General features: G+C 44.1%; 1 protein-coding gene across 1 annotated transcript; it reads right to left on the bottom strand.

Annotated features, from left to right (window-relative positions):
- Positions 1-31,159: 31,159 nt before the first annotated feature.
- Positions 31,160-113,730, bottom strand: TAF4B (TATA-box binding protein associated factor 4b). The gene is made up of 15 exons (XM_068396703.1): positions 113,418-113,730; positions 96,737-96,885; positions 95,867-95,974; positions 91,366-91,533; positions 91,138-91,260; positions 88,107-88,196; positions 84,223-84,786; positions 78,950-79,085; positions 78,254-78,359; positions 69,585-69,757; positions 66,757-66,887; positions 61,135-61,260; positions 60,023-60,079; positions 47,885-48,004; positions 31,160-31,501 (listed from the first exon to the last, which is right to left on the bottom strand). Exons 1-15 carry the CDS (start codon positions 113,728-113,730, stop codon positions 31,334-31,336), a joined length of 2,532 nt encoding a protein of 843 aa, XP_068252804.1. The 3' UTR covers positions 31,160-31,333.
- Positions 113,731-125,774: the final 12,044 nt, after the last annotated feature.

Raw genomic sequence — 125,774 nt, 5'->3', positions numbered from 1 at the left:
AGTTTGTACAGAAGTCGCACACTTTTTGTCTGCCCTCACAGATGTGAAAGGTTAACTTTTCTTTTGAACGAGTTTTTTTTGTTGTTTTTGTTTTGTTTTGTGTTTTTTCAAAGGGGGCCAGAATAATTAATATTTGGTAGAGATGCTCTGGTTTGAATCTGCTGCTTTCCTACAATTTTTTCAAATTTTATAATGTATTAAATACAATAAACTCTGTTTAAAATAATGAGGGTCTGGTTTGAGCCAACAGAAGCAGAGAGGTGGGATTTAGCTCACTGCGCTCTAGCTCCAGCAGGCAGCGGACAGGCAGTGCTGCCTGTGCATGTTGGAGTGAGTTAAAGGCAGATCTGTCTGTTGTGCTGCACGTTGCTGGTCTTCCTTCAGTGAACACTGTCCTTCTCAAGCTGTGTTACAGCTTGAAGAGAAGCTGTAGGTCAGACTTAAAAATAACACCAGCTCAGCCCGGGGAAACCCGTCAAAAAATGGCGCCTGGTTCTGTAACCTTGAATGTAACAGTGAGCAGTTGCATCCTTCCCTCTTGACTAAGGAGTTGGCAGCTTCACCTCTCCCAGCCCTTGCCCTGCTGAGTGCTAGTCAGCCTATTTCTTTTTAATGTTGTTCATTTCCCTCGTTTAAGGCTAGTGTTGTTCTGCCTAGAGAGTGAGACAGTCAGCCCTTCATTTTACAGCATTGGCTGCGTTGCTCTTGGTAGCAGGTGTAAGTCGATGTCCTGCATTAGATGTCCTGCGAGTTGTTCTCTTGCAGAGTCTCACCGAGGCCACCTCTGCAGCTGCCTGGTTCAGGCCAGGGAGATTTTACAAAGATACTACATCACAATACCACTGCACTGACGGTTCGTGGGTTGATGCTTTCACCACCTAAGATACACCAGCAACCACCGCCTTTCCTCCAAAGTACCTTTTTATGCAATATTCCAGAATATGACTGTGTATTCGTCCTAGTACGGAAGTTTCTATCGATGCAATGGTGCCGGCATTCCATTCATTTTGGTGACACTTTGCTATTTATTTAAGAAAAGGAAAAAAAAAAGAAATTGTTAAATACATGTAACAAGGTTTTTAATATAGTCTGATAACTCGGAAAAAAGCTACAATTTTTCTGGTTTTTATTAAAATATGTCAGAGAGTGCACTTAAATAACTCTCTGGCAGCACATATCAATGGCTTTGAAATTATTGAAATGTGAAAATAGGAGGGGGTAGGGTGGGCTCCAAAAATTAAGGTTCATTAATGGGTTATTAGATCTTCAGTGTGAGGCTGATTTGTCTATTCACAGTACTGAAACAGCTGCCTCATTGAAAATGCTTGTTTTCAATTAGCAGCAAGTAGTCCTCAGAAAATAAACAAATGCTTGTTCTTATGGCCCACGATTTCATTGTTAGTTTGCATAGAAGTCAGACAGCTAAAACCCTGGGAAATAAATATTTTTAACAGATCTTCAAACCATTGTAAGTGGTATGAAATTTGTGATGTTGAAAAACATGCCAGTCCCCATGGGCTGCAAGTACATGGGTACCAGTGCAAGGTGACGTGATGTTTCAGAGACTGTTTGCTGCAGAAACCCTCCCTGTGCTTCCAGGTGGAGCCTCGCTTTCTGAGGCCTCCACAGTGTACCCGGGGGTATGTTTACACTGTCTGTTAAGCCCAAGGGTACTCTCACATCCAGACATGCCCTGCTAGCCACCTTGTTTACGTACGGGCATAGACTCTGGTGCACGCTGGAGCCAGGGGGGTTGCAGCTCCTTTCCCTGCTCCCTACTGCTTGGCAAGCAGGTACCCCAAGCCTGCCTGGCCAGAAGCTTTAGAGTCCCCAGAATTGTCACCCCTAGTGCTGGCAGTGCCCATGCTGCCCGCAGCCTTTGTGCAGGCTGGGTGTGGAGGGCGAGGAGCTTTGCCACTAATGCTTTTCGTTGCATTCCTTCCAAAGCTGTCAGGTTGTGCTCAGCCGGTGGTTTTGCTCGCTCAGCGCATACCTGTCCGACTCAACAACACTGAGGATACCTTTGTGCTCCTCCTAAACCCCCAACTGGCTGGCCACCCTCCCACCAAGCTTGCGTTCATTGTAGATGGAGTCAAAAATCACTCTGAGACCCTGAATGTAAATGTCGCTGCAATTACGGTGTGGTCATGGAGTAAGAAGTCATGAATAAAGTGATGGCTGATGAAAAATGTATGCAGAAATATAAGCTAGATGTAGATTTTAGAGAGCAAATAAGATTAGTCCTGTTTGCAATTGAGGCTTGTAACCACGTGTTTTTAAAATGTTCTTTAGAAAAACTGATCAACAGACAAATAAGCAATATATCGAGGAAGCGGGGGGAGTGGGGGAACCAAGAAGGACCAGATTACGGTCAGCTCTCTTCTGGAGGTTAGTAATTTTGGCATGTACAATAGTTTAAATTTATCTAATTTTTTATTAAAACGTATGACTCCATTTTATGCTGTCATCAGTGGTGCTGTATTTAATAACAAGAGGAAGAGCTGCAGTGAACGGTAGCTGCCAGCCTTGTACTTCAGCAGAGATTGCAGATGCCACCTAACACCCCTTCCCACAATAAGACACAGGCAGAGGAACTGAGTCTTCACCCTTTCTTTTGGCAACATGAACGCTGGATTTCTGTGATAACCATCGACCCAGGGTTTAATTCTTCCTCTATTGCCTCCTTAATGTACCAAACAGCTATGCAATGTAAGTATGGATCCTGGCATGCCTGGATGAACGTTTACACTGTGAGTGTCCCATTGAAGACTGAGCTAATTTACCCTGCTCCAGAGCAAGTGAAGTCCTGCTTAGTCACTAGGTTACTGTCTCTTTCCAGAAGCACTACTTGTAACAAGTGCTGCTAATTTATTCGATCTTCAGGTACTTATTGGCCTGGTAGCCTGTCCCGGCGTATGTTTTTTCTCTCCATTGCCACATGTCTAGAAGCAAGCTGATGATTTCAGTGCTTGATTGGCACAAGCAGGAATAGTTGAAGTGTTGTTTTGTGATGCCCAATAGTATCCATAACGAAATCCAATGGTGACAACCTACTACCCTCTGAAAACATGAAAGCTGAGCCACCCATTCAATTATTTTTCTTTCTGCTAAACAGGCACTGATTTCAATTTGAAGAGAAACGTTTTGTTCATGAGCATAATCTTTTGCAGCAACCTTTGAAAATTGATTGCTATACTAATTACAGGGTTTTTACTGTCACACAAATGACTTGTCAAGTGTGTTTTTCTTTAATGTTCAAATTTTTGGGGACTTGGGGGAGGAAGGGTTTCATTTGGGGGGGCGAGAAAAGAATTTTTATTGACCAATGGTTGGTTTTTCAGAGAAGTAAAAACATTTCTTCCCATCTGTCATTTCTTGACTGTGGAATTCCATATTATGAATTATTTCTAGGGACAACTGGTATTTATATGTAGGCATTCTTGCTGCCTGAGGTTTATTTACAGTGGAAATGAAACCAAGACATCCTCAGGGCCTGTAGACCAGTTGCTTTTTCTCATACTTCAGTTTGAGTCGTTTATTATTCCTTGAGGGTCTGGAGGGATCGCCACCACCAAAAATCAATACGTTGCATCAGGTCCCTGTGTTGGCTTTGGCTGCTACCTCATTGATCTGGTTATTGAAGACCCCAAAACTGACATAGCATTTGAGATCCTTTATTTGAGATGGAAAATGCTGAAATCACATCCCTACCCCTCTTCCAAAAAAGATGCAGGCACATAGCACAACAGTTCACATCCCCTTGTACGCTGAACTAGCGTTGCTAGCTGGTAACCAGGCTGCTCATGTCCATGCTTCGGGGGAAAACCCTAGTGCCAACCTGCTGAAGCATCCTCTCTTTGTACAAGGGTGAGCTCCAGAAGTGGAGGTGTCCTCTGACAGTTGGGGAGAAGTCCACTTTTCCTTGAATCTGTGAATTTTTCCCCATGTTTGTTGGCTAGGGGACTTAGTATGTTATTGAGTCCCCTGAAATAATGAAAAGCATATTATTTTTCAGATGATGCCAGATATTATGGGCCAGATCCTATCTTCTGCCCTCTGTATTCATGGTGAACTTGCCCCACACCCAAGTTATGAGCTGAATTACAGATTAGTGTAATTTGGGGATTATGAGAAGATGCACAGCATAGTGATTGGCTGTCGGTATTGGTGCTTTGACAGCAATTGTTTATCATCTCTGTTGCATGTCTCTCCTAAAAATACAGGTTTTTTCCATTGCAGGTCAGAGGAAATGTGGTTCGATCAGACTTGTTTCTCAGCCCCATTGAAACTGTATGTCCATGAACTCTTCTCTCCAGAGAACCCGTTGCTAGTGTGGACGGGCTGGGTTTGTGCCTCTCAGGGAGAGTGGAGTGTTGATGCCCTCACCCAGCCCAGCAAGCCCCGTCTCTTGGTCCTTGGAGCACAGCTCTGGCTTGCTGGTCCGGGGAGAGACGGAGGGAAGGAGATTTGTCTCTGTACTCCAGAGTTTGGACTGATAAATGATCTCATCTACAACCCAAAATGGTCTTCTAGCTTCTGTTCTATTATGTAGCTTGTCAGTGTTGTTATTAATTTTCCTGAGGAAAGCACGTAGTGTGGGATGGCTGGCCTTGCCTGCTCGCCATTAGGATGCAGTCTAAAGGGCAGGGCAGTGACTTGTCGAGTCCGCATCTTGCTTTGGGCATTGACTTAAAACAAAAACTACACATGCTGAAGTCCCCAGAACTCATGCACTGCGCTCATTCTGGCTTTAGTTCAAACCAGGGGTATTAGCGGGGATCACCAATGGATGGTTGATACTTCATTTGATTAACCTCCAAGCAATTACACTCAGTGCAAAAACAAAAGACAAAACAACCGGAGTATGAACACTAGTTCTGAAGATCTGTAGCCATGATTTCACTAATCCCTGCTGCTTCTGAGTAAGTACTTCAGCTCTGGATGGCTCACATTAAAAACATTTATTGCCAGATAGGTAACAAAAGTAGCTGTGCATTTCTTTTCCTTGCTTTCTCCAGTTCAGGAGGTTTGTTCTTCTGCTTGGGGCTGTGCCTGGGCAGCTCAAGAGTAATAGTTTTGGCCCTAACACAGTGCTTGGTCTCTTCAAAGCATTGTACAAACCTTCAATTAAGCATCTCTACCTATAAGGGAAGAAGGTAGCAATAAGCTCACCTTGCAGCTGGTGAGGCTGGAGAGGCTTGGCTTCCAACCACCTGAGTGGCAAGCTCTGCTTCAAGAGTCACGCTCAGCTGCCACCCTCTTTAACAAGCCCTCTTGCAGTATAGAAAGAGGCTGGAATCGGTGAGGTGCTATGACACGTAGGCTTTTAAAGCTAAGAGTTGCAAGCTATTCAAGCAAATACAAGGCATCCCTGAGAGGTCTGAGTAAGCTTAAAAAGTAACACTACGACCATGTTAGGCTTGATGTACCTTTGCGATTTTTTTTTTTCTAATTCCTTCCTAAGTGAGAGAAAAAGGAATGAAATAACATTCCCTTCACCTTTCATGTCTACTGACGTCTTCATCTCCTTCCTCTGGCTCATCTCTTCAGTAGTGACTATAATTTTCTGTTTATGATGTTTCAGTTCCTTACCACAGAACTCAGGCATTACAGAGGAGGGGGCGAAAGTAGCAACAAAAAGCTCCAGTGCAATTTGTGAAAGAGCTTTGGTCGTTCATATAGTGGTCACAACAAAATCCTGATGTGCGCCAGGATGGTCAATGGCAGGAATGTTTTTCAGGTATGTTGCTGAGATGGGGCAAGGCACGGCTGGCTTCTGGCTTCAAACACTCCAAAATAAAAATCACAACAGAGGGAAACTAAGGCTCAAATCCTCACAGGTTATCTTCCTCCTTAAGCATCTGCTCTTCTTTCTCGTACTTGTAGCCTTTAGATGAGTAGTTTAAAAGCTGTGCTATCATCTCAGCCGTAACCAGTGCAGCTATTCCAGGAGAAAGCTGCTTGGTTCAGGGACAGCTGTTCCGCAGAAAAATTCTCTTCTGATGCATTATTGATAGATGTAAGTTAAAGCCATAAAGCTCGCAGCCTTATCAGGCAATATCTACTAAATCCTGGAAGCATGTAAGATAACCTAAATGTAATCTACTGCATACCAGCTCCTTCAGTGATGGATAGCACAACAAAAGCAGGTCTAATGAAAAATTAATGAAAATGGTTACTTCCATAAGAAAAATCATCTGGTTTCTCCCACCTTTGTATTGATTTTAACTGGCCCAGTAATTGGAAGTGTATAATTTTTTCCTAAGGTAAAGGGGATTGAGGGCGAGGGAGAGTGAGCGTATAATTCTATTCATGTTTGTGACATACTTTCAGGCTACAAAAACAAAGCATTTTCCTTAGGATGTTGAAACCACCTGTGAATGCAGACTTCAAGCATATTTTCTCAGCTCAGGCGAACTGCCACGCTGTTTGCCTGAAACCAGATATTGCATGAGCAGAGTACTTGGAGTACTTTGAAGGCTGGTGAGGAAGTACAAAGAAACAACGTTTAAGAAAAATCAAATATGGTGCATGTAACTCAGTGGTTTAATACGTTTCATGCATTCAAGTTCATTCCTGATTGATCTGACACTTTCTGAAAGGAAAAAATCCTCCAGTCGCTATTTGGAGAGTTAATGAACATCAGGCTCAGAGGAAGGACCTTCCCTCTGGGACCAAACCAATTGCACCACATTGTTCATGCACTGGCTTGACAGTGAACTCACTGCCACATACAGTCCCACCATCTTCTCACTGACACCCTTAAACACAACTGTCTTTTTCCCTAAATTTAATATAGCATTTCTGTTTTTTCACCATACAACAGCAGAAACCAGTCTAGTCTGTGACTCTGCTGTAAGCTCTATTTTAAATTATTATTAAGTCTTTACCTGCTTAATGTTAATATATCCACTGAGCCCAAAGGGCACTGCTGAGATAATAAATCAGTCAGAGTAGCATATAGTTTGTTTTGGTTGGGAAGAAAATGCATTTCTCAAAGTGTTTAGGAAATGCCTCTTTCCTGTTCCCTGTTGTGCATGGTATGGGTCTTTTTCTAATCATCTCTTCCATGAGGGCTATCAAAGACATGATATGGGGCTGTGTTGTGATGAGGAGCTGAGAAGCAAGATGTTTTTGCACATATTGGTAGTAAATGTTACTCTTTATCTTAGTCTTTTTCTAGCATCTTTTAGCTAGTATGCCTTCTTTTAAAACATGCATCTATTTTTTAACTTTAGAGATTTAGCCACATCCTTGGTTGTTGCTTTTTATTGGCTTTTTCATTGGCCTGATAACAGCTGCAATACAAGATGAACCGCCTCTTTCAATTCATGTTATTAAAAATTAGGGCATTTGCTTGTCCTCAATATTTGGCTTGGCTTTATTTTTGTTGCAGCAGTCTCAGCTGATCCAGTCTCATCTGGTGCTCCGCTCAGCAGATGTGATGACCGATTGACATGGGTGACCAAGGGCTCCCTTGCCCTTGTAATGGTGCCCTCCCCAGCTCGCTGGGCCTTGCTGCATGAGTGAGTGCTGCAAGAGCAGCACCAGTGGAGAGAAACCACCCAAAAGTCACTGTGGCTGTAACCGTCCAGCAGCAAGGGAGGGCCAAGGGCTGGGGCAGCTCCTGTAACCACTGTCAGGGACTGCTCATGCTGCAGGGGTGGGAAAGAGTGCTGCTGGCAGCAGGGTGTCCTTGGTGCCCAGCTTCTTTCTCCACCCTCGGGCAAATTCTCCAGGCACAGGTCATCCAGGTCCTCTGGAGATACTCCAAAGCCATCTGGACATGGTCCTGGGCAATCATCTCTAGGTGGTCCTGCTTGAGCAGGGGGGATGGACAAGATGATCTCCATAGGTCCCTTCCAACCTCAACCACTCTGTGTTTCTGTCATTCCCAGGAGGACTGGACTGACCAAGATGTGAAAGGTTTATCAGGGAGGAAAATGTGGCCTTACCCCGCTACCTGGTGCCATCAAGGTCCTCTTCTTTCTGCACAGCAATGCACCAGTAGTGCAAAACATTTCCAGAGGGATGGTAGTGCTGTCTACAGAAGTGTGTGGCCAGGCCAGAAAAAGCACTATCTGTGTGAAACGGCATTACTGTAAACTTGGTGCTTGTAGCACCTTGAATAAACCAGCAAGATTCGTTTAAAAAAATTACACCAGGAGAAGCAGGTAGAGAAGGGCATCAAAGCCTGTTGTGCAAAGGCACTGGGGCCTCCCAGGGGCTGAGGGTGCTGGCTAAGCACGTAGGGGTGTGAGCAGGGCATTGCTGGGACGGGCCAGCTGTGTCCCCGAGTGACAATTAGTGCATGCTTGAGCAGTTAGCTGGATGGAGGGCTCAGTGCCCAGGGTCCCCATCCTGCTGCTCTGCAGTGCAAGCTAAACTCTGCGGGGGCGGAAGTAACGTACAGAAGGAAGAACACTGTAAACAAGAAAGGGTCTTAATGTGGGAAAATGAAGCTATAAGTCATCAAAAATGGTTAACAAACAGCAATGTCATAGAAGAAGGATTTAGGATCACTGTCAACTCTGGTATTAGGTCTGCATTTTGTATGCCACTTGTTAATTCAGGTTAGCGATGGCAAAACGTGGGAATGCTAAACGATGAGGGCAAGTAAAACGTGCATATGAGGAAATGATTAGCACATACTTTTTCCTTAGCATGACAGAGTGAGGGAAGCACTGTTACGCGTGGAAGAGAAAATGGTCTTGATTGCTTTCATTCTTTAAAGAAGAAAAACTACAGTTACACCTGTTACTGCAACAGAAAAAGGCAGGCCAGCCACCTTATGCTGGGCAAAAAAGAAGAGACATCCTGAAAAAGCCTGTTTTGTTACAGATGATGGTCTTATTACTTTCTCCTGCCACCATGTGTACATTAATTACAAAGTCAATCTTCTGCCTGGCCATCACTTCATTCTGTCTTGCTCGACATACATATACTATGGACTATAAGAAAGTTTATCAAAAGAAATAGAAACAATATAGACATTTTTTTCAGAAACAATCATTATTTACACTAACACATGCCTGTTTTTCTTAAAAATGAATATGCACTCTGTGTCTGTCCGTTCCCCCACCTTGGCATTTAGTGTGTTTTGAGAGAACATGGGCAGGGCAGAGCCTGAGTAAAGATTTGCTTTGGGAAGTGCAGGAAAGGAGAACTTCTCCACTCCACGCAGTGGGATAAAGTTGATACTCGCTTGCAGGAAGAGCTCTTCTCGCAAGTGACAGCTAGGAACTCTCATGAAACAAGCATAAATAAAAACAGAGCCTTTCAAGCAGCATCGGAAACAGAATAGTCTGCATGTGTTGCCTCAAAATAAAAAACAGCAGGGAAAGGGCTTTCATGCTTCCTTGCATTTCTCAGAGATCTGAAGAGGCCACAAATGCATTTCTTCCTCCAAGTGTCACTCTTAAGTTATGCTGTTTATTTCTGGAGCATCACAATTCTCTTGCATCTTAAAAGTAAGACATCACTTCATTCTGTTTTCCTCCCTTATCTTAGGGGTTTCCCTAAAACCCCTTATCTGGGGTTTTAATTCTGTCCTCTCGGGTTTTTTTCAATTAAAAAAAATTCATTTTTTTTCAGTAGACAACAGAATGAGGGTTCAATCCTAATGGGGATTGAAAGCCATTGGGTGCCAGTGCTGAGCTTGATGTAATATTTACAGTATTACTCATAGAAAGTCTGTGAACAGTGATGCTGCAGCTCATAGTTACATGACATTGTTGCTGAAGAATGAACAAATGAACAGCAGAACTTCGAGAAAGGTAGACCCACTGCTCATCACAGCTCCTGTGTGGGGCCCCAATTTGGTATTTCAGGGTGTCCTTAGCCATCGGTATGGTAGAAGTTTAATCTTAATTTCAATGCGACACTCACAGTACTGAAATCGTGCATGTATTTCCATATCTTACTAAGCTAAGAACCCAAAGTTCATTCTTCCTGATTTTTTTTTGTTTGTTTTATCAATTGTTGGGCTATATATTGATTTTTTCAGCTCTGAAAAACTGAAGACATAGCATCTTCTTCTGCCATGTTCTCAATATGCTTAAAAAGAAAAATCACTCCATGACCACATTCTTTCCCTATAAAAATGTGAGCAATTAACACAGCAGGTTCTCAGTTCAATATGTATAATTTATTGTAAAATGTATATAATTGGTTTGGCAGACACCAACACAAGCATAAACCTTTTTATGAATCCATATGTAATACTAAATGTTGATGGATTATTAACAGAGCAAGATGTCATGTTAAATAACTGATGCAGATGTACAGTAGCAAATTACTGGCTTTGCCATTTTCATTAAAAAAGGAAACAAACAAAAAAAACCTTTAATCACATCTCCATTATTTATTGAAGAATTTTTTTAATACACTCACTGCTGGAGCATCTGGGTGTATTAAACGGCTGAATTCAGTATCACATTAAGCTAAATTGCCCACAATGGGCAGCTGCCTCATTTCACTGTTCTTAAAAGTCCAGAATGTGTTTTCTGAACCTGAGGCATTTTTCTCCTTGCCAGAGTGGTGTGCTGGTGAGTATTTCACCGAAGGGAGTGGGAAGCGGGGTGGGGGCATGTTGCTCTGCTGCCGAGATCCTGGTTAAACTGTGGCGAAAATTTTCCAAGCACAGGAGAGAGGACAGGAACAGGAGGAGAGGTCAAAACTGCACTCCCAGCTTCATGTGCATGGACCTGGTTTAAAACCTGGTGACCAAGGAGCGTGGCATGCTGTCACTGAGCTGCCTGGCAGTTGTGGGGCTGGGTCTGATGGGAGAGCCACCCTCCTGGGTTAGCTCAGCAACCTCTCAAGTCCCCTGGCTTCCAGATATCTACATGCCATGTAGGGGTGTAGAGGCAGCACAGTGCTGCAACCCCTTGTCTGCCCGCGCAGGCCACGGGTACCCCCTGATGCTGGCTCACAGGCTGGGAGCAGCAGGGTGGTGCAAAGAGGGGTGTGCATGTGTGCGTCATGGGACACGGTGGAGGAGCCGCCTGGGTCTGCTCTTCTCACACTTCTGCCCTCTGTTCCTTGGTCCTCCAGGAAGCCCTGAAGCCCCTCAGGAAAAAGCAGGGCCTCCTGCAGCACCTGCCTGGACTTGGTCCCTGGGGTGTGTCCAGCAAGGTGGGCAAGACAAGGGGACCCCCCCCCTCCTCCGTTCCTTCCCTGCCCCATTACCCCTATGTCTTTTTCCATAGAGACCACAAGCAGCTCAGACATTTTCCAGCTTCTCTGAAGATGTCAGTAGTCCTCAGGGGAGTCTCTTCCTGTCATTGATAGGGCTAAGACCCTGCTGTCAAAGCCCCTGTGTCCATCCCCACACCCAGCACCTCCTGTGTTTGACACTGACGTTCCTCCACTTGTGTCCTCCTTTCACATCTTCTTTGGCCTCTCTCTCATCCCGGAGTGGATTTTCCCATTCATTTTCCCACCTTTTGTATCTTCTTCCTCCCTTACCCATTTTTTCATCATCTCTTTCCAGTCATCTGTTTTCTTTCGTCTCCTATAACCCTGTACATTTGGATAATTTTCATTTGGACGGTTTACCATAACCACTAGATTTGTGTTTTAGCCTTGTTCGGCAGGTTAAAGGCTCCCTTTTCTACCTTACGTTCTTCGTTTTCTTCTCCCTCTTAATATGTCAGGGTTTACAGACTTGGGATCCAGCTCAACTTCAGTGGGAAGCTTCACTAGTGATTTCCATAGAAGCTGGGGGAAAGCCATTCAAAATGTTCCAATGTGAGAGGCTAAAACTAAGTGCCTGGGTTTGTCTATGGCCAGATTTCCCAAGCTACTCCATGCTGCCAGCATCTCCCAGCTCCAAAGGGACCTGTAAGTAGAAAGAACATTTCTGAAAAGCAGGCCACCTTTCCTTAGCTGACAGAGGCAGCACCCTACCTGGTTTGATCCAGCGTGTCAGAGCAGGGACCTTATCTCCAGCGAGTCTCTGCTAGGCATCATGCCCACTCCTGCTGCTACATTTATATTTATCAGTAGTATGTTTGGAAGGAAGGAGAAAACATTTTTTACCTTCCGACTCTTTTCCGGGACAGCTCATAGAGGTTCACATGTTTCAGGCAAGCCAGAAATGTCTGTCCCATCACTCAGCTTACACACTCGCATGTTACCTGACTGTGGTGCTGCCCCATGATAGTTTTCTGATCATGTGTATCCTGTAGACACTCTGTGGCCATCCCAAACCAACAGCTATGATGGGTGAAGCCACTCATCCACATACCTAATCTAAGAAGAAACCCCATAATACACATTCAGTGACATGCTAGAAAATATACTTTTGCTGGCAGGATTAGTTCTGTGACCCTGCTCTCCTCAGCCATCAAAGCAGGGACTGATGTGAGGAATGCCCGCAGGAAGCCTGCTCAACCTCTGCATAACCTGGGATGGCTGTGCTGGCAAAGCACTGCTAATGCAGCCCTGGAAATAGGCAGCCCTTGTTGTTTCCAGCCTTGGTGTGAAGAAAGACAGACTCTCACATTGCGCTCCCATCACATTCACATGTTTTTTTGTTCTTCAGTTGCAAAACACTGCAGAAAAAATGATCCAAACCCATCTCAGGAGTGAAAGAAAAATGGAGCGGCAGCTGTTTTTGAGTGAGGCTCCTTCATCAAATGGTGTCTGCTCAAACCCCTTCTGTTCAGTAGGAAACACCCCACCAGAAAAAGTCACCCATTTCCAGCTTATCTTTTCTGCAGCTGTCATTGCGCTGCTCGTTGTTTGCAAAGTTACCGGCACCTGTGTCTATCCCGATCTAGATGCCATCTAGAGGCTCCCACTGTTTATTTCAATGTAAATATTTTTTTTGTTGAGAAACAAAAGGGCTGGAAAAAGGGAGGTTATGGGAATATTCAGGATGAGATAAGGAATCTGAGGCAGAAAAGAACACACCAATTACCTCAGCTCACACACTCATCTGCCAGATGAAACCAGTTTTACCGGCTGTTGCCCGAAGGCAAAACACCATAGGGCTTCTGATGTCATGTTGGCCTTTGGTTATGAGCCCGGGTAAATGGGTACCTGGCAGAGAGAGAAAAAGGGCTGCGCTCCTTAATGCCAGCTTCATCTATTTATGTTCGTCTAGCATCAATTAAAAATACCTCTGTCTCATTCTGCCTGCCTGCCTGCCTGCTAGTGTGGTATTCGTTTTCTTTCCTTAACACTGTAGATCGCCTTGCCTTACAGTTTACAACAGCGAGAGCTAGCATTTGCCTCTGGCAGGGCAAAGGACCAGAAACCATTTCACTTTCATGCCGCTTTTCCTCCGCTCTGTCTCCGCGCAGAGCAGCGAAGGTGTTTGATGTGCTGGTTGTCGTGGAGAGGTAATGTACAAGGCCAGCGCTGTTGTTAATTTGCAGTGCTTCAATAGCATTAGCTTTTTCCTTAAGATTTAAATGGAATTGGTGGCATTGCTGGGACAATATAGTGCTGTAGATCAGAACTGCTTTCTGTGTGCTCAACTGTCTTTTTTTTTTCTTTATTATATTAACCTTCTTTTTCTTCCTTTTTTTTTTCCTTTTTATATCAGCAAGACCCAGTGAAGCAGACTTTATGTTGCAATAATTCTGCATGTTTTGGTTATAAATATCCTGAAGCAAAGTTAAGGTTTTTTTCATATAACTATCAAAGCAAGCGTCTGCTTCAGTACAGAGTGAAAGGGACGTTTTACACATAAAAGCTCATCAGTGGGTGGTAAACAGCTTTCGTCCTAATACATATTGCAAATATTCTCACAGCTTTGGTGAAATCGGTAGCATCTGACTGAGACGCAACAGTTCGCTGTGCTAGCTGCTATCGTGGGAGCCTAACCAGGGTCTGAACAATCGAGAAATCCCAGGAAAATCAAGTCTTTTGCCTGTTGCACTACAAAAGAAGTCTCTCGTGTTTCAAATTTCCAGTTGACTCCTTGAGAGCAAATAATGCCACAAAGTAATTTAAAACCAGAGGAGGTAAAAATCAGTAACTTCAGCAACAGCAGCATAGACAGTTTCCTCCATCGCAATCTCCCATCTAGATTTTCCGAGCAGACTCGTGATTTCAGCGGCCGCCTTGGCAGGTGCCCAGCGTGATGCACCTGAAAGCAGTCAGCCTGTCTGAGAGCGGGTGCGCAATGGTTTCAGAGAATCAGAGTTCTTCAAGGGTTCTCAAATCGAACATCAAAAACTACTAAATATTTCACATTTTTCTTCTTCCTCAGTGTTGCACACCCTCAGAATGGCAAACATTTAATGATTTGAAGCCAACACAACAGCACTGGTGTATCACTGGCTTGCAACAACATCTGTTTGAAGGGATGTTTTAAAGCAGTCTGCAGTGCTGGAAGGTGGCTGTTTCTGTACTGCTTCTAGCAAGGATGTGCTGATCTGAGCACTCGGCAGCATGATTTATTTATTAGAACTTCATACCATTTTTTTTTCCTCCCCATTGACACAGGATTAAAATTAAACATCCTTAACTGCACGAGATGAAAGCATAGCTTAGCTCATTCAGGTACATCTGTATTAGATACGTGTGTAAGCGATTGCTCTCTGCTAGCTTGATCTTGCATTCATGTACAGGCAAAACTCCCCGAGACGGCTCGCCCGAGTCGGATGTTCAGATGAACCGTGACTATGCCTGGAGGTGGCAGCGACTGGACTGGGCCAGGGCAAACCTTTGCAGCCTTTGCTTCTCCGAAGACCTCATCAATAGCTGTCATTGATACTAAGGGGGGCTGTCATGAAGGCTGAGGTCCTTGGGAATGCATCGGATTCGTGGCCCCGTCATTTCACCTGCTGAGCACAGTGCTGCGCCAACAAGCATTAAAGCTCGATAACTCACTTCTTCATGAGTTGGTGAAGAGGAGATGCATTCTCGGGTCATGCACCTGCCTGGCTTCCAAGCACTGCTCTCTGGTAATGCCGAAAGGCCCTGGGGACACCAGTGCTGGAGGAGTCTGGCCATGCAAGAGGCACCTTCACGAGTGACTGCAGCATGGTGGGAGTTTTGAAATTGTAGGAGCACTGAAGCAAAACACGATGCATTGGCAGCGAGTGGGTTTGCACTCCAAGACCCATTAGAGGCGTGCTGAGCCGGGGATGGCACTTCAGCACATGCAGGTTTTGCGCAGCCCCCCCAGGGAAGCAAGGGAGTGCCAGGAAAGGCTGTGGTGGAGGCACAAGGCAGCTGCCGGCAGCACGGCCAGTGGTCATTTGGGCTGACTCTACTTCACATTAAGACTTTGCTTATAGCAGTTACCAAGTCTCAGGCTAAAGGAGATGGTGGTAGCTTACAGTGGTCTCATCCTCTGGTGCTGCCTCTCTTGGAGGCAGTCCAGGCAGATGGAAAATGTCTAGCTGGGTATCCTGCTGCTGGTGCACAGCAACGTCTCACAGAGTGGCATCATGGGGAGCCAAAATGCTGAGAGCAGCCCTGGAGACGCACAGGACCCAGGAGAGGGAGGGGAAAGCATCCTCCACTGAAGGTCCACTGTCAGGGAGGCAGCGCTGGCTGCTTTGGGCGCTGGGAAAGGAGCAGGCAGGTGCAGAAACGCAGCTGACAGGGAAGGTGTCAGATGCAGAGTGAAGGTTTTCCCTGCATCCGGCCACAGCCATGGGGACCTGGGTGACCCAGACATGAAAAACACTGCTGGGCTAGACCGTGCTGTTGCAAACAGGTTGCATTCTGTCACTCCATCGTTAAAGTTTCTCCTGCTCCATCAAGAACACTTACCCCAGTGTCTGGGCTGACAGGCATGAGTTTGAGTTTGGGGTTCAAACAGGACAGATGGAGGAAAAGGTCTCCAGAAGATACCACCAGCTTTTTAGGGAGGTGGTTTGCCTGCGCCTCTGATTCCCTCAGGGTCTCCACTGCCCTCGCAGCTGTGGGGAGAGCACTGGGAGGTGGTCATCTGTACTGGCCATAGGTCAAGGGTCCTGCTGGTCTTCTGCTGGTGGATGCAGTATGGAGAATCAGAGTCAGACAAGCCGGTGTGGTGGTCTGTGGCACACTAGGAACATGCATTGTGCAGACTTGCTTGGACTGAGTAGAGTCTGAAAGGGTCTTGTCGGAGATGTAAAGGGGTTTTTTTGGGAAAAGTGTTGCCTACAAGGGCCCCTAAGCTTCGCAAAGTATGAAGGTGAGCATGGTGCTCTGAAAGTAGTGGGAGGACTGTGGTGGAAAGTGGCCTCTGCTCACTCTGCCAGGGAATCTACACAGCATCCAGCAGATGAGCGCAGATGTGGGCTTCAAGGAAAAGCAGCCCCTGTAACATTATCTAGAAGCTGAATGCTTCCCCAGCAAGGATCACGAAGGAGAGGTGAAATACACATCTTGATGGAAATACCATTGAATGCACAACTTGTCTTTTACACCAGCTACTTTGAAACATAACCTCATCCCGCATGCAACTAGCTACAAAAGCAAAGTCTACCTTATCCTTCAGACTGCTCAGTTTCCCTCCTTTTGCGATAACTAACAAGTGTATTACTTTGTCCATTGCTCTCTGTGCATACGTTATGTGGTGACATATGACGTGGTGACAACACTGAAACCAGCTGCCCTGCCCTCAAGATTCCCCAAGGTTTGGAAAGGTGGCCTGGAATGAAAGCTATTGTCACAAAGACCTTCACACATGGGTTGGTTGGTTAGTTGGTGATTACAGAGTATGAAGGGATGAGCTAGTAGAGCTTGGGCAGTTTTACTGCAAACACTGTGGTCCAAGTTATGCTGTAGGTGTTGAGGTGTCTTCATTCATGAAGCTTAAATCACATGATAGGAGAAGCAGCCATGTTACCAAAGCTTGCAGAAGCATAATGTAAATGAAAGTATTTCCAATGCTTCCATCTCCCCAGCAGTAAACAGAAATTTAAATGTGCTCTAAGTTTGCACACACAGAATCATTAAATTTGTATAGTTAGGGACTAGAGGGAGGGAGGGAAGGGGGATTTTTGGTAGTTTTTTTTTTCTTTTTTTTTTTTTGCCCTGGGCAAAATTTTCAACATTAACTAATTAATGTTTATAAAGCACTTTGCATATATAGTGCCTTTCATCAGGGGATCTCCGAGTATTAGATTATATTATCTTGAAGGCCCCAGGCCTGTGCGTACTAGCCCTATAAAGTATTAGCCTTATAAACTTCAGTAATTCACTTTGGGTTTTTTCTGGTCTTTTTTTGGTTGGGTTTTTAATCTTCCCTCTTCTGAAAAATGTGCCGAGCATTTTGGCTGTGTATGTAAAAAGGCGGTAAAAAGGGTGGTGTCAGACAAAATGACCATATGAAAAATCAGGGCTCCATAATGCACTCCTCAAATCCTCTAATTGCTGGAGTTGGAGAGTAGCAACCGTGCCAAACTTAAATTGAACTATAAATCCCACACATCAAGTAGGGATCAGGAGGAGGCATCATCACCGGTGGGGGTGATATTTGCTCTGCATTACCTGGTAATGACAGTAGGGACAGGGAAAGAAAGGGAGACCTCTGATCTCTAGCAGCATCAGGAGGCAAACGCAAGCTCCAGTGTGGGGGGAAGATGGTGGCTTTTCTGTATCACATTAAATTTCTGTTACTGGTGGCTGGGAGCTGGAAACTCAAGGATGGGCATGAAAATGGCCACATATAGCCCATCTGGAGTGTCTCCGTTGCTGTCACCCTCCTGGGCAGAGGCAGGAGGAACGGTAACCCAAAGCCACACCAGCAGCAGTGAATCTCTCGTGTGTTAAATCTGAAAAGCCTGCTTGGGCGTGGGCTCAGTGGATGACTCAAACAATTACTTAACAATAGCTGGTTGCGTGAGCTGGCAGGGATGTAGCCAGGTTCACGATGGAAAAAATGTGTGGGCATCTTGGCTTTAGCGAAACACGTGGGGAGCAGACTTGCTGCTGCATGCAGGAACTACCAACAGAGAAAGCAAGGCCTTGGGGAGCAGAAACTTGACAGGGACAAGGCAGAGGATGTCTTTGCCCTTACTTGCACGTCTTACAGGTGGAATTCCCCCAGCTGAATTTAGCTGGGTAAGGGCTGCTGCTCTGAGGGCAAAGACCGAGCAGCAAATCCAGTCTTTCGAAGAGTCAGCAGTATTCCGAAATCACGAACAGAGCCATCCCCTCCAAGGCCATCTTGCTCAGACCAAAGTACCCTTGCAAGCAGTGAAAGGTCACAGCAAAGGGTGGGAAATCCCTCCCTTTCAAAGGAGAAGGAGAGTTCAGCAGGCCAATGGCACACATAGCTAAAACCAGACAGGTATTTCTTCATAAAAACAACCTCAGAGCTCTTCCAGAGCCTGCACGTATTGAAGAACTTGATGGGGAGCTTGGGATGAGTAAAAGAGCTCACTTGCCACTTGTGGGCTGATATTCCTAGTCCCAAAATAACCACTGCGTGCAACTTGCGGGGGAGAGGCAGTTGGGAGAAGTGTGCAAGGGGGCTGCGGGGAATGGCTTACTAGCCAGGGTGCAGGCAGCATCTGGACATGGAAAGTCATATCAGGAAACCGAGCAAGTAGGATTTGCTCACCAGGCTTGCAATGCAGACAAGAGGCTTGCGAGGCTAAGCCTTGCACCCCACACTGTGCACTCCTGGTCCCAAGGAAGAGATCCCATACAGATCTGGAGGGTGCTCACTGTGTTGACCTAGAGCAGCATTCAGATGGAGACATAGCTGTAGCACAGCTTTTGCTGTCAGGGAGCAGCCAGAGGTGGTTTTGCCGTGGAGCTCCACGTCCTCTGTCCCTGGAGCCAGCACTTTGAGAGACCAAGATGCCCATGTGTTGTGTTGGCAGATCTCCTAGGAAGCATGGCCCAGATGGGCTGCTCTGTTGTTGCAAGCAAGAGAGGGTTGTGAGGGCCAACTGTGGACTGAGATTGAAGAGAGAGCTAAACTTCCTCCTCTGGAGACACTACAGTCCAGAGAGTTGTCCTGGGAGCAGCCAAAGGTCTCATCACCTTGCTCCAACCAGTGCTCCCCAGTGAGCATTGAGAGGGACTTCTCCTAGTCTTCTCTCTCACCCTCAGGTAGTTGTGGTTGAAGAGAGACTGGGAGAAGAGGAATCAAAGCAAGAACTACGCTGGGGTATGGCTGAGTCTGTGTTCCTGGGCTTTGATGGTGATCTTTTCCTGGGATGTCCACATGTGCTGGGCTCATTTTGCTCTTTCAGCTTCTCCTGCGCTACACGTACCATGTTTGTCTGCTACTAGCAAGTGTGTTTTTATATTGGCAAATGAGACCATCTAACAGATAAAGGGCCTATAATGAGGCAAGGAGGCAAGTTTATGAGGTGCCACTGCCGCTGGCTGCACGTATATGCGTTATTCTCACCTCTTCTTTGATGCAGACAATTCACTTACGGGTCAGGCTAATATGCCTGGTCCTTCAGGCCAGGATACTCCCACACTTGCTTGTTATGCAGCAGGAGAGAGTGCTTGCTGCTATTGGTATTACCTCCGACCCAGGGAAAGGGTGGATTAATTCACGCTCATCAATAGGGAGCGAGGCACCTTTTCCCTTTCACCGAACTCAGGAAGCAGATGTTGCTGCATCAGGCCCCGGGGAGCCTGAAGCTGGGCATGACGGCTCACAGGTAACCATAAACCGGCTGTGAGTTATTCCTGCCCTGGAAGCTGACCAGCTCCTGCTCGTGAGCTACCATTGCAAGAGCTACTGCTCCTGTTAGACATGAGTAGTTTCACTGCCTGCTGGTTGCTGTCCCTGCCCATCGGGTTGGAATTCACCTGCATTCCTCTTCCATGGGTGGGTGGTACAAGTGCTTTGGAGCAAAATATGATGCTCAGCTTAGAAGGAAAAATCCCGCGAGGTTTTACCCATTGCACAGCTGCAGCTCCACCCCTCAGGTGCACTGCCAACTGCAGACTTCAGCCTCAGCACGTCTGGGAGAACTGGGGCTCTTTGGTTGCTCTTCCCATTTGCATGCAATTCCCTCTAACTCCTGAATTCTCTCCCTGCGACAGATAATTTGCCTACCTGACGGGAGCTCGGGAAGAGCCACGCAGCCTGGGATTTCCCCACGTTTCACACCAATGAGTCCTGACAGGTATGCTCCTGTAACTGTGAGCTGGGACGTAAGAGCAACAAGGGGGCAACACACAAGGATGAGAGTGGCTTCTGCTGAAGCAGAAGAGATGTTAGTCCAGTGCAAGGAGGCAACACTAATGAGTGTGGGCTTGGGAAGACCATCTCATGGTGCTACGTAGGCAATCATCCTTGGGAGTCCTCTCCCATGGAGGTCACCCTGCTGGTCCTCCAGTGTGGACAGCTGTAGCTGAGCAGCTGTAGCACGACTGAAGAGCTTGCAAGGACCAAACATCGCAGCACTGGCAGTGGACTCCAGAGGGATAGACAAGAAAAGACTTGCAGCAAAGCTGACTCTGCAAGGCTGAGTTGGGCAACAGCAGTTTAGATCAGCTGTAGATCTAGAGGCCCTCAAGTGAGGCAGGAGACAGAGGAAGCTTCCCTCTTCTGCCAGCACAACCATATTTGGAGGTGTGGGTGAAGGCTGCTCGCTGCCTGGGGGCTCAGGCGCCAACAAATTGGGTGACTTAGTCTAGCACTGGGGAAGTTTGCCACAGCGCTCTCCTTCTCAGGTTTTGGGTGACTTTGGGGGAGGAGGTATTAATTTGTACCCCCAGATAAAGTATCTTCATCTCTGTCTTATAGTGAACTCTTGTATAGCGTGGAAAGCAATTCATGTCCCTCCAAAACAGGCATCACAGGCAACTCTCCCTACCTTGGGCAGTGCTGCTTTGTTTTTATGGCCCAGGCTACGTACATCTTTGAACTATTCAAAGCAGTGCCTCTCTCTTATTAAAGTCTGTGGGACAAAATAGAGACACTGCTTCCGCACCACCTATCCATGGGGAAAAGACCGACCCTGGTGCAAGCGGCTGTTGTTCCCCACCGTGGTGAGACGGGCTCTGGGGCTTGGCCACCCTTTCAGGCAGCTCAGCAGGGATGTGAGGGAGCGGCAGTGATGCCCCCACAGTGAGGGAGACCACTGCAATGAGGCAGGCTTAGCGGACTGGGAGGGTCGGACGGTTGTCTCAGGCTCCAGCATAGGGAGGATAGGTTCCTACAAGCACATGTAAGCCTCGACTACAGCCCGTCAGCACTCTCTCCCCAATGAAGGCCATGTAGCTTCCCCTAGAGCATTGAAAACATGGAGGGAAATACCCTTCAGAAACTGCCCAGATTTCATATTTGAAATTCAGACCACCAGTCTTGTGATTCCTGGAGATCTGATTCATGCTTTTTGAACGTGTGGATTTGGCAATCCTGTGCTTGCACTTACAGCCATTTCCCAACCCCTTATTTTCCCCAGAGGTGTTCTTACTTTTCCCTTTTTTACTCCTGTATACATGAAATAAACTGCTCGGGGGTTAGGGGAGTTGTTACCTATAGCAAAACTCATCTATTAAATTCACAGTGAGCTGTGCACTAAACAACAACAACAAAAAATCCCCCACAACTTTATAATCTAAAATAACCGCAGTGGGTTGAAGAGACTCCTCCCCACTCTTGCTTTGCCTTGGGGTGGGATAGATTGGGCGAGGGCTCCTCTCCCCAGGGAGCAGCAGGAAAACACTGTCCCCCCACTGCAGCCCTGCTGGGGGTGGCAGACAAGCCCTGGACCGTCATGGTGAACATGACCTGTCTGTCCCCAGGTATTTCTGTGGGAAAGCTGAGCTCCTGTCCCCATCAGCTGCTCCGGGGAGGGAGGTCTGGGGTGCATGCAGGCACGTGAGCCCCTAGTAGAACATCTAAGGGCCTCTTCTGGAGTCATGAAAAGAGAATGGTTTTGTTTAGGGATATTAAGTGTGAGCGTTTTGAACCCATATTCAGTCAGGTAGCAAAAAATCCTGTTTTTTTCCTCTCAAATATTTCTTTTGTCCAGTTGTGGCAGGGACTGTATCTTTATTGCCATACATATCAATCAGAGGCATAAGTGCTACCTTAGCTCAAAGAAACAGTATTAATTATCCAAAGCCTGAGTGCCATTTATATTCCCATAGACAGCCTGTCCCAGCTGCTGACACAATAGAAGGCAAAACCCCACACCCATGGGAGTGGAGACTGTTTTCCATTCCCTGCGAAGGATCCCTGCCCACTTGAAGGCAAAGCGGCAGTCAAGGAGCAAAAGGGAGCCCTGCTGCGAGGGAGAGGGTTTGCAGGGTGCCAGCCCTGAATTGAGTGGCAGCACGCTCTGAGCATGTGGGGCCAGGCACAGGAGATGTGGCCTTGGTGGTGGGTTTGGGACTCGCAGCTAATTTCAGGAAATGGCTTTATTGTGGTAAATATTAGGGAGGTATGAATAGCCCCTGCTACCCTGGGACTCCACTGCATCAAGTGATGTGCCAAGGAGATCTCCAGAGGCTGGCACATTGGGAAGGGGAACTACCAAGACTAGATGGAGGGGAATCCCCGACACAGGGCTTTAGCTGCTGAGAAGCAAGTGCTTCCTTCTCGTGGCATTTGCTGTGATGCCACAGGAGCCTAACAACAGCAAGTTTTTATTGGCATCGCAGCAAAGCCCAACTTGAAGGAGACATCTGGAAAGGAACAGCTTAATAGCCTAAAAGCACTGCAGTTCCCTGGGACAGCCTGCCTCCTTTCTGCAGTAGGCATACACAGGGGTCTAGGAAAGGAAAACCACTCCACCCAGGGTGTCCTTCCCTGGGGAAAAGGGACCCTGCATCTCCCAGCACCTTGGGAAGCTGGAGATGACAGCAGAGACCTTTGCAGACAGCACTCCTCAAGGCTCTCCAGAAGTCACATCCAAGATTTAGAAGCTCTTGAGAGGGAAAGTGGAACAGGAACGACATTGCCTAGTCTAAAGATCATGGGAAGAGAAAGTAACTGAGCCTTATTTTAGCCCTGTTGAATATGATTTAACTTCTCAGCATGCCCAGAGGGTCTCCAGATGCTCACAATTTCTGCCTGTGCAGAGGACAACAGGTTTGCGGTCAAGATCTGTGAGCCGTTAGCCCAGACAAGTGGCAGCTGAGAAGCTGTTTGTGCAGGAGATGTCTCCTACAGAAGGCAATCAAAGCAGCGAGCATGAAGAAGGCTGGGAAGGGACAGTAGTCATGCAAGGGAAACGGATTATTTGAGGGATGGGGAGGAGAACTGGAGCAGCCATGGAAGCTGAAGAGGAAGGCAAGCTTTTGGGAAGAGCAGAAGTGCCCCATAAGCTGTGCAAGGCAAGGATGGGAGCGCTCAGTCTGGACATTGCTTGGCTGTGAGAATTTCACTTGGGTTTCACCGGAGCACAGAAGTTCCTCCCCTCCCTGGCAGTGTTTAAGGCCAGGTTGGATGGGGCTTTGAGCAACCTGGTCTAGTGGAAAGGTGTCCCTGCCTGTGGCAGGGGGGTTGGAACTAGATGATCTTTAAGGTCCCTTCCAACCCAAACCCTTCTATGATTCTAAGTTAAAGCCAGGCCTGGATGAAGCAGACAGTTCACTCCGTGTTTACAAATCATTCCCAAGGCTTAAAACACTGCGAAACGGCAGTGGCCAGGGAGACCAGCAAGGGAAGGCAGGCAGTGCTACACCGTGTTCGTGCTGCAAGGCACGAGCATGGGGGCAAAATGCAAAACTAACGCAGCTGGGGGCGGGGGGAAAAGGAAGGTGGGAAGGAGATCCAGCACCACAGAAACCTGGTAGAGGGGATGAAAGGCAAGAGTGGGAAAGACGAGCTGGGCCACTGCACCCACATCTCAGCCAGGCGCATCTGGAGATCTTCATTCAAAGAGCCAGGGAGCATTTGTGCTGCATCCCGATGTCAGGAGCCCCTTACACATGGCTTACTGCCCATGATGGAGACTGGCTTGTCAAGGAGACCTCCTCAACGTGGGGCATGTCCGAGGAGGCTGAGCAGACCGAGGAGCACTCAGGGGGATCGCTCGGCCCAACGAGGGCTCAAAGCCCCCACAGCCAGGCCTCCCACCCACCTGCCTACGAGCTCATCTTCTGGCCAAGAGCCACCGGACCCCAGCCTGGCACAGCCAAGGGGCAGGGCAGTCCTGTGGCAGCTCTGCGGGCCCCTGGCAGGCTGGGCCGGGCCAGGCATGCCTGGCGGCCCCGGGGCGGCGGGGCGGTGCTGGCTCCCCGGGCCCTCTGCCAAGCAGGAGGCTTCCCCAAGGGCACCTTAGCCAGCGCAGCCCCACCGACCCTCCGGGACCGGGTCTCCACACAGAAGCTGCAGGCAAGTTGCCTCCAGCTCCCACCACCCATTGCCCCCGTGCCACCCACCCAAACCCTACGCTGCTTCCACTTCTTCTATATGCCAATGTGCCGCCCAAGGCAGGTGGCAGCTATACAGGGTTTTAAATCTCTCTCGAGCAGAAAACTGTGTTTCTAGGGGGAAAAAATCACCAAAAGATCACCCTGCTGCCCTGCAAGGGCTGGGCAGCACCTCCCTGGCTTTGTCCCTTGGGGGATACTGCCCTTGGGGTCAGCCTAGCTTCCCCGCTCCCAGGCATCGTCAGAAACTCAGCTGCAGCTCAGGAACTGCAAAAAGTTTAGCCTGTTACAGAGAAAAAGCCTGAAAAGGCAGCTGTCTACCTCAGGAGGTGGAGGAGCCTCACATAGGGAGGTCTGGAAGAGTCATCTCTCTGCAAAGTTTTGATAAGTTTTGACTCAATCAATCAAGAGTATAGAGAAAAAAAAAAGAAAAAAAAAGGCTTCCTGACTCACTTCTCTTCCCAAGACTGCCCTAGCCCAGGGCATTTTCCCTGCCTTGGGAAGTGTTGCAAAATTTGAGCTTGCCCTGGAGGTCTCTCTCACTAATTACTGGATATCCTTGTTTTGTGTAAGGACACAGGCAGAACCTTCCCACAGGTTCTTCTTTACGGCATGGGAAAAAAAACTCGAAACACTGATTTCTGTTTCAGCATCCCCAGCAGACTGCTGTGAAGGGCTGGTTACCCACTCGAGGGGATCTCTTTCTGGAGCCATCCTCCCCAGCTCTAGGGCATCACTCGCCAACAGCCTCTAAGAAGTGAGGAATTTCAAAGGCAAAAACCAACCTCACTTTTAATATTTGCCCTCTGTACCTGAAGTTTGGGTCACTTTCAATTTTTTTTTCCCTTGTAATAAGGAAGGCTAAAGCTTTCAAATTAGAAGCAAAGACTCTCTGAGAGCTCTGTGAGATGAGGCCTGTTTGAGTTCACACCGCCTGCCAGCCGTGCTGCAAAGGGATAATGAACCGGCTGGTGAAAGGCAGGGTGCAGAAAATTACAGCCCTGGCCCTGACAAGAGGTAGCGCAACCCTGATTACCATGTCAGCTCGACGCAAGGCAGGTGCTCACAAGGACTGTAAGCCTCCACCCGTGGTTTATTCACATCACTAGAGGAAAACTGCTTCAGCTCCAAGATGTTGAATAGCCCACGCTGTATCTACAAATCTTCTGGTATCTACTGTATCTACACATCTTCTGCTCATTCCAGCCTCTTTCAGCATCAGTCAGGCCACTGACTCCCATGGACAGCACATGTCCCCCTGTCCCGCAGCACTTCAGCGCTGTGGCTGGACTGCAGCACTGGGCTGCAGCTGGTGATGCTCCTTGCTGCTCTTTCAAAGAGAGAAGAGATAACTAGAGAGGGTTTCTCCAAATTTTAGGAAACGTGAAGTTAAGAATGAAAACTGCATTGAACAGGAAGCAATGATTTAAGGATTTCTTTCCAAAAAGAAATGATTCAATAAGTCTGCTTCATTAAATACATAGCCTGCATACACATACCTACCTACTTTGACAGATTTTTTTTTTCTAGAAAGGCCTTTTTCTGTCATTTCTGTCAATGAAACCCTCTGCCAGAACACACATAAAGGTATCACCAAAGCTCCTGGAGAGAGGAGTGAGCTCTGTCTTCGATCCTCCAAGCGTCTTCTCCTTTTCCTACGCTCCCTTCTTGAGAAGTCCTGCTGATCAGCTCTTCAAGGGAGTCTTTATTCTCTGCCCAATTTTGCACAAAGGTATCAAAAGATTTTAACATATTAAAACGTGTAACTTCTTCAAGAATTTGTCTCCTTCCTCCCTTTCTCCTTGTTGGTGGAATTTCACACCAGGGAGCTGTTATAACAGCCCTTACATGAAGTAGGGTATTTCTTTTAAAAAGTTAGTTAGCCATCCTTATACACACAGAGTACATGTATATTCACACATAATTACTTGAAAAAAATACTGCCCCTCCTCCCTTCCAGCTTCTAAGGACAGAAATAAGAAACACCTTCAAATAACTGTAAATAATAAACACCGTCATGCTAAACACTTCAAAGTGGAAGTGCAAATATCACAAGAAGCTTGGGGAACTACACATAATTACAAATTAGCTCTCAAAAACAGATACAGATGATCTGTCAGATAATTTTTCATTCCAAATAGATTCTAAAATACTATTCCCTGTGATCTGGTAGAGAGAGTAACTGCTTACCGATAACTACAGTTCTTCAAGGAAAGCCTGTGGAGCAGGAGCACGCATGCCAAGCTGCTGAGATGAAGATGACTTTGTTGCCTTAGCAGTACCCATGCAGAAGACACCCCTCCTCCGCCCCCACTTTGCTCCCTCCCACCAGGGCACCGCCCCAGGGGTAGCAGTCTTTCAGGGACACTACTGTTGGGCAGAGCTCTGGAGAAACACATACTGGTCACCCCCTGGGACCTCAGCACAGGTCCTGATACCGCCCAATGTCCAGCTGAATCACACGAAACACGGCTCTATACTCTTTCCTACTTCTGAGATAGAGACAGACAGAAGAGGAGATACCTGGAAGAGCTGGGGGACTGTGAGATGGTGGTTGGGGAAAGAGAACAGATGACTGGCTCTGATGGGGTCTCTGTCAGGAACTTGAGGTGGCTCTGCCAGGGAAACATCCCTTGGAAGGTGGGAAGTGCCTACTGCTGCAAGGACCTTGTAGAAAACTCTTGACCAAAGTAGGACTTAATGGTAGAAGTCTTGGCCACCATGAAACACAAACTTCCTGCAAGGATCTGCTCCTTGCACAGAAAGCAGCAGCCTCATGGCTGACGTGAGCTGACCTGCACCACCACCTCCTTCCACTCCAGAACAGCCATTCAACTTTCCAGTCCAGGATAGAGATCCTCCTTTTCCTCTGTCCTTCACAGCAAAAAGACTTTTAAAAACAGACAGCCTGGAGGCAACCGATGAAGCAGGGGATCCTGAGGAGGGACTGGGTAGCAAAGTTAGCAGCTAACATGCCAGAACAGCTAAAGAGCAGGCAAGGAGGGACCAGCTCATGCCTACAGTAGAAGGGGAAAGAAGAGGCGGTAGGAACAAGGACTGATGTATGTGGAAGGAAAAGACAAGGTTTCTTGCTTATTCCTTCAAAGTGTTACAAAGCCAAAAGGGGTGCTCGTCTAGCTTACAAAAGGCCTGCACCAAGTGGAACACTGGCATTGTGGCCTGCAGATAGGCAGCCTTTCTACCAGACGAGGGTGAGACAAGCCACTGACACGTGGTAATGAGCCCAGAACCAAAACTAGCAAAACAGAGAGGTCCGGTGTGCTACATTCTTCAGTCTTAGTACTCAATTTTGCACTCATCGAAGGAGTGAACTCTTCACTGCAGATTGCAGTTATCTCCAGAGCTGCAGGCTCCAGCCGTGGGACTTTAGATAAAGGCTGGATCCAGCTCTCGAAGGATGTGTAGACATCATGTGTGCTATGTGCAGAGGGAAGTGTGTGCTGCACTTGGCCTCAGAAACCCAGCAGCCCTCATTTGAAAAGTTGCTGGGAGCAAGCCCATTTCACCAAGTCCATCACTTGGACTGTCTGCCCCCTCAGGATATCCTCGTCTGCTTTAGTCTTTCTTTCTTCACCCCAGTGATTACAAATGAAAAGGAAAGCAAAGAACAGAGCAAAGAGATGAACCTGGAGAACAGCTGACAGCATTTTTGCCGAGCACAGTGCACCCACATGGCAGGACACAGGTGCCTACAAGAGAGTGGGCCTAGAACAACTTGATGCAAACAATAGCCTTAAGCTACTTGTGTCAAAGTGTCCAAGAGAGTGCAATGGCTTTGAGGAATCATCTAGCAATGTCTCACGGGCCCCTGCTACCTTCCTCATTAAACTTCGAACAAAGCTGTGGGGTGTGTTAGTGCACTCTGGCTAGTCTTTCCCAGGGGCAGAAGGAAAAAAGCTGGAGTCAAAGACACTGCAAAGGGCTGGATTTAGTGGTAAGACTTGAAAACGGCAATAAAGGGAAAAAGCAGCAGCTGAAGGAGAAAGAGTACCACGTCATGTCACTGTCTAACATACAAAACTTGTAATACTACGCTGTTAAGATAGTAGCAGTCAGGAGCCAGCAACAACAGCTTTCCCCCCACGACTCTACATACTGTTTTCTCTAAACGCTGAATACTTGAGTGGCAGCGAGAGTTGCCCAGACAGCTCAGTGCATCAGAAATAGCCACTAGGCTAGCAGGCCATCTGGACAGCAAGAAGTGCCTGGAGCAAGCTTTAGACCCCTCACAGCACCCGTGGCATAGATGGCTCTGCTGCTAGGTTCCCAGCCTTGAACACGAGCATGGTGAGAACCAAGAGGCAAGGGAGCACGACGGCAGGGTTTGTCCTCGTCACCTTATGACTAGGATTTTAGTATTCCCATAAAGGGCAGCAAGATTGGGGAAAAGGGGGGAAGTGAACCCCTGGTCATCTCTCCTTCAACTCCTGGTGTGGCTAAGCAAAGCCCAAGTGTCTCTTCACCAGACATTTGTTCTTCACAGAAGCAAAGTTGAGCTTGAATGAGAGGGAGGCTGAACCCTTGGGAGGGAGACAAGTATCTTTAGCCTTTGTATCAAGGCCTCATCTGTCCTCTTCTAAAATTAGGCCTAAAGACCTGCTGAAAAACCTTTCTGAAAACATCTCCTGCTCCTTACAGGATAAAATTTTTGGGTTTGGGATGTGTTTTTTTGGGGGGAAGAGGTGGCACACAGGAAGGAACTACTGGTGAAAGAGACCACTTGCTATGGCAGCAATGAAAGCATGCAATCTGCATCATAGGCAGGCCATAAAAACACTTGAATCATCTATCATACTTCATAGATATCTATTTATCAATTAAGTTATTTTCTCCAACATCTTTCATTTTAAGTATCGCATTGGTTTAAAGAAGATGAAGAGGCAGGCCAATATGCAGATGCTCATCTTTGTTCTCCAACCTGCACTTAATTAATTGTGAGTTGGTTCAACAATAATTTAGGACAATGCTTCCACTGCACATTGCTGAAGCGTGAGACAGTTCCTGTGTTTTTACTTCCCAGAACACGTGCAAAGTGCTCACCTCTGCCCAGCTGTTAAAAAAGAAAACGAACAAACCAGACTCTGTGCTGACTGACTGGGAGAAATCAGACAAAGAAGAGGTTGCTTTTTCTCTCTGCCCACACCCTCTTCAAGAAATTCTATGCTCCATCATCTAGTTCTGTTTAAAAACCTTAAAATATAGATGTTTATCGTTAATACATCACGTGAGGCAACCGTGCCAACTCCTGTGATGGGCAGATAGCTGGGGCTTGCTCTCAGAGCCACGCCATTAGTCATGGTGATGACAGCTTCAGACGCTGAATTTCTCACGTTAGGAAACAAAGTTACCGATTAATTATTTTTAATAAAATAATTGCTTTAATGCAGTATTTAAAATAATTTTAAGCATCTGATCAATAAGATACAGTACAGAAATATGGAAAATGCTGCACTTTACATAAAAAGTAAAGCTAAGCATTTAATTATACAAAACAATTTTGGCTGATGCCATCAATATCTTGCAAACTATAGCTTAGTCAAAGTACTGCTTTTCTTATATATATATATATATATATGCTATATATACATATATAAATAATTTACAGCATTCATTTACTAGCTTTTTTTACTACTGTGCCAACAAAAAAAACATAACAGATTCAAAACTTAGTGAATTTGGTAACTATCTGCAGTGGTTCTGATGGTGGAGGCCATTTGAATCATCACTTCAAGTTTTGCAGTAGCATGCCAAATAACCATAGGAAGCTTGTTCCCTAAAAGAAAAAAGTTTCAGCAGGAAGCCATTCAATACAGTCAGTGCCTTTCCCACCAGTCCTGGGAAATAGCCATGCTATACAGCCCTGTGCCACAGGAGGCAAAACGTTTGGAAGCTGGGAAGAAGGGCGACCCGGAGGTTTTTCCTGCCACCACAAGTCAGTCTTTACCAGCAAGCAGAAAATCTTTGAATCTATCTAGCCATCTTAATAATCTGGAGTCCTCCTCCTCACTGAACAGAAACCAGGCAACTGTCTAAATACTTTCTATTTGGGAAGTTTCCCTGTTATACCACATGAATGTATTAAATCAATATTCTAAATAAAGCAGTGAATCCCGTGCTTTGCAAACACTGCTTTTCTCCTGAAGATAGTCTCCAGCTGCAAAGTTTCAATGCATCTTAAGTTTTCCCTTTATTGCAGTCAGCACAGGTTGCTTTTGTTCATCTCTTTCCTCATCTATGTTCAAGTTCAATGCTATTTTTTATATATACAGAAAAAGAAACTGTTTCTTCTGTTTACCCTTCCTTTTTAGGCTCTTTCACTCCTTGTATTCGAGTTTAGTAACTCCCAAATTTTCCCCAAACGTTGAAGTGTGCCCTAACTACACTGTCTGATCTACTTCAATCACAAGAATGATCACTTGTTTGCCTTCCCTTAGTCACTTTCTCAGAGGAAAGGGGGAAGGCAGTTGAGGTGAGGTGGGGGCAAGAAAGCACCCCTCATTCCTTTTGCTTGCTACTTTGCTCTCCACAAACGAGCATCCAGTAGTAACTCTAAACCCAGAAAATTTAAGGAGATGCTGAGTCGGGTAGGCAATACATTAGCATGTTGACTGACTGCTGGTTCATGATTAAATACAGTTGCCATGCTATGCAGTACCTTTAAAGTGTTATTTGTTTCCCTAAATAAGGTTGGATTATAAGAAGGCACTACACGTAGAACAGATGTTGCAGACTCTGGAGTACTGAAGCAAGCGACATACATTAACTAGGGACACATATCAAGCCCTCAGAGCCTGCGAGACAGTTAAATGCAAGCAGGTAGTCAGGTGCTTGTGTGTGCAGCTCAGTGTTTTCACTGGTTTACAGACTGGTTCAAGCCAAATATTATTAAAAACCCTACAGGTGCTAAGTTAGGTATTTAATAAAAATGTTTATCTGTAAACAACAGTTATCCTTACAACGGATCATCTTCCAGAAATTGGAATTTCAAGACAGTGCAACAATGCTTCAGTGTTTTCTTTGGCAGTAGACAGCAAGTTGAAATGTAAAATTCAAATCACTTCAGAAGAGCACGGTACAAGGTTAGAGAATGCTTCATCTCCCTCTCTTGTTCCATGCAGAATATCAAGTCCCTGAGACAGACACGGGTTATTCTTGGACTGAGCAGCTGTTTCGTAAGGCTAAAACCTGATGATCCAGGAGCAATTCCATTGCCTTTCAAATCCTAAATGGGGGAGGGAGAGAGAAAAAACATTAGAATTCCATGTAAATACAAGTTTTTAACCAAATTGGTTGGATTATACTGCCTACTTGCATAAAACTAGCCTGCTGATGTTCAGTTTTACATGTTGAAAACCAGCAATCCAGAAGTCCTTGAACATTAGACACTTTAAAAGACAAAGAAAGCACTTGCCAGTTAATGGTTTATTTCAGTCAAAGCAATGAAAAGACTCTTAGTAAAAAAAAAAAATCTGTCTTTTTTAAAAACTGTATTATTATGGTAAGATAAATAACTGCTGTTTCACTGAAGTCATACTACATAAACAGCTGCACTGAGGAAGGACAAGCTAACTACGAAGAAGGTACTACCACGGTTCCTATGCAGAGCCCCAGGATGTGCGAGGCTCTTTACTCCCACCTGCACACCCAAGCTCCAGACATTCACGTCTCTTCTTGAAGAAAACCATCACTGCGAGTGAGCTTTAGCCTTGAAACACAGCCAGGAGAAAGTCTTACCCCAGCCATCACCTGTGAATTGTCCTTTAAGGGAGCAACAAACACGCACGGTCGAAGCATCCGCGTGTTCAGAACACTGTACCGGAGCCTATACATCTCAGTCAGCTGCCTTGCTTGGTTATGAAAGCGCAATTGGCAGGAGATGATGATGTTTAGTAGTTATACATTCAGGCTACTGGAATGAGCAACCCCCATGCATTCCAAAATGCCCCAAGATTTATTATTAGGGGCGGGGAGGAGGAAGATTACCATGAACTGCACAACAGACTGGCTACTTATCTTGGAGCCAATCTATGCTACACAGCCAGTCTCTTATCACTACTGGAGGGTTCTTGGTAATGAATGCAATTTGTACAAATATGAGTGCTCAGTCTCTGTAACTTCAGCAAGGCAATGCCTGCCAGCATCAACACCACTTGGAGATGGTGTTGCTTGGATGCCGTGTTAACTATATCAGTTCTTACCCTAACACTCTCTGCAAGACTTCAGCAAAATGACTTTGCCCACTTTGCTTAGAGAAATCTGGTTAAAAAACCCATACATTAGAAACAAATACCAGTGCTGGATTATCTATAGCAGTGAATGCTACTGTTGTTAGGGGGGAAAGCATTGAAATTTATTAAAAAAGTAAAAAGAGATTCACCAGAGAGCACGCACTAACCACAGAAAACCCAGGGCATATTGCAGAAATGGAAGCTGTATTTCTTACTAGCAGCACGCAGGGTATTCAGTGCCATTTCATTTGCTTTACAGTCGATACTATTAAACACTATGAAATGCCATCATTTGAAACTTTCAGTTTGTTAAATGGCTTGGAACAAATGTGTGTGTGGGGAAGACTGCTGGCCACATCGCACAGAGGGCACTGCTGTCCTGGTAAGGCACAAAAGGGTCACAGTTCAAGTTTGTCATATGACAACCCTGAAGGATCCGGGGAAAAGATAGTTCTGCAATGCAGCTGCCAGCACGGGTTGAAAAGGAGGTCAGTCCAACAGGATGCAGCAGAAGGCCTGAGGCAATGTTATAAATGAAACAAACCCCAAGGGTTTTCAGTAACCCAACAGCAATGTCCTTTATAATTCAAAGAACTTTATGGAGGTAAAAGTATTTTCTCTCTAAATAGTCATTAGACTAGAAGTCTTACCTTTAAAAAGACACCAAACAAAGCCACCTCAATCCTGTTCCCTCCCTTACAAAAAGGAGGCAGACAGCACATATCCCCCAGCCTGCTTTGGAAGCTGTTGGAGCTGTAAGTTGCTACAATAGGGCAGAAGCACCAAGCTGCCTGCGTTTGAGACTGTTATGGATTTGTTTATTCTTAAATTCTTACCCATCATGCCCGGTGCAGAGACGTAAAGCGATGTTATGCTGTAACATCACATCCAAAACCAAAGCTTATCCTGGACTCCTGTTTGCTAAGACAGCCAGTTCATACTTCTAAGTTTCATGTAGCATCACAGCAGCTTATCAGAGCTACTGAGTGCAGCATTGCAGGGGCCAGGGCCTCTTTGGCTAGTTACTGAACATATCTAAACCAACAGCTGCTACCACATCCAAGTTAAAAGAAAAGATCCTTCTCTCAAAGTGCATGATGGTTTAAAATTAAAGAAGCCAATAGACAGCCTAGGACATTCCAGTCCAGACTGGGACTGCGCTGGGGAACTCACTCTGAACTAAGTTTACATGGGGATGAGCACTAACTCCTTTTAGCTACTGTCCCCTACAGCTGCATTGAAGCACTGGTCTTTCATGGTTTTGTTTTGGACTTTGGACCAAAACAGTGGAGGGTGATGTACTTACTACCTGTCTTTTTGCAACAAAACATTTAGGGAACCAAAAGTAAAAACACTTGAAGTTACGATGCCATCTGTGTATCAAAATGAACCATCATAGGTGTCTCTGTTAATGTCCAAGACCTTATTTAAGAAGTGCCCAACTCTGAGCTCTCCAGCTGACACAGGGCACACTTTAGGCGAGGGTCCTCTGCTGCTCAGTTCTCAGAGCTTCCTCTCGAGCATGCTCCTGTTGGGCAGCAAGTTGATCTTGTCTGGCCCTAGGCAACAGCCAGCAGCCCTCTCCTTTACATCTCATACACCCCTTCCTGCACAGTAGCTCCCCATGCTGCTTTTGAGACCTTAAATACCCTGGTTAGAACAACACCAGCCCACCCCTTGCTCCCAGACATCTCTATTATGTTTCCCTCAGTTGGTCAGCAACCACTTGTGCCTTGCTATTTTGGGGGATTCTTCATTGCAAAAGTCTTCAGCCTACCCTAAAACAGCTTTGTGAGCTTCTTCTGAGGAGAAGTGAAAAGTGCAGCTTTTCAACCAGGTCACAGACGGGTACTAAGATAGATGACTATAAAACACATCCCCATAGAACAAATTCTAAGCAAAGGGTGCTGCAACCACCCTGCAAGCCCCTTCCGCAACATCTGATTATTAGTGACTTAACTAGCAAATTCTTCTTTTTTTATTTTTTCTTTCTTTCTTTTTTTTCCCTGTTATTTACTTTTTTAAAAATTGGGAACACTCCTCTACCCCACAGGGGAGGCTGGAAGAAGTCAGCCGTATCCTGAAGTTCCTGCCTTTCACTGAACCCCCAGCACCCTGCTTTCCTTCCGAAAACGAAATGACACGTAAATCGGGTAAGGTACTGCGGCAACGGGGCTCTGTACCACTGGAAACCACTCTCCACAGTACCCAGACCACCAGCTGGCTTAAAACCAGCCCCTTGAGGCCCCAATGGCAGTGCTCCTGCTTTTGGCCTATCCTCAGAGTCGAGTCAAATCAGCAACTTTGCCAAAGCAACATGCTGTCACCCCTTCTTGATCCTCAGAGCCTTTTACATACACCTGACAGAGATCAGTTACACTCACTGATCTTGGCAGCAGAAGACATTGCAGAGCTCCTGCAGCAGTCCCAGCCTGTTGTGTGGCTAGTCTTGTTTGGGAGGTTGCTCCTGAAACCAGTCTGTAAGATCTCTAGAGCTCTCCCCAGTGGCTGGACCCAGAATTAAACACTAACTCTGAAAAGGCAAGAGGGAAGTTGATAGAGAGCCACAGCTCACGACAAGGCTCTTCCTTCACCTGAGCTACCATCATCACCTTTTTCCTAGTGTTTAAGGTATTTGGAGCATATGATCTAGATGTCTGCATCATAGGTACTGACAAGAACATCAGAGTTGCTCAGAGCTATTCTACAGGCCCCGATACAAAGCTCAGAGGGCTCAGCAGACACCTTCCTTCCCACCAAGTTCGGGTCAGGCTCAGTGAGCTGTTCCTGGCAGAGTACAAGCTCCCTTCTCAAATTCAATGGCTTCACACCAATCACATTCAAAATTTAAACTCTTAAGAGCGGGGCACTTTAAGGGAGCAAAGCATTCAGTCAAATGTTAAAAAGTCAAGCCAAGGGTTCTCATTTCAGTTTTTGGTGTGACATAAACACGTACCAGTGCCAGAACCAAGATCTCAAGAGAGCAAACTGTCAATGCAGGTCTGCTGCGCATTATAAAAATACCACCAGCACAAGGAAGCAAAGTCATGAGACAGTTTTCAATGACATCTCCAAACACTGAATAATTACAGCTGCGTGCAGCAGGGACGTCGTTGGAAGCTGGTAAGAGCATCTAGCGAATCAGAGCAAAAGCATCCAGGTTCAACCTCCAGCTCTATCACCTGCGGTCACATTGAGGTCTGTGATATCTAGTGCACCCTATACATTAGTTTCCCAGATGTAAAACACACAACACGTTCTTGTTGCACAAGAGGAAAAAAGGTTAAAAAGCCATTAATGCATTGTGGAGTGCTCAAACACTTTCCTGGGTCTCCCCCAGCCGCAAGGGGGAAGGAAGAGACCCTCCCAGAATTGTGACAGTTTTGCTTGTACAAATAAGTGCCTAATTTAGGAACGAGAAAACAAAATGAAAGAAGTTGATATTACTTTGGTGACAAGCCAGCCTACTCATGCTGTCTATTCTAACAAGTCTCAGTCTGATAGAAATACTCCCACGTTCACAATACTAAAATACTACATTACTCAATATTTATATGATTCTTTTTTTAAAATAAAGTTGGTTGTGTTAGGTGGTTGAGGTTTTGAGGGATATTTTTTTTTTAACCTCATAGACCATTAGGGTAGATCAAGCCAATGTCTGAAAGGCTTTGATCTCTACTTCCAGCCTGCTTCTCATGCAGCTGAAAACAAACATGTATATTTATGATGCTATCTGCAGCCTACAAAGAAGCCTCACGAAGCTGTCAGATCTATATAATAGAGAAAGCTATTTAACTACGCATTTTTCCTCAGATTTCATTGCAACATTCCTGCAAGTCCTTTCAAATGTAGGCAACATGTTTTACGTATTGAAACAAATTACTACGAATGTAATGTCAGTTTATTCACTATTATGCCCAAGATTCATGTACGCATGTCACTTTGTATGGCTACATCAGATGCTTAATCTGTACCTGGAGGTAATGAATACTATACAAATATGTCATGTTAGTTAATAGACAATTATTAAGCTGAAATTTTCTGGCTCTTTGCCACACCATTTTAAGCAATGTATTGTCAACTAAATTATAAATCTCTTGACCCTTCACATGTCATCAACATTTGCATGTTACCAATATGTTCAGCCTAAAGCTACAATGCAATTAGTCATTTAAATTGCAGATATCTTTCACACATAAGAAGAATTAAGTTCATCTCTAGCACAGAGAAGGCACAATATGGATCAATGAACCGTATTTCTGCAGTGTGTGAATGGCAGTCAAGAATATTTTTGCCTACTTACATGGGAAAAAATTCACATCAAGTGTATGGCCTAGACTGACAGCAGCCAGGAAATTCAGCGCTGAAATTGAAACTCTCTAGCTGACAGGGCTGTGCTTAGGTCTTGCAGCAGATAAGTAAGATGCTGAAGCCATGTTTTATAATTGCAGTAACACTTTTAGCTTCCCCAAAGGTATGACCACGCTGTAGACTCTTCAATTGTCCCGACAGCCTGAACAAGAACCAAAAACTGAAATCAAGAGTCTGCATATGTTAAGCATACGCAAAGGAGAAAAAAAGAAAACCCCTCCTGTATCACTTTAGACTTATGGGCTGGGGGAAGGGGTTGTAGAGACAGAAAAAGACACAGAGAAAGAGGGAAACCCCTCAAGTGTAGAAATCAATTTTGTAGCCTGGCTCTGAACACCTACTTACATGCAAGTAGTCTAGGTCCAATTTAATGTGATTGCTTTTAAATTCATTTTCTGCAGCTTTTAAGAAAATGCTTTAGCAGACCATCACGTACCAATGCCAAGCACCAGCCAGCGGCCTCTCTGCATCCCATGGATATACAGGGAGCAGCAAACCTATCGTCATTCGCTACAAAGCCAACTTGTGCATTTAATTCACATTTAGACGCAATCGCATCCTTAACCCCAACACAGAAATTGATGACTTATGCTAGTGTGTCCTCTCATCAGAAAAGCTTATGGTCAAAAAGGCAGCAGTAACTTCTATAGCTACCGCTCATAAGAGCGTAAAGATACGTACCCCTTAACTACTACACATCCCTCCCGCAAATGCCAAAAAAATGAAAGCGATTTGATTGTCACAGAGTGGAAAAACCAAAACATCTCTCTCCCCCAGTCATTTGGAAGAGTTGGGGTTTTCTTTCATTCTGCAGAAAGGGACTTGTTGCTTAAAGGCTTAATTCTTCCTAGGTCAGCCTAAAGAGCATTTCCAAAACTTAAACAAGTGCCATACACAGAATACGTTTAATCAACATGCATATCAGCATCCTAAGCTGTAAAGCAAGGAGGGTAAGTTCAAGTTCTGTTAACAGTGATCAGATGTGGCAGAGACCTAGCCATTAAAAAGGAAGACACCAAGCTTATTTTCTCTACCCGCAATCAATACTAAAAATGGAACAACGACCAGTGTGGTAAACAAGACTTTTCTCCCATTTCTTCTTGCCAAACTTCTTCCTAGAAGGAAAATACAAGCCTGTAGCAGGTCCACAGCATCCATATAAAGTAATATAAATATATATAATATAAAATTATACTTGTAGTAGCCTTAGTTTCCACAGCAGAGCTAGACTACAGGTAGCAAGGCAAAACCCGCACTTACTAACAGAGCAGCCAGGCTTGGTGGTGGACAAAACAGCTACACGCAGTATCTGGAAGGAGGAAGTTTCCTTTGCCATTGGATCAAGCAAAAGGAAAGAAAAGACACAAGATTTACCCCCAAGTCAGTCAATGTGACCAACCTGGAAGGAGGCAAGCGAAGGATACACCACCAACTGCACTTGGGGGCAAGACAGACTATATCACTTCCAAGTAGTTTATGTGTTATCATTGAGCCAGAAAAAGGATAAAAAAAATTACACAGAAGTGCAGGCATCCAAGTAAGTTTTCCTGTATAAAGCAGAAGAATGGTACAACCACAGTCTTCAGAAGCTGATCATAAGAGTAACAGTCATTCTCCTAACTCTACTTTCAAAGATGTAGGCAAACTTTCTTCCTCCTTACTGCATGATACCGCACAAATATATGGCTCTTGGTTCAAGATTGAAGACAGCCTTGGACCTGGGACACCTTTAGATAGAAGGAAAGAAAGTTTAAGGACTCAGAACTGCAGCCTGTTTCCTCACAGACAAAAGCTTTAAATATCTGCAAGGGTTTTCAAACTTCTAAGACTCCAGTTACAGTGAGAATGAGACAAAGCTGTTTCCAAAATAGCTTTGTCATCAGAAAAGCAGTAAAACTAATCCTTGACTATTTCTCAGCATTGAAAACATTATGGGGCATGTTACCAACCAATAAACGCTATGAAACAGAACACAGAATAGGGGAAATAAGTCTGTAGCTTCAAGTTTACTTTTTTCTGATTTGTTTTAGAACTGTTCTCCCTTCTCAAGATGAGTTATTTTTCAATTCTTCCCACCCTTTAATTCATTACTGTTCACCACATGCCCCCAAACTGGGGGAGGAGAAGAGGTGGGTAACAAATACACAAACCCGAAAACACATATGAAACAAATCCAAAGGGCTCTCCCCTTCATTGTATCCAAAAGTGTCCCGAGGAAGCAGAATGAGAGAGATGAAGATATTACCACCTCTGGAATACAAGTAGCACAAATTAACACATTTTCACAATAGAAGGATTGTCTTACCAGTGCTTTCTCAAATTACTCTTTCTGAACAATACCATTCAAATGTTAAGTTGTAGTGAAGAGAGCACACAAAGCTATCCCAAGGAGTGTTTCCAATCAGAAGAGGAAAAGAATTTCCATTATATTGATGCCTTTTTTTTTAATTAGGCCTAGAGCATTAGCCTTATTTTTTTCATTTCATGATCTTCATGGATTTGCCCCTATTGTTATTTCAATATTGTTATTTCAACTTTAGTGATACATAAGCAATAATCATGGCAAGATACAGTTTATCCTTTTTATATTGTCCAAATTAGTTGACAGACACTCCTCTGGGCAAGAACCTCTTTCCTTATTTGCTACCTGCCACATACAAAGTGATGTAGTTGCTGGTAAGCAGGCTGCTAGGTGTAAAGCACATGCTCATGTCAGCACATGTTCTAGTTCCCAGGTTAAAATAATCCATAATAGGTCTCCTTAAAAGGCCAAGTAAAGAAAACAGAATTTCAAAGAACAAGATAGGATGAATGTGCAGCAATTGGGCATTCAATCCCACGAAAAAGACTTTCCAAAAGAGGTGCAAAACCAGGTGGTAGAGTATGGAGGAAGCAGATACCCAGGACTGAAGAACCATCTCCATTAAACACAGATACTCATTTGTGGTGAAAGGAAACGTGGTATGCTAACAAAATGCTGTTCTTAGCCCTTCACGCTTAGTGTTATTGCAACAGAAGGTAGCAGATCCATACCAATCCAGTCTGCTGAGCTACACTCTTCCAGTACCCACTACATTTTGGTACTGAATAAAGAAAGGCAAATATGTAACAAATTTGCTTACAGAGTTTCACTTTTTAAATACATACTGTAACTGATTATTTCTTCCCTGTCTCCCCAAATACCTTAGGGCTTTAGTTTACATCAATAATGGCTTGAAATAATTCCCTTCCTTTAATTATTGCAATAGGTGACAACAAAAAGAAGCTGAACAGAGTCAACTTTGCTCGAACATGGACATACGAGATACGAACATCATACAAAGAACATTATCCAAGGAAAGCTGAAGTCTTAGTTAAAAAACGAAATACAGTGATTTCATTCAATACTGTCAAAGGATCATTCATATTCAGCAATAACTTCTTCCATCATACCTGTCTACCAAGATCCTAGGCTTTAAAAAAAAAAAAAAAGGTCAACAGGAGTATTATTTACAGGAGTAGATTTACGCCTTTCCATTGCACAGTCAGGAAGTTCTGACATTTAAGATTACTTGAGAGTAAAGTTGTCTGTATTTGCAATTTGAAATGAGAAAGTACATCCTGCCTGTTTAAATTATTCTCAGACAGGTTGCCCAAAAAGATGATTTTAAAAATGCCCAAATGTGTATCAGCCTAAGGCCATATTGTACTTGCTTTCAGTTTCAAAGACCTCCTTTCATCTCTGAAGAATGGAATGTTGTTTACTGCTCAGGATGTTTTGCCATGTTATCATGAATGTATTACAAATGTTCTGCTTCTTGAACTAGAGAGTGTTTGTCAAAACCATTCCTTATTCTACATGAGAAGTCTTAAGCCTTTTATAAATCCTGCTCAGATATATTGGGACACTTAAACGTCTAAGTCTAAACATCTTTCTCAAGTATGATAGCCTGCATAATTTCACAAAAAAGAAAAGAGGTCTGCAGAGAATTGCTTTCTAGTAGCATGAAGCCTAAGTACTAGGCACTGGAATGCAAGATTGTATGTGAGGACAGCGGCGGCAGCAGCGACAGTGGCGACAGAGACTTGAGGTTAGTGCGGGGGCGAGGGCAACATCGGGCTTAACCGGGCGGTTTTCGTACTCTGGGCCCCCCCCGAGCCCCCCCACCCCGAGCATCAGCCCCGAGCTGCTTCACCTCCCACCCCGGACCCGGAGGTTCCCGGCAACGAATCAGGAGAGGAGGGGGCATAGCCGGAGGCACCGCGGGCGATTTAAACGCACCACCCCCTGTTGATTGGGTGACAAAGAGCCTCCTGGAGGGCAGGGACTAGTCCCTGGCCAGAGGGGAGAGACTCAGCAGTGACTGGGTGTGTCCCAGGGCAGGGGAGGCCACAGCTGTTTGCAGCTCGCTGGGGAGGGCACTGACTCCCTCCCAGTGCACAAGGCGAGGAAGGTGCCAAGGAGCTGTGAACCAGGGGTGGCACCAGCAGGTATTTCCCAGCTCAGTGAAAGAACAATGGTATCTACCCGGTGGAAGAAGACCAAAATGGATGTGGGAACCCAGACAGAGCTCCCACGGAAGGAGGCGATGGTGCAGGTCGCAGGCCGCAGGGAATGCTACAGCATCTCTGTGGTGACAGGGGGCTGTGTGCGCTGTGAGCAGGTAGATGATCTGCTCGGCCAAGCGGCACAGCTGCAAAGCCAGGTTGAAAGGCTTCAAGCCGAAGTAGAAAGGCTTAGGAGCATTCGGGAGGCTGAAATGGAGATAGACTGGTGGAGCCAGGCTCTGCCTTCCCTGCAACAAAAATGGGAGCACCTGCCGGAGAGCTCCCAGGATCGAGGGACCCCTGTACTCTGCCCCTCTCAGGTGGAAAACAATAACCTAGAGGAGAACAATAACCTAGAGGAGAAGAGTGAGTGGAGGCAAGTCTATGGCCGTGGCAAAAGGCGAGTGTCCTCCTTGCCTACCTTGCTGTCCTGGTTTGGCCCAAACCAGGCCAATTAGTCTTGGAGAAACCAAGGTCACTGCTAAATTCCTCACTGCTTATGAGTGAAGAGCCGAAGGGGGGTTGCACCTGCAGGGAGGAGCAGACAGGGCAGGTGACCCAAGATTGACCAACGAGGTATTCCATCCCATACATGTCATTCTCACTTTCCTATTTATCACTAACCCACTGCCTCCTGGAGGTGGGGCCCAGGAGGGAGGGGCCCTCCTGTCTCCCACTGATTGGTACCAGCTTTGCCAGTTTCCAGTTAAAAGCCTGCAGGTGTGATGGCAGGGGGAGCTACTGCATTTTCCCCTCTGCCTGTGCTGGGGGGAGCTACTGCATTTTCCCCTCTGCCCGTGCTGGGGGGAGCAACTCTGCCTGAGGAGGATTTCCAAGCTCTTGATCTTGGTTTTGTACATATTTGTATATATTTGGTTATTTCTATTATTATTGTTATTATACTTTTTTTCATTATTATAGTTTATTAAAACTGTTTTAACTTTCCAACCCATAAGTCTCTCTCCCTTTTCCCTTTCCCTTTCCCTTAGGTGGGGGGGAGAGGGTTAACAGAGAGCACCTGCCACCTGGTTAATAGCTGGCCCAGCTTTAAACCGTGACACTTGCCTCCACAGGTGCCTCTGAGCAATAGATACGAAGCCCTAGTGGAATACAGCCGGTCCAATGGGGATGTGGTGGAGAGGCAACCTATATCAGAGGTCCCACCACAGTCAGAAAAACCTGACAGGTGTATAGCTACCTCCTCCACAAGGAAGAAGAGAAGAGTTTTAGTGGTTGGAGACTCCTTCCTAAAGGGATCTGAGGGCCCAATATGCAGAGCTGACCCCCATCACAGGGAGGTCTGCAGCCTGCCTGGAGCCCGAATCAGGGATATCACCAGGCAACTCCCCAACCTGGTGAAGGCCACAGACTACTACCCCCTGCTGATCTTCCAGACAGGTGGGGAAGAAGCTGCATCCTGTAGTCTGAGGGGGATGAAGAAAGACTACAAGGCCCTAGGACGGTTGGTGAAAGAGTCTGGGGCACAAGTTGTTTTCTCCTCCCTCCTTCCATTTTCAGGTGATGACGTGGGATGGAATGGTAGGATTCTCTCTATTAATGCCTGGCTACGAGACTGGTGCTACAGGCAGGGCTTTGGGTTCTTTGATAATGGCTGGTTTTATAAGACACCAGGAGTGACGGTAATACATGGGAAAGGTTTATGTCGCAGGGGCAAAAGGGTTCTGGGACAGGAATTAGCAGGGCTCATTCGGAGAGCTTTAAACTAGATTCGAAGGGGGATGGGGTAGTAGCTGGGCTTGCACCACTGGGGCAACGCTCTAGTGTTGAGGTAGACCAGGAGGCCTCCCATCCCCCTGGGGTGAAATCGGTGTGCTCAGCTCGCTCCCTGAAATGCCTGTACACCAATGCACGCAGCATGGGGAATAAACAGGAGGAGTTGGAAATCCGTGTTCGGTCGGGGGGCTATGATCTAGTGGCAATTACAGAGACTTGGTGGGACGCCTTGCATGACTGGAATGTGGTCATGGATGGCTATGTCCTGTTCAGGAAAGACAGGCCGCTAAGGAGAGGTGGTGGAGTTGCTCTTTATGTGAGTGAGCAGCTAGAATGTATTGAGTTCTGTCCAGGGGCAGATCAGGAGCGAGTTGAGAGTTTGTGGGTGCGAATTAAGGGGCAGGCTGGCAGGGGTGATACTGTTGTGGGTGTCTATTACAGGCCACCAGATGAGGATGAGGAGGGTGATGAGGCCTTCTACAGGCAGCTGAGAGCAGTCTCTCAATTACAGGGCCTGCTTGTCATGGGGGATTTCAACTACCCTGATATTTGCTGGGAGGCCTACTCAGCCAGCCATCCTCAGTCCAGGAGGTTCCTCCAGTGCATTGACGATAACTTTCTGATGCAAATGGTGGATGAGCCAACTAGGAGAGGAGCGCTGCTGGATCTTATCCTCACTAACAAGGAGGGTCTGGTTGAAGAGGTGAAGGTTGAGGGCAGCCTTGGTTGTAGTGACCATGAGATGGTAGAGTTCAGGATCTCATGTGGCAGGAACAGAATAGCTAGCAGAATCACAACCCTGGACTTCAGGAGGGCCAACTTTGGCCTTTTCAAGCAATTGCTAGGGGAAATCCCATGGGACAGGGTACTAGAAGGTAAGGGGGCCCAAGATAGTTGGTTAGCATTCAAGGACTGCTTCTTCCGAGCTCAAGATCAGAGCATCCCAACAGGTAGGAAGTCAAGGAAGGGTACCAGGAGACCTGCATGGTTAAACAGGGAACTGCTGGGCAAACGCAAGTGGAAGAAGAGGGTGTACAGATCATGGAAGGAGGGGCTGGCCACTTGGGAGGAATATAAGTCTGTTGTCAGAGGATGTAGGGAGGCAACTAGGAAAGCTAAGGCCTCCTTGGAATTAAACCTTGCAAGAGAGGTCAAGGACAACAGAAAGGGCTTCTACAAATACATTGCAGGTAAAGCCAACACTAGAGGCAATGTAGGCCCACTGATGAATGAGGTGGGGGCCCTGGAGACAGAGGATAAAAAGAAGGCGGAGTTACTGAATGCCTTCTTTGCCTCTGTCTCTACTGTTGGAGGCTGTCCTGAGGAGTCCCGGACCCCTGAGGCCCCAGAAGAAGTCAGGATAGAGGAGGAATCTGTCTTGGTAGATGAGGGCTGGGTCAGGGACCAATTAAGCAATCTGGACGTCCATAAATCCATGGGCCCTGATGGGATGCACCCGCGGGTGCTGAGGGAGTTGGCGGAAGTCATTGCTAGGCCACTCTCCATCATCTTTGCTAAGTCGTGGGCAACGGGAGAGGTGCCTGAGGACTGGAGAAAAGCGAATGTCACTCCAGTCTTCAAAAAGGGCAAGAAGGAGGACCCGGGTAGCTATAGACCGGTCAGCCTCACCTCCATCCCTGGAAAGGTGATGGAACAACTTGTTCTTGGTGCTGTCTCTAGGCACATCAAGGATAGGGGGATCATTAGGGGCACTCAGCATGGCTTCACCAACGGGAAGTCATGCTTAACCAACTTGATAGCCTTTTATGAGGACGTAACCCGGTGGATAGATGATGGTAAAGCTGTGGATGTGGTCTATCTCGATTTCAGTAAGGCGTTTGACACGGTCTCCCACAGCATCCTCGCAGCTAAACTGAGGAAGTGTGGTCTGGATGATCAGGTAGTGAGGCGGATTGTGAACTGGCTGAAGGAAAGAAGCCAGAGAGTGGTGGTCAATGGGACAGAGTCCAGTTGGAGGCCTGTGTCTAGCGAAGTCCCTCAAGGGTCGGTACTGGGACCAGTTCTATTCAGTATATTCATTAATGACTTGGATGAGGGATTAGAGTGCGCTGTCAGCAAGTTCGCTGATGACACAAAACTGGGAGGAGTGGCTGACACACCGGAAGGCTGCGCAGCCATTCAGAGAGACCTGGACAGGCTGGAGAGTTGGGCGGGGAGAAATTTAATGAAATATAACAAGGGCAAGTGTAGAGTCCTGCATCTGGGCAAGAACAACCCCATGTACCAGTACAAGTTGGGGGCAGACCTGTTGGAGACCAGCATAGGGGAAAGGGACCTGGGGGTCCTAGTGGACAACAGGATGACCATGAGCCAGCAGTGTGCCCTTGTGGCCAAGAAGGCCAATGGCATCCTGGGGTGTATTAGAAGGGGTGTGGTTAGCAGGTCAAGAGAGGTTCTCCTCCCCCTCTACTCTGCCCTGGTGAGGCCGCATCTGGAATATTGTGTCCAGTTCTGGGCCCCTCAGTTCAAGAAGGACAGGAAACTGCTAGAGAGAGTCCAGCGCAGAGCCACGAAGATGATTATGGGGGTGGAACATCTCCCTTATGAGGAGAGGCTGAGGGAGCTGGGTCTCTTTAGCTTGGAGAAGAGGAGACTGAGGGGGGACCTCATTAATGTTTATAAATATGTAAAGGGAAGTGTCATGAGGATGGAGCCAGGCTCTTCTCAGTGACATCCCTTGACAGGACAAGGGGCAATGGGTGCAAGCTGGAACACAGGAGGTTCCACATAAATATGAGGAAAAACTTCTGTACGGTGAGGGTGACCGAACACTGGAACAGGCTGCCCAGAGAGGCTGTGGAGTCTCCTTCTCTGGAGACATTCAAAACCCGCCTGGACGCGTTCCTGTGTGATATGGTCTAGGTAATCCTGCCCCGGCAGGGGGATTGGACTAGATGATCTTTCGAGGTCCCTTCCAATCCCTAACATTCTGTGATTCTGTGATTCTGTGAGAAACAGAAGTAGTTTCACTGGCAGAATTACTTTCACCTACTGCCCTTACAACTCAGTCTAGTAAGGCAACCTATATGAGAAGCGTCTTAAAATACAGCAGGTAAATTTGTGACAATGAAATGCTATTGAGGTTTATAGTCAGTTTTAGGCACATTATATCCATGTTCTTTTAAAATGGCAATGTCAATAATGGATCAACACCTTACAAGAGCAACACTGTTATGTCTCATTTTGGCACAATCTCATGAAGCTTTTAATAGTAGACACTGCAGATGATGAGAAATAACTGAAAAGCACCTAACAGGCAGACTTGTTAAATATTCAGAAACAAATCCGGTAATAATTACAGAAAACCACTATGAAGAACAGGAATAGTTACTCGATAGAAGCTTGGAGGAAGAGGAAAAAAAGATGGGGAAAACTGTTCTTGTGCTAGACTCATTTTTTTCAAGTTTTTCCAGTGGTATTATAAAAAAATTAACTATAGCTTCAGCTTCATGTGAAAGTGCATTAAAAAACTTCAAAGTAGTGAAGAGGAGCTGCTCAAAACCTGGGAACGCTGCTTTCTGCAGCTTGTTTAGATACAGATTCCTTCATTTCACTTGGGGTAAACAGGGAGCATTCAAGGAGCTAATTGTGTCTCTATGTCAGAACAAAACCAGAGAAACAAGTCTACCTCACCTCCTTAGAGAGGTCTCTTGCCACAAGCCAGGCTGAGGGAAAACCTACAGGACAGACTGTCTCAGTTACTTTGCAAATAGTTGAGTTTATACGAGGTCCTCCCAGACTCTAGCATGCAAAAACACTAGAGTATTTTCAAACTTAGCATCTATTTAAGCTTCCTAGGACACAAGAATAAAAAAAGACTTAAGGCCAACTTTACCACCACTTCCTCCACACAAGAGTTACTTTCCAGGCTTCTGCTCACTGTGCCTGGGTCAGCGGCCAACCAGCCATTTAACTTGAGCAATATCGAGGCTTCATGAGAAAGAGGGGCCAAACTGGCAACAACACATGAATGACAGCCTGCAACACGTTTCTCCCGTCTCCAGCCAAGACGATGATCTCTAACAGAAGTAGGCTGTCAGTCTCCGTGGAAAGAACTTCTGCAGCCCTGTAAGCTTCCCATGTACCAGAAACAGTTAATCTCCAGCACAACATTAAAAGATTTGTTCAGACCAAGATATGTTAAAAGCACTCTCAAGGCACTTTTGAAATGCAGCATGAGCCAGAAAAGGTGATCTAGGTCATTGTAGGAACGGAACGGTCTAGCTTCATTTATTTATTTTTTTGCTTTTTGCAGGGATCTAGACAAGGCGAACTCACAGTATACTTGAGAAGAGTCCCTATGCATTGTGCATGGAAAAAAGTCCACGGCCAAATATCAAAGCAAGAGTAATTTCAAAAGCCATCCAAAACAGCCATCATGACTTCCACTGAGGGGCCATGACAATTAGCTGCTGTGGAAGACCACCACAGCTTTGTTACCCTCCACTGCAGACTGAAGTTTCTCTGAGGCATCATTTCATTCAGTCCTTTACACACAGTGGTCTCATCCACAGTTCTTCCTACAGCACGCAATTAAACATTGTCATCAAATTTATGAGAAACAATCCTTCCAAGTATCTAACGTGTAGACTAGTTTTCTTACAGTAAGTAACCAGACATTTTGTGTAAGAGAATTTACACTTCTTCCTACAGTGAAGAATAAGAATAATTCAATATGAAGGTACAACACCACCATGCAAGTCATTGCAAGCCATTTCCAATACCTCTAGTCCAGATCCAATGTTTGATGAATCCAATGGTCTTTTCTTCCGTGATCCAATGGCTGCCAAAGCTGTGAGGTTGGCTTCTCTTTGTTGCATTTGTGCTAACTCCAATTGTTGCATCTAATTTAAAAAGAAAACACGTACATTGATTATGATATACAGTATCCTAAAGGTCTTGGTTCTCTTTAGGGGAGCTTCAGACAGCTCTGCAGCCCCTACTGATACTGTATTTCACAGCATCTTCTCCTGTTTTTCTGGACACTTTTGACAGATTCCAACACTCAGTCATGCTTAGAGCCTTGAAACGCTAATGGCCCCATAGATAGCACTGTGTAAGTAACACTTTTTATGAAGACCGCATTGTGGTATCAACACAGCCTTAACAGGAGCCTTGCTGCTGTTTCCTCAGCTCATAAGCTTTGTCATTTCTGGTTAAGAGAAAATATTGATCAAAACTGGTTTATGAGGCCGGATTAATATTAAAAGTTGCCTCTGTGAACTGGGCGTGTTCTTAATTCAACATCTCAATTCACGACTGCCCAAGCAAGACACTCAGTGTCTTTACACTGCATTACCCAAACCCAGAACTCAATACTGACGTTCTGAAACATCTTATCACCCAACTGAACAGGATGCTGTCAGTTCACTGATGTTCTTTCTTTTCCTAGTACATATTTGAATCTTCAGGCATATCTAAAGCAAGTTAGAGATACACTGCATATATCTATTTTCACTCACCTCCAAAAACCGTTCAACACAAAGAAATCCTTAGAAACAACCTCCACCTGGTTAGGTAAACTTGGGATGGGACAGAAACTCATAGTCAAGAGGATTTAAAAAAAAAAAGTTTTATCTCTGCATTTCAAGGTACATACTACTTCATCCTATTTGATAACTATAGATGCCAGCTGCTCTGGAGCTCAACCCAGTCAAGTCCGCTAACAGACTGACTAGTTTGGATTGGCCACCTTGGTAATGCAACCGCACTGCTTTCAGATCTGCCAGCTGTCCAGCTCGGAGCATGGGTGGAGGGGAGTGCTAGCTCTCTCTGCAGAGAAGGAAGCTTTTCTATTTACTCAGGTTGAGTTTGTCCTTAAACACAAACCTCTGGGTTTGATGTTAACCCTTAGATGATCTGACATGCAACTAGAACAGCTCCTTAGCCCACACTCTCCCCACTCCTAGGACTTACAAAATTGTTTGGATGGGAAGTCTCTGCATGCGTACGTGTGCGTATCTTTAAAGAAAGTACAGCCATATCACGGTAGCAAAGCATCCAATTCTTCTCCCTTCCTCCCCTCATCAACCCCTCACAATCATAAAAACAATTAATTAACTGAAATTCCTCATGCAGTCAGTGCAGATACACTATGTTTTTGCTCGCTTTTCACCTCTCAGAGATCCTACTTGGAGAAGAGAAATTCAGCTGGTAAGAACTGAGCTTGTAGCATCTACATGGCATTACTCCCCCACCTGCTACTACTTAAAGAATAAACTACAGTAAAGTAATACTGGGGGGTTGGGGCGGGGCGATGTTTCTGGGAGGGGGGCTGTTTGGTTGGGTGGTTTTTTGGTGGGTTTTCTGCAAGTCTTATTTTATTTCAGATATGTAGATTCGTTCTTACTTTAGTGATGCTGGCAGCTTCGCTAAAGCCTAGCAGCAGCTGGGCTATTTAAAGAAAAACGGTATTTCAGTGCAATATTCCTAAAAGGACATCCTGCCCTGTAAGACTCAAACTATACACACACTCACGATTTTTCAGCAGAAATGAGGGAATGCAAGACTTTGACCTACATATATTGAGAGCAGTTGTTTTGGGGGGTTTGATGGCTTTTGTTTTTTTTTTGAAGATGAGACAAATGCTTCAGTTATGAAAACAACACTATTTTCAAGTCAGCTTTGATCACACGATGTAGGCTTTTGCTTACAGAAATGTAGTAGTACTTCTTCAATGCTACATACCATCATTCACTTGCCACACACACTATTCTTACTTTTGTGTGCAGTGTAAACTTATTCATTCAGTTTTGAATGTGGTTTTGTTAGTTTTTTCAAAATATACAGTATTGCTTTCAAGAATATTTTAGAGACTACAAGGTTTTATGTCCCTTAAACTTGAAAACTACTAGTGTTCTGCAATTGTCTGAGGTTACCTCCAGACAGCCTACTTGCATAAAATGTTTAAGATAAGCTTCCCTTTAATCTCAGTCTTGAATGTATACTTTATATTCAGGAACACATTGCAACCAATCAGGGATGGGGAGAAATAAGACTAAATCTGAAAAATTAACTTGAAACTTCACAAACTCTGTGAAACACTGAGGCTTAGAAACTACTTTTATGCGACATCTTCATCACTCCCCAGATGAATTGGAAGCAATAAAATGCTGAGATTCTTTGGTGGAGACACATGCTGACTTTCAGCCCCAGCTGCCCAGGCCTCCAACACGTGGGGCCACCCCCACTTAACAGGCAGCTATGGAGCACCCCTGTAGACGTACACCTTCCTGCTAGCAATGCAGCTCACTCATCACGGTGGTCGCATGTGCACCATAGTCTACTCACGATGAGAAAGAGACATTACAACATGGCATCCCTCTGGGGGCAGATTAAATTCCAAAAGGCTCCCGTGGCAAAGAAAACCATAAGGGGAAAGATGATTTGCTTTAAGAATCATTACACTTAAAATGAAAAGGACTTTTAAAACCACTAAACTTAGAACAAAAAAAAAAAACCCAAAACAACAGTTTTTATTAGATAACCTTGTGCTTCCATCCCTGGGAGTCATTAGAGAACATATCCCCCCTCTCCCTCAATCCTACAAAACACATACAAACCAGATTCACTGCACTAAGACATGTCAAAAATGGGTGGCTGCTGAACAGTTGGTCATTGGCTTGAAGCAGCATTGAAATAAGACCCCCTCTTGTTTTCATAGCTGATGTTGATGGGCAGCCATGGTAAAGTCCGAGGACAAGGGGCAGAGCTACAAATTAAATACCAAGGGGGCTTTGGGTTGGCATCAGCACAGGGTGGAGGGGACCGGGTGAGTTGAGTGCCTCTTGGTGGAGTACCAGGATGCTGCTCTGGCTGAGGACTGGGTAGCGCCTGGGCACCATCGCTCATGTACCCCACGCAATTCAAGCTGACAAAGCACGGTGTTGACCCAGACACCGTGCAGGAGTCAGCACTGCTGCTGGAGGGCAGTGCTGGCAGAAAACCCACCGCTACAAAGGACGGGATGAGACTTGGTGGACAGTATGAAAAAGATGCGCTTTCTAGAAACAGAATTGATGCATCTTTGACCACACAGTTCCCAAGACAATGCTGGAAACGCATGTCATTACCAGCACCTACTCTTCCCCAGTACATTTTCTACCTTGTAACCAATCAAAGGATTTTTCAAATCAGGCAGAATCTCACCGAGGTTTCAGAGCAAAAGAAAAAAAGAAATCATAGTCTTGTTGCGTTCTAGACATCTCGGGGATTTTTCTGAGAACATAATTAAGACAAATGAATTTAAACACTCAATCTCCATAATGGACTCAACAGATCCCCATTAAGCGATATGGGCAGGCATCCAAATTACCCTGCTGAAACCAGCAAAATCATCTTTTCATCAAGTTTTATTCCATTAAAAAGTGCGAGATTAAATGTCCAAACATTGTGCGAGCAGTTAAAAAGCACAGGATAAGGAGAAGACAGGCAGATAACACCAAGGGATACCTGAGGATACTGGCTGGCTAACTACTGCTGGATTTTCCTAAACAATATTAGGAAAGAGCAAGATGCAACTATGTTGAGTCAAATCTTTCTTTAACAGACAGTTTAGTAGCACACTAGTTAGGGCAGAAAGATCACTGCAGCAAGTGAAAGACAGTAAAAGTAGTATATACACTTTAAAATGTAACAGAGAAGCTGCATTTGTATTGTTTCCCTTGTAGGGGCCAGTTTTATTAATATTGGTGTTTCTGACTAAAATAGGATACAAATAGGAACTGTCATACCCAGGTTTGTATCTTGAAAACAGATGACTTTTTTCCCTTGAAGGCAGAGGTGTGTAATGGCAATTCAAGAGGAGTAGGGGGAACCTGTGCCATACATCGGACACAGAATCTAGCAGGTTTCCCCTCAACCTGACCTACTTTATCTGATGAAAGATGCTGCTGTTCCACCACGACACAGGAGTCCAACATACGTCCTGTTCAAAATTTACTCCTCAACAAGGGCATTGAGAGGGGACAGTCTCCAGGCAAGAGGCAAATGAATGTTTATGCTCCCTCTCCCCCCGTTTCTGATTTTTACATACACTAAGAACTGGAGTACAAAGAGTTCTAAAAAACTGTGTATAAAGATCAAATTGCTATGAAAACGTCTCAGAACTTGTAAAATAGTCTTTGTTGCTGCTGGCCTTTTTAATAATAAAAATAGGGTTTAAAGTCTAGTCTTGCAGCAAGCAGGAATCTCTAGGGTGACACAATAACCATTTTAGTTAATCTGACCTGCAGCACAAGTCAAGAAGTAAGGTATGTTTTAGAGCCCTCCCTTATAGTGAAATGGCATTTGCAGCAAGGCTGTAATCACACAAAATGAAAGGTTTAAAATTGACCTCTCTGTTCTTCACTCAATGCTCTACTGAGAAAAAATATTCTTTTCCTGCTCACAGAAACTCACTCTCACTTATGTCTCACACTCCACATTTCAGAAAATATGCAAAATCTATTTTTACTACTACACCAATGACATTTTTAATTTTTAATATTAAAATGCCACAAATTTCAAGTTGCATAAGACGACAAGAAGTACTTCAGCTATGAGATGCTGAGATTTTTTTTTAAAGCAATACTGCAACTTGATTTTAAACCCTTTCAGTTACAAAGTACACAATATGTGTTAGCATTATCAGAGCTCCAATAATTCAAGTTATGCAAATCTCAAGATTTTCCCTAAACATTACAAGGAAGAATCCCTTAAACATAAATGAAGAAAGGGAAAAGTATACTCTACTACAAACAAAGTCACCTAATTCACACCAGCTAATCCACGATGTGTACAGCAGCAGGTGGCTATATTATCAAAGGCGGGGAAACAGAAGAGCTACCTAGCTGAACACACGTTCACCCTCGAAAAGGAGTAACGAAACCCCTCGTCTGGTCATAAAGTACACAAAGCAGAACAGGGTATTTGGTATAAGCTTTCACAGAAGACAAAGCACGTGAAACCTTGTGTATGTGCAAGATACTGGGTTTAATATAAAGAAAAAAGTGGGGATGTCTCCACATATGACATTGTAGGCTGACACAATATGGGACAGATGAAATAAATATTTAAAGTAACAGAAGAACTGGCAGGAAAGGAAACCAGGGAAGGCTGAAGACAAGTTAATGTATGCCTAAGGGTTATGTGTGCTATCCAGCAATAAGTACATCAAGAGTAATAAAAGCACTAACGTAGATGAACAAGAATTCGTATAAGACTTGCAGGGAAAAAAAAGCACTGAATATAAGCATACAAAAGAGGCAGAAGCCACCAATTCTTTCAGCTTCTACAATAAAGAAATTAAACAATAAATTAACGATTATTAAAATTCAAAGTAAGTCAAAGTAACTGTGACCAAATATCAACATTTACTTTTTTCTAGCTTGCACCAGTGAAAAAGGAACCTGAACACCTACATGGGTCCTTACTATTGCTGTACATTTTCAAAGAACTAAATATTGAGGTACCCCTTAAGTGGGACCACATCCCACTGAACTGACTTCTCTCCTTTCTATCCATTCTTTTTTCTGATCACCTTTTTCAAAGTTTCACTGGGTTTCATTGTGTCCTCCATTTAGTGCTTTGAAGGTTTTCTGCTGCTCCCAGTTGCTTCTCCTTTCGTTGTCTTCGGGGAAAAAAAGAACTCCCAATTTTTTCGGGTTCCCTTTAAGCATTTTAGGGAACTTGTGACGAAAATGAAAAATAAACCTTAAAAATCTGTTTTCAGTCCCAAGCCTCTCACACTGGTTGTCATAAAGCTCAATGAGCATTACTGCCTCCAGCCTCTACCTTTCCTATATAAAACTTTCTGCCCTACAGGTTGAATGTGGCCGAATAGCAGACTTCTCATATGGGGGACATTCTCTGAGGAAAACTGACATTTGAAGGCTGCATATTTAAACATTTATCATCCTCTCCTCTTGCCTATAATGCAATTTCTCTTCTTGCAATTGCTTCCTTTCGAACTGTTTTAATTAGCCATACAATTAGTTTCCACTGACTTCTCCCCCTGTTGTAATTTAGATTTAACAGCAGAAAGGCAGAATAGCATGCACTGGTTTGATATGCAGTCCTAACTTATAACAGGGCTGTGTGTAACACTGTAGGTTTCTTTCAGGTTAATATTCCACATACATGCTTCAGTGGCAGAACAGCCCCTACCGTGGCTGTGTACCCCAAGACCAGGTGTCTTGTCTGTCGAGAACTAAAGGCTGCAATAAGACGTTTTGGAGAACAACAGGAATTTTTTCCAGGATAGCCATGAAGTAATCTACCCATAGAATAAAAAAATCCTTCAGTTGATATTTGACATTCTCTAATATATAAATAACTAGGTCTCCACTGAATTTAACAAAGAAGTCCAGGGTGCAGTGACTTCTTGACTCCTAAATTTTCCCCATCCTTGTTAAGAATTTCCCAAGTGTGGAGTGTGTATTTCCTTTCACGAGGTGTTTTTTTTTGTTGTTTTGTTTAACAATTATTGATGCATGTCTGTATATTCTAGAACACACGGAGCATGCTTTCCCCTGTGCAGTCTCATCAGCTTGCCTTACTTTGAGGCCCAGAGAAGTTCCTGGGTGTCTAGCATCCAGCATCAAGCTCTCTTTACACGTGTTTCCAGACACAGCCCAGGCTGCTTTTGTTGCAAGGCCAAGAAAAGGCTACAGCACACCACACCAAAGCAATATATTCTGTAGTTTTTGTTTCAGATGCTATTGCACGGAAGAAGACTGCTCAATGACCGTCAGCAGACCTGCATTATCACAATGGGACAGTGTCCAGCCCCTGCAAGACAGAACTTTAAAACCAATCACAGTTTTCCAAACACATGATATTTTGAATGATTTTGAGCTCCTGTAACACTGCGTATGCATTCACTCACTCTTGAGGTCTCAAAGATAGAGAACATTTAAGACTTATCTTCCACCTGCAGGCTTGTCCATCTCATCATGCAGTCCACCCAACACGTCCTTGGCACAGAACTCTCTGGCTCTCCATTATCACCTTTATGTTGTACTTTTAGCCCTAAAATTTCCTCTATTAGCAAGTTTCTAATCCAAGGCCATACTTTCAGCTCGTTACATGTCCATTCTAGTCTCTCCAAGAAACTTAGAAAAGGCTATTTGAAAATCCAAGAACAGGCTTAATGGAGTTTTGGGAGAGGCTTTTGTTTTTCACTAGATGAAAGTAGTTGCCATCATCTTCCAGCGAACTGGTTTTAGGGTATCCCACGCAGTATCTCAGCTGCTCTTTTCTTACGCTCCTTCAAAACACCAAGATGAATGCCACATAAACAGGGATTTGTTTCATTTTGCAGTTTGCTCAATAATCTAACACTTTACAGGATTTCCACCCCTGACTTTCTGCAAGACTCATAACACACGGAATCTCTGATGCTATTTGTAGGGCTAAGCTGCAGGTAAGAGAATTTAAATCTGTTCAATAATCATATTTTTTTTTTTTTTTCAAAACATGCAGAAGCAGGTAAGAAACACTACAGAACAATAAAGATAATATAAATCAGATAATTAAGCAGAAGGTCTCAGGATGTCACTGAAGGCTCACAAAAAGCCAATTGATTGCGATAAGATCTTATTTTGCTTGCAGCATCTTGTTTGGTTTTTTGAGAGATTATGGTTGACTCGGGAGTTTCCTTCTCCCCTGCCACAAGAGTGGTCTTAAAGAATTTAAACAATTAGGTCCAGAAAACTAAATACAGAAGCAGCACAAGAGGTGTGGGGGGAAAAAAAAGGAAACAAACAGCTTAAAAATGTGGGTTGGAGACAGTAGGGAGAACACCAGACAAAGAATCAGGTTACAGTTACTTGTTATCTGAGAATGTGAGAGGAAATAAAGGAAAGAGTTAGGATGGACACATGAAATAGAAAAAAAAAAAAGATGAGTTTTGAAAAATGATACTACAGAACAACTAAATTTCAGTCATTACTATATAGCACCCAGGAACTAACTGGAATCATGCAGATTTTTTTTCCGATGTTTTTGATGGGGTTTGTTTTGTCTCTACAAAAAAACTAAGGTTTGCTATTTTCCTCCCAATCAGTTAAAACTAAAGGTATTGAATTTTCTCAGCATCTCATCTGCTGTCGTCTTGTGACATCTGTGTCAAAACCATAACAGCAAAATGCACAAGTGCATCAAGCAGGCGGGAACAAGGGACTGGGAACACCTGTGCAGTCGTAGGTGAACAGAGCTGCTGGAAGAGCAAGAAATGGGGCAGGCAAGTTGGCTGTCCATGAGGTGCTTGCTCCACATGCTCCTTCCCCTAGTTCAAGATGTGGCTGCTCACCTTTATCCACCGATAGATGCTGCAAGGTGCCACAAGGTAAGAGCAGAGATTAAGGTAGCTACTACGGAATAAAGATGTTATGAGTATGATACCTGTTCACCTGCTCAACCCCAAGCAGCAATCTTGCACATACAATCTAAAAGGTTTGCCGAGCTTCAGCCTTAAGCTTCACAAAGCCATACTACAAGCATGCTCACTTTTGAAGATGAGAGACCAGAGTACAAAAGATCAGGGTTTATATTTAAATTAACAGTACACAGTGTTTAATGTTGACATTTTTACAGGTCTTCTGGAATACACTGTTCATATGGCATGCTTGTGCATTTGACGGTATCCTACACCTACTCAATTTCAGTAAGCTAATTTCAGAAAAGGGATGAAGCCACAGATAAACTGTAAGTACAGCTACAAGAATTGCATCAACTGAACATTTTCTTTGTAACTGGAAGTACAGTTGAAAGTAGAACAGGAAATAGCAGAAAGCACCTAAAAAGTTATGGTTTAAAAGTGCAAGCATCAGGGACAATGCAAGGACTGTACCCTCTCAGCTTGAAGTGACAGATAAGGCTGAATGAAAAGCAGGGGTAATTTACCCAGACTTCAGGAACGCTGTTGCACAAAGAGCTGGCCCATGAGGTGAGCAAGGACAAAATTCTTGAGTGCACAAAGGAGCAGCTTGGGGCAAGCCTCGCAGCTGCCTCGAAAGGAATGTGCACTTTCTGTAGGTATTAGATCTGCTGAAACAGGTGAAAGGGGGAAGTAAATAAAGACTTAATTCACAGCAAGCTACATAGACTAAGAATATAGGAAAGTAAATGACTTAGCATAGGGGAAGTTTGAGGCAATAGGTCATGCAAAAAGGCATAAAAAGGTCACCGCAATTATGTATAGCTTTTTGGATAAAAGAATCCACTGCCGAGTCTCTGGGTGTACTTCCAGCAATGTTAAGACGTTGCCTCCAGCTGCTGGATGACAGCACATCCTGGATTTGTAAGTATTCATTGTTAGGATGTACACTCGGCATTTTGGGAAATAGTGCTTTAGAACATGCTCCAGTGTCATTACCCCACACCCTCTCCCTTCTCTCAGGGGTCACCATCAATACACAAAAGACAGCTTTGAGGAAGGAAGGCCCACATTCATTCTTAAAGAACTTTAAGGAGATCAGATCAGGCTTTCCAGTGAATACTCAACCAGAGTGGCCTGGAAAGGATCTGATTCCAACTGACAGAGGTATCAAAATTCCCAAGTGTGGTTTCTTAGGAGCAGACTACACTCACAACACGACAAGACAGACAATGAATGGTGAGCCTTTTCAGGCTTTCATCCCAGTATAGACTGTGCTTCTGTGTTACTAGTTTCAGCCCTGGGATATTTGTTGATTTTTATTTTGCTCTTATTCCACCTCTACTCATGTTTGCATTCTTTAATGCAAATGTGTGCTGACCATCTATCTCCAAACTGTCAATAAAGTGCCAAAAATGACCAGCTGTATTTGGGCTCATTTCTACTCAAGCTTGAGACAGTCTCACAGATAAGAAATCACCCCTGGCACAGAAGGTGGATTTCCCGTGCAGCGCATGAAGCCTGGAGAAGTTCTGTCTGCCTCATTCTCTGGAGAACAAAGCAGCAGGACAGAGGGCAAGGCAATACCAACACAAAGATCTGCGTTGTTCCAAGAGGCACATCTGCATCCTCCTCTTTTGGTGAAGCAGTCGGAGATCATCACTGAGAGCAGCACAGCATGGAGGAACATATAGGCCAAATGCCATGAGGGCTGAGTTAGTCCGGCACAAGATAAGGTGCATGGAAGGGGGTGAAGTCAAGCACTTAGTAGAACACTAAGCACTAAACTTAGACACCTTCTCCCCTCTGTTGGCTCCTTTTTTCTGTACCTATATGCTACTTTTTAAAGGAAATATCATTAACAATACCAATCAACCTAAAAAAAGACTCAAAACACTTACCTAACATCTTTCTGTTCTAAATATCTGAATCATGGAATATTTTTCAAGACCCTACACATTGTTCAGAGGAAAAGAGAAAAGAAGCTGCATAAATTAATCACTTTGCAGTGTTTTATTAAAAGAAAGAACCTCTAGAAACGACCAGATGATGCAGAAGAGGTAAAGCCACCTACAAAACAAGACAAATTAGCATCACCCACTGATTGTTGATCCTGGTGGCACTAGAAGCAAACTGGGAAGGGCTTTAAGGCTACTTTGTACTCACAGATTGTAAGCATGAAGGAAGCGGTATAAGCAGAAAGAATTAAAAGATAGTAAAGCAAGTTCCTTCTCTTTCTTCTTATTTTACAAATTTCTTCTACTATGGTGCAAATCCAGAGCATTGATTCTAATACTATTTTACTCGATTTCCATTTGTTTTGCCTGTGCTCCTACATTAATCCAAACAATAAGGGCCTTTAAAGCATTCATAAATAACCTGCTGCTGCTGCTGGCACCTAGGAGCCAAGTGCAGCAATGTTAAGCAACAACAAATTTCATAGTTCAAGAGGCACAGTTAAGGAAAAAGGTTGCTCAGAAAATCACTCTCATTTAGCACAAAGATCCTTAAAAATTGCATGAAATCAGTCAAGTAACTATAGAAACCAATTTTTTCAGCTCTGTATCACATGTCTCACACCTCAATTGTCTTTATTATCGTCTGCTGTCAGATCCTTAATCAGAAATGTGAACAGGCTTGATGATTTATTCAGCAGGGAAAAGAATCTGTAGGTCAAGTGAAAAATTTCACACACGCACACACATCTTCAACCTTAGGTACTTTCATTTCATTCTGTTCCCAGTAGCTCTGGGGGCAACTCCAGTGAGATCCAATATTAAGGCTCAATTAAAATAAGCTCCAATTAGTGGAGCTTTTTTCTCTCAGGCTAGAAAAGTCAGGAAATGGATATTGGGAAATGTAAAAAGTCAGCTACTGAGAGAAGGCTGCAGACATAAATGAACTTATTTGTTGATTTCTACAGTTGCTATGCAGAGGCCTCTGGGAGTAAAAGCTTAACCAGTCTAAGCTATAAACTAAAACCCCTGCAGCTAAACATGAACTGTGTGAAACAAGGGCTCCATTCCAGAACAGAAAACTGCTGGGCCCAGAAAATTAAAAGCCAGAGGCGTTTTCCATTTAAAACTAAATCCCAGTACCGCCTCCCAGCCAAAGAATTATAAGCAGTATCAGATTTACAAAACGAACAATTACCCTGGAAAAATGTAGCCTATTGTACAGTCCCAGATGCTAAATCTCAAAAGTTTCTTTTTTTTTTTTTTTTTCCTAATCCCACATAATATTCCTACCAAGTGTACTGCTGCAGTTTTCAAAGGACCGTTTCTAGACAGGACTGAAACTACGAAAATAAAATGTTAAAAAAACGAGCTCGTAATTCATTGACCTCATTTGAAGCACTGCCCTTGCCTGTGGCAGTTCCTGTCCTTCCCCAAGGCCTCTGCAAATGGTATGAAGCAGCAAAATAAACCCTGACCTAATTGCCAGGACAGGGCTGCCAACCTTCTCTCAACACACAAAGGCAAGGATGGTAACTGGAAAGTCCTACCTCTTTTGCTTTCTGCTTTAACCGCAGTTGCTCTGGATCTTCTTTATTGGAACGGCTCTACCAAAGGAAGAGGAAAAAGACAGAATAGAAATTACTGGCATCCAAACACCATTGTATCCGTTAAATATTTAATAAATGACAATTTTCTCCAGCGATTGAAAGATTTAGCTCCAGGGGTGAATGCCTCAATCCAGACTGGCTTCCCTCCCCCTCCACACACAGACGACGTGCACCCCCCTCCTCATCTGGGCCGGCTGCCTCTGCTCTAGCCTGAAGCAAGATTAAGCTGAAAATGATGCTAACGCTGTCAGTCAGGTCCAGTCTAGGCATGATGCTGTTCATGTCAGCAGCAGACACTTAAAAAGGACAGGAAGTGCAGGAAAGAAAGGGAGTCGTACTCGTGCAGGCACAACACGACTCTTTCAACTCTAGATTAGGCTTCCACCAAAGACGCTCCAGAATTCAGCTTGAAACAAAATAAAAAAAAACACAAACAACAAACAGAAGATGATCAAGTCGCATCTCATGGAGCAACACCGACTGATTGATTTTTTGCTCCTGTTCTTGAGAGAAGGGAAGGGGGAAGAAGGGTAGTTATTCTGTAGCAGCAGTGGCCCCATCAGCGGTTCGCAGATGCTAAGGTACCAGCTCTAAGGCTAGCCCTCTGGTCTGACTACGGAAAACAAATACATCTGGCAAGGTGGTGGATCTCACCAGGCTCCAGCTTGAACAAGCATAGTGAACTCATATTTTCAAACAGTGCCGTACACAGATATGGAAAAAGACATATCAATTTCATAGCCAGAAACAGAGCCAGTAAGGATGTTTATGGATATGTAAATACTTCTTTTATTTCATTTTGACCAGTAGGAACAACCTCAAAAGGAGAGTTCACCCCACCACACATTTGAAAGAACTCCTGTGATTGCTTTAAAGAATGTAAAAAGCTAAAATCCTTTTCTGTATAGCCTAAGCTATCCTAAATGTTACAGATTTCCAGTTACAAAGTTAATGGTTATGACATTTAAAGCAGAAATAGGAGAAACCTGAAGATGTTCACCAGTCTAAAGGATACCACTACTTCCTTGGAAAGCAAGGAGTGAAGTTCTTACCTTGGCTGCTCGAAGCAACATTTCACGTTCCTCTTCATCCCTTCTCTGCTTTTCTAGATGATCAAGCTTTTCAAGAAATCTCAGCTGTGCTCTGGTGTCACTAGATACGATGTACCTATCACTCCCCTGGAAAGAGAAGTTTGTTATAGACAACCAGGCTTTTATATACACCATTAGAGCTAATAAATCCAATGGGAACAACCTGAAAAGAACAACACTATTTTTTCAAAGCTGAAAAGTGTAGACTGTTTTAGAAAGACTTCAGGTGGTGGGTAGTCATTTACACATCTCCTCTCCACTGAAGCATGTTTCTTGGCAGCTATGACTAGTAAGAAGTTATTGCAAAAGTGACATTAGCAACATCTAGTTCTATTGTTTATTGACTGTAACAACAATAAAGTTTTTAAGTCTAAAGGCTAAAATTTTGTTTTAAACAGCAATTTCATATCCAGTAAACATATGTACAAGACTGTCTTCCGGACAGGTTAAGAAGAAAAAAAAAAAATTGTAAAGCAGCAGAACATCATATCCTTTCCCTTTTAAAGGAAAAAGGTGAAGAAAAAATAAAATTTGAAATTTGAAGTTTCTAGTGTTTGGTGTTTTATTTCAGCCATTTGATCCAGAATTGGAAATAAGTCTCACCTGGTATTTCCAAAAAGAGGGTTTACGGAGCAGCGGGGTGATTCAGAACTAATTATAATGACTCTTTGGGGTGGGGAAAATGAGATGATTAATTATATATGGTTTACTATAGCTTTAGGAACACATACTTTTGCCTCAATGGATGCTCTCAAGTCATAGAATAGTTTATGTTAAATGGTGACCTGTGGAAGTCACCTGGTCTAGCACCCCCGTACAAAGCTGGGCCAGTGAATACTAACGACGAATTCCAGCAATAACAGAACATGCATGCATTGAAACAAGACTATGCTCCTTTTAGTCTAAAAAATAGCAATCAGTAGGTTTTTTTGCATACTCTTTTCGCCCTCCCTGAAAAGTCTGAGTGCGTTTAGTTTTACTTTGTCTAGATAGGAAAGAAGACAGAAAGGAAAGACCTAAAACGTGGTCAACTGGCAATGAAAAGCCTGGTTTTACTATTCTGCTCTTCCAAATACATTCTATTTAAGCTGTGCATTGGCCAAAGGGCATTAGGCAAAACAAGGCAGGGAGCCCATTCTAGATGAGGCACGTCTATGCCACCTGTTTGTACCACTCTAATGCACATCCCAGAGTTACCTTCTTTCTCTGTTACTTTGTGAACTTGTCTCTTCTTGAGAAATTTATCCTTGGGCTTTTACCAGCCAAACACACCACATATTTTCAGCAACCTTCTTTCTACCCTACCCCAGTCTCACACTTTAATGAAGCAACATTGACACACAACTGTTCTGGAATAAGCATGGCATATTCTACAGCTACATTTTAGGCAAGGGTATATTTTAACTATATGGATTATCAGTGACTTCAGTTGCTAAATTTTTAGTTTTCAAACACACTATACTCAGACTTTTCTTTCCAGACCCAGTCATATAATTTTAAAAGCTGGAAAGGAAAGTAAAAGTCTTCTGGTGGGGCACTGTTTTCTCCCAATCTGAATTTGCACAACCCAGCCAGAGCATGAAATCAATCCCTCTTCTGGTATTAGGTTTGGTCCTTTTCAATGAGCCACCACATTGCCACATATCGCCAACTGTGGCTCAGAACACACCGTGTGTTGCAACCAAGCAGACTGTCTTTCCCAAGCAGAGTCTGTAGCTCTGCATAAACGTCCAACAAACTTTTCCCCCCAATTCTCTTACTTCTCAAGATTTTTTTTACTGCTCCCCACAAAACATACACTACTTTGAGTCGGTCTCAGTACATTAGTACAATTTGTTTTGAAGCAGCAGTTTATAATAATCCACCACCATGCCGCAATCCTTTTAAAGGGACAAAAAGAAAGCCATATTACCAGAACCTTATTTTTTCTAAAGTTTAGAAGTGTTTCGCTTTGGAATGCCCAAAGTTGAAGTTAGATACTTACATTTCTAAAGCCAAATCCAAGACTCTATGTCTACTAGGAATGCAAACCTCTTAACCAGAAGCACCCCAATGCACTACCATGAGCTTATATGGGACAAGAAATGGGCGCATTTATAACAGTATTTCAGCTCAACAACTGTTTTAAGATACCTTATTTCAGGTCTTTTTAGAACAGGAACACCTGCAGTTATATTTTGTCCTGCTCAATAAACTTGTTCTCTGTGATCGTTTAGCACTGAATTGCTTAGACAGAAAACATATATTGGATACCTGTTCATAACTTGTAGCCATTACTGTTATGATTAAGCAAGTTGGATTCAGTTTTTGTCCATATAACAGCTTAACTTCCTCACATAAGGCCTAACTGTTCCCAGCTACAACAGTGCAATCCCAAGAAAACCAAAGTTACAAGTGTAATCAAGAACAGAATTTGACTTAGTGATAAATAAAGCACGTAACCACAATACAGAGTGTGGTTAGATTTGTATGTGCCAAAGCTGAACTTGTATATCTGAGAGTTAAAAAGTAATTTTTACTTTAACTGAGCTAAATTTAACCTGGAGTTCACTTTGCTATCCTGAAAGAAGCTATTGCTTTCACTCAGCAATTGCACATCAGTGCATCTATGCAATCTTGTTATGAAATTCCTCCATACTTTTTTTTTCTTCAAGAGAAATGTACATACTCAAGACTTCTCCACAGATGCGCTCTAAAGCATAGCCAATTCCTACCAAAATTTTTACATTAGGTTTACACATATTTGAAACATGCAGCATTGAAGCAAAGCACTCCCAGCTATGTCTTTAGTGAGAAGAGAGTTGGCAACAAATGCAAGAACAGCTATACGCCTTGTCTGTGATTTGCAACTTCCTTCCTAGATTGTCACATACCTGTAAATGAATCTGAAACCTGACTAAGGCACTTGCGGTTTAGCACCAGGAATGTATTGCATGTCCAGGGGCACAAAGGAAAAACCCACACACAGGGAAGGTGCGCTCCACTTCAGGCCACCAGGAAAGAAGTTGGAAGAATTCCACAAAGACCAGTTCCCCCACGAAATCCGAACAGTTGAACAGCCTTGCTGAGGACAGAGCAGGAATGCAGGCAGTTGCAGAGGCTCAGCTACCATCTAGGAACCTATTAAGCTTTGACTTTTATATAGTCAACCCCTAAACCAAGGTAATAACAGAAAAGCTTCTGATAAGTTACTTCTGCATGCTGCAGCTTGATGGCTGTGCGCGATGGGTAGGAGGCTGGTTGTTTTCACATCTAGCAGTACTCACCCCTTTGCTATATTTAGAGCTTACCCCTTAAACCAATGTAGCTGCCACACCATACTGCCCTACAGATAATGCAGTTTAGGGTCGCAGTGTTTTGCTGCTACTGCACATGGGGAAAATGTTTTCATGGAGCAATGCTTATACCACAGCACCATACCATGCCTCTTGAAACCATGTTCTCATGGGCTCCAAAGACAGGAGCACAGCAGTCATCTCATGCTGTGCTGAATCCACCCACATCAAAAATGGTTTTTTTTAATCACTGTACTGTTTAGCTGTCATTATTAATTCTGGTCTTGGGTATCATTCTATGTCGCATGCACACTCTTATACCTCAGCAGTTCTCCAGGTTATAAGAGGGAAGCAGCCGAGGAACCAGCTAGCTAATTGCCTTTAGGGTCTTACCGAGGCTCTATAAAGGCACTGCAACAAGAGTTACAGCACAGAGAGCAGCGTACAACAATCTGAAAGGCTATTCCTACTTCAGATAAAGAGACCACCACAATAGTTTTATCCTAATTAAACTAGTAACTTCCAATTATATACCTATTTTTTTTTCCCTTAAATTTAGCAAAATGACAAAAGTGGGCAAGTCTACATGGTGGCATGCTATGAAGCTTTTACCCTGCCAACACTCTCTCTCTGCAGGTCTACCTATCAATGTAAGCTGCTAGGTATGAGCTGAGCAAACTGGGAAGAAGAGTTTCCTGAGTATGATCCCGTGAACTATTGGCTTTTTATACCTTCTACTCTAACAATAGCTACCTTGGTTTCACCAGACCTATCCCTATTATTGTCTGCCTTTTTGCAATGAAGATAGGCTAAAAGGAAGCTTTACAGGGCAACTACCCAATCCTCTTGGAAAGGGTCTGGATAATTCTCTGAAATACATGTAGCCCACATTGCATACTGGTACCTATCAATAGCCTAGAGGGAAAAGAGGACAGGGACAAGCACTGGGGGAGATGGAATACAGGGCTACGTAAATACATATATAAGCAAACCTATTGCAGTCTTACAATCTTATCATTGCTTCTGGCAATTCAATCAGACAAAACCCTATCAGTTCTTCTGTTGCTTTAGTCCAATGAGAAAGAAATCAGCCCTATCAAGCCCGCTGTCCAAAAACATTCCCTGGCATCCTTGGTATCTGCAAGACATTAAGTCTTACTGGTTACTCAGGACATCAGTTTCCACTGCACTTTTCCTCATGAGCTCTAATGGATCTCTCACTTTGGAGAGACAACACAGAACACGTGCAGATTTCTAAAGACTTCTCATAAAAAACTCTATACTTTTTCTGTATTGATTTTTTTCCTACTGCATCTTCTTCTGGCAAGGAACACCATACTCCAGCTGCTCCAGACATCACTATAAATACTTGGAAGTGTCCAAATAGATCCTTCCCTTTACTATTGCTTTTCCAGTGCTTAAAAGCTTATAAAAAGTGTTCAGTACAAAAATAACTCCTATCCCATCAGCTAGTTGCTCTTGTTAAATTTCATTAATTATAGAATTCCTGTAAAATTTCATTAACTATAGAATTCCTGTAAAAATAAAACAGCCAAGAACTTAAGAGTTGACAGATACATCTGCTTCTAACTTCCAGTTTTTTTCTAAAACAGCTTGATACTGAAAAAAGTAAGGACTAATATCTTCTTATTGAATTACAAAAAAAAGCCTCAAAGAGCTATTTTGGCCACTAGTAAGTTATTGCTTCCCATTTGTACCACAGAAGCATCTTAAGGGATACTGGCTCACTGGAATCCAATATACTTTATATTAAATAAAGCAAATACAAGAGGAAGGGGAGGGAATCTTAAATAGCACTAGTGAAAAAAAAGTTCCGGAAACTTTAAGATCAAAGGGGTCTCTGCCTCCACATGGAGCACTTTCTAAAAATAAAATACTCAATTCAGTTTCCCAGGGCTTTTTACTGAGACAATACTGCAGTTCCACCAACACTAAATGCATAAAGCAAACACAAGTCCCTAAATCAACCCAACCACTAAAAGCATTCAAAAATAGCTTTACATTTACCATGCAAGAGATTTTGTATAACAACCACCACTTCTAGGGAAGAGGAGAAATGCACGCATTTACTCTCATGCTGGGTTTTAAGAGCACCTATCCGACAAGTCGAAATGGAAAATGTAAGGAATAGTTAGAGGCTATAAACAGTTAAAACAAAACCAGCCTTTGGTAGATACTGAAAATGCACATATTGCATACAATGTGCCTATAACTTGGAAGAGGTTTACCTTCAAGGCTGCAAAGCAGGAAAACTTTCGTGCAAAACTTGCTTAATGATTTGCTTTACCTTGTGGGTTGATACTCTGTGCTGAGCAATTACAGTTAGTTTTTCTAGGAGCCCTCGTAATCTCTCCTGTGTAGCGTGGGAGATCAAGTTCACAACATCAGAGTTAAGTTCCATAATGTCGTGCCTTTTACCTGTGGAAGCAGAGAAAATCCATTACATGTTTTAGTAGTAGCTGATAATTGAAATAATTAGCACAGCAGGTATTCTGTTCCCCCTGGAAGTCATACCCATTATGAATAAAGGTTTGGAGATTATGATTTTCCTGGTAAAGTCACAACTTCAAAGATCTTCGACATTACATTAATAAAACTTAGCCTGGAGCTTCAGAAAATATAGACATTGTTTCACTTAGCCTCCAGAACCACTCTCCTTGCAAGGTCATTTATAGGACAAAGTTAATAAGAACACAAATCAAGCTTCGTGTTCAGGGAGGGGGAGAAGCAGTAGCTGTAGAAATTAGTGCCATATTCTGTTAATTCCAGTAATTAAAAAAAAATAGAGAATTACATTTCGCCCTGCTTGACACCGTGCTTGTTAACAACTCATGACATTTATTCGATGAGCAGGGATGGTTTTTGCAGCGCACTCTGGGAACATGGGACCCTCTCACCTGCCTCGACTGACTGGCACGGGGCAGACAGACCCAACCATCCCACAGCACCAGCTCAGACAACACAGATCAAGTCCAGCCAGGGTCATCGTGCCATCACCTTCAACCTTTTCTCCCGGGCTGCCGCTGCCTCTCTGCGTTCAGCAGCTGTGACCGAGGCTGGCAACAGCTCCAGGCAAAGCTGTCCCATCCCCGTGCCCAGAGCTGGGCATCACCTCCGCAACCTTCCTGCGCCTGCAGGCTGCTGACAGAGAAGCCTTCCCGTGGTTGACACCATCGATCACTCAACACAACTCCGTTAAGACACCTGGATGGCAGCAACTTTTCCCTGGTAGGCACAGCAGGCAACAGTTTCACACGCTTCATATGCTGTACCCGTCAGAAGCGCTTCTCCTTGCCCCTCACTGCATTTACAGTGGCTGTAATACTTTATGATGCAATATACAGCACGCCTTCAAAATCCATTTCAGTATTTATTGCCAAGTGGAGTGTTAAGAATGGATAAACAGTACGCTGCAAAAAAACTAATCACCTATTTCATTTGCCTTTGCTACTCTATCTGAAAATTAATAACAATGTCGCGAGACAGGCAGAATCCAGAGTGTTTTCCCAGATACGATCAAAGTGTTCCCACTGTTTGATCTTGGCCAGTAAGCATTGGCCTGTACCTTAGCTGAGTGCAAAGCTCATTTTGCTCAAGCACCTTTCAACACTTCCTCAGCTTAAACGCAAAACAAAATCCCCCCAAACCTCAACACCTCCCTACACACACACACACACACACACACACACACACACACACTTCCTAAACCAAAGAGGGCTCGGTTCAAGAGCAGATGCATTCATTTTCTGAATTGCGGTACTCCCTGACAGTATTTCTTTCCTTGCAATCAAAACACTTTTCATTTACGACATGAATTATTATTATTAATGTGGAACAGCTACCACAGCCAGGCTTGTATTTTCCATCTTTCAATGATTTGTCTTCACATCCCAAACCAGACAATTATTCTAGAAGTACTTTCTCTTTGTGTTTTTGTAGAGCTCTTTATTTTTCCATATATCTACTTCCCATGGATGACTGGTTAACCCTCTACTGAATTTTGAGAAAAGCTTTTAGGCACCAGTTTCAGTGTATATTTTCCCTTTTCCAGTAGAGGCGCAGCACTTACTTCACTCAACCATGCCCCATACAGCTCAGATGGCACATCTGGCTAACTAGTGTGGGAAGTATTGAGGTAGCAGATAGCATTTGCAGGTTACATATTTGTCGCAGGCTAGCTGCTTAGTTTGGACGAAGAACAGATCGCTTGTAGAAAGACTTTGCGATCAGGTTGTGACAGAACATGACCACACGTACAACTGCTGGCTTTCCTGAATGCTCAGCTGTAAAACTCACTGTTCCAGTATGGTGAGCTACCAAGCAGAGAGCAGGAGCAAGCAGTTGAGCAACATTAATCTGGTGTGCTGTAGTCAGCAGTAGTGCCAATCAGTGTGGTGCTATACAAACGCACACTCCCTGCTCTGACATAACACAACATTGCTAAGCAACAGTTATTATTTTGCTCAGAAACTAACAGCTGAGATGATACATACACTAAAAACTTCCTATTACAGTTTAGTCTCAGCCATTCAACATACATTCCACAGTATTATTCACTGATACAAACAGCTTTAACACCTCTTTTGCATAAAATTAATGAAAGATTTTTCTATAAACAAAGTCATAAACAGAGTCATAAACAACGTCTGCCCTGTGCATATTGGCAGCTTGGAACTTCTTCCTAATTACATGGGCAGGATCTGTAATGTTGGTCAATAGAGTACATATATCTGAACAGGCTGAGGAATGCCAAAGCTGTTAGGAAAGTCAGTGTAATGCATTAAGTTAGGAGCTGCAGAAACAGAAAAGCATGCTTAAGTGTTTGATTTGACACTAACATCTATATGGTTGTTATGTGTTCCATTAAGAGTAATAAAGTTGCTCAGTTCTCACAAGTAAAAGTGGCACCAATTTATTTTTCCTGGTTGTGCTTCAGACTACTTCCATGTAAAAAACTTAAGAAGTAAAACTCCGTACAGTTTGGTAGAAACAAATTAATTGAGATGGCAGATCTTAATAGTTCCAGCTCCTTCTTCAAAGATTGAAGGCTGGCTGATGAAACAGGCAAGGAAATACTACATCTATACATATCTGTTACATATACTTTGTTCTCACCTATGTTCAAGATCTTCTTCTGAAGCGCTTCTGAGGAGAGAAAAGGTTCATCTGCACAAGAGCGGATCACTGTACCAATAAGCTCAGCGTTTGTTGCCAAAATGCACGCATTCTCCTCCTTAAGATTGACCCCAGCCATAGAGGTCACATCATTTATGTCATCTTCATCTCTACTAAAGAGAAAACCAACATATTACGCTTCGTTCAGAACGGATACAAAGAAAAAGCCTCTCGACTATCAACAAACAGCCACATTCACGAATCTTGGAGGCTACCTCTATACAATAGAGGTTTAGAGTGGGCGTGGACAGGGACAGACAGCTCCTAAAAGCTTTCACACTTCAGTGAAGTGCCTCTCAAACGTTAGCTGACTAATGCCTCAGTTGCTAGGCATGCAAATCCTTTACATGAAAAGTAAATTTTGAGCAAGCTTGGAAACCAAGGACTGAGATAGACAAATCTGGATTAAAAGTCCCCACAAGTCCCCCACCCTGCATCACTGCTCTTCCAGCCTGAAATGTGTTCTAAAACTCTAATTCACCAGGTAGAACCAAGTGTTGAATAAAGTTGAATATTGACTCATTGAACTTATCAACAAGCCCATTTTCTGAGATGCCTATCCTACAAACTGAAGCTTACAGCACAAGCATATTAGCACAAACCTGATTTCACTTTTCTTTTAGTGAGTTCCCTTAAAAAACAGAGATACAAATGCTCCTTGTCAGTAGTATACAGAACCAACCAGACCTTGCCCTTCGAATCAGTCCTACCATACAGTACTTATGTCCATAGTGTGGAGGATGCTATGCTTCTGAAGAACAGTGGCAGAGCTCTAGTTCTTAACATCTCTCCGTTAGCTGCATTCTGCTGTAGCAGCTTTGGTCTACATATTCAAAATAAAAACTCAAGTCTGGCATACTTAGGGCTAATGTAACTAAGACTAGCTATAATCATGGCAAAACTCATGCTAAGCAAATAGTCTGTGTGTCTCAGCTTTTTTTAAAAAAAGATCATTTTAGTTAAAATACTGAATGAATTTTTTGCAAGACTTTAGCAATGAAAATACCAAAGTCATTTTCAAGTAAGTTTAGATCATCAAAATAAAGCCTTTTTTTGCTTCATAAAGTGACAAAGGCGCTAATGGCGGCTTCAAGGTTTTAGAACCAGAACATACTGGCATTATTAATACAGATAGGTGGAAGCACCGAATCTGAAGGTCTTTTGATTTGGAAAACAAAAGAAAACAAAACCCAAAACCACACACACCCCTCTCCTCAAAACTACTTGCTGGCAAGGTTTGATAAAGTTCATCTTCAGAAAATACTGTGTGGCCTACATAACTCTTGAACAAGGGGTTACTCAGAAACTTGCCATTCTTAGGTGAAATGGGATCTCTTGAAGGATCTTCTCACTGGCAACAGGTAAAAGCTGAAGTTATTAGAACATGGGTTGGGTTTGAGCAATACTCAAAGGACACAAAAAAGCATTGGGATGTTTTCTTCAACTGTAGATGCATTTTCTCCTTTGGGCTTCAACAGGTTTCTATGGCACAAGTCTTCCCCCACAAACTTCTAAAGAGAAACCCGGGTAGGAAAGAAGTCCAGCCTTTCCCTACTCCTCCTGCTGTTCATTTGTGTGCCCTCATGGCTAGGAGTTTCTCTGTGGTTTGTTCAGGGAAAAAGAGACCCAACAGATTCTCAAACCAGCTTCATTCATTAAGTCTAACTAGACATAGCTTCCTGACTAGGCTTGTGCCCCAAATCCATCATGCTAAGAAAAGTGTTAAACACTACGATTGTCAGAATGGTTAAGTGACCACAGTTAGGATTCAAAGCTAAAGTCACCGTTGCCAGAACAGCTTCCCTCCTCCTACCCCTTCACAACCAGCAACTGAGCAGTTCCAAGCATATACTCATGCTCTATCAGCCTAACAGAGACCCTGATCTTTCAAGAAGCGTGTAAATGAAGCTTCACTGCATGCTAATTGAGTGCTAACTGATATTCACAAGTACATTCCAGTTTCCTCTTCTTAATGACCACTACAGAGAAGCCTTTGCTGGTGGCAGAGCCAAGAATCCCACCAAAGTGTAGTGACTGCCACGGATCTGCTGATCAAGGAGATTACAAAATCAGCACAACTAGCACCAAGAACCTACATCACAAGCTATCAGAGCTGCAGATGCCAGAACCTGACACTACCCTGATGGAGCTGTTTATGGAACCCAAGTAAGGATGCTTGCACCTCAGGTAACCGCAGTTTCAGTAAGTCATTTTAGCTTTTAATCTGTCCATACTCCAAACACTAAAGCAAGGAGGAGGCAAACTTCTATACTATATATCTACTTTTCTATATACACAAGTTTCAGTTCTCTAAAACCAGCCTTTATCAGGTTACTATCTTCTTTAATATTTCCACGCACACAGTCTCTCTTGTAAGAGTACACACATACAAGAGCTTATATGCAAGTAGACATCTCTGCCTGTACTAAGGACCAGTTCTAACTTCTTCACTGTGGAATACAAGTTTGCATTAAGTCACCAAGTCACTAGCCTCAAAGATTAATTTCCACCTACGAAAACACTACTGCACTTATTTTACTTAACCCAAAGAAACTATTATTACATTTCCTTAGAAGCAGTGCTCACTAAAGATTAATGTAAGTTTCAGAAGCCATGTTAAGTTTGTACTTTTTACTATTCTTTTTTCCTTGCTGTTCAAACAAGCCTCAATCATCTTAAGTAAGGTATCATGTACTTTGAGTAAGCTATAAAAATCATTCTACTAAAGTGATAAATGTCAAATATTCCAGAGTATATATGCAAATATTTGTTGCATACGGACTTGCTTTCATTTTCAGCAATACCTCTGTAAAGCCCCTCTTCTACACCACTTCCTTTAATGCTTTTTTGTATTTGATATGTCACACCCAGAAATCAACAAGAAAAACTCCCAGCTGTTACAAGTCTCCAGTGATTTAAGCTTATCAGGACAAGGCAGGAAACAGAACACAGAGTTTTAAGAATTACTCTGTATGAAGTCAGGTTTGCCATTTATACTGAATATACCACTTGGCAAAGAAGCCCAAGCAATGCAGATGCACCTCACATCTATGAATCTGTCTGTATTGGCTGAAAAGTGAGTCTGTTGCACCCTCTGGTGTTTGACCAATGCACATGTCTTTTTCTGAATCCTTCTTTATTTACTCCATTTTATACAACAGTCAAAGGGAAAACTACAAAGGCATGCTTAACCCAAACCTCTGTGCACCATCACAGACAACTGTGTGGGACAGAGCAATTCCAGTGGAGCAAGAATCACCAGCGCTCCCCACTGGGCAGAAGGAGCAGCTGCCCAGATGTTCTCCACTGCTGTCTCCTGCCTATTTGTCTGCTAGTTGAGATTGCTGGTACCTTCCAGACAAAATGTATAAGTCAGAGTCGTACGTGTTTTGGAGAACAACTCTATTAAATAGAAAAGATGTAAAAAAAATATTTGAACATGCAAATACACGTCTTATTTTTTCCAGGGTGCTCTAGCATATACTTTACAGAAGTATGCAGAGCAGTTTATAAAAATCTTGATGCTTTTAAAACAGACTGACCTTTACAATACATGCCATGGGGCAATCAAGTGCCAGCGATGCCCGTGCTTAGCTGAAATACCCTCATTTCTATAAGGGTTTTTTTTTAACCGGGAGGTGGGGATCGCCATTTTTTGTACTGCTTATCTCGAGCAACAAAAACAGTCCAGACATTAAAGAGCAGACAAGGTCAAACTGCAGCTTATTAAGTACAGCTTAGTGAGTATTATATTCTTGAATCCCAACCTAACCTAACCTACTCACACAATGGCAGCCAGGCTTGATGACATACTGCAATGAGAAGCCACAGTTTGTAAAGTGTTCCATGTACAATCACATCAATTACAAGACATGCTCTCTGCCTATTACAAATCTCATCACAAAACCTGAAAGGGGGCCATGGTTCTTCTCTCTGCCTCACCAATGATCACCCAGTTGATGGATCACAGGTCAAAGAACAGCTGTGTTGGGAATAACAGAAGCCAGGACAGAAGAAAGCAAGGAACATCTATTGCCCAGGTCAGATTAACACTATGTGGTGCTAGACCTGTTTGGACAATACTTGATCTAGGGAAACCAAAAGCTCAGGTACAGGCTGCCCAGGCTCAGATACATGAAGATTCTCATACGTAGTTTAATTTAAAGTCAGAAAGTCTGGTTATATAGGTGAACAGGAGAAGCACCAGGGATGTATCCAAAGAGAGAAATTCTTCAGCGAAGAGACTTACTAGACAAATTCAAGGTGAGCTAGAGATTTCAAATCTGAATTCTCATGGATTTATGCTGCTTTGAAAATCATAATCCAAAAGCAGGAACAGAAACCCATCTTGGATCACACTGTAGACACTAAGTTTTTCCTACACTAAGAACTTAACAATTCAGGAAAGGAACTTCAAGAATTCAGACTTTTTAATGAAGAGAGTTGATATATTCTGACTGGAAGACCACAAAAAAATATTGTTTCTAGGCTTTTTTTGTGTTGTTTCTTTTTTTTGTTGTTGTTGTTTCGTTGGGGGTTTTTTAAATTATATTTATGAAGTGATTTTTGCAAACATCACTACACATATTTGCATCCCAAATTATATTTTGAAGTATATTTCATAAGAGCTCGAGGGAGCTGAACAGAGCTATTGCTTCAACATCAGCTTTTCATCGTAACTTCTGGCTACCAATGTTTTAAGTGTTCAGTGTACACTGCACATTACTGTAAATAGCAACAGCTCTCTGTCTATATCAGTGTACACAAAGCTGTAGCTTTCAAGAGATGACAAGTCAACTGGTCAACAAGACAAAGCTGTCATGTCTGCTTTTATCCCTGGAAGTATAACTTCAGGCTTTCCTTAAGGGAAATCCGAAGTTAATTCGAAGGGGGATGGGGTGGTAGCTGGGCTTGCACCACTGGGGCAACGCTCTAGTGTTGAGGTAGACCAGGAGGCCTCCCATCCCCCTGGGGTGAAATCAGGGGGTGAATCTGGGATGAAATCGGTGTGCCCAGCTCGCTCCCTGAAATGCCTGTACACCAACGCACGCAGCATGGGGAATAAGCAGGAGGAGTTAGAAATCCGTGTTCGGTCGGGGGGCTATGATCTAGTGGCAATTACAGAGACTTGGTGGGACGCCTCGCATGACTGGAATGTGGTCATGGATGGCTATGTCCTGTTCAGGAAAGACAGGCCGCTAAGGAGAGGTGGTGGAGTTGCTCTTTATGTGAGTGAGCAGCTAGAATGTATTGAGTTCTGTCCAGAGGCGGATCAGGAGGGAGCTGAGAGTTTGTGGGTGCGAATTAAGGGGCAGGCTGGCAGGGGTGATACTGTTGTGGGTGTCTATTACAGGCCACCGGATGAGGATGAGGAGGGTGATGAGGCCCTCTACAGGCAGCTGAGAGCAGTCTCGCAATTACAGGGCCTGGTTGTCGTGGGGGATTTCAACTACCCTGATATTTGCTGGGAGGACTACTCAGCCAGCCATCCTCAGTCCAGGAGGTTCCTCCAGTGCATTGATGATAACTTTCTGATGCAAATGGTGGATGAGCCAACTAGGAGAGGAGCGCTGCTGGATCTGATCCTCACTAACAAGGAGGGTCTGGTTGAAGAGGTGAAGGTTGAGGGCAGCCTTGGTTGTAGTGACCATGAGATGGTAGAGTTCAGGATCTCATGTGGCAGGAACAGAATAGCTAGCAGAATCACAACCCTGAACTTCAGTAGGGCCAACTTTGGCCTTTTCAAGCAATTGCTAGGGGAAATCCCATGGGACAGGGTACTAGAAGGTAAGGGGGCCCAAGATAGTTGGTTAGCATTCAAGGACTGCTTCTTCCAAGCTCAAGATCAGAGCATCCCAACAGGTAGGAAGTCAAGGAAGGGTACCAGGAGACCTGCATGGTTGAACAGGGAACTGCTGGGCAAACTCAAGTGGAAGAAGAGGGTGTACAGATCGTGGAAGGAGGGGCTGGCCACTTGGGAGGAATATAAGTCTGTTGTCAGAGGATGTAGGGAGGCAACTAGGAAAGCTAAGGCCTCCTTGGAATTAAACCTTGCAAGAGAGGTCAAGGACAACAGAAAGGGCTTCTTCAAATACATTGCAGGTAAAGCCAACACTAGAGGCAATGTAGGCCCACTGATGAATGAGGTGGGGGTCCTGGAGACAGAGGATAAAAAGAAGGCGGAGTTACTGAATGCCTTCTTTGCCTCTGTCTATACTGCTGGAGGCTGTCCTGAGGAGCCCCGGACACCTGAGGCCTCAGAAGAAGTCAGGATAGAGGAGGAATCTGTCTTGGTTGATGAGGGCTGGGTCAGGGACCAATTAAGAAACCTGGACGTCCATAAATCCATGGGCCCTGATGGGATGCACCCGCGGGTGCTGAGGGAGCTGGCGGAAGTCATTGCTAGGCCACTCTCCATCATCTTTGCTAAGTCGTGGGCAATGGGAGAGGTGCCTGAGGACTGGAGGAAAGCGAATGTCACTCCAGTCTTCAAAAAGGGAAGGAAGGAGGACCCGGGTAACTATAGACCGGTCAGCCTCACCTCCATCCCCGGAAAGGTGATGGAGCAACTTGTTCTTGGTGCTGTCTCTAGGCACATCAAGGATAGGGGGATCATTAGGGGCACTCAGCATGGCTTCACCAACGGGAAGTCTTGCTCAACCAACTTGATAGCCTTTTATGAGGACGTAACCCGGTGGATAGATGATGGTAAAGATGTGTATGTGGTCTATCTCGATTTCAGTAAAGCGTTTGACACGGTCTCCCACAGCATCCTCGCAGCTAAACTGGGGAAGTGTGGTCTGGATGATCGGGTAGTGAGGTGGATTGTGAACTGGCTGAAGGAACGAAGCCAGAGAGTAGTGGTCAGCGGGACAGAGTCCAGTTGGAGGTCTGTGTCTAGCGGAGTTCCGCAAGGGTCGGTTCTGGGACCAGTTCTATTCAATATATTCATTAATGACTTGGATGAGGGATTAGAGCGCGCTGTCAGCAAGTTCGCTGATGACACAAAACTGGGAGGAGTGGCTGATGTGCCAGAAGGCTGCGCAGCCATTCAGAGAGACCTGGACAGGCTGGAGAGTTGGGTGGGGAGAAATTTAATGAAATATAACAAGGGCAAGTGTAGAGTCCTGCATCTGGGCAAGAACAACCCCATGTATGAGTACAAGTTGGGGACAGACCTGTTGGAGATCAGCGTAGGGGAAAGGGACCTGGGGGTCCTAGTGGACAACAGGATGACCATGAGCCAGCAGTGTGCCCTTGTGGCCAAGAAGGCCAATGGCATCCTGGGGTGTATTAGAAGGGGTGTGGTTAGCAGGTCGAGAGAGGTTCTCCTCCCCCTCTACTCTGCCCTGGTGAGGCCGCATCTGGAGTATTGTGTCCAGTTCTGGGCCCCTCAGTTCAAGAAGGACAGGGAACTGCTAGAGAGAGTCCAGCGCAGAGCCACGAAGATGATTAAGGGAGTGGAACATCTCCCTTATGAGGAGAGGCTGAGGGAGCTGGGTCTCTTTAGCTTAGAGAAGAGGAGACTGAGGGGTGACCTCATTAATGTTTATAAATATGGAAAGGGCAAGTGTCAAGAGGATGGAGCCAGGCTCTTCTCAGTGACATCCCTTGACAGGACAAGGGGCAATGGGTGCAAGCTGGAGCACAGGAGGTTCCACTTAAATTTGAGGAAAAACTTCTTTACGGTGAGGGTGACCGAACACTGGAACAGGCTGCCCAGAGAGGTTGTGGAGTCTCCTTCTCTGGAGACATTCAAAACCCGCCTGGACGCGTTCCTGTGTGATATGGTCTAGGTAATCCTGCCCCGGCAGGGGGATTGGACTAGATGATCTTTCGAGGTCCCTTCCAATCCCTAACATTCTGTGATTCTGTGATTCTGTGATTCCTTAAGGTCATAAGACCAGTAATGCTTACAGCAGTCTGTACGTCTGTTTCAACATCACATTTTGGAGATACAAAAATAATTTCTGCCTTTGAAAAGTTAATCAGTTACCAGAACTAAAAGCTTTAAGCATTCTCGTAATCTAAAGGCCTAGAGACTGTGCCAGAAGCCATAATTAGAGGTGTAGTCAAAGACTTTCACCTCTACATACAGGAACAAGCTCGTAAGAGGAGCTAATAGAAGATTTCATAATATGGCACAGAGCTTTAGACAAGTTACCAGTCAGTCCAAATAACAGTTCAATGCTATCTGGTGGTCTGTAAAAAACAGAGGTTATATCTGCTTTAATCCTATGGAGAGCTTTTAATACAAGGTAACTTTGCTTTAGATTAGTTAATAGTACTTACAGAACAGAGATCAACATGCCTGCTCTACGAGTGAAAAACTGATACATATTGATGCACACTGTATAATTACACGACTGTGGTAGCATGATGAAAATCCAACCTCATCAGGACAGTTTTCTTATATTAAGAATAATTAACATGTGCTATGAGGTCAAAATTTTTAGCTTCCCCCTTGCCAATAAGTATTCTAACATGAAAACCACCTACCATAAACAAGTCTCCAAAGAGAGTTACTTTTATTTGGGCTCTGTTCCCACCTCTATACTTGTTCCTTTTGTTCCTTCCTATAGTAAACTTCTAATATTGTTTATTTTTACCTGAGGGATGTTGCTTCATTCTCTTTTATTTTAGCTTTCTGAACAGGAGCTGCTTGAAGCGACAGAATTTTATTTCCTGTCAGGGTAATTTGTTTCAGAATGGAACCTAAAACAAAAAAAAGAACATGCCATAGTAGAAAGCAAAATGCTAAGACAACTGTTTAATCAGTTCATACTTCCAGCAAAGGTTACTGCAGACTCAATAACTTAATTAGGTCCATTTGAAAACCACAGTCTAGAGTCTTACATTCTGCATGGCCAAAAACCCTACACACTCTCAGCAAACACCCTCCTCTGTGCTGACCAGTGAAAGGTTTTAGTGCAAACTGGCTGGCTGAGACAAACTCACATTATGCATCAACCTGGACCTGTTGAAGGAAAAAGCAAAGTCTCACAAAGTGATTCTCAAAAGCATCATGGTTTAAAGAAAGTTTACTGCAAGGACCTTACTTGTAGTATTTTAACAAGTACAAATGTTTGATTGACATGCTTTTAAAACATGCCAGAAGTATACATGGCACTGAGTTTCTTATCAAAACTCCAAGCAGACAGCAAAGATGTTTGACTTATCACACAGAGCTGGTTGCTCCCCATAGACAACCACCTTCTTACATTCCTACAATCTACCAACAGCCTGCACTCATTTCAATACCTCAGCAGTCCTCTCCCTTTTCCATTAAAGAGGTTCCACTGTACCTGCAGGAAATGGGTTAGTCTGAACAAGTGTATTCAGCGGCATCCTGTTCTCAGCAGATGTCTGTAGGGTCAGAGTTGAGAGTTGCGGGAATGTGGATACTTGTTTCACAACACTTTCTGATGGTTGCTGGACTACCTGGAAGCGGAATATCCAATACCAAGAGTGAGAAGAGCTAAACATAGAGAGAAGCAATTAGTATGAACATGTTCATCGAACCAGAAGTGCCGCTGGGCATGCATGTATGTCTAACTTTCAGTTTAAAGCAAACAGCATGCTCAGAAAAGAAATTATTATTTTTTTTTTACTTCACAACCAGAAACAAAATCTTAACAACTGGTAGTGAGCTTTAAGCTCCAGCTCATTCAGTGAGCTCTAACAGACACTTCACCACCACTCTCTATTGATAACTGTATTATACGAGTTTCAGAGTACTACACAATCCATTACACCAAGAGACTTTTCCAGTCTCCCTGCCAGCAAGTTCAAAAGGGTAGGTATCAGACACCTAGTTAAAAAGAGAGAACAAAATAAACAGTTGTAAGTCTTGCATGAAATCCTCTTCCTGTCAAGAATTAAGAGTACACACTATAAAGTTACTAATGAATTTTTGGAGCTGCAATAGCAATTGTAAATTGGGATGCTGAGTTTTAAAGTGTTAAGCAAAAGTACACTGAACACATCAGTTACCAGGAACATGAAGTACCAACTGGCAACACCTATAGTGAGTAGAGCCTCTACACAAAACCACCAGTACACTACTGAAGGGTAAAAAGGAAGGGGGTTGATAGTTTTGTTTAAAGAGGCTCTTGAAAGAAACAAAACCAGACAGCAGGATGTCATCACAACACAGAGCTACAGGCATAGCCCATAAATACTAATTCTTCCTCTTCAAGGGTAGCTATTAAAATGCAAGAAAGTAATAAAATTGCAGCATCCCTAAAAGCCTCATTTCTAAGCCTCCTAGCTAGCAGAATGTGGGCTGCAGCTTTTGATACATCCTTTGGAAAAGTTCTTGATTACAAGCAGTAGAAAGATGTGCTTTTACTAAAGCGCAAGATTATCAACATCTTCAGATGAATCCTACTTTTTTAGCAGCAAAGAGCTAATACAAAGGAATTTTCAGGGTAAAGAAACCACTTTTTCTCCTCTACATCTTTTATTTTAACTTCGGAAAGTCTAAATAGTGCTTGTACAGCAACACTACACAAGTGTTTAATTAAATATAGAATTGACATTTACTACAGAAATTAGGCTGTCTCCTTCTGTCATCTAACCAGATTTATCAGTAAACATCATCAGCGTAAGTATCACACATTCACAAAAAGAGGTACTTTGCGTATCAAATAGTCAAGATACACTCCACCCACCCCCCATATTAATCTGCTAATAGCAGCACGGTTTGGCATAGCAGCAGTAACGTAGAACAATAGAGCCGAAGGTGGTGTTTGAAAACCAGACAATGAACAGGCAGCTCTTGAGAAGAAAAGTAAGATCCATGTCTCCCAACGTTTTATGCAGAGGAAAGAACCACAAGAGTACAGGGACAGACCATGGACAGAGTCAAGGCTCCTACATGCAGCACTGCCTCACGAACTGGTACACACACAAACACTTGCTTCTATGTGTTTTTATGAAAACACAATTTGATTCGTCTGAAAGATCCAGCTTCCATATGCTGGAAGTTAAAAATAATGTTAACAGCATCGTTTATGTGTTCAGATAATTACTGAACCACCGACCAGCTTGGATAAACTACTCACAGGCTCTGTCAGCATCCACGCTGACACACACATAGAGATTCTCCCTACCACCATCAAGAATGATGCTTCAGCATGCAAAAAATACTGAAACAAGACAGGAGGAAACATAAGCATTCAAGATGAAGGTGCAGCAGACAAAAAGAACAGAGATAGCTAATGCTAAATCAACAGCCTAGGTGGAGATTGGGAAGTCAGTCAAGTAACCGAGGAGACTAGATCAACGAGAAACAGAAAGGATGTGTTGGCAGTAAAGCTGATTTTCTGTTTGCTATTCTAGCTGCTAGACTAACAAAAGCTGGAAGTCCTTGGGACTTGCAACAGAACAGGGCAACAATCCTAGAAATTTCAACAAGGATCTAATGCCAGAAAAGTGTGTTAAAAAAATAGATAATACCTGTAAGAAAGAGCTGTTGCTTTTTTTCTTCAGGTTAGCAGAAAGCAGTAATAAAGAAAAGGGACTGTTCCTTTGTGCCCCATTAAGTAGGTTGACAGAGACATCAGAATAAAAAGCACCAACACTCTTAAGTAAAAAGAATGCAGTGTAACATCCAGCTGACAGCACAGGGACAGCTGCCTGAGAGAGACTTTGATTAGCCCTACTTGAACCTGTTTTGCATTCATAAAGCAAAGTTTGGAGATCAGCAGAGAGATGGTAAGGTATCATCACACACAGCAAGCAGTATTGCTTCATGAAGGAAGCCTCACCAGCTGAATGCAAAAGCATACATCCAGGACAAAAAAAAAACCTCTTGAAAAATAACAGAGTAGATTCTCTGCTCAAGAAAGCTCAACTGTGAGGGGACTTGACTCTAACAACTAAGAACAAGTGGTTGGAACAGCACAAGCACTTCACTCCTTGCTTCATCTCCTAGCAATGTCCAGGGAGCACATCTCACTGGTAATTGCAGGGAATACACCATAAAACTCTTGCTCTTTATGCTTAACATGAAGTTGTAGTCTCACAGCAGCTTTCTCACCATTGGAAGCCAGCGGCTGGTAATGTAAATTTTCATTTATTGTGCTTTAACAAGCGAGAAAGCAATACTACAGCAAGACAAGCTTTCTTTTCAAGACGAAACTTCTGTGTATGCCAATGCCCTGAAAGGAGGCTGTGTTAAGAAAGTCATTGAGAGGGAACCCTGTCCAATGTGCAACTCTCACAGCACGGCATGCGATCAACAACAGCATACCTGAAGAACAGGTCCCTCAGTGTCCACCATACAAACCCAGTTTCAATAATCATGCCACAGAAAAGACAGTTACATGCTGCATCACTCCGGTCACAATTTTGATATTAAAATATTAAAATTTTAATATTAAAATATTAAAAGAACCAACGTTACATCGGAGCTGACACATGAAAGTTCCTTTTACATTCCCAAGCACAAGAGAGCTATATTAGAAATGGGCATACAGAGGGAGTGTATGGCATGAGACAACTCTGCGGGCTGGAAAGGGAAAGAAATTGCTGGCAGCATTGTATGGACAGATTTGCACAGCTGGCATGTGCTTCCTTTCAGCTGGCAGCAAGACCCTTCTGTTTAGAGAGGGGAGGTCCAGATTTGTTTTCTTGTGGGAGGAAAATAGACCCTCTGTCCTTTCAAGGAAATGCACCAGGGAAGCCCTAGAAGATGCAGCCGCTTCTACTAACTTGCTCTTTGTGCTAATAGGCTGTCTGAACAAACACCAAGCTCCCAATATGGCTAAGCTGCAAAGTGGTCAACTCAGCCCTTCAACTACAGGACTAAATTTAAAGAGGTATTTTGAAGAGCAAGTATTTTAATCACTGTGCCTGGGATCTATGCAAATGAGGATAATAACATGTTTTGTATGCAATTCAATGCTTGTAAGGCACAGTGGAGAAAAGCAATTGCAATAGGCTGCCACACAGCAGTAGTGGAGGAGGCAGAAGTCACTTCTTGAGTTCACCAATATCATATTCAAGAAGTGTTTCAACTCCCCAGTGTAGAGTTAAGCTTCCTCATCTATTTGTACAGATGGTCAACCCTTCCCCTGGATTACATGGCTTACTGTGTAGCCAACAAACTGCTCTCCAGCCCTCGTACAACCTAAGAAGCCTGCATTTTCTTCCGGCTGGAATTTCAAATTTAGTCCTTCACGACAGTGAGGGCATCAACTCCTTTTCCAATTTGGCTTTAGCTACTACTGTCGAAGACTGTTGGTGCATATGCTTGATAATGTTTTTTAAAACAAACCCACTCATAAAAAGGACCCCCCATCCCCTCCATATTGTTGAGAGCTTTGTTGTTCTTCAGCAAGTCTGAAAAGGTGAAAAGCAGGTAGCATAACCTCTTTATTCAGAATGCAGGATTCTTGTATTATATCTACCTTATGCACTTTGAAAGGAAGAAAATTTAAAAAGTAAAACATTTCAGGGGTCTGAATACTGTTAAATCAAGTAAACACAATAAACAAACTACAAAAGGAAATTCAAACACTAGACGCCCTACTATACTTCTGGAAAGTAAATCCAGCTTCATAGGAAGTCTAATGTTTTGCTCTCTTTTTAAGGAACAAATCTCTACAAGAAAGTCCTATTCAAGAATCAAGTTCTTTATCTGCCAAAGGGAGACTATTCTCTCAAAGTACTTGAGAACATTGTTTGCAGGTAGACCAGCCAGACAGCATACTACTCAGTATCTCAAACACCCAGAAACCAAATCTAATGTATTTCACAACTTTGCTCTTTTGGGTATACCTGTGATCCCCAGTTTGTTGGTATTTAACATTAACATTAGCAAGAAGTTAACCTGCGCCAAGAAAAACATGTTAACACATTGCTTTTGAGGGTAATGTTTTAATAAGACAATTATTCCTCCTGGAATTTGTTAGCTAATGAGGCCTCATTGAAAAAACTCACTTTTAGATGACTTCATAATTAACGTGTCTTAGTAAATTTGGAGGTCAGAACTCTGCTCTGAAAAGCTCCTTGAGCTAGTTTGTGCATTTCAGTTAACATATCATTAAACACCATCAAGCCACCTGTGCCTGCAAAGTATCCAGGGTAGGAATCACCAAGGTAGAGAGACTGGAATCCCTGGTGGCTTGCTGAGGCACAGTCCTAACAGGGCATCTAATAGTAATTAACATAAGCATCCCATCCGCAATTTCTGTTTCTGACACTAGCATTTCCAGCCTTTACTTTGAGATGCCAACCTAGCCTGGCTGCATGCACAACAGGGGTCAGAACTCATGCTCCCTCGTGTCTCAAGCTGGATGTTCAGTCTGGTCAACAGTGGTCAGCATGTCTTGCAGGAGACTGAGCTTACAGCTTGGCTTTAGATTCACCTTTTCAGCATGGGCTCAATATCCCTAACTATGACAAACATAACTGATTAACTCATGGCAGACTAACTTCTGGTTAACTCACGACAGACTAGCTTTATATGTTTAAAAAAAAAAAGCTAAGATCCAATTTGGTATCCTCTTTATAAAAGAGTAAGAGTCAAAGGAAAGAAGCCCTTACAGAGAAGCAGAAAAATTCATCTTACCAACTGTTTCACTTTAACCACCTGCTGAGCACCCACTGACTGTGCAACCATGGAGTTTGGCTGTGAGATTTTAATACTGATTGGGGTTCCAATGACTGGTTTCAGAGGCTGGAGAGGGGTTGTTGCTGAAGATGCCGCTGTAGAGACCAGCGGCAGCTTTGCAGACTGGACAGAGGACGTTGCTACCGCAGAGGTGAAGACTGGCTTGACAGTTTGGATAGCAGTCAGCCCTGACGTTGCTGCTGTTGTGGTGAGGACTGAAGCTGCAGGCCGAAGAGATGCTGTCACCACTGCAGAGGTGGGAACAGGCTTCACCGTGGCTGACGCACTGACAAGGACTGGTTTTATAACCGGAGAGGCTGTGACTGTTACAGAGGCAGACACTGGTTTTATAACTGGAAGAGAAGTTGTTGCTACAGCTGATGTTGCCACTGCTATCGAAGGAGCTGGTGCTGCAGAGGTACAAGTCAAAACAGCTTCTTGGGTTGGAGCTGGCTGCTGCATACACTGCTGGATAAAGCTCTGAGGATTGGGCATTAGCTGTCGTAAGGCAAGCATGCTTTTCTAGAAGAAAAATGAAAAAACACCGGATGTAACATCAGCAGAGTCTTCCACAATACTGATATATTAGCAACTGAATCTTCTTCCTCATCTTCCAATTTAATTTTTCATGAAACAATAAATTACTTATTCCAAACAAGTTTTGCTAGAATTCAGGCACCCTTAAATTGATGACGATACTGCTCAGTGAAGACCACAAGAATCATCAACACAGGCTGAGCACAGGTTAACAGTCACCACGGCTTCACTGCACGTAGCAAATCCCATCTATAGGGAAACTCACCCATATCTTTCTTCTTTTGTTTAGGTTTTTTTCAATTTGAAATTTGTGATCTAGAAAAAGACCACTTTAACTGTTTTACTACCTCAAAAAATTTTGTTTTGCCAAAAACCCCTGCTATATTGGAACAGCTGTGTTTATTCCATGGAGCCTGTCTGACAGAGAACTACAAATTATCCAATAAAGTCGGAAACAAGCTCTGAAGATATGAGCACTTCTATACCAATACAGCTGTATCTACACTAGGGGGGGATACCACTTTAATAATGCCTGTATAGCTGCAGCAGCACAACTTCAGCTAGATAGCTCTCTGCAACGAGAGAACATTAGCAAAGGTATCTGGCAACATCTCATTTTTACTACAGCTATGTTTGAGAAGGTTAATGGACAGAATAATCTTCAACCCCTCTACAGATTTTTCTCCTTGACTATTTACAATCTGTTATGGCTCAGAACCAGGGGAAATCAGTTCTGCAGCTACCTATATATTCTCACAAACCTTTTCACCCCCCCACCCCCAACAGTTTTTGAAGTCTGTAAGATTCTCCAGCACAGTGCTGTTGCTCTGGGCTTCATGCAAAAGGAACATGTCTCACATGCTAATATACTGAGTGAACAAACTGTTTGGACCTCTAGACCTTCTGCGGCATACCTATCTTTAACATTCACTTCTTTTTCTTCTAAAAGGTTGCTCAGCTTTCCTCATGCTCCCAATGCAATTTATTTACCAAATGCATCCAGCACAGATCTGAAAATCAAGCAGGCTTTACAGTCAAATGTCTGTACCTTTCTACCTACTGGAACTGACAAAACACAACACATTCAACAACTTCATCAAAAACCTGCAGCTCAAAGATAAGAGACAACTCTACAGAGTCCTCCCTAAAATTCCACTTCACTAGCTGAAAGTCAATTGGCAACAAGCCATCCGGACTTGAGCTGCAAGCATTTCCCCCACAAACAAGGCCAGCACTGAATCTTGTAGCACCTTAGAGAAGTGCTCCTGAAGTCACCTTCCATTTGGCACTCAGTCCTGTCACAGCTGCTCAGCGTTACACACCAATTAAGTCTGGTCTGTATCAACCACACATCCTCAAGGTATTTCAGAAAAAAAAAGCAATCAGGGTGCAAGATGTTTTAAAGGACGGTAATACTATAGTCAGCTAATGTTGTTTAGTCACTGTCATGGTCAAAGTTTTTGAAGTCATAGAATTTCACTATTAATATAGAGTACAATGCGGAGAGAGCACCTTGTCAAGGATTATGGGGTATGGAGACTACCCAAAACAGAAAAGCCTAGATGATACCAGTACCTGACATCATGCTGCAGGAGAAACGTGCAACAGCTCTGCTGTGATGGATTGGGGTCTAACCCACGCTGATGAACCCAACTCCTGTGGAATTGCCTCGAGGTCTGTGCACCACATGTAGCAGCTCTCCACATTGTGGGATGGCTTCTTAACTCACGCTGAGCACCTCCACGAGTACAGGAGGACAGCACTGTGTCTGAGCTAATAAATCCTTGGGGGACCCAAAGGGGTAGAAGTGTTAGCAAGTGCTGCACAGCCACCTCTTGGCTCAGCTCCTCTGCATGAACTAGGCCAGGGCTGTCAGGGCTCACCAGCCCCAGACGAGGTCTAGCTGTACCAGACTTCAGCTGGGTCTGCATGGAGCTACTGAGGTTCACCTGCACTGTTTTGGGAATACAGCACAGAGGCATCTGTGCTGGCCCCATGGACATGCAGCCAGCCCACATCCAGCGGGGTTCATCAGCCAAGGCCCTGCAGAAGGCAGCTTCCCTACTTCTGAAGCCAAACTTGCCCTTGCAGTTAGTAGAGCTCTGCTGAGACTCCATGTAGCTCACAGAAAACCTCTGCCAGTCACACTGACCCTGCATTCAACCTGGTCCTTCTGCAGCCAGAGCTACACTGGATGCAGGAAGGCCTGTACTCTGAGCCCTTTTATTTTTATTTTTTTTAGCTTTTCGATGGGCTTTTAAGAAAACTCCAGGGAATTAAATAGAGAATAAGTAAGTGACCAATACGAAAATTTTATATCAAGCCCTGCAGAAAAGACTGTAGTCTTCTAGACTCAGGCTGCCACTGTAACAAAAATATTCATCCCACACTTTAATAGATTAACATCAGCCATCTAAAGTAACATCATCACATGCATTGTTATATGTGCTGTCAAATACTGAGGAAGAAGACAAACTCCAGAAAACCTCTGTCCCAGCTTTAGCACTTAACTATTCTTCCCCGATTCTCAACTGTGCCTATAGTGAACGGCAAGGAAAAGCACAGATCTATTGAGCCTAAGAATACTATGTGCGCTGCAATTAAATATAACCAAGTTTTCCATGTTTTCACCAGAATGTAATGCTTGCTATACAACAAAGATGTTAATTTTTATTTTGATTGTTAATAAATTCCATTCTACCGTACGATTTAAAAAGTTAAGACCAGTGTGTTTTTTTTTTTATTTGCATGATTATTTCCTTGAATTGAGGTAGAGTTATCCTGGGTTACTCTTCCTTAGTTGCAGTAGTCCTGTCAGGCTTTCTAGAGAAAGGCATGGGTTTTTTTCTGCCTCCAGTTAAAACACAAACCAGCAGACAGATGAATACTACCTTTATGTACATTCTTTGAGCTTAAATACTGCATAAGCTGTGCACAGCCTCTGTTGTCAGTCTTCCGTATTAGAATTTAGTACAGTTACAGATTTGATGAGAAAGTAAAAGGTCATCTTAGTACAGCTGCTCTACTGGAGATGCACCAGCTTCCAAAACATTAGTCTCCACTAATGACTGGAGGGTAATTACTCTCCAATTTAAGAACACAGCACAAGTTACTCCTCTGAAATAACTCCCTCACCAAAAAAACCTGTCCTTCCAAGTGCAACAGTCACACACGGCTAGGTTAAACACTATTTCCTCAGCTGACCTGAGCAAACACCTCTTAGAATGCTCTGACTCTTTGCTTTCCTTTTCTGGTCCTCCTCCCTCTCCTCATTAAATACTACAAATCTGCAATCAGACACTTACCTTGAGAAAAGGAACTAAATATGGTTGTGGAGATGACTTGAGCTCTATGTATAGCTTTTTTGTAAATTCTTCTGGTTCAATTTTTGCTTCCTAAGAGGAAAGTATAATTACAGTGATAAGTTATAACTATGAATCTACGATTTTTTTTTTCCCCAGGTGCATCAAAAATTCATGGAAATTTACATTTTCATGGAATTGTTCAATGTCAATACTCAAATGTTTTTTTCCCCTCATATTTTTAAACAAAATGTTTTAGGATAGAATGATCTTGTAATTTAGATACAGTATTATCAAACTAAATTACTTTCTTAAACTCCAGGCAGGTAACACCTCACTGGAGTGAAGTGATAGAAACAAATTTAGAAGTAGCACTGAGTAGCTATCAGTACCTCTTTGTTATGCAGAAATATTTAAAATCTACCACCAGTACTTTTTCCTGTAAAGGTAGTTTCTTGGTGTAAAGATCAATTTAAAGAGGCTGGAGACAAAAGACAACTCAGTAGTTTTTGCAAGACAATTCTAGTCTAATGCATACATAGCATGATAAAGCAGGACACTTAACATAGTCTTTCAAAAGCAGGAGAAACTGAACATCAGAACATCACTTCTGCATACCACTATGGTAACAGTCCTCTGGCTTGCAGAGCTCAGTCTCCTTTCTTGAGCTTTCAGCTCTACCCCAACACAAACACCTGACTCAAGGGGCTGGGAGGGTCAGGAAGCTGCAGTAGACTTCTGAGATCCCTCACTTCAGTGCTACCAGGACAGGGCTGTGATGGGTAGCACTAGACACTGCTGCCCTTTCTCATCCTCCCATGTGACACCTGGCCATAGAGTCACCAAGAACACTACCTCCTCCAAGAAGGTACAGACACACAAGGAAGAGGGACCCCCAGCATCAATCTCTGTCTCTGCAGAGAAATTACTCCTCTCACCCATATGCTCCGGGAACAACCGTTCCAAGGAGCTACATGACCAGAAGCAGGGGTTTTAAGGACTGTATATTCACAGACAAACAGAACTTACACTTACACTTTGTAAGTGTAAGTTACACTTACGTCTTACACTTCGGCCACAACAACCCCATGCAGCTCTACAGGCTGGGGGAAGAGTGGTTAGAAAGCGGCCCGGTGGAAAGAGACCTGGGGGTGCTGATCGACAGACAGCTAAACATGAGCCAGCAGTGTGCCCAGGTGGCCAAGAAGGCCAATGGCATCCTCGCCTCTATTAGGAATAGTGTAGCCAGCCGGTCTAGGGAAGTGATCGTCCCTCTGTACTCGGCACTGGTGAGGCCGCACCTTGAGTACTGTGTCCAGTTCTGGGCCCCGCACTTCAAGAAAGACGTTGAGGTGTTGGAGCGAGACCAGAGGAGGGCGACCAAGCTGGTGAAGGGTCTGCAGGGTTCTGACCTACAAGGAACGGCTGAGGGAGCTGGGGTTGTTTAGCCTGGAGAAGAGGAGGCTCCGAGGTGACCTTATTGCAGTCTACAACTACCTGAAGGGAGGTTGCAGTGAAGTGGGAGTCGGCCTCTTCTCCCGGGCAACTAGCGATAGGACAAGAGGACACAGCCTCAAGCTTCGCCAGGGGAGGTTCAGGTTGGACATCAGGAAGAATTTCTTTACAGAAAGGGTTATTAGACATTGGAATGGGCTGCCCAGGCAGGTGGTGGAGTCACCATCTCTGGACGTGTTTAAGAAAAGACTGGACATGGCACTTAGTGCCATGGTCTAGTTGACAGGGTGGTGTAGGGGCAACGGTTGGACTTGATGATCCATGAGGTCTCTTCCAACCTGGTTGATTCTGTGATTCTGTGATTCTGTAACTTACAGCACCTCTCCCATTTAGTAGTTTGATCTGCTGCCTGTTAGGTCTCACTGAGCTGTACACACAGGTCACCGAGGTGTCACCAATACAGACACAGTGATTTGGTATACTACATCTCAGTGCATATAAGGTGCTTGACACCCGCTTTGTGAGATGCTGCCTTAAGGACCGTTTTACTTCACAGGTGCCATTTACTTGTTTCCCTCATGTATATGAAACATTAATTTATTTTGCTTTTAAATCACATACACATACTGAATGGCAGAACAACAGCACTTTTAAAATGTTACGTAAAGCAAACAAATACACAGTTAAATGATGTATTAATGTACAACTGTTCATAAAAACAAAATTAAAGTACTGTAAGCACAAGAAGGAACAATTCTTGTATTTTCCTACAGAATCAAGGTGTACAGTCCAGCAGGGACACAAAGGCAGAGGAAGAAGAGGAGTCAAATAGTTTTGCCAGGCTACATCTTAAAACAATCTAATCTCTGAAATTACACCTCAGTCTACACACCATGCTTTTCCGGACTGAAAAGTCCTTTGGTACCACTAGCAAAGCATCCTCCACCAGCCCACAGCCTTCTGCTACAGTGGAACAACAAAACAGCAGCAGTGGTCAAATGCCAAGACAAGAACTGGCAGGAGAAATCATTACCAAGAAAACCCAGCTGTGCTGGGGTGCAGCACAAAGCAGCATACAGAAGCCACCTGCAAGGAGAGAGGTTGGCAGCCATCACATTATTTTCTCCATCCCATTGTCTGAAGACATAAATGTCATGCTTCTTCCACTGGAGCTTCACTGTCAACCTGTCAGTCAGTTCTTGGAGTAAAGCAGTAGTATGGACTTAACACTGCACTACAACCTCCACCATGATACTCTTGTTACTCAAAACTATGCTAACATGGCAGGAGGGGAGGAAAAGCACCTCAGACCCAGAAGCTGCATTACCACTATCAGCTCCTCCTGCTGTCAGTTACCTGTGTGCACAAAATGAAACAGGAATGTGAGGGGGAAAAAATATAGCACAGGATCCAGTTAAAAATAAGAGTTGTCCTGTAAGACTTGAAAGAGGGTCAGATGTATTCAGCCACAAATCCAACTCTTCAGCTGTTTAAAAAAAAAAAAAAAAAAAAGACAAGGAACAAAACTATGATGAAGTCAATGTCACAAATGATACAGACTGTTTAAAAAAAGTCTCACCAATAGGTTTTGCACCAGATTCTTCACATTCTGCCCCATCTCAGTGGCTTGAGGTCCACTAGATGCCAGTTTTATTAGCGTAGCAAGAAAATTTTTGCATTTCTTCACATTTTCTAGCATCTCCTAGCGTGGAAACAAAGACAAGACTGTTAGATGTTGCATTGGCTCTCCAACCTCTAATGAATACGGAGAATGTTAATTTTTTAATTAAAATTTTTTTTTCCTTACTGTAGAAGCACTGGTCTGTGCTACTGTTGTGCCCTCTGCTTTCACAGAGACTGCCTTTTGGGAGATAGCTTGTGCAGGTGGTCCTGTAACCAGAAGTTTTACAGGTGTTCCAGTACTCGAAGGCTTTACAGCAGTAACTGTAGTAACACTAGCTGTTGCAGCTGCTGGCTGAGAAGAAAAATTAACACTTTTTAACCAAAGACTAACATGACAAACATACTGTATTCTGCTAGTGTATAAGGTAGTACCCTCACTCCACACTACTATTTAAAATATAAATAAATTATTTTTATCTTTGTTTTTGAAGTTTGGATTCATTTGCTTTGAGAGGCTCTATTTAACAGAGTAAATGACAGAACCCTGACAGGCCATAATTCTGTTTTTAAATCAAGGGCGGGGGGAGAAAATGACAAAGGCTCACCCAGACTGAAGCATCACCTGCAACTTAAAGTAAAGAGGGAAAGGTAAAGTCATCTTGAAGAACCCAATAAACTAACTTTGCCAGGCTCCTACAGTCTAAGACTAATGAATTTTGGACGATGCTAAATCAGGTGACACTATTCTGAAGAAAAATACATCCTTAAGTGATTATTTATCTTCCCTTCTCCTGCATCTCGTCTCCCAGTTGCAATATCCCTTTCTTTTCCTATCACACGTGCAGCAGGCAAAAGACGTCGTGTCCACTTTGGAAGGATGCATGTGCCAGCAGAAGCTGCCAACTGAGCAAACGCACCTAACAAGTTTTTCCTGCTTTTTCCTTGTGGGCAGCAATTCGGATCTCTCTCTCCTCTATCCAGACACAAACACTCAAAATTCAGTTATTTTAAGACCTCTTTTAAAAATCATCTTTAGAATTTACTAATAGATTCATAAGCTCCAGCAACAGGAGAGTAAAGAAGGTTTAGCAATAAAATAAGAACACAATTGTCTCTCTCCTGTGAAAACCAGGCTAAAGAGTAGTTTCCAGAGGAAAACCTACCAAATGGAAGTATTTCTACTTCAGATTTTAAAGAAAAAGAAAAAGAAAAAAACACACACCCAAAAAACTCAACACAGTTCTTGTGATACAACACAACACAATATGAGTAAGACTTTGCCTCTACAAAAACCACTACTCTAAATTTCTCAACTTGAAAACTAAAAACCCAGATTGAACCTGCAGGTTACAGAAAATAATGAGTTTCAGATTAGCATTTGACACCTGAAGTCGGGTGTAGTTTTTCTGCCAAACCTCTCAATAGAAAAGGAAAGTCTGGTTTTGTAGGCCAAATTCTAGATTCAGCTCTGAGCAACACAATTGCTTTCACTGACTTAACACACTTAAACACCACAGTTTAGTCCAGCAATCACGAATTAATACTTGCTAATTGCATTAATGATAAGAGAGTAGCACAGGAGCCCAACTTACCCTACCATGGACAAAACAAAAACTAATCAGAGTTGGACAGACATCATGCAGAACATGAGAGGGCTTTTAAATCTTTCAGGATAGAGAAAATTAATGAACAAACGTTTAAAGCTAAAGCAAAACACTGGCACTTTTGTACTTTTATCTAGAAATTATTTTTTTCCTGGGTGAGTCCCGATCCCCCCTCTGCAAAGCTGCTGCCAGCTTGACGTGAAAGAAGCAGGCAGCTACCAGAAAGCTTTCCAGCTTAGGCTCCCACTGTTGGTAACACTTTAATAGCTCTCTGCAGGATCTTTGCCACCACCACTGCTTCTTCCAAGGATGAGGCTCAACAGCTCAAACACCACAGGGAGGCAAACTGGGCACAAGAATCCCACAAACAGATGGACGGGAGGAAGACGGAAGGAGACAGAACACAGCTCTGTCAAGCTGCAATGCCCTGGGCTTTTAAAAGCCGAAAACATGAGGTTTGCGGAGCTGATGTCTTGCAAATTCCAGCATGTTTACACATCAAGACCTGAACAGCATTTTATCAGCTGAGGGAAGAAACAACAGGAAGTCTGCTGGACCCTTTTCCCAGGAAGATGAATATATGGGAATTAACTTCTGTCGTCTGCCCTCAACCTTTTTTCACCGCTGACAATTCTCATTCTCACTTTGAGCAACAGAGAAACAGTTGCCACAAAAAAATAGTATTAATCTTGCATATTTTGAAGTCATTTCAAGAGAAGCAGCACTCTGCATCTAAATGAAAGTGCCTCAGCATGATGCTAATTAGATACTTTGCAACTTTGTTACTCCATCTGGGAAGAAGGTAAAAAATAAAAACGTGCAGGTATTTTGTTTAACCTCAGAGCTTAAACATTCAGGAATGACAACAAATGGAAATATTTTTGTAGATGAGCAGAATAAACCTGGAGCCAGTAACTAGAGAGAGTTTTGCAGATAGTAGTGTTCCAAGTTGTACTTAGCACAGGATAGGAGATACACAACCAAGCCAAGGATTATTTCCTTTCCACTGTCTCCTACTTTTTGTGATGACATCGTATTTCCACACCAACACTCCTCTCCTGTGACCTCAAAAAAACTGTCAAGACTAATATCAGGAAGTTTTTTAGGACTGATGAATGAACCACTGCCAAGGAGATCGGACCCAAGGGCTCTTCCGTTCTTTCCCCAGACGGTTCCTGCAACCCAGGCCTTTGGGTCTTCCCCTTTAGCCCAAACATTATGCACAGACTACCTTGTCAGCACTCTTCTCTTGTCCACCCCAGGGTGTGGAAAGAAGAGGCCCTGTGATGGCAAGATGTATCCATATTGCACCTATGTACTCTTTATTGCATGAGCAGCTTGTACAGAGGGCTTTGCAATCCTCCGCAAAACAGAGGGGCTCCAAGGAACCCACTCCAAACAAAACAGCACTATTAATTTTTCCTAGAGTTGTCATTCCTGCTGCTTAAATCCAGCCCTATGGCTCATTAGAAGTGTTCAATTTTCAACAATGGAAAAAAATATAGCTTATAAAAAATACTCCATGTCTACCTCTTTAAACATCTCAGAAGAACACAAGTTAAATTGATTACATCAAAACTGAACTAAGAAAGTACAGAAGAACCAAGTCAAAGGCAGATATAAGTTAAAAAAGGAAAAGTTAACAGCATGATGAATCTCAATGTTAATCCACATGAGAGTGTGAGGATGCAGGCAGCTTCATCCATCACATGGAAGAAATTTTTACTTTCAACTCTTCTGCCCAGTGCAAGGGTAGTATAGTAGATGACTATTGCTTTTATATCCTGAAGATTTCTATGCAGAGATCACAAGCACATGGTTTGCAAGCTAGTATTCCAAAATAAAAGTGGGTAAGGAATACCCATTACTGTTCTTAGACACAAGATATGTTGTTTCCATTCTAAGCAAAATAGAAAATATATTAAGAGAGGCCTTTGGGTTTTCCCCTTTAGCCCAAACATTATCCATCTGTAGTGAGAAGGAAAAGAAAAAAAGATCACAGACAGAGCTGTGAGTAGTTTTCAGCTGCTAATATCAAAGAACAGCAGGAGGACGAATTTTTAAGTCCTACTGTTAGTTACCACTGTCAGCGAGCATATCCTCCAATTCTTCAAACACCCTCAAGGTCAAGAACATACATCCAGCATGTTTTTTTGAATGACTGATCCTGCTCATTTACTGAGTGCTTGGTCAACTGCTATAGCTGAGTCTCCCTCAAGCTCTTGTTCACAAAAGATATGTACAAGGCAGACTTCTTCCCCATTTCTCCTCCAGATTACGAGGAGAACAGAACATTTTAGCTGCAGAAAGAAGTAGCTTGCTTTTGATCACAGATGCTTATCCAGAACTCTGGTCCCCAGGAACAGAGGATGGAACTGTATCTAGAAGTTTCATACTCTACAGGTGGCAAGAGCCTCTTCAAAAGAGTCCTACAACATTTTTCTCTGGAAAAAGAGAAGTAAGACCTAGGAAATAAGACAAAAACACTACCTAAAAATAACGAGGCACTTCCAACCACTGTCTATTTACAGTCATATCTGTGGAACCTGTCTGCCAAACTCAATTAGAGAACAGAGGTCTTCAGCTGTGACCTTCATTCAGTTTTAAATGAGGGAAAAAAATGTACACATGAAAACCAGCTTAACTGGTGCAGACAGCTCATTTTCCCCTCAACATCACTTTGGGTATATTTTTTTTTTTTTCCCTAAGGGATCAGGGAACTCCAACGGGAGAGAGCATTAGGAAGTCTCCATCTCCCAGAAAAGCTTCAGCTAGAGCTTGAAGGAGCTCTGTCACAGGGTACAAGAGCAGTGGAAATGGCTCTCTGAACTATTTATTTCATCCATTGTTCATGTGCTTTCTACTGTAGTAAGAGAGGATGATCTGACACACTGGCAGAAGCATAATTAAATTATGCATTTAAAAATATACATTCAGGAATGAATGTATTGTGAGGACAAAAGTTACCAAGCTTACTGAAAACCAGATTAAAGTTAGAAATAACAAGAATGCAACCATATTTGCTTCAGTTCTCTCTGTTACTTATTCTTATTCCACCACGCTATAAAGCTTGCCACCTACCTGTATTACAGCAGGTGACTGAACAGTAGAAGCCACAGCATTTGTTGTTTGAGATAATGTTTTCACAGGAGTAGCTGCTACTTTCTTTAGTAACTGGGTGCCAGAGTTCTTAAAAAAAATAATCATACACATGCAGAGAACACGTCAGACAAGTAAATGACAAAACTGACACTGAAGTTAGTACCTGTTCTTGTCCAATATAAACGAAGACACCCACTCTTACAGTAACAATACAGGCATCACAGACATAGCCCATATAGTTTAAACCCTGTTCAACAAAGCTATTTTTCTACCAGTTTAATACTCAAGAACAGATTCAGAGACATTTAGACACAATGCCTAATCAGAACAAAATGGTTAAAGGATGAGCATGTTGGTGAGACTTATGCAGATGGTTACTTTTTTCATACCCGCTCTTACTCTTTCGTGCTGACCACAGCACAAGAGATGGAAGCAGAGCTCAGGGAAGGAGGAACATCCTGGGGACATGGGAAAGGTCCTGAGCTTCACTCAGCTTCAGAGAAGTATCCCACCAGACAATCGCAAGGTTGTTGCAGTTACCAGCAGTAATCATTTAGGTAAATTTGTTGAGTTTGGGTTGTTTTTGTTTTTGTTTTTTTCTTAAAACCCTTTACAGCATCACCATCAGAGAGGAATTTCTTAATTTGAACTATACCATATGTAACGGCTAGCAGGTTTTGCAAACTGAGAAAGCAAAGCACATAGCGATGTTTATGTGCAGAACCAAACACCATCATGCTGTTCAGAAAGTGTTCAAATGCTTATTTAACCCTCCATAACTTATTTTCAAACCCTGTTATAACTACATAACATACAGCTACGTCAAATTAAAGCTATGAGAGAAGTTACCTGTACAGCACATATTCTGATTGCAGGTGTGCTGGTTGGTACAGATGGTCTCACGCTTGTGTTATTTTGTGGCTGACTCTGTGCTCGTGCTATTGCTTGTTGAGATACTAGCATTAGTTGTCCATTACTGCTTCTGATAAGAACAGTTCCTGTTGGAGAAAAACATCCAGACTGTTACAAATTAAGCGATATTATGGCTTTCCTATGCTTCTGTGGAAGAAGTAACTAGACCACACTGATAAGATAATGTAATATTTAGTTTCTTACTCCAAGGAACAGCTACCAATAAATGTAAGAGCTGAGCATACATCAGCTTTACTCTGCATTGCAAACAATTCCTAAAGTCAAGAGAAAAACTTAACTAGATAGCCACATCAAAACACTCTGTACATACAAGATGCAAATTGCAAAGCAGTTGATCATTTGAGTCAAAAAGATATTTTGGACATTAAAAAGACAGACACACCCCACACACACCCTCTGGGATTACTTTAACAGTAACTTCTTTAAGCAGTTCTTCAACCTGCAAAATTCATCACCACTGTCAGACTTGGCTGCCTCTATACATTTTCACTTTCTGAACATTTAGGCACATACTTACAGGTGAAGATATGGCTTAAAGAAAACCTGCAATGGGAACTGAAGCCTGATTAATACCAGTTCACCTGCCTATATCAAGACCATCCCCCTTGGTCAGAGGGCAGTGGTCTACAACAAAAGCCAAAGCCATTCAGCCATTTTAAACTGTCCCTCTGTGAAGGGTCTGTCCAAAAGCATTAAAATGCACAGTTTTAATTAAAGCAGCTTACAGACAAATAGGGACATTCCAATGGAGGAGGAAAAAGAAAAAAGTCTTCTGCCTTGTTTCCTTGCTTTTTTGTTTTCTTTTCAAACCTACAGGTATGTCAACCCAGCAGGATTCAATTCCTATCACCTTTCTCCTACCCCATCAGCTATAACGACAAACAATTAAACAGGTAACAAACAATGAGTATTTTTACTAAAGCTTTCAAATGAAAATCACCCTAAAGAGAATCAGTCAGATGCCACATCACAGTCTCATCCTCCCTGCATCTGGAAACCATTCAGCTACCAGTGCGCCTCCTCCCTGGCCCCCTAAGGGCTAGGCTCTGGAAAATCCAGAGGTTTCATCCGGGTCACAAATACAAAATGCTAGCTGGATTCCTGGTCTGAACGGGATTCCTGATCCTTCAAGGGAGCTACAGAGCACCCTGCCTTTGCTGGTGCCTCACCTCCTTTACCTTCAACAGCAGCTGCTGCAGAGTCCACCACTAAAACCACCATCCTCAAACACCTCACTTAGCAAAGGCCTTTTGCATAAAAGAAAGGGGGAAGGTACAGAAGAATATGCCATATGTAAATAAGAGTACCTCAACATTTTTGGAGGCCTGCATTAAGCTTTCTTGCAAGTTATCCAATACCTGAAGAATCCCAGATCTTCCATGAACACTTACGATCTTTCACGGTGTAAAACAAGCCTGCATCAATGGAATAGTCCTTTTACTACGTGGTCAGTCTGGAAGCTGTCAAAATATTGCTGTACAATACAGCCTAAAACACTGCTTCTATATGAGTTTAAATGAATACAACAGCAAAAGCCACAAGCACCATGAGTTGGGCTTTGTTTAAAAAAAAAAAAAAAAAAAATATCAAGCTATAACCACATGCTTAGAAACAGCTTTTCATCCTCCACATCTAAAAGCATAAGATATTGCAAGATAACACAAAACTTGGTATAAAATTCTGTAATGGCAACATATTGCCATTTACATAGCACACACAAACTGAGACTGGAGGAGTAGCACTTGGGTGATTCCCTCCTTTATCAAACAGCCTTTACTAGATGGGGCAGATGCAATAGACAGTTGCATATCCAGAAAATAGTTACTCCATCTGACAACTCAGCTTCCTCCTCTGTCCGCCACTGAAATCTTGACCATAGTTATGTTTAGGTACTGATGAATCTTTAATTTAATCAATGAATACCCAGAATCACAGAAAACGTATTAGATTTCTAATTCTCTTTTCATGCCATCTTATTTAGACAGTGGTTCATGGCATGTGCTTTTTTGACTGACGATAAATTGTATTTTTTTCCTTGTTCACATCACATGCTTATGCAGATTCTAGGGGAAGAGAGAAAGCTGGCGATACCACACATTTTGATAGCAATAGCATTTCTCTCTGCTCTAGGTCTACACTGAGGATGGCAGAAGTGTTGCTACTGGAGGTTTTAAGCTTTCCTTTTCTAAGCTTGCTTAAAAAGGTCATTGCTAGCTCTACTCTTTGAGAAGCACATATAAATTTATCATAACTCCTTTAAAGATTTAGAATGCTTTAAGTGTTTTGTTTTCATGTATTTGGATATTTTGTCACTACTCATTACATTTGTTTTTTTAAGTCAAACTGTCAGAAGCACAATTTCTACTTCTCTGAATCATACTGCATACCAGAAACAGTCAAATCAATTATAGGTGAGGTTTTCTTTTTGCACTACTGTTCTGAAGTTTCAGCTAGCATTTGCCAGAGATGGAGACCCTGCCTGAAAGAGTATCCCATCCTCCAGTCACTTCAATGGGGACAGTTTCCAGCAGACTCCAGTTGATGGGAAATTAACTCAAGAGCAACATAGCTAGCAAGCTTATGCAAATACAATACAGTTCATATGCAAATTCATAAACATCTAGGAAACAAAATAAACAAAAAACAACCACAGCAAATATTAACAAGTCCCAGTAGCCCCTTTACATTTGACCATGACTGCAATGATCCCCAAGAGCGCTGTGCCCTGAAACATGAATCAACTTTCCTCCAAGTAACAGGATTAGTCAACACAAGGACATCCATAATTCATCAAAACAGTGTAAAATAACTTTCATTTTTTTTCTTGGTGAGAGCATCCACAGAAGTTACCTAAGGCCACTCCAGCGGCCATAGCCTTGACTGGAACATACGATTAAGATGATTCCTGTTTACTTCCCTGTAAATTATGGCAAGAACCTGTTCCACTTAGAACAAACATTAATTTCCCTATATTTGTTCAATTTTGCAGAATTTTTAATATGGTGGTAGCCTTTTCATGGCAGTAGCTTTTCACAACAGCTAGCAGAATTAGAACTCCAAACCCAACAAACCCAATATTATGGTAATCTACTAACTACTGCTTTTGTAGGCTTAATAACTGTAAGTGCCTGATGCTAGCACAAATAAAGCTGAAGGCAAATTTGAAACGACTGTCATGGCTACAGATCTGTATAGTGAAAAGCCACAAGACATCACTTCAAGCATGAAACACACAGTTTTGGGCAGTTAAAACCTAATGTCACAAAGTGCCAGTAAACCGACACATGGATTGTCTGAAACAGTTTGAAAGCTGTTGAAAGGGCATTTGTTTTTCACTTCTGGTTGCCACAATTTATTTATACTTTTTCACAACTAAAAAAAAACACCAATCTTTTGATACTCCCTTTCTATCTTGAAACAAAAGCAATGACCCAAGGCTGAAGTCAATAACGCAGGCTCCAAGAGGAGACAACAGGAGGTGTCTTCTGCCAGAGAAAAGTTTCCACGGCACTCAAAACCAATGCCTGAAGTTTCACACACCACATACAGCTGCACATGTGTGAAAAGAAGGAACAGGTGGTGGTATCCTTGAGGTTCTCAATAGAAATGTCACGTAAACAGACTCATGCAGCTACTAAGAGGCTACCATGGAACTGAAGAGAAGTGCAAAAACCCACATTCTTCACTCAAAAAAAAATTGCTTATCAAGAGCTGGTTTCACATTCACTAGAAAGCAACTTTTGCCAAACTAAACGTGAAAACAGATCAGGTCTTGCAGTCAGTCACTACATTGCAACTCCACAGGAAAATGAGGGGAAAAAAAAACCCTCTGAACAGCTAAAACAGGGAAGTTTCAGCTAACACCTTTCAGCACAGCATTGAAAAGCAGAAAAGAGATCTTCAATCTCTGATCATATCAACACCAACTGTAGTTACTGAACAGCATCAGGCATCTTCGTAACACCACAGGTGCCCTCTTTTGGGCAGCATTTCCAAGAAAGCAGTATTTACAGGATAGAGTTTGATAAGTTTCACTGAAGTTGTTTCAGAGAGCAGGGAAGACTTTCTCACCACTCATGCACTTTGATAGGAAGACCAAGGCACAATCCCTTTAGGGCTACAAGGCTGTTCCTATTTTCAGAACACAAACAGAAAACCTAAATGACCAGTTACCAGCAGGGATTAGTTCTTACATGCTTCACTGGAGGACACAGGTGTCTCTCACAGATTATTAGCCCTTTTTACAATGAATTGAGACTTCTGTCTCTGAAATTCTGCCTGTCCTGACAAAAAAAATCCTTTGGAAAGTGATTTATTTTTCTTGACTGCCAGAGAGGGCAGTTAAAATAAAATCAGCTATTTCAGCCCCTTGTTCCCTGTACACCTTCCTTTGGCTGCAATTCTGCAGTAAGGCTGGAGGGGAAGGAACTGACAACTGAAACCCAGCTGAGCTTCCTCCAAAGCTACCCAGAAGGAGCCACGCTATAGCTTCTCACCTTGAAGAAGTCTCATTGAGATACATACCCTTTCTCCCCAGTGACCTGCCTTCTCCCGGAACATGAGCTCCAGAAACAGCGCCTCCAGAAAGAGCACCCGGCGTCACTCCTGCAAAGCTCAGGCAGCCGCCATCCAGAACAGCCTCTACCTCGGCATGCCAACAGTGCGTGCCATGGAAAAACAGAGGCCTTCTATCAATCAAATTTCCATTTGCTGCTCAAGCCTGAGACACCTCTGCTGTAAATTTTTGCTGTCTGAGCACCAGCAGCCAAGGAAATCCAGCTTTTTCTGAGCTTGATTATAACGCACTTCAAATTTTCTAAGCTGCAGCTGTGTTTAGCATTCAACCCAGGAACGAAGAAACACAGGTTAGCAGGAGGAGCAGCTTCCAGATAACATCTTCATTGTAACTACAGACAGAGAACCAAAACCTCATCAGAGACATGAACAAGACACTGTGGGATCATGGCAGAGATCTGTTTATGCCACTGTACGTAAGGCCACACGCATGGGCTTCACTGTATTTCAAGGAATATATAGCGTTAAGGAAACCACACTATTGTGAATACAAAGCTGTGCAGCCAACTGAAGCTCAGGGTTTCACCCAGCAGCACTGAACACCAATATGTGCTAAAAGCATCCCACCATAAGGGCAACTTCCATCATTAAATTTCTACCGCATACGACAAGCCCAAGACCATTTCTTAAGGGGAACCTCCAAAAGGAATTTCCTGAGATGAACCAGTCACCGGGCATGTTCCGGTGGAGAAACACCACAAGCCATTAAACGTGAAGCTGAAGTTGTCAGGTTAAGCCACCACTTCAATGGCATGGTTTCCAACACAACTGCTCAACACAACAGCTCTTTGGAACTGCTGGCTGGGGAGCAACACGAGGAAATGCAAAGAAGTCTCTTGCTCTTAAAATAAAATACAAACAAGAACCAACTGCATTAGGTCCAACTCATTTAATAGAACACAAGTTACAAAAGCCACTTTCAAAGAAGGGTAAGTTTAGCTTACTTCAAAACAAGGGGTACCTGCACAGACATTTCCAACCTCAGTAAAGTTCACTTTAATGCCAATTACAAAGACAGGGCTAAGTGAGACTTTCAGGTTCCAAATCAGTTAAGTGCACAGTTTAACAACAAAAAGGTTTTAAAACAGCACCAATTTTTCAGTACTCTCTGTTCCTAAATAAATCTCATTCTTTCACTGAACTACTCAAAACAAAGGGACAGCTTTTAAGGCAGGTACAAGATAAGACCAAGCTTTAAAGGGGATGTTTTAGTAGGAAACTAAATGGCAACTCAAAGGAATATTGGGTTTCTTATCCTGATTATTTAGGATGACTTGAAATTAAGAAAATAAAGGGCCAAATGCCACTAATCCATGCAACAGCTTTGAAAATAGATTTACTCTCTAAAGGCATCCTTTAAATAAATGCATTTTTTTCTTCTTCAACCCCATTTATTGAGCCCCACAAAACAGGTCACTTAAAAGTTACAAAAACACATTACAGGACTGAATAAGACAGACCCAGAACAGACATTATTAGAGACATCAACTGTTTTAGACAGTGATCATATCAAGGTGCATTATGCTGTAGACCAGCTGTAGAAGACTGCTAAAGAAGCAGAAAGTGTTAACGAAATACTGTGAAAGACACAATAGATAAGTCTGATACTGAAGTGACTTAACCTCTACATGACTTACATAACCCTTCTAATACGTTTGGGCTGTATGTTTTCAGATGAAGTATGGACTGTAGTGCATGCAGGAGAACTACTTATTCCCCGTGAGCCTCACTTGGTACTTGAGTATTCCTAAATGACTACTGCAGATTTCTGTACTGAAGATGAAGAAACAAAGACGACAGCCCAATCTGGAAGCAACATCTAGCTGTGCTTCTCACTGTCTTAGGAATGAAGTTACAATGGAGGTCTGGTGGCCATCCGAGGTTACCTCGCCACAGGCTCCCAATGATGAGCTCTAACTTCTACTCTTAAATCAAACACAATTGACTTCGAACAACAGATCTTCTGGGAAGTCAAAGATTGCTTGTTTGGGGCTTTTCAAGCGAAAACACCTCAGATGATTGCTCTTCGATTTCCCAGACAAGCAGGGTAGTAAGAAGGCTCACCTACACCACATGAGTCGAGTTGTTCAGCTTGTACACTACCTCCACAAAGCATTTTACTCCATACGACAAATCATTCCAACCTTTTGAAGTCAATTTTAGTTGATGCAAGAGGAATTCAGCAATGATCAACCCATAATCAACACTGTTATGACAGCAACCAGAATCACTCACCACATACCCAGGCCCTCCACCAATTCATTCCGTTCACACGTTGTTTCGCTAACCAAATAATTACATATCTCAGAAATCACCCTCTCCGCCCTTTCCCTCTGTTCCAGGGAAGCTTCTGTACTAATGGGTCTTTGTAGAAACAGCTCAGGACTAGTGACTAGCATGTAGATAGTGCAGCATCGCAATGAGATGCCCAATTTTGAGTTCCAATGAAAGATACCTTGTTTTGCCTACAGACAGAGAATTCATTGATTTCCAGTCAGGAGAAAAGTTAAAAGGGCATAATCCCAATGTGCTTTCATGCTACAACAGAATGCAGACAGGTGAAATAAAATACAATACAATGTTATACCCACAAGTTCTTTGAAGACGTTTATTGCATCTTTGCCATCTGCACAAACACCGCACTGCAGATTCTTGTAGACTCTGGCCTACAACTTTTAAGGTTGCATCAGTCTCAGATGTCTGACCACATCTCACCTTTTCGAAGCCAGGGACTAGCCTTACTCGCAGACATCACTGTCCAGTTGATAGCACAGTTTCACTAGCATTACTGTTTCCCAGAATGCCTGGGTTGCTGTGAGCAGCTTTTTAAACCACCATATACCCACAACTCTGTCACACTAACAGCTCGAGGGGCATACAGCCCCAGGGAAGGCTGCTGCCTCCAGTAACTCCAACCTTTCTCTAGCAAGGCTCTGTGATAACAGTGAGCACCAGCTCCTGAGACGCACAGTACAGACACAGCCTTTTCAAGCATAGGGAGCCAGGAAAGGGATGAAGATCTCTCTTCTAGGTGGGATGAAGCAGAGTCTGACAACCTATTGTTTCAAACAGTCTGGAACAGTAGACACCACGCATCTTTCTGAAGAGTCTAAATAACCTCCCCTCTACCTCCCTTCCTCCAGGAACTAAACACAAAGTTCTAAAAATGCAAAAATCTGAAGCCAACTTTCACACACTGCTTAATCAGTAAGTCTTACCCAAGCTGTTGGAGGCTAACTGCTCATCAATGCATTTTGGTGCCCAGATGGGTATCTCTATGTAACAGATTAGCAATTGGGCCCCCATAGAGCCGATGCCTTTCCACAGAATACAGGCCCATGTTTTAGAGCTGAGAGTTCTCCTCGACTGCACACACAGTTGAGCTTCACTACTTGAGAATACATTTACATCCACGCAATTTTACAGTTATAGCAGAATTCTTGTGCAAAAATATAACTGTCCCAGTTGCAAGGTAGCATACCTTTTATTTATAGCAAACAACAGATGCCCATACCAACCATCTAAAGAAAATCTGGACATTGCATTGATTCTTGGAGGAGCTGTAAATAGACGTTTTCTGGGCATAGCTCCAAGATGGCACTACTGTTTCTATTCGAATTCAAAGCGTATTTATTACATTTGAATCTCAAGAGTTTTTGTTTTTATTGTGGGTAGGCATACGGGATTCCCGACCAATGTTGCATTCCACAAGGCAGAGTCTTATTTGATATCGTGAGAACATCTAGCTCTTGTCCTTGGGCCACATCTTTCAGCAACTGGGATCATTTCCCATCAGCATTTCCCCATCTCATCTTTCTGGTTTGCAACTTTGCTACTTGAGGCTTGGTTCCTTTCCTAACCAAGTAATCAGACAGTTCCAGGATTGTCTACAGATAAGATGATCTGACTTAAGAGTTCTCCAGGACCCAAGTTACTTCATCACAGAATCACAGAATGTTAGGGATTGGAAGGGACCTCGAAAGATCATCTAGTCCAATCCCCCTGCCGGAGCAGGATTACCTAGACCATATCACACAGGAACGCGTCCAGGCGGGTTTTGAATGTCTCCAGAGAAGGAGACTCCACAACCTCTCTGGGCAGCCTGTTCCAGTGTTCGGTCACCCTCACCGTACAGAAGTTTTTCCTCATATTTATGTGGAACCTCCTGTGTTCCAGCTTGCACCCATTGCCCCTTGTCCTGTCAAGGGATGTCACTGAGAAGAGCCTGGCTCCATCCTCATGACACTTGCCCTTTACATATTTATAAACATTAATGAGGTCACCCCTCAGTCTCCTCTTCTCCAAGCTAAAGAGACCCAGCTCCCTCAGCCTCTCCTCGTAAGGGAGATGTTCCACCCCCTTAATCATCTTCGTGGCTCTGCGCTGGACTCTCTCTAGCAGTTCCCTGTCCTTCTTGAACTGAGGTGCCCAGAACTGGACACAATATTCCAGATGCGGCCTCACCAGGGCAGAGTAGAGGGGGAGGAGAACCTCTCTTAACCTGCTAACCACACCCCTTCTAATACACCCCAGGATGCCATTGGCCTTCTTGGCCACAAGGGCACACTGCTGGCTCATGGTCATCCTGCTGTCCACTAGGACCCCCAGGTCCCTTTCCCCTATGCTGGTCTCCAACAGGTCTGCCCCCAACTTGTACTCATACATGGGGTTGCCCAGATGCAGGACTCTACACTTGCCCTTGTTATATTTCATTAAATTTCTCCCCGCCCAACTCTCCAGCCTGTCCAGGTCTCTCTGAATGGCTGCGCAGCCTTCCGGTGTGTCAGCCACTCCTCCCAGTTTGGTGTCATCAGTGAACTTGCTGACAGTGCACTCTATTCCCTCATCCAAGTCATTAATGAATATACTGAATAGTACTGGTCCCAGTACCGACCCTTGAGCTTCATGAAGGAGCTTCAAGTATCTGCAGATGACTCAGCTGACATCAGTGAAATAGTACCTCCAAGGAGCTAAACTGACACTTCCTTACTTTCAAGGCAACTCCTACTGCACTGGAAAAGGCACTGAATCTATACAGTACACCCCCTTCTAGTTTGCTGTGTACTCCTAGTGTTCACTGGAGTCAAATTCTTTGAATAGCAAGTTAGATGCTTGGCATGTTGCAGACATATATATACAGTGCACAGCTTTGTAAGGACCAGAAGGTATGCCAACACCCTGCACTTACCATTTCCAGAACACTGTGAGCTATTAAGCTGTTACAGAGAAATCTGAAACTTACAGTGTTGAAATATAAATCTTAATTTTAAACCAAGAGATGCTAAAAAAACATAACTGGTGTCTTGGTAGAGTTTTAATAAAGGACAAGGTCATCCCCCTTTAAATTTCTGTCTCCTTTAAGTAAGAGGAGAATCAACTCAATTAAACCAGATTAATCTTGCAATTGGACACTTGTTTCCTTGGTGTTCACATGGGGACCAGCAGAAGACTGAATTCCACTTAATTTCCTCTAAAAGTACACATTCACCCCTCCGTTGGATGGATTTTCACTTATTTCAGAAGAGCAAGCAAGGGCTTAACACTGAATTTTAACACCGATTACCACCTTGCTCTAAGTGGGATGGAGCAAGCAAAAATTCGTGAAGACAGCAAAACCTTCATGGTCTACACAGATACTGTGGAAACTGACACCAAAACTGTGTGGTATTTGTCAAGTGGCTAGTATGCAGGCCATATATAAAGGTGTTCTGAATACACTCACCCCCTTCAACACACACCATTGGCTGTCCCAAGCAGACTGCCTAGTAACACACCACCAAGCAGACAGCTGGACCTGGCTTTGAGGGCTCCACTTGAACTAGACAGCAAGCTGCAAGAGAAAGTCTTCAGGTGTTGTGGCAACCAGGGCATGCTGTTTCACCCACTTGTTAATCTAGCGTGGATATCCACACAAGGAACTTTGATTCCCAGGCAACTCCTAGGAGCAGCCAGTACTAACAAAGCCATCTCTTCTGCCTCCACCAAACTGGAAGCGTGCACAAGAAGACGTCTGCAAACACGAGCTACGAAAACCAAGTGCCATCATAACATCTGACTGTTCTCACTTCACCAAATCATCCTAGTAACATCACTGAGCTTCATGAGTTCTCCAGCCTTAACAGACCCTAGATTTGCTCATTAGTAACAAGGATCTTCCATCTGCTGCCATTTTTACCCTGCTTCAGTTGCGATCAGCGACTATTTCCTTAAGACACTGGTGTAAAAGATCCATTAGTGGACTTTGTTCTAAAGGTGGTCCAGATGGCAGACAGACTTTAATCCTGTCAATTTGAATAGCAAGACACTTAAGAAACATCTATTGCGATCTTTTTCACTTTGCAAATTATTTATACTTTTATTCTGAAATCACAGTTTTCAGAGAAGTAGCTTCATGCAAAAAGAATTCCAAAAAAAGTATTTGCCTTTGGGTTTTTGTCTGAGTGGTTAGGTCAGTACTAATTATTCATCTTTGATAGTTATCAGAAGCTTTGCAACTTATAGCAAAACTCACATATACAACTGTAACATACAATCCTACCCGCTAAGCAGAGCATCGACTTCTACCACATGGCATGACAAATACTTCATTCTCTAAGATAACTTAAAAAAAATCTGGTATTGCAAACTACTCAAAATAACAAGTCATGAGTTTACGTACTTTATCAGCATCTTTGGGAAAAGAATACTGAAATATAATTAGTATTTCTTCCAGCTGTTACTTGTGTGTGGATGATGCTATTTTTACTGCTGATACAAGCTGAAGGGTCCTTTAAATACTGCAAAAGAAACAGACGTCAGGCTCACATTCTCTTTCTTCTAAGGATTAAAAAAAGTTTACTATTCACCAATCTGTAGCTGTAATTCTTTGCAATAAACTCCAATTGATTGTAAAATCTGAACAGCATTTAACATTAATTTTACTGAGCATCATATTTTAGTGCCACAGTATTCAGAATGCATCTGGGTTTTTTTGTGAAAACCATAAACCTAGAAGTTAGCTTTGTATCTTCTGCCAAGATTTAAATCTTAACTCCCACAGGGCTGTGCATTTAATGATATGAAGGCACTGTTTTGCTAGACACATTCAGTCCTGAAAGCAAAATCAAGTCCTACAGAACAGCTGAAATTTCTACTGGTTACAGTGGAAGACATTTACTCACTGTTTTTTAAGTTTGACCTAGTTCCTCAAACCTGCCAAAGCTTTGCTGAGCCCTCCTCAGAAAAAAAAAGTTGACTGGTATCACCTAATGTGAAGAGAGAAGCTTGCAAAGAATCCATCCTGATAAACCTGCTAAACAGAGGACACTAATTGGGATATAAAAGGTTGCAACCATGTATTATTTAGCCCTTACTGGTCATCCTACAGCACAAGTAGTATGTATGCTCAGACTTCATGAGATTATCAACATCCAGAAATTGCCGTCTTGGAAGGAGTTTCCAGGTTTTCTGTCTTGTTGAAACAAGAAATCTTTAGATAGCCTCCTCCTACCCAAACATAATGTAAACTAAGAAGCATTTAAAAATCAGTGCTTTCTCCTACTCCAAAGTGAAGGACCAGATACAAATATGAAAATATCAAATTCCTCATGCAGTTTTACAACCGAGAAATAACAACTAGAACATGAAGGGGGAGACTCAAAGTACTGTACTTGAGAGGTATTAGTCCAACTTCAAAAGCAGAAGGCAGCAGCATCCAGATGTTTACCAGCCCTTACCTCTTCAGGTTACCTTAGCTTCTGTATGCAACTAAGAGAAACCCGGCGAGATCAGGCTCCATGCCACCCCACAGCAGTTTTGGGATAGCCGCCTCAGCTCTCTCCCTCCCACCCACAGGTGTCCACACACCAACTGCCTGCCTCTTGCCACGCAGCCCTGGCCACCTGCCATGAACAGTGGTTGTGCTTTCTGAACAGTTACCCACTATCAGCCTAGATAAGCTGTAGGCAGTGGAAAACCTGCCAGGCACAAGCCAAAACACCCAAGCGAAGACAACTGAGCTGCACACAGAAACCAAGAACCTGTACCTGCTGCCATTGCCCTCCAAGTCAGGAGCAAAGGAAACTTTATACAGTGGCCAGGCCTTGCACCGGCTTTCTAGTGCAAATTAAGGCAGACTCGGTGCAACTTCTCTTTGCTGACACCACACTTGTTCAGGCCCACTGGTGGTAGCAATAACAGAAGGTGTAAAACAGAAATACACACACCAGAGGCAGCTGATGCTACAGTGAAGAGCGCTGGCAGCTGCTGTCACAGCCCTGTAACCAGCAGCAGTGGCATCAGGCGAGCTTTTTGAAGAGCCTCCTGCTGTAAGCAGATCCTAAAGTAACAACGGAGGATCCCTAGCAGCCAGTTGAGTTCTGTATTTTTTTGTCCCTCCACAAGAGCAGCAGATACATCTGCTAATTGTCCTTTCAACGCCTGCCTGAGTGTTCCAGGGCCAGGGACAGAATGAAAGCCACAAGAACAGACACAGAAGTGACAAAGAACTAAGTTCAAGAAAAATAAAGAAGAAAGGAAACCAAGGAACAACATTCTCCTTGCTACTTTTATGTTTTTTTCCTTCCCTCCATTTCTCTAAAGCAGTGCAGGGCCCAAAGACATTAAGGTGAGCTATAGACATTTGTCACAGCCCATGGAAACCTTGTCACTCCCTCCCCTTCCCAAGCCTTTAACTATTTCCTTGTTAATAGCACAGCCCAACCATTTTTCCCCACAACATTAAGCTCAAGTTAATCAAGGACACAATTTCTTGTTAAGCAGATGGTCCACGACATGAGACATTTGCAGTTTTGTGAGCATGAGCACAGACCGCACGACCAGCAGAGCTCAGGACTGACGCAGTACTGCACTGGCCATGCTGGTCTGCTCTTCGCCAGTCCCACAGACTGCTACATGCAAAGCCTTCTGAAATGCTGCTAACGTGTTCTTGCCAACAAAGAGGGCAAGTGAGGAAGGGTCCCTTTGGTAGATCATACAAGTTCCCTCCATTTAGGAAGACATAGCCCAACCATTCAGTCTAAGAGCTGATGGTATGTCAGGTCAAAATGCCACAACCAAACCTTCAAGGCAGAATCTATCCAGCTGAAGGTGTATAAAGGACACAGGCCCCAGGTGGAGCCCTACTGCATGCTAAAACCCCCAGTGGTGGTCAGCCGTAAGCCGAGGGTGGACTCACACGTCCTGACTGCCAGTACAGGAGATAGATCCTGAGAGTGGAGAAGGAGGGCCTTGAGTACCAGCACTGGTCTAACAGTTGGCTACTCAGCTGAAAACCAGCACTTCGTAGTGGAAAACGGAGGAAGGTGATCAAAAACCCTTGTTACTCATGAGCAAGTCTGGGTCCTGCAAGACCTGGAGAGCTTGCAAAGCTCAGTGATTTTTCCTGGGTAACTGGGTAAAATGGTACTTGGCAGAGGGCCAATCTGTGCTCAGAGCGGTGAGGAGTCATACCTGGTCATCTGCCTTCCCCACCTCTTGACTTTACTCTGGGCAAGAGGGAGGGGGAGGTAGAGATGGAAGAGAAAGAATGGCCTAAATCCATAACTTCCGTGAACCTCCGCTGCCCTCCAAGCCACGGGGGCAAACGCAGCTCCCCTGGTGCCCTTCCTTCCCCATACTGCAGCCCAGTAGAAGCGCAGGAGCAATGCCTGCTCCAGGCCACAAGCAGTTCACCAGTACTTCAGGATGACCAGTAAGGGCAGTGCTGTCCAGCCTTCCTCAGAATGAGCCAGTTCAAGTATCTCCCTTTGAAACTCAGGGGGAGGATGCTTTCTGTATGCATTTTTCTCAGCAGGTGCCACAGGTTGAATGCTGTGATTTTAAAGCCAAGTGCATTCTCCCTTCCGTATTTTATCCTGCATGGCTAGATTTGCAATTTATTTGAAATACAAACTTTTCAAGCCTAAGGATTTGGTGGTTTATTCCACTTCCTTTGTTAAGGACACTAAGGAAGCTATTCATCTTGCATTTAAATTTCTGAATGATTTTATTATTCATTAAAAATTGGATCCACATAGAAGACAGAGGTAGAATACTAACACTTACTCAAGCCAGAATGTATTTTTAAATCATCCTTAGGACAATTATTTAGACAGGTTCCCCTGAAACACACATCCATTTGAAGTCTGACAGCTTCTGTGTGCTCCTTCTGGAGCATTAAACTCCATACAGTTACTGTTAATTTACAACGCTGTACAGTATCGGCACCTCTGAACTTCCAATACAAAGTCTGCTTGCCTCGTTTCTTGTCCCAGGAGCAAGGAAAACAAGCTGATGCAACCGAAGGGTAAGGCTACTTCTGTTACACCTGACTACTGCTACGACACAAGTCAGATGACATTCAGCAGTGTACCTTCATGTAATCAAACCCAAGCTACCAGGAAAAACAAAAGTTTTGCTAACTTGTACTTCGCAAACTAGAGGCAACTCTCATGAGTATTCACCTTCACAGAAAGATGTTTAACTGAATGCCAGTACATTCCAGAAAGCCAAAACATTAGATAGAAAACCCAAAGATCTGGGGGGGCCTTACTACAAAAAAATTAATATATTTCCATCACGGTTCATTTCAGAGGAAAGTTGGCAAGGATTTAGACTCATGTTTGACTGCTGACTACCCAGACATTATAGCATCATGTGAGGGCTGGGAAATCTACAGTGAAACTTACTGATTAAAGACAACTTTTTAAAATTACATTAGCATTATATATTTCCTTGAGAGGTGCATGTCTTTGATAAAGACATGGGGGGGAAGAAAAAAAAGAGGAAAGAGAAAGAAAGAAAAAAGGAAAAAAATGCAAATAGGCACCAGCTGCACAGGAACGAATGTGAAACCAGCCATCCTTTTAGGCAACATCCTACCTGAAAGTAACTGCAACAGATGCTCCAACAAAGGAACTGTCCCGGCAGGAAATGATTATAGGAACAATAGCAATAAAGTGATTACATATCTTGGGGTCTCAATATAGCGAGACCAAGACCAGTGGAATCAAAGTCACTCTCTTTTTTAAAAAGCATTTAAATACAGCCTGACAGGGAAGAGCGGGAAGTTCAGAACCAGCAGCACCTTCTTCCTCTTGTGAGAAAGCGCAGGTAGGAGCCCTGGCTAACCCTCTGCTGCTCTCCAAAGTATTAAGCCACCTTTATCAGCACTACGCAATTCCTACATTAATATTTTCTCTGCCGCTATAGGATGTACATCCGTAAGTACGGTACCTCTCCAAACTCTTTGTTTCCCACATACGCTTTATAGAAAAAAAACGTTTCAAAGGGCAACACATAATGAAATTTCAACATGACACTCCTCATGCAGGGCAATGTTTTGTTTCAGCAACGGTTCACATCGGCCTGGTTGTAGCAGTGAAAGCGATTCCTCCAGCACAGCTTGCTTGGGCGGGGGAGGACGAGCAGCGCGACTTGCGCAGTACGTGGGAGTCACTTCGCCGTCGCTAACCCACGCTCGCACTTCCCCGTGTTACTCGTTCATCCAAGTTCCACGAAAGCCTCAATTAGTCTTTTTTCAAGTCACAAATTAAGGTAACTTGGCCACTGAGTTTTCGGTTACTCCTCCTGCTCCTCGTGCTATCCAGCACACTAAAAAGTTGCCTTAATCCAGAGACTTACAGATCCATCCCTCAGATATGCTATGAGCACCGCAGACGCTATAAGCACCCCAAGTGCTAAATGACTTACCCCATTTACGTTTCCAATGCTCTGCAAGACAGACAAACACCCCAACTCCCAGAAGTTTGCGGCAGAAAAGCAACTGGCCCCAAACTTTCGTCACGTCCGTGAAAGACCCCCTCCCGCAGGGCAGCTGCCATTCCCCCGCCGCCCTGCCCCTTCCTCGCTACGGCTCGTCTCCCGCAGCAAGGGCAGGGCGACGGGCTCCTGGGGACGCCTGGCTGCCACCCCGTCCTCCCGACGCGCTCCCGGGCAGCAGGGAGCGCGACATGCCAGCTAAGTCGCGACACGGGACCCATCCCGAAGCTGAGGCAGCCCGGCAGTGCGGCCGCCTACTCACCTGGGGGCAGCTGGAAGTTGGCCGGTAACTGGAGGGTGGCCGTGGGCGGCCCCTTGGGCGCCACCGGCCGCGGGCCCCCGGGGCCGGGCACCCGCACCACCGTGGTCCCCACGGGGGCGGCCGCCAGGCGCGGCGGCAGTTGCGGGGCGGCGGAGCGCGCCGGGCCGCCGGGCACCTGGGCGGCGGGGCTGACCCGGTCAGGCGCCGGGCCCGCGGCGGAGGCGCAGAGGAGCCTCGCGGGCGGCGCGGCGGCCGCCTGCTCCGGGTGCCCGCCGGGCATCAGCCTGACAGGGGCCGCCGCCGAGGTGCTCATGGAGGAGGAGGAGGCGAGGGGACGGGGGGCGGCCGCGTCGCGTAGAGCCCCGCGCCGCCCCACAGCATCGCGGGCGGGGGACGCTCAGGCGCTGCCCGGGCCGCCGGCTCGCTCGCGGAAACACATGGTGGCCCCGCTCTGCCGGCTCCCGGCCGCCGCGCACGTGGGCCCGGCCGGCCCGGCCTCCCCTGCTGGCGGCGGGAGGGAAGGAGGGAGGACGGGCGCAGGGCGGGCCCACGCCGCCGGCGCGCCCTACTGCGGCGGTGCCCGGCCCCACCGCCCCTCAGAGCCCGCCCCACCCAGCCCGGCCCCACCGCCTCTCGGAGCCCGCCCGACCCAGCCCGGCCCCGCCGCCCCTCAGAGCCCGCCCGGCCGCAGCGCGCCCGCGCCCGCCGTGTTTACAGAGCCATGCGGACCCAGCGCAGGCGCCGAGGCCCGGCTCCTCCGCCCCCCCACCGCGTGGGTCCGGCGCTAAGGAGAAAGTTGGCAGCACCCTGCGAGCCGCCCCCGCGGCGGCCGGGGTTTGGGGGGCCGAGGCCCACCCCCAGGAGAAGGGGAACGCGGCTACACTGCCCCGGGATGCGGTCTCGCCCCGGGGCCCCGCCGGGACTCGCTGCGGGAGCCGGCTCCCGTCCCAGCCGCCGCCGGGCAGCACCGTCTCTCCACCAGCCCTCTGACTGTACCGGGGGGCTGCAGCTGTCCTTGGGGCTTCCATGAATGACAAAAGGAGCTCCAGCAAGTGTAAGAAGTTCCCCATATCACGATCAGCTCAGGACTGGAGCTGAACTTGCTGACAGGCCGAAAAGGCGAAAGCAGCGCCTACCTGTAAGGATGAAGGCGACAAAGTTGTCCCGTTTGACCTTTATGGCCAGGGCCCGATTTGAAGAAAGGCTGAGGAGGGAGGTGAAGCTCACTCCCCTTGCAAAGCAAGCGTAATCGTTACAAGATACACACAACATAGCTTTTAAACCCAATTTTCAGAGTATAACAGTTTTTGGTTGTTTGATAAGGACATCAGCATGACCTTCAGTAATTCTGTTTTGAGGTTTTTTTAGTTATCATAGCTAAGTTTGGGCTAAATTTCAATAGGTTTTTGAAGCATGTTTATGCACATGCTTCTCTACCTATAAATCTTAAGGGGCATTGCTCATCTGCCCAAGCTGAGCACAATATAAGTGATTACAAAGACCAAGGGCTGGTATACTGTTCTTTATAGGTATGAAAAGCACAAAATCCAACCAAATAAGAGCAGAAAATTATTTTAATTTTAATTACTCATGTGTTAAACATCCTTTCCAACTATGTTTTTCAGGTAGAAATGTACACAAGAAATTCTAATACTTGAGGATACGCTGAAAATCATATACAACGTGAACAGAATGCAAAAAGTTATACAACTCTTTTCCATGCCCTGACAGATAGTTCCATGCATTGCTGTATGCAGGTTTGTCAGACTGCGGGAGCAAAGGAAACACTCCTCTTTTTGACCATTGCTATTCACTACCTTGCTCGATTTCACAGTATTACTGCTTTAAAATGCTGTCAGCAGCAGCTGAAACAGCTACAGAACAGAAATCGCTTGAGATGAAAACTGAAAGCGTAAGGCCACAGCTTAATTTCCAGCGTGGTCACAACACAGGTAACTGTACCCTCCCAAACTCCACTAGTACAGGTAACAACAAGCACGAAGACAAGTCGCATGGACTAGCTGGATAAGTGCCTTAATCTTTTACATGCATGTCAAGTTCATTCTACCATGCTTTCACCACTATTGTTACACCAGTAGCTTTAACAGATTGCAGAAAGCACAGCTAATCGCACCTGTACTTGCAACATACCTGGTAAGAAGCATAGTGCCACAGAAGCCTAAATTCAGGAACACAAAAAAAAACACTATTTAGGATCCAAACACAGCATTTTCTCTCTCACACAGCATCCCCTCTCCCTCATCACCACAGCTCTCGCCTTGCCTCAGCTCTCAACATGCCAACCATTCCAGAACAGTCCAAAATCCCAAAGAGGTGGCGGCAGCAATGGTTACAGTTTCCAAGCATGAGAGCAGGCTAGGAAGACTGTCAAAGAGGAGATAATGGGGTAACACAGGAGGCAGTTTGTGTACCCCTTAGAGCTCTGCCAAGTCTGAACAAATTATGTCACTTCTTACGTCTATGAAGCTGTGTTATACACAAAAAGTAACAACCAGGGTACAATGAGTTACCTCCCACATGCCAAAGGATGCTCAGAGACCAGCAGACAGGGAAACTTCAGTTCCAGCAAAGACCAACAGTGACTGGTGGCAGGAGGAGGAAGTCACTGTCCACTCTTCTTGGACTTCAGGAAGAACAGAGTTGGCTTATTACTTAAGACCAAGTTTTTCTCTTCTTGGGGCCATACAACTTCAGAAGGAATCTCCGAGACCCCCTTGCAAATGCTCAGGGGTGAAAGCGTATCTGGAAGAGACAAAAAGACAGGAGTGTATGCACTAAAGCTGTGAGGCACAGCAGAGCATGAAAAGAGGAAGTAGAAAATAACAGCATAGTGAGAGAATCACAGAATGTTAGGGATTGAAAGGGACCTCGAAAGATCATCTAGTCCAATCCCCCTGCCGGAGCAGGATTACCTAGACCATATCACACAGGAATGCGTCCAGGCGGGTTTTGAATGTCTCCAGAGAAGGAGACTCCACAACCTCTCTGGGCAGCCTGTTCCAGTGTTCAGTCACCCTCACCGTAAAGAAGTTTTTCCTCATATTTATGTGGAACCTCCTGTGTTCCAGCTTGCACCCATTGCCCCTTGTCCTGTCAAGGGATGTCACTGAGAAGAGCCTGGCTCCATCCTCATGACACTTGCCCTTTACATATTTATAAACATTAATGAGGTCACCCCTCAGTCTCCTCTCCTCCAAGCTAAAGAGACCCAGCTCCCTCAGCCTCTCCTCGTAAGGGAGATGTTCCACGCCTTTAATAATCTTCGTGGCTCTGCGCTGGACTCTCTCTAGCAGTTCCCTGTCCTTCTTGAACTGAGGTGCCCAGAACTGGACACAATATTCCAGATGCGGCCTCACCAGGGCAGAGTAGAGGGGGAGGAGAACCTCTCTTGACCTGCTAACCACACCCCTTCTAATACACCCCAGGATGCCATTGGCCTTCATGGCCACAAGGGCACACTGCTGGCTCATGGTCATCCTGCTGTCCACTAGGACCCCCAGGTCCCTTTCCCCTACGCTGCTCTCCAACAGGTCTGCCCCCAACTTGTACTCATACATGGGGTTGCCCAGATGCAGGACTCTACACTTGCCCTTGTTATATTTCATTAAATTTCTCCCCGCCCAACTCTCCAGCCTGTCTAGGTCCCTCTGAATGGCTGCGCAGCCTTCCGGTGTGTCAGCCACTCCTCCCAGTTTGGTGTCATCAGTGAACTTGCTGACAGTGCACTCTATTCCCTCATCCAAGTCATTAATGAATATATTGAATAGCACTGGTCCCAGTACCGACCCTTGAGGGACTCCGCTAGACACAGGCCTCCAACTGGACTCTGTCCCATTGACCACCACTCTCTGGCTTCTTTCCTTCAGCCAGTTCACAATCCACCTCACTACCCGATCATCCAGACCACACTTCTTCAGTTTAGTTGCGAGGATGCTGTGGGAGACTGTGTCAAACGCTTTACTGAAATCAAGATAGACCACATACACACACAGCTTTACCATCATCTATCCACTGGGTTACGTCCTCATAAAAGGCTATCAAGTTGGTTAAGCATGACTTCCCCTTGGTGAAGCCATGTTGACTGCCCCTAATGATCCCCCTATCCTTGATGTGCCTAGAGACAGCACCAAGGACAAGTTGTTCCATCACCTTTCCAGGGATGAAGGTGAGGCTGACCGGTCTATAGTTACCCGGGTCCTCCTTCTTGCCCTTTTTGAAGACTGCAGTGACATTCGTTTTCCTCCAGTCCTCAGGCACCTCTCCCGTTGCCCACGACTTAGCAAAGATGATGGAGAGTGGCCTAGCAATGACTTCCGCCAGCTCCCTCAGCACCCATGGGTGCATCCCATCAGGGCCCATGGGTTTATGGACGTCCAGATTGCTTAATTGGTCCCTGACCCAGCCCTCATCAACCAAGACAGATTCCTCCTCTATCCTGACTTCTTCTGGGGCCTCAGGGGTCCGGGGCTCCTCAGGACAGCCTCCAGCAGTATAGACAGAGGCAAAGAAGGCATTCAGTAACTCCGCCTTCTTTTTATCCTCTGTCTCCAGGGCCCCCACCTCATTCATCAGTGGGCCTACATTGCCTCTAGTGTTGGCTTTACCTGCAATGTATTTGAAGAAGCCCTTTCTGTTGTTCTTGACCTCTCTTGCAAGGTTTAATTCCAAGGAGGCCTTAGCTTTCCTAGTTGCCTCCCTACATCCTCTGACAACAGACTTATATTCCTCCCAAGTGGCCAGCCCCTCCTTCCATGATCTGTACACCCTCTTCTTCCACTTGAGTTCGCCCAGTAGTTCCCTGTTTAACCATGCAGGTCTCCTGGTACCCTTCCTTGACTTCCTACCTGCTGGGATGCTCTGATCTTGAGCTCGGAAGAAGCAGTCCTTGAATGCTAACCAACTATCTTGGGCCCCCTTACCTTCTAGTACCCTGTCCCATGGGATTTCCCCTAGCAATTGCTTGAAAAGGCCAAAGTTGACCCTCCTGAAGTCCAGGGTTGTGATTCTGCTAGCTATTCTGTTCCTGCCACATGAGATCCTGAACTCTACCATCTCATGGTCACTACAACCAAGGCTGCCCTCAACCTTCACCGCTTCAACCAGACCCTCCTTGTTAGTGAGAACAAGATCCAGCAACGCTCCTCTCCTAGTTGGCTCATCCACCATTTGCATCAGAAAGTTATCATCAATGCACTGGAGGAACCTCCTGGACTGGGGATGGCTGGCTGAGTAGGCCTCCCAGCAAATATCAGGGTAGTTGAAATCCCCCATGACAACCAGGCCCTGTAATTGAGAGACTGCTCTCAGCTGCCTGTAGAAGGCCTCATCACCCTCCTCATCCTGATCTGGTGGCCTGTAATAGACACCCACAACAGTATCACCCCTGCCAGCCTGCCCCTTAATTCGCACCCACAAACTCAACTCACTCCTGATCCGCCTCTGGACAGAACTCAATACATTCTAGCTGCTCACTCACATAAAGAGCAACTCCACCACCTCTCCTTAGCGGCCTGTCTTTCCTGAACAGGACATAGCCATCCATGACCACATTCCAGTCATGCGAGGCGTCCCACCAAGTCTCTGTAATTGCCACTAGATCATAGCCCCACATAGAAAAACATATGGAGGCTGCAAAAGGAGCAAAGGAAGTGATATGAAAGAAAACACGGGAAAAGATATAGCACAATGATAATAAAGAGGGAAAAAAAACACTGAACAAAGCCCAGAATATTTAGAAATATGCATATCTTAAAAAAAATACTGGGCTCAATTAAAGTGCCATAAGTGTCCTCTCCAAACAAAGCAAGATGCACCCATCATTCTGTGAAAATGCAGAGGAAATAAAAGGAAGGGTCCTTTTTTTCACACTGGGAAAATGCATGGTAATATATTACCAGTATGCAGTCTTCATTACCCAGAGTAAAAGAAATGCAAAAAGTCAGTCACAATAAGAAGGAACAAAGAATCTGGAATTTTAAAGCTATTTTCATAACTGATCAGGATACAGCACATGTAAGGAAAGTTACTTTTGTCACTACATGGAGTTTGGGGGTTTTTTTTAATCTTTATTTTCTTGGGTGACTGCTGCCACCAAAAGACCCATGCACTGAAAAAACTCTGAATTAAGCTATCATTCTTGTCTACGTTTTTTTTTTTTTTCCAAGACCTTGTCCAGGACATACTGATAAATATGGCAACTGCTTTTCAAAGTCAGCTGAAGATACATCTAGCTGTTCATTCCATGAATGCCCAGCCTTGGCAAATTGACCTGCTTTACTACTTCAAATAACCCATGAATGGGCTCATCTGATATTCATGTAGAACTATCTTCTTTACCTTCCGGGCACAGGAAAGCATTACAGCAAACAAGAGTTCAGATTCCCTTCCCAGGAGCTGTTAGGTTATATACTGCCCTTAGTTTGGCCTGCATAACCCCATTCCAACAGCTAAGACTTATACCATGCACATTTAATCGCTCTCTGATGTATTAAGCTTTCTCCAGGATTTCAAATAGGGTATTTAAAACACAAACTAACTACCCACCCTCCAAAATTCCTGTCCAGAGGGCAGGCCTTAACTCTTTCAAAGACAGACGTTATAAAGTCCTCAGATCAGAAGTCAGCTTCACATCCAACGCTTAGGTTTTAGTTTCCTACAACCCTATAAAAGCCATTTAATATGCTTCAGTTTTTTTAATCTGTCAGTGATCCTTTTCACAAAAGGTTTATTTTCTCTCTGATTGATGAATCATCAATTAAATACAACCAGCAAATTAGCTGGAATGAGAAACTTGCAATATTTGCCTTAATCCTTTCTTAAATGACAGAGACTTGGCAGCACTACGGAGTTAACTTAAGCATCTTGAAGGGAAGAAATACGTGTGAAGATTTAATCTCATTAGTTAAAATAGTGTCACGGTTTAAAGCTGGGCCAGCTATTAACCAGGTGGCAGATGCTCTCTGTTAACCCTCTCCCCCCGCCAAGGGAAAGGGAAAAGGGAGAGAGACTTATGGGTTGGAAAGTTAAAACAGTTTTAATAAACTATAATAATGAAAAAAAGTATAATAACAATAATAATAGAAATAATCAAATATATACAAATATATACAAAACCAAGACTGAGAGCTTGGAAATCCTCCTCAGGCAGAGTTGCTCCCCCCAGCACGGGCAGAGGGGAAAATGCAGTAGCTCCTCCTGCCATCACACCTGCAGGCTTTTAACTGGAAACTGGCAAAGCTGGTACCAATCAGTGGGAGACAGGAGGGCCCCTCCCTCCTGGGCCCCACCTCCAGAAGGCAGTGGGTTAGTGATAAATAGGAAAGTGAGAATGATGTGTATGGGATGGAATACCTCGTTGGTCAATCTTGGGTCACCTGCCCTGTCTGCTCCTCCCTGCAGGTGCGAGCCCCCTTCGGCTCTTCACTCATAAGCAGTGAGGAATTTAGCAGTGACCTTGGTTTCTCTAAGACTAATTGGCCTGGTTTGGGCCAAACCAGGACATTCCACCCCTTATTCCATACTATTCACGTCATACTCAGATCACCACTACCTTTTCATTTTCAAATATATATACACATATCACTAGTTTATGATTCATCTCTATACAAAAAGTTCATTAAGTTCATTTGGTTCAGGATTGTGGGTTTCCATCTGGCTAGCAGTCTCTCAGCAGTCTCTCTGGCTAACAGTCTCTCTTTTGTCATGGTTCGTGCCCATGGGTTGCAGGTTAAAGATGTCAGACTCGAGGAGGTTACTGGACGCCACTTGATGAAGCTAGCTCCGGTCTCATCACCACTGTCTTAACCTGAAAGACACTTATGCAGCAACAACATACAGTTCAGACTTAAGTAGTCTCACCCAGAATCAGATCACCTTCAGGGACACATCGGACTTCACCATCTTGCAACATCACCCACCAAGTACATCCAGGTCCCTGAGCAAAAGCAATCCCACGAATGGGTTTACCTTTGCCCGTTGCAGGAAGAATCCAGACAGTTTTTCCCAATAGATTCCTTTCATGCACCACAGGGACTTTATCTCCTTCTACTGTATGTAGAAGGTCTGACTGAGCAGGGCCAGCTCGACTGATAGATCCCCTGGTGTTAACTAACCAGGTAGCTTGTGCCAGATGCTTATCCCAGTTTTTAAAGGTTCCACCCCCCATTGCTTTCAGGGTAGTTTTTAACAGCCCATTATACCGTTCAATTTTCCCAGAGGCTGGTGCATGATAGGGGATGTGATATACCCATTCGATGCCATGCTCTTTGGCCCAGTTGTCTATGAGACTGTTTTTGAAATGAGTCCCATTGTCCGACTCAATTCTCTCTGGCGTGCCGTGTCGCCACAAGATTTGCTTTTCAAGGCCCAGAATGGTGTACCGGGCAGTGGCATGGGGCACAGAGTATGTTTCCAGCCATCCGGTGGTCGCCTCCACCATGGTAAGCACATAGCGTTTACCCTGGCGGGTTTGAGGGAGTGTGATATAGTCAATTTGCCAGGCCTCCCCATATTTATATTTCAACCACCGCCCCCCATACCACAAAGGTTTTAACCGTTTGGCTTGCTTAATTGCGGCGCATGTTTCACAGTCGTGGATAACCTGTGCAATAGAGTCCATGGTTAAGTCCACCCCTCGGTCACGAGCCCATCTGTATGTTGCATCTCCCTTGATGACCTGAAGTGTCATGAGCCCACCGAGCTAAAAATAGTTCACCTTTATGTTCCCAGTCCAAATCTATCTGGAACACTTCAGCAGCTTGATCCGCTTGTTGGTTGTTTCGATGTTCCTCAGTTGCCCGACTTTTAGGTACGTGAGCATCTACATGACGTACCTTCACGACTAGTTTCTCTAGCCGAGCAGCAATATCTTGCCACAATTCAGCAGCCCAAATAGGTTTACCTTTGCGCTGCCAGTTGCTTCGCTTCCACTGCTTTAACCACCCCCACAAGGCATTTGCTACCATCCATGAGTCAGTATAAAGATACAGCCTTGGCCACTTTTCTCGTTTAGCAATGTCTAGAGCCAGCTGGATGGCTTTTACCTCTGCAAATTGACTTGATTCACCTTGTCCTTCTGTGGCTTCTGTGACTCGTCGTATGGGACTCCATACAGCAGCTTTCCACTTCCGATGCTTTCCTACAAGACAGCAGGATCCATCGGTGAACAGGGCATACTGCTTCTCATCCTCTGGTAATTCATTATATGGTGGAGCTTCTTCAGCACGTGTCACCTCAATTAAGAAATGGATTCGTGCTGCTCACAGGGACTGGACCTTCATTTCTCCTATTCACACTTGGGAAAAAGTGATTTGAGGCCCATCTCCCCTGACTGGGGTCCTGCTCACTGGTAACTGGAGCAGCCATCCTTCTAGAAAAATTCTCTCTGGTATTTGTTTTAGCTTGCAACTCACGTACTCGTGCCTGTAGGGTACTGGTAGGTTGTCCATGCCATCTGTTCATGTCCTCCCCATAACCACGCAGGGCAAACCACAGGATACCTCGTGATGTGTTCCGTTTCCTTTGAGCTGGTCCTGTAGGAGAGCGTTTGCTCCTAACAGCTGCAACGCGCGCCTGTGTAGGTAGAGAGTCAAGTTTATTCTCAATCCTGGACAGTTTGTCTGACAGTTGTTTAAACGAGTCCTTGTTTTCCTTAGTCAGTTTTTCCACAGCCGAGATGCGTGCCTGCAGTGGGGAAGAAATACTGTCTTCATACTGTCGCATACAGTTAGCCATTTCGCCCACAGTAGAACGTGCCATATCATCTTCTCCCCATACTAATATTGACAATGTATGGGTATATGTCGGTGGAGCATTCTTCACAACCTTCCGGAACATGGATCGGTTGCATTCCACTTCATCAGGATCTACAGGATCTACAATGTCCCGTGGGTGTCTATAAATGATCTCTTGGACAGCTAGTTCTCTACGGTAGTTAATACCTTTTTCTATAGTGGTCCATTTGCTTAGGTGACTCATATCATCTTTATAGGGATACCTGCTCTTTACATCTGACAAGAGTCGCCTCCAGAGACTGATAGTGTTTGACTTTCTTGCGAGTGCCTTATCAATACCACCATCTCTGGACAGGGATCCCAACTGTCTGGCTTCTCTGCCATCTAATTGCATGCTATCTGCCCCATTATCCCAGCATCGGAGCAACCAGGTAATAATAGGTTCACAGTCATAACGGCTGAAGTCTTTCCTTATATTTCTCAGGTCCTTCAGGGATAAGGAGTGGTAGGTTATCTCTACGTCCGAGTCCTCTTGTGATAGTTCTGCTTTAGAAGGACCTTTCTTCTGTGATGGGTCTGCTTTAAAAGGATGATCGAGGAAAACCCCATCTGTGTCAGGCCCTAACTCTGCCTGAGAAGGGCCCTCACCTGGGTCATATGATGGCTCTGCCTTAGAAGGCTCTGAGTCATCATCCTTCACTTCACGAGCTGATTTCTTTTGGTATTTCTTCCTGGTTACAGGAGCAATTGGTACAGATTCGATAGATGCTGGGGTCTGAGCAGATGCAGTGGCTGTCGTGGGAGTGCTGAGAGTCTGAGTAGATGCAGTGGCCATCTTGGGGGGTGTAGCAGCTGTGGTACAGGCTGCCGAGGTTTCAGTGGGTTTAGTGGCTGTAGCGGCAGTACACACTGTAGGATCCGAGGTGGCTGCATAACACCTACAACTGTCCCTGCACCGATATTTAATCTTATCCCACATCAGAAACACATTCAGGACAAACAAAAATAAAAACATGCCACCTAGACAGCACCATCCTAATTTCGCAAAATCTAGTGGAATCAGCTTGGCAGAAAAGGAGAAGGTGCTATTTCCCGAAGTAAAACTGGAAGTGTAATCATTAACAGAATCAGCTAAAGGACGCCTGGAGCGTGCAGATGAAGTCGCTGCTACTGATTCGCGATTAAAGCTGCCCATCATTGTGTCATAGAGATAAGAGATCGGAATATTAACTGCCCAGTTTATCACAGCATAAATCAGTATCAAACCCCATACCAAAACAATACATTTCGACCAGCACCCACTGCTAAACTGCATGTAAACATTCATAAGAAGCAAGCAATAACACAGTGCCCACGGCAGGTAAGGCATCATTGCAATACTCAACTGTGAAAGAAACTCCATAAAAAGATGAGATAACACAGCATTCAAAAATGACATCACCATCTTCACTATCTGTTTTAATTTTCCAGCCCCTCGTAAATCTCAAAGGAAGAAATCTGATACTCTCTCAGCTGAGCTCTCCGGGTCTCCTCCCACCAGAGCCAGGATTCAACTTATCAGAGCAACCTGTTGGAGCTTCTCTCGAGCCCCACGTTGGGCCCCAATAAATCTGTCACGGTTTAAAGCTGGGCCAGCTATTAACCAGGTGGCAGGTGCTCTCTGTTAACCCTCTCCCCCCGCCAAGGGAAAGGGAAAAGGGAGAGAGACTTATGGGTTGGAAAGTTAAAACAGTTTTAATAAACTATAATAATGAAAAAAGTATAATAACAATAATAATAGAAATAATCAAATATATACAAATATATACAAAACCAAGACTGAGAGCTTGGAAATCCTCCTCAGGCAGAGTTGCTCCCCCCAGCACGGGCAGAGGGGAAAATGCAGTAGCTCCTCCTGCCATCACACCTGCAGGCTTTTAACTGGAAACTGGCAAAGCTGGTACCAATCAGTGGGAGACAGGAGGGCCCCTCCCTCCTGGGCCCCACCTCCAGGAGGCAGTGGGTTAGTGATAAATAGGAAAGTGAGAATGATGTGTATGGGATGGAATACCTCGTTGGTCAATCTTGGGTCACCTGCCCTGTCTGCTCCTCCCTGCAGGTGCGAGCCCCCTTCGGCTCTTCACTCATAAGCAGTGAGGAATTTAGCAGTGACCTTGGTTTCTCTAAGACTAATTGGCCTGGCTTGGGCCAAACCAGGACAAATAGTTACTTTTAATGGGAAAAATGAAAAGCTTACTATTTAACTTGTTTCATGGTAACAAAGAGCACTAGCTCTTCATGAAAAGATGCTGAAAGAAATGAGAAACTGTAAATACGGACAATAAAAATCAGGGAATAGAAAATTTCATACAAAAAAGTGAGAGTGAGTTAGTTGGAAATGCAGAAATAGAAGCTACGAAAAAAAGATTAACAAATGGGAATACAGTTGCAAATATGAATTTATTTACTAATGAAAACAACCAAGTGAAATCACGACTGGCTATTTAATATCCTCAGTAACCACAGCTCTACATTCAGTTTGCGATTTGAGTACATTTTTTTCCTACATTTATAGTCAGCATTACAGTCCAACCTGTTTTTTCTATCTTGACTGATGATCTTTTAC

Source organism: Nyctibius grandis, chromosome 3 (genome assembly GCF_013368605.1).
Source record: "Nyctibius grandis isolate bNycGra1 chromosome 3, bNycGra1.pri, whole genome shotgun sequence".
NCBI lineage: Eukaryota > Metazoa > Chordata > Aves > Nyctibiiformes > Nyctibiidae > Nyctibius > Nyctibius grandis.
This window is presented reverse-complemented; position numbering and strand designations above follow the sequence as displayed.

Coding starts and splice junctions, on each gene's coding strand:
- TAF4B (XM_068396703.1), bottom strand. CDS start 113,730: ATGAGCACCTCGGCGGCGGCCCCTGTCAGGCTGATGCCCGGCGGGCAC. Junction 79,086..84,222: donor TGGTTAAAGTGAAACAGTTG/GTAAGATGAATT, acceptor TTCCGCTTCCAG/GTAGTCCAGCAACCATCAGA. Junction 66,888..69,584: donor GAAGAAGATCTTGAACATAG/GTGAGAACAAAG, acceptor CTGCTTCCACAG/GTAAAAGGCACGACATTATG.